Source organism: Mercenaria mercenaria, chromosome 4, assembly GCF_021730395.1.
Source record: "Mercenaria mercenaria strain notata chromosome 4, MADL_Memer_1, whole genome shotgun sequence".
Classification (NCBI taxonomy): domain Eukaryota; kingdom Metazoa; phylum Mollusca; class Bivalvia; order Venerida; family Veneridae; genus Mercenaria; species Mercenaria mercenaria.
Window position 1 is genome coordinate 99,194,265 of NC_069364.1, and position 100,961 is coordinate 99,295,225.

A 100,961-nucleotide genomic window follows, 5' to 3' on the forward strand; every position below is an offset into this window, starting at 1 on the left:
GGGATAAATTTCAAAGACCCTTCGAATATATGAAAATGAAATTTATGTTAAAGCAGGACACTAATAAACACCATTTCTAATGGATTTTTTTGAAAACTCGTATATTTCATATATACGGGAAATATACATATATGTATATCCGGCGTATACGGGATCCCGTATATGCATGACAAATATACGGACTTCCCGTATACTAGATGTTCCGAATACGGGATTGTATACTAGGTCCGTATATTTGTAATATACACCCCCTATACTCCCGTATTTTCAAAATATACGGGACCGTACACTCCCGTATATTGACTCTTTTTTCGCAGTGATAGATGTTACTTTCAAATTTTGAGTGTATTTTAAGGTATCTCTACCTGGTAAGGAGGTTTTTTGTGGACTTAGAAAAACAAAAAAGAATTACAATAATTACTAAACAACCTCAAAATTAAAATTCCATTTGGAAATACATGTGCTAGTTTAAAGAAGTTTGCTGTGACGGGTGTATGTTGTGACATTCTGGCACTCTTGTTAATAATAGTATACTATAGTACAATTCTTGTCCAGAGTTACAATTTCTCAGGAACAACTAGTTGGAATTTAATAGGCAGCTTTACTAACAAGAGGAGATGCACATATTATCTTCATGCAAATTTCGGGGAGCATCCATTGGTTTTACTGATATTTCTTGTATTTTATTGCTATGGTATCAAATGTGATCTAGGACATGTTTGATGTTATTTCAGACTTGAAGTTTAGCTGTCTACCTGGCACAAATACCAAGATTACAAATGACATTATAAATGGAGCCCCCAGAGATATACAAGTGATACTCGGTGAGTGTTAATATTTTTCTTCAACAATAAAAGGACTTTCAGTACATTTTGTTTTAGATAATGAATTGACATGCTCAACCACTCGTACTAGAAATCACTGATTCTAGATTGGTGCTTTTCATAGAAGCAGAGTGACAGTTCTACAAGTTACAACTCTTGTATCAGTGATTTCAGATTAGTTTATCAGCTGAGCCAAACGTTCGGGGAACCTTAAAGTTTTACATAAACTTTTAAAGGAAAAAGCTTTAAAAATCTTCTTGTCTGAAACTGCAATGCCTAGGCTTTTGATATTTCCTATTTGCATTGTCTGGTGGTCCTCTACCAGAATTGTTCAAATTATGTCATTTAGGTGAAAAGAGGCACCACCCCAGGGGTCCCAAGTTTTACATAGACTTATATAGAGAGAAAAAAACTTTAAAAATCTTCTTGCCTGAAACAGAAAGGCCAAGGTTTTTATACCCCCACAAAACAAAGTTTGGGGGGGTATATAGGAGTGAGCTTGGCGGTAGTTCGGTCCGTTGTTTTTGCATGGTTTCCGGATGATAACTCATGAAAAGCTTGACCAATTTAAATAATTTTTGGTACACAGGTGTAACATCAGAAAATACAGGTCAAGTTTGAATTTGGGGTCAGTAGGTCAAAGGTCAAGGTCACAATGACCCTGAACAGTTAAACAGTTTCTGGATGATAAATTGAGAGTGCTTGGGCCTAGGATCATAAATTTTGGTACACAGGTGTAACATGAAATGCAGGTCAAATCCGACTTTTTGGTCTGTAGGTCAAAGGTCAAGGTCACAGTGACTCGGAACAATTAAATGGTTTCTGGATGATAACTTGAAAACGCTTGGGCCTAGGATCATAAATTTTGGTACACAGTTGTATCATCATGAAATGCAGGTCAAGTTTGACTTTGAGGTCTGTAGGTCAAAGGTCAAGGTCACAGTGACTCGGAACAGTTAAATGGTTTCCGGGTGATAACTTGAGACCGCTTCGGCCTAAGATCATAAATTTTGGTACACAGGTGTAACATCATGAAATACAGGTCAAGTTCTACCTTGAGGTCAGTAGGTCACAGGTCAAGGTCACGGTGACCCGGAACATTTAAACAGTTTTCGGACAATAGAGAATGCTTGGGACTAGGATCAGGAAACTTAATCTGGAAGTTGGTCATGTCAAGCAGATGACCCGTATTGATGAGTTCCAAAGGTCAAAGGTCATTTAAACCTTTTATGGACAATAATTTGAGAACGCTTGGGCGGAGGATCATGAAACTTCATATGGAGGTTGATCATGACTACCAGATGACCTCTATTGATTTTGTGATCAGTAGGTCAAAGGTCAAGCAAGATTGGCCTTGACATTGGCTTTCTGTGACAAGGCCATATTGTGGGGGTATAATTCGTCACTCTTGTGACAACTGTAGTTGATATTTGGTATGTTGCATTGCCTATTGGTCCTCTATCAGAATTGTTAAAATTATGCCCCTGGGATGAGAAGAGGCCCTGAGCTGGGGGTCCCAAGTTTTACATAGACATCCTGGAAAATAACTTTAAAAATATTCTGTCTGAAAGTTCAAGGCCTAGGCCTTTGAAATTTGGTATGTAGCATTGCCTAGGGGTTCCCTAACAAGACTATTCAAATTATGCCCCTGGGGTGAAAAGAGGCCCCACCTCGAAGGTCATTTGTATGTGAGTTATATAGGAAAAAAATATTTTAAAAATAATCTGATCATATTTCCTAGACTGTTTAATTATAATTACCTGATGACCCCAAGTAATTAGGGGGCCACTTGACTGTGGCCTTGACCTACTGACCTACTTTCTTGTTTAATTAAGATACAGCCTTGAAATTGGGATGACATATATGGTTTAGCACACTGATCTTACCATTGACTTCCAGTGACCATGAATGTGACCTACTTTCTTATATTTTAGCATCAGTTTCACATTTGAAACATTAAAGAGGCACCACAAAATAACTGTTCTTTTGTATTTCCATGATGGTAATTATAATATATGATTTGCATGAAAAATATGAAATATACAAGAATTTAGTTTCAAATTGACAGTGACGTATATTAGGCCAAGACAATGTGTTTAATGTCTTAACATTCTATTGAATTAATTTACATAATTCAGTGTTTTTAGTTAAATTTCAATCACATTTTGTTTCTACAATGTAAGACAGTTAATCATCTATATTCTTAAAAATATGCTGAAAAGAGAATGACTGAAGTTTGCAGATGAAGTTGTGAGAAAAAAGTAGGTCATTAGGTCGTGGGTCTTTAAGCTCAAATTTCTTAGGTGATTGATCATCATGACCCTCTTGTTATTAAAGAGTGCTGTTATAAAAGTGAGAAATTTCACTGCACATTTTATGATGTTCTGGTGTACAGATTGATTCAGTTGCATGATTCATTATTTTTTCTTTCCAATTATTTACAACCTCTGAAATTAGACATTAACCTTGTAACAAAAAAGAAAATGTAATAAAGGTAACATATTAGCATGCAGTATATGCATTCCAGTCTTCATCAGTTCTAAGGATTAGTAAGACAGACCTGCTCTTGTAGTAAATATAGTAGTGTAGAGTGTATTGCCAGTAGTGTAGAGTGTATTGCCAGTAGCTGATGAAGTGTCAATGGTTCTAAATTTTTGTTTATGGCAAAGTTCTTGTCGTTCAGTCCATATATAGCCTATAGCCTGTAAAGTACATGATCTTCTATATATAGATAAAATAAATACCAGTTCAGGAGTATTGGTACTTGTGTATCAGTCAATTTTTATACGCTGGTGTCCGTCTGTCCGTTAGCAATTTCGTGTCCGCTCTGTAACTCTTGAACCCCTTGAAGGATTTCAAAGAAACTTGACACAAATGTTCACCACACCAAGACGACGTGCAGAGCGCATGTTCCGAATGACTTGCTTGAAGGTCAAGGTCACACTTAGGGGTCAAAAGTCATATCAGTTTGTTTCTTGTCCTCTCTGTAACTCTTGAACTGCTGGAAGGATTTCAAAGAAACTTGGCAGAAATGTTCACCACATTGTAACGATGTGCAGAGCGCATGTTCCGGATGACTCGCTTCAAGGTCAAGGTCACACTTAAGGGTCAAAGGTCATATATGACTTTGCTTTGTGTATATTGCTCTGCATTGCAGTGGTCTTGTTTTAATTGGCAGATCTCTTTTTTGTACTTACAATAATTTTTTTTTTGAATTACTTCCCTTTTATGTTACTATAAATAGCTTATTTTGAAACTTTTTTACTATTGGCCGTAGGGAAAAACCGAGACCACTTTTCTGTGGTACAACATGGATTGTACCTCCAATTTTAAGGTGTATTTTTACATACCTATACCTGATAAGGATTTTTTTTGTAGACTTTGATTTTTTTTTTGTGGAATTAGATTTGTTTTTTGAAGTTTTCCTTTTGTTGTTCCAGTCCTTTGGGGCTACAACAGTCAAGTTCTTAAAATTTTGCTCCAATCCTATGATGTAAGCCTTCGGGCGTATATTGCCCTGCTTGGCGGCGCTCTTGTTTATGTTAGGATAGCTAACAGCATTTTTTGATGCAACACAGGTACTAAAATACAAAGTTCTGACAGTCAAGAAAAGTAAAGACACAGATTGCAACGTACAGATTACAGTTTACAAATTACAGTGTACAGATTGCAGTCAAGTCACAGGTATTTTTCAGGTACATAACAGTTACATAATATTGAATTACCAGCAGCTGTGCAGACATCATTCAGTTATGGAAAATGTTTGTGAGGGTGATTGAAATCTAGATTTCATGGACACCTAAAGTAAAAATTGAAAGAATACTTGTTATAGAACACCTTAAAGAAAAATTTGACATAAGGTGTATGGACACCCATGATAGACACTTGAAGTGAAAATATAGCTAGGCTGGTGAAAACTCTGAAGTACAAGGTTTGATATTTAGCAAATTGAAAAGAAATAGTGAATTGAAACATGCACAGCAAAATACAAGCAAATAGTTGAAAGCCCATGTTTTGTCAAAACTATGCAAGTATGTATGCAAGAGTACATAACTCTGTCAACTATTTTGGCTGAATTATGGCCCTTTTTGGCCCTTTTCAGTTTTTAGTTCACCTGAGCACGAAGTGCTCAAAGGTGAGCTTTTGTGATTGCCCTGTGTCCGTCCATCCGTCCGTCGTTGTAAACACTTCGACTGTTAACACTCTAGAGGTCACAATTTTGGCCCAATCTTAATGAAACTTGGTCAGAATGTTACGCTCAATTAAATCTTGGATGATTTTGATATTGGGTCATCTGGGGTCAAAAACTAGGTCACAGGGTCAAATCAAATGAAAAGCTTGTTAACACTCTAGAGGTCACAATTTTGGCCCAATCTTAATGAAACTTGGTCAGAATGTTACCCCTAATAAAATCTTGAAGGAATATGATATTGGGTCATCTTGGGCCAAAAACTAGGTCACCAGGTCAAATCAAAAGAAAAGCTTGTTAACACTGTAGAGGCCACATTTATGACTGTATCTTCGTGAAACTTGGTCAGAATGTTAATCTTGATGATCTCAAGGTCCAATTTGAATCTGGGTCATGTGGGATCAAAAACTAGGTCACCAGGTCAAATCAAAGGAAAAGGTAGTTAACACTGTACAGGCCACATGTATGACCTTATCTTAAGGTATTGGACCCCTAATAGTAATGTTTAAAAATGGCATTTGCTTGGTATATTCTTAAAGTTGACTATGTTTCGCACTGTGTTCCAAATTTTAAACAACTTTTACCGTGCCGTTTTTTTGTAAATTTTGTATAATTTATGGAATTTCCTCAAGCTCAAGTAGAGACAAATTTCAGTGTGATGGCCGCTGTCTAAAACATTTGCAGAGAATTCATTACAGCATTAGTTTTGATAAAAGAAACATCAAACTATTGTTAAACAATTATAAAACACAAAATAAAACTGTAAATTTCATTTTTTTTCTAGAGTGCCTCAAGTAAACAGATTTAATGAGACAGAATTCTTACTCCAACATTGAAAAAATAAGGTCAAATCCTGTAGGTCTGTTTTGAATTTTGCTCACTTCATTCAAAAATAACCTTGGGGCAGAAGTAAAACCTACCTACATTTCTTCCACAATATGTAATCTAAAGAATGAAGGCAAAATAGAGAACTTTTACCACATGTAACTCAGTATTTTTATGTCTAACTCTACCCCTCCTGATTCAGAGGTAAATTCACTTTGAACAGCAAGAAATCACTTATAACATGAAAATTTTCCACTTTTGTACAATACATCCATAATAAGTCTTGAAAGAAGTAAAAACTTACTAGAAAAAAAGGAAATACGGAAAACAAAATTTGGTCCCAGTGGGGCTTGAACCTACGCCCCCTGAATATTGCTGTCAAAGTAGAAGGAATTGAATACTCAAAAAGGAGGTACTCTATTACGGGTCCAATACCTTAATGAAACTAAGTCCGAATGTTAATCTTGATGATCTATAGTTCATGTTCAAATCTAGGTCAGGTGGGGAATAGAACTAGGTCACTAGGTCAGATCAAAGGAAAAGCTTGTTAACACTCTAGAGGCCACATTTATGACTGTATCTTCATGAAACTTGGTCAGAATGTTAATCTGGATTGTCTTTAGGTCCAGTTTGAATCTGGGTTATGCGGGGTCAAAAATCTAGGTCACCGGGTCAAATCAAAGGAAAAGCTTGTTTGCAGTAAGAGGCCACATTTATGACTGTATCTTCATGAAACTTGGTCAGAATGTTAATCTTGATGATTTTTAGATCAAGTTCGAATCTGGGTCATGTGAGGTAAAAAACTAGGTCACCAGGTCAAATCAAAGGAAAAGCTAGTTAACACTGTAGAGGCCACATTTATGACCATATCTTAATGAAACTTGGTCAAAATGTTAATCTTGATAGTCTCAAGGTCCATTTTGAATTTGGGTCATGTAGGGTTAAAAGCTAGGTCACCAGGTCAAATCAAAGGAAAAGCTAATTAACACTGTAGAGGCCACATGTATGACCATATCTTAATGAATCTAAGTCCGAATGTTAATCTTGATGATCTATAGTTCATGTTCAAATCTAGGTCAGTTGGGGTAAAAAACTAGGTCAGTAGGTCAAATCAAAGGAAAAGCTTGTTAATACTCTAGAGGCCACATTTATGACTGTATCTTTATGAAACTTGGTCCAAATGTTAATCTTGATGATCTTTAGGTCAAGTTCAAATCTGGGTCATGCGGGGTCAAAATCTAGGTCTCCGGGTCAAATCAAAGGAAAAGCTTGTTAACAGTCTAGAGGCCATATTTATGACTGTATCTTCGTGAAACTTGGTCAGAATGTTAATCTTGATGATCTTTAGGTCAATAGGTCAGGTGAGGAATACAGGGCCTTCATGGCACTCTTGTTATACAAGTCAACGTTTTGTCAAAACTATCTGACATGTGACTTTGAAACTGTGAACACTTATTTATCATCATAATCTCCATCTGTAGGCAAGAGTACATAACTCTGTCAACTATTTTGGCTTTATTATGGCCCTTTTTGGACATGGAAATCAGTTAAATGTTTTATACCAGTCCATATTTTGAGTAACTGGGAGGAATGGTCTCCATCCATCCATCTGTCTGTCCGTCCGTAACACTTTTATGTCCGCTCCATATCTCATAAACCGCTTGAAGGATTTTCATGAAACTTGGGTCAAATGATCACCTCATCAAGACAATATGCAGGAGTCGGCCATGTCAGTTCAAGGTCAAGGTCACTGCTCAAGGTCAAAGGTTTACCCTATCACCATAACAGTAATGGGGGATTTAGCTGTCTTTCAGACTGCCTTGTTGAACATAGAAATTAGTTAAGTTTTGCATAACATTCCATATTTTGTCTAAACTCTTTCATACATGGCTTTGAAACTTTGAACACTTGCCTACCATCACGGTCACTCATATAGTGAAAGACTTATCCAAATCCATAAATACAGGTAATTGTTTGCCTTATCTATTTTTCTTCTTTCTTGTGAAAATCTCTGGTAATATTTTGACCCCATACTTCCATTAATTCTTCGAATAGTCGAGCGCGCTGTCAACAGACAGCTCTTGTTACGAGAAGCCTAAATACTAAACAGTAGCTAAGTCATCAACGCTTACATTATCACAATCAAGAAGTATGGAACTAGTTTTTAGCTTGACTATTCAAAGAATAAGAAGAGCTATCCTACTCACCCTTTGTCTACTTAGAAAATTCGAGTTTCTTGGTTACCGTTTTTGTTTAGGTCCACCTTTTCTCAAAAACTATAAGAGCTACAGCTTTGAAACTTTGCACACTAGTAATTGTAAATAATGCTCAGACTTAAATTTAGACATTATAAATCTAAGGTAAAAATTCACTACTCTCAAAAGTTTAGGGATGACATTGATAAAAGACGATTGTTGAAAAAAGTTTTCTTCAGAATGAATTTAACTTCATTACACTATAATATAACCAGTTTGAACAAATACAAGTAACACTGTTATAAAGGGTGTGTAAAAAGTTTGTTCCTGTTTTCACCATAAGCCCGCCTGCTTAGCTCAGTAGGTAGAGCGTTGGTCTACAGATCGTGGGGTCGCGAGTTTGATCCTCGGGCGGGGTGTATGTTCTTTGTGACTATTTGATAAACGACATTGTATCTGAAATCATTAGTCCTCCACCTCTGATTCATGTGGGGAAGTTGGCAGTTACTTGCAGAGAACAGGTTTGTACTGGTACAGAATCCAGGAACACTGGTTAGGTTAACTGTCCGCCGTTACATGACTGAAATACTGTTGAAAAACGGCATTACACCCAAAACAAAAACAAACAAACAAAATTTTCACCATAGGCTTCATTTTCAAATGAGGAGGCAAGTGCCACTGTAATTTAAACATTCAAACAAAAACGCATATCAGTTTTTGAGAATTGAATAAAAATAATATAATTTCCGGACAAACTGGATTCTTTGTCTATAAAACATACATGTATATATATTGAAATCATTAATTTCGAAAATGCCCCTCATCGATGTGGGTTCGAGCCTCACTCGGGGCGTTGAATTCTTCATGTGAGGAAGCCATCCAGCTGGCTTACGGAAGGTCGGTGGTTCTACCCAGGTGCCCGCTCTTGATGAAATAATGCACGGAGGGGCACCTGGGGTCTTCCTCCACCGTTAAAGCTGGAAAGTCGCCATATGACCTATCATGTGTCGGTACGACTTTAAATCCAACAACAACAACAATTTCGAAAAGGCAAATATTTTCACTGCCCCTATCCACTTAATTATACAGTTTACATGTACTGGTCACTTAAATAAATTTATGGTTCTGGCTAAATTAGTTATGAAAAGGAAAAGCTAGGCTGTAAAATATTCAACAGCTTGATTTTATCCGAAATGGCATTATCCAAACTTGGCACACTTTTTAAATGTGAAATCTAGCTTACGGTCTACATGCCCAATTGCATTTGATGACATTCTTGAATACTAAACAGGTTTTACAGTAAGATAGTTAGACATGTAACAAAATCGATTCGACACGTTACAGTTTATTATGGTAACAAAAATGAATAGGAACGAATTTACTACACACCCTTTCCAGTACCTAAGAAACATTGAAACTGTTATGACCGTAGTAACTGTTAAGGCAGTTGGGGCTCCAGCCTCTGTCAGTTTTGCTGCCGCAATTCCCTTGTTGTCTTTTCGCCGTAGCCAAGTGGTTAAGGTCACTGACATCAAACCACTTGCCTCTCACCAATGGGGTTTGAGCTCAGTACGTTAAATTCTTCATGTTAGGAAGCAATGCGAAGAAAAACGAGAGCTAATTCACTTGCCCTGGCGTCGCCTTTGCCGTTGGTTAAAGTTTTTGATGAAGTCAGATATCTCTGTTACTATCGAAACTATTGACTTTAAACTTGAAATATTATTTACTTTCAAAGTCTACACCAGGAGAAACAATCCCCATAACTCTGATTTGAATTTTGACAGAGTAATGCCCCTTTTTAACTTAGAATGTTTCGGTTAAAGTTTTAGATAAAGTCAGATATCTCTGTTACTATCATAGCTTTTGACTTGAAACTTAAAATAGTTATTTACTATCAAAGACGTGTTTTGGCCAAATAATGCCCCCTTTTGGACTTAGAAAATCCTGATTAAAGTTTTGCATGCAAGTTACTGTCTCCAAAACTAATGCAGATACTGGATTGAAACTATAGATTTTTAACATTAAAGGTCTGGGACAACAATTCAAGTAGTCCAACATTGACTGTCTATGAGCAGCTCTTGTTAAACATGTCAGATACCACGGTTTATAATATATGCTATGTTCAGCATAACTTGAATTCCTACACTTTGGAAAGTTACCGTTCCAACTGCTGACGCAATTCTGTACATTTCAGATTGCATATGACAGCTTAAAGTGGCTTTATCTACTGTTAAGTGGCCCACTGCAAAAATAGTCGACGTTGGGATGCAAGTTGACTTTTCTCTTCTGATTTATACATAGACATATATAATTATATAAATGAAAACTGATTTTGATATTGTAAGTAATTTTTAGTGTTTCACAACAGAGTCAAAATTCATGAAGAATACTGTTAACTGATTTGTTGGACCATGTAGGGAAGTTGTGAGTTACTTTCACAAGGAATCCAGGAACACTAGATAGGTTTAAAGTTCCATAATGCTTTAAATGTTATGTTTAACCCTTACCATGCTAAATTTCTATAATGAACTTGTCCATCTTTCAATTTGGACAGTACCATTAACTGTTAAAAGGGGTACTTACCAAAAAGATACTGACTGAATAGCGAACAGTGCAGACCATGATCAGACTGCACGGATGTGCAGGCTGATCTTGGTCTGCACTGGTCGCAAAGGCAGAATCGATTGCCACCAGCAGGCTAAGGGTTAAAACAAGTGAAACAGCTGTCCAAAGAGAATCACATGGTTAGAAAAACACCAAGTCTTCTTTTATTCCTGTTAATAGACTCAAGAAGTCTGAGCCATAAGGGGAGGTAATAAAAAGGGTTTTAAAAAAAAGTTCTATATTAATCAGTAATCAAACTTTTGACAAATATTAGTGAAAATGATTACTAAAAATTGGTGTTACCAAGAAATTTATATCTGTTACGTTCATAACTGTGGCAGCCACATTATAAACAAAGGTATTAAGAGTCTTTCACTGATTGCCATTATATATAACTGAATTGCTTTGTTGAAAATCTGCATAAAACACAGTATAGATTTTTTTAGCTGCTAAAATTGTATTTTATGTGCCTAATACATGCCCCCCTCCCCCCACTTGTCCATCTCTGTATCTTGAAAATATTTTCACATAGTCATGAAACCATGCACAGTGATAGGAGTTGGGGCACCTGTGTCCCATTGACACACATCTAGTTAAGATGATGATAACAAATTTAGATGATATATAGCTTTGTTTATTATACTGTATGCATTTGTCTTATTGGGTTTTCAAGGTAACCAACAGACAGTTTAACCAAGACCCAGCTTAGTGTAGTCATGGTAACTGGGAGACAGTTTATCAAGGGATAGGTCTTCAATTACCTACTTGTAGAGGATGTTGTACCGCCTGTTTTGCTTGTAAAGGACTTTAAAGGTACTGATACTGTCTTCTAAAGTCCTTCTGTAGGTGCTTTCCTCATGACAAGAGGTAAAAAGCATTATTATACTACCATCCATCCATTGGTCCACTCTCTATCTTCTTAACAGCTGATAAAATGTTCATAAACTTAGGGTCTAGTTTTAGCCTCATCCAGACAAAGAGTGCACACCCCAGATCACTAGGTCTAAGGTCAAGGTCATATTTAGAGGTTAAAAGATCAAATATCTTAATTTTTAGCTCGACTATACATAGAATGGTAGAGCTATTGGACTCGCCCATGCGTCGGCGTCCGTGGTATCTCAGCAACCACTTGTGGGAATGGATTGAAACTTCACACACTTATTCACTGTGATAAACTGACTTACATTGCACAGGTTCCATAACTCTATTTTGCTTTTTTACAAAATTATGCCCCTTTTTCGACTTAGAAATTTTTGGTTAAGGTTTTGTATGTAAGCTGGTATCTCAGTACTCACTAATGGGAATGGATTGAAACTTCACACACTTATTAACTGTGATAAACTGACTTACATTGCACAGGTTCCATAACTCTATTTTGCTTTTTTACAAAATTATGCCCCTTTTTCGACTTAGAAATTTTTGGTTAAGGTTTTGTATGTAAGCTGGTATCTCAGTACTCACTAATGGGAATAGATTGAAACTTCACACACTTGTTTAATGACATGATCTGACATGCACAAAGTAGGTCCCATAACTCTATTTTGCTTTTTTACAAAATTATGCCCCTTTTTCAACATAGAAATTTTTGGTTAAGTTTTTGTATGTAAGCTGGTATCTCAGTATCCACTAACGGGAAAGGAGTGAAACTTCACACACTTGTTCACTGTCATGATATGACCTGCAGTGCAAAGGGTTAATAACTCAACTTCGCATTTTACAAAATTATGCCCCTTTTTCAACTTAGGAGTTTTTGGTTAAATTCTTATATGTAAGCTGGTATCTCAGTACCCACTTATGGGAATGGATTGAAACTTCACACACTTATCCACTGTCATGAGCTGATAAGCACTATGCAGGTTCCATAACCCTAGTTTGCTTTTTTACTAAATTATGCCCCTTTTTCAACTTCCTTATTCATTCAATCGGCAAGGCTGTTGAATAGTCGAGCGTTGCTGTCCTCCGACAGCTCTTTTTTTCCACTTCATATATTCACTGGAAGGATTTTCATACATAAAACTAGCATCAGTTGTTAATCTTATCAATACAACATGCATGCTGCATAATCCAGGTCAGCAGGTCAAAGGTCAAGGTCAAAACATTGTACTGCCCGTATATTGAAGCAGCATCTTGGGGTATTAATCCCCTTTCGTGATAGCTCACTTATCTTTAAACAAATAAAAACTGATTTTAAATCCTTAAGATAATGGAATAATTTATGGATGCCAAGTATCGAAGATTTCCAGATAGTTTCAAACCTTTGTCAAATACTGCATCTATAAATTGAATGCATGCTATTGTAATGGGATTGTTAGCTCACCTGAGCAAAAGGCTCATGGTGAGATTTTTGACCGCTCAGTGTTCGTCATGTGTCTAGTGTCGTGTGTTGTTCATTGTTCGTCCGTCAACATTTTCTAAAAAAAATCTTCTTGAAAACCACTGGACAGAATTATACCAAACTTTACAGGCATGATCAAGGGCTTTTATATTTGGTATTTAGCATCACCTAGTGGTTCTCTACCAAAATTGTTCAAATTATCTCCCTAGGGTCAAATATGGTCCCACCCTGGGGGTCACATGGTTTACATAGACTTATATAGAGAAAACTTTGAAAATCTTCCTGTCCAAAACCACAGGTCCTAGGGCTTTGATATTTGGTGTGTAGCATCACCTCTACCAAGATTGTTTAAATTATTCCCCTAGGTCAAATATGGCCCTACCTTGGGGGTCACATGGTTTACATAGACTTATATAGGAAAAACTTTGAAAATCTTCCTGTCCAGAACCACAGGTCCTAGGGCTTTGATATTTGGTGTGTAGCATCACCTAGTTGTCCTCTACCAAGATTGTTTAAATTATCCCCCAAGGGTCAAATATGGCCCTACCTTGGGGGTCACATGGTTTACATAGACTTATATAGGAAAAACTTTGAAAATCTTCTTGTCAAAAACCACAGGGCCTAGGGCTTTGATATTTGGTATGTGACATAATCTTCTGGTCCCCTAACAAGATTTTCCATATTATGCCCCTGGGATGAAAAGAGGCCCCGCCCCATGGGTCCCAGGTTTTACATAGACTTGTATAGGAAAAAAACCCTAAAAATCTTCTTGTCTTAAACAACCACAAACATTCGCAGATGAACAACCTAGATGTGCAGATGACCATAAAGGAAGGAATTATTTCTGTGACTATTTGGCCCTTTAATAGTTTTGCTAAATAGAATATAGAGAAAAAACTTGTGTGTCCAACTCATCCCACACTATCCCCCTGATTTGCTCCAAACTTTCACAGATGAACAAGTTTGATGTACAGATAACAAAAAAGGAAGGAATTTTTTCTATTAATATTTTTACTGCAGTTTTGGCAGTTAATTTGATAGTTTTTGCTATATAGAGAATGACACATAATTGAGTATGTGGGGGCATCCATGTCCTATGGATACAGTTCTAGTTTACAGTTCAAGACCTCATAGTTATTTTATAGACTTAACGTAATTACTGCTGTAGGCTTCTTTATAGATCCTTCAATTTACTTAAACAGTGTTGTACAAGAAAAGTTACAGTTTGAGAGTGAAACCGATAAATTGAATGGATTAATCTTGATACTTTCAGATGAAAGATGATGGAGTCAGGGGGTTAGATATCAGCATTACAAAACATGTGTATGCAAGTACTAGTCCAGAGCTCCTCAGTCCCATTGCAATTTTACTCCTCACTAGAAGTAAGTTATTGTACCCCCCGACAACAAAGTTGTAAGCGGGGAGGGGGGTATACTGGTTTCAGGTTGTCTGTCTGTCTGTCCGTCGGTCTGTCTGTCCGTAGACGCAATCTTGTGTGCACCATCTCTCCTCATCCCCTTGACACAATTTAATGAAACTTCACACAAGTGATCAGTAACAACAGTAGTTGTGCATGGGGCATGTTAGGTTCTTTCAGCGACAAAAATTGCAGAGTTATGGGACTTTGTTTCTTGTTAACATACTATGTACATACAGTCTGCATATGCAATCTTGTGCATGCCTAATCTACCAAATCCTTACACACAATTTAATGAAACTTCACACAAGTGATCAGTACCAACCCTAGTTGTGCATGCTGCATGTTACATTCTTTTAGATAAATATTCTGCATAGTTATGGGACTTTGCTTTTTGTTACTATACTGTATACATACAGTCCACATAATTATGCAGTCTTGTGTGCATCAAATTGCAATGTACTGTGTCAGTGCATGCGGGGGGTACATTCATCACCTTTAGTGATAGCTCTAGTTATGTCTCCCCTCCTCTGGGGGAGACATATTGTTTTTGCCCTGTCCGTCCATACGTCACACTTCATTTCCGATCAGTAACTGGAGAACCATTTGATCTAGAACCTTCAAACTTCATACGGTTGAAGGGCTGCTGGAGTAGACAACCCTGATTGTTTTTTGGGTCACTCTGTCAAAGGTCAAGGTCACAGGGGCCTGAACATTGAAAACCATTTCCGATCAATAACTTGAGTACCACTTGACCCAGAATGTTGAAACTTCATTGGATGATTGGTCATGCAGAGTAGATGACCCCTATCGATTTTGGGGTCACTCTGTTAAAGGTCAAGGTCACTGGCCTGAACAGCGAAAACTGTTTCTGATCAATAACTTGAGAACCTCTCCACCCAGAATGTTGAAACTTCATAGGATGATTGTTCCTGCAGGGTAAATGACCCTTATTGTTTTTGGGGTCACTCCGTTAAAGGTCAAGGTCACAGAGGCCTGAACATTGATAACCATTTCCGGTCAATAACTTTAGAACCTCTTGATCCAGAATGTTGAAACTTCATAGGATGATTGAACATGCAGAGTAGATGACCCCTATTGATTTTTGGGTCAGTCTGTTAAAGGTCAAGGTCACAGGGGCCTGGTCATGTAAAATCATTTCCGGAAAATAACTTGAGAACCACTTGACCTAGAATGTTGAAACTTAATAGGATGATTGGACATGCAGAGTAGATGACCCCTATATATTTTGGGCTCACTTGATCAAAGGTCAAGGTCACAGGAGCCTGAACAGTGACTTGAGAACCACTAGGCCAAGAGTGTTGAAATTTAGCAGGATGACTGGACATGCCAAGTAGATGATCCCTGTTGCAGCCAACCATCAGTGTCTCTTTGACTTTCGCTCCTGACCCCTATTGACTTCTTACCTATAGGTCTTTGCATTGGGGGAGACATGTGCTTTTTTACAAAAGCAATTTCTAGTTCGATGTTGTTATATGCCCAAAGGGACATAGTATGTTATGACGCCGGTGTCCGTCCGTCTGTCCGTTAGCAATTTCGTGTCCGCTCTATATCTCTTGAACCCCTTGAAGGATTTCAAAAAAACTTGACACAAATGTTCACCTCATGGAGACGACGTGCAGAGCGCATGTTTCGGATGACTAGCTTCAAGGTCAAGGTCAGACATAGGGGTCAAAGGTCATATGGGTGTGTTTCATGTCCGCTCTGTAACTCTGGAACTGCTTGAAGGATTTCAAAGAAACTTGGCACATATGTTCACCATACTGAGACGATATGCAAAGCGCTGGTTTCGGATGACTAGCTTCAAGGTCAAGGTCACACTTAGGAGTGAAATGTTATATATGACTTTGCTGTGTCCGCTCTGTAACTCTTGAACTGCATGAAGGAATTCAAAGAAACTTAGCAGGAATGTTCACCACACTGAGGTGACGTGCAGAGCGCATGTTTTGGATGACTCGCTTCAAGGTCAAGGTCACACTTAGGGGTCAAATGTCATATATGACTTTGCTTTGTGTATATTGCTCTGCATTGCAATGCTCTTGTTTTTATTTGGAAGATCCATTGTTTGTTCTCGTACAATAATTTCTTTTGTATTACTTCCCTTTTTTATTACAATAAACAGCTTATTTTGAGACTTTTTTATTACTGGCCCTAGGGAAAAACCGAGACCACTTTTCTATGGTACAACATGGGTGTTACATCCAGTTTTTAGATGTATTTTTACATAACTTTACCTGGTAAGAATTTTTTTGTGGAATTTCTTCTTTTTTGTTGTTCCTGTTCTTTGGGCTTCAACAGTCAAGTTCTTTAAATTTTGCTCCCATCCTCTGATGTAACCCTTCGGGCATATATTGCCCCACTTGGCGGCGCTCTTGTTTAAGAATCTGGTGATGTTGAAGTTGTATTTAGAGATATCTGGAGTAAATTTGGTATTGAAAGTAAACTGCTCATTTTAAGAACATAATTCCCATGAAATATGAAGTTTTGTGGGTTAGGGAATATTTAAAACCTTCTATAAATGGACGTAAATTATTTACAGATTGGAATGTATATAGATTGGATAAGTTTTTTCTACTGAAGCTTGATCCATATTTTACAATGTTTGTACTGGTACAGAATCCAGGAACACTGGTTAGGTTTACTGCCAGTCGTTACATAACTGAAATGTAATTGAAAAAAAAACAGCGTTAAACCCAAAACAAACAAATATTCACCATCATGGAGTGTCATGGGCAAGAACCGGGTCCCTAGGTCTAAGGTTAATGTCACACAAAGAGGTCAAAGGTCAGATTTAAGAATGACTGTCCAGAGTATTTCTTCTTCATGCATGGAGGGATTTTGATGTAACTTTTCACATTTGTTCACCAACTGCACAAGAACCAGGTCCCTAGGTCCAAGGTCAAGGTCACACTTAGAGGTCAAAGGTCATTTCTTTTTTTTTCAAATTTTCAAACCTTCCATGAATATTTATCAACATGTGAAGTTGTAAACCCCCATCCCCAAGTCACCATCCATGTCCCAGTCTTGATTGTGCTTCCTTAAGGACTTCTGTTATTTTAAGTTCAATTGTAATGAAATTATTTGCTTCTTAGTAACAACTTTAACTTTTTGCTGGATATATTTCTTTGTCATTCTCAACACAAATTTAAGTTCTTTGGTGTAATTTAAAGACTTTCATTTGATTATGAATCTTTAGGTCCCTTTAAAATCTTTGGTTTCATATTTCTTTGAATATTCAACTATTGTGTTCTTTGGTTTCATTGATTTATAAAAATCTTTCTTCTAATTCTAAAGCTTAAGCTAACTTTAAATTCTTTGGTGTCATTAAAAGACTTTTCTTTAGTTATGAATATTTGGGTCACTTTTAAAACTTGTGTTTCAGAAAAGGTCTTTCTTCTAATTTAAAATCTTTGGCTCACTAATAATTCTTTGTTGCCTTTAAACGTATTTGGGCCCCTTAACTTCTTTCTTTTAATTATGAATTTTGGTCCCTTTAAAATCTTTGGGTTCTAAAATCTTCTGATTTGGTATTTTTGGCTCACTTTTAATACTTAGGTGTCGTTAACAGACTTTCTTTTGATTATGAATCTTTGTGTCCCTTTTAAACTTTTGGTTTCATTAAAAGTCTTTCTTCTGATTTAAAATCTTTAGTTCACTTTGAATTTTTTGTTGCCTTTAAATGTCTTTCTTTTAATTATGAATCTGGGTCCCTTTAAAATCTCTGGTTTCATAAAGTCTTTCTTCTACGTTCGACTCTCAATGGCTCTAACCCCGATCGCTGGAATAGCCCAGTTCGCTCGAACTCATCATCTGGTCCCAATCTTATTTCTTATATATTATATAATGTTCAACTCCAGATGGCTAGAACACCAATAACTGGAATTCTCGAAGTCCCTGTCTGGTCCCTGTCCCCTGTCTGGTCCCTGTCTGGTCCCTTGAGCTTTTGTCTGTCACAAATCTTTTCATGATGTAAACGGATGTTTACTTTAATCTTTTAATCAAATAAAATCTGAGCAAAGAATGTGTGTATATTACTTTAAATAAGGCTAATCGCTTACACATTTCACATTTTCAAAGTTCAAATATGCAAGTCGTACAACTTAGTTAAGGACATGGCAACAGTGAAATAGCTAAGACGGCTACCGTGAAATAAGGAATTAAATTATTTCTGTGTTTCGAAAATTGTTTTAAATGTACGTTTTATGTGTTGTGTTCTGTACATGTGTGTTTGTTTATTCTGAACGTTTCTAGTTTTACAAGGTCAAATGTGCTTTGAAGTTAAATGTGCTTGTCTGTTGATCATTTGTATTTGTTTGATAATTGTATATTGTTATGAAAGATGTTAATACGCATGTATAAAAGTTTTTTAATAAAAACTGATATTATAAATTATGTTGTTTATTTCCTCCATATTAGAATGAATTCTGATAATTTATAGTACATTTCTAGCTTAAATATAGGTCAACTATGTCATACACGTCCATACTGATAGCTCAAACTACCGATCTATTTTAACTCATTTTCATGGACCCTTTGTCATTAAATGTCATTAAAAGACTTTCTTTTAATTAAAAGATTTAAAATCTCTGGCTCTCTTTAAATTATTTGATATCATTTAAAGACTTTCTTCTAATTTAAAATATTTGTCTCATTTTAAATTCTTTTGAGTCATTAAAAACTTTCTTTAATTATGAATCTTAATGCTCCCTTCAAAATATTTGGCTCATTAAAAGTCTTTCTTTGAATTTGAATTAAAAACAACTCTTGATTATGAATCTTTGGGTCATTTTAAAATCATTTGTTTAATTAAATGTTTTGTTTTAATTAAGAATATGTGGTGTCATTAAAGGACTTCCTTTTGATTATATATCTTAAGGCCCTTTTAAAATCTTCTGCTTCATTTAATGTCTTTCCTTTAATTTAAATTCTATGGCTCACTTTCAATTCTTGTGTCATGGAATAACTTTCTTTTGATTAGGTATCTTTGGTTTCATCAACTATTGGTCCCTTATAAAGTCCTTTGTTTCCTTAAATGTCTTTCTTTTAATTCAAAATCTTTGGAACACTTGATTCTTTGGTGTCATTAAAGGACATCTATATCTTTGGCCACTTTAAACTCTTTGGTTTTTCTTTTAAATTAAAACCTTTTACTCACTTTCAATTCTTTTGCGTCATTAAAAAAACTTTCTTCTGATTATATATCTTTGGTTTCATTAACGTTGGGTCCTTTTAAAAGACTATTTCATTAAATGTCTTTTTATTAATTTAGAATCTTTGGTGACAGATTTTCTTTTGAATATATATTTTAAGGCCCCATTCAACTCTTTTGTTTCCTTTAATATCTTTCTTGTAATTTAAAATCTTTGACCCGTTGTCAGTTCTTTTGTGTCATTTAAAACTTTCTTTTGATTATATATCTTTGGTTTCATTAACTTTGGGTCCCTTTAAAATATTTTCTTTCATTAAATGTCTTTCTGTTAATAAAGAATCTTTGGTTTCATTAACTTGGGGCCTTTTTAAAATTTTTGGTTTCATTAAATGTTTTTCTTTTAATTTAAAATATTTGACTGTCATTTATTTTATGTCATTATGAACTTCCTTTTGATTATTTATCTTCAGTTTCATTTACTTTGGGTCTGTTTAGAATATTTTCTTTCAATAATAAGGCCCCTTTAAAGTCTTTGGTTTCATTTATTGTCTTTCTTTTAATTTAAAATATTTGGCTCACTTTCAATTCTTTTGTTTTGGTTTCATTTAATGTCTTTCTGTTAATTTAGAATCTTTGGTGTCATTATCAACTATTTGATTTCATTTAATGTCTTTCTTTTAATTTAAAATCTTTGGCTCACTTTCAATTCTTTGGTGTCATTAAAAAAACTTTCTTTTGGTTATATATCTTTTGTTTCATAACTTTGGGTCCCTTTAAAATATTTTGTTTCATTTAATGTCTTGCTACCTATTATGTGTCGGTGCAACGTTAAATCAAAAAAAAAATTAATGTCTTGCTATTAATTAAGAATCTTTGATGTCATTAAAGGACTTTCTTTTAATTATATATCATAAGGCCCCTTTAAAGTCTTTGGTTTCATTTATTGTCTTTCTTTTAATTTAAAAGCTTTGGCTCACTTTCAATTCTGTTGTGTCATTAAAAATCTTTTGGTTTTGTTAAATGTCTTTCTGTTAAATTAGAATCTTTGATGTCATTAAAGTACTTCCTTTTGATTATATATCTTAAGGCTTCTTTCAACTCTGGTTTCATTTAATGTCTTTCTTCTGATTTAAAATTTTTGGCTCACTTTCAATTCTTTTATGTCATTAAAAACTTTCTTTTGATTACATACCTTTGGTTTCATAAACTTTGGGTCCCTTTAAAACATTTGGTTTCATTGATTGTCTTTCATTTAATTTAAAATCTTGGGCTCACTATCAGTTCTTTAGTGTCATTAAAAAACTTTATTTTGATTATATATATATATGGTTTCATTAACTTTGGGTCCCTTTAAAATATTTTGGTTTCATTAAATGTCTTTCTGTTAATTTTGTATCTTTGGTGTCATTAAAATACTTTCTTTTGATTATATGTCTTAAGGCCCCTTTAAACTCTCTGGTTTCATTTAATGTCTTTCTTTTAATTTAAAATTTTTGGCTCACTTTCAGTTCTTTTGTGTAAATAAAAAACTAGCCCACCGGCTTAGCTCAGTAGGTAGAGCATCGGTCTACGGATCGCGGGGTCATGAGTTCGATCTTTGGGCGGGGCACTTAATCTCCGTGACTATTTGATGAACGACATTGTGTCTGAAATCATTAGTCCTCCACCTCTGATTCTTTTGGGGAAATTGGCAGTTACTTGCGGAGAACAGATTTGTACTGGTACAGAATCCAGGAACACTGGTTAGTTTAACTGCCCGCCGTTACATGACTAAAGTACTGTTAAAAAATGGTGTTAAACCCAAAACAAACAAACAAACAATAAAAAAAAAACTTTCTTTTGATTATATATCTTTTGTTTCATCAACTTTGGGGCCTTAAAAATATTTTGTTCCATTAAATGTTTTCCTATTAATTTAGAATCTTTGGTGTCATTAAAGGACTTTCTTTTGATTATATATCTTAAGGCCCATTTTAACTCTTTGGTTTCATTGAATGTCTTTCTTTTAATTTAAAATCTTTTGCTCACTTTCAATTCTTTTGTGTCATTAAAAATCTTTTGGTTTCATTGAATGTCTTTCTGTTAATTTAGAATCTTTGGTGTCATTAAAGTACTTCCTTTTGATAATATATCTTAAGGCTCCTTTCAACTCTTTTATTTAATGTCTTTCTTTGATTCAATATATTTGGCTCACTTTCAATTTATTAATGTCATTAAAAACTTTCTTTTGATTATATATCTCTGGTTTCATTGTACCCCTCCCCTCCCCCACCCCCGACAACAAACTTGTAAGTGGGGGGTATACTGGTTTCAGGTTGTCTGTCTGTCTGTCCATAGACACAATCTTGTGCGCACCTACGACATACAGTCTGCATATGCAATCTTGTGTGCGCCCAATCTTCCGAACCCTTGCAAACAATTTAATGAAACTTCATACAAGTGATCAGTACCAACCCTAGTTGTGAATGGTGCATGTTACATTCTTTTAGATAAATATTCTGCATAGTTATGGGACTTTGTCTTTATGCCCCCGAAGGGAGGCATATAGTTTTTGAACCGTCTGTCGGTCTGTCCGCAATTTTCGTGTCCGGTCCATATCTTTGTCATCGATGGATGGATTTTCAAATAACTTGGCATGAATGTGTACCACAGTAAGACGATGTGTCACACGCAAGACCCAGGTCCGTAGCTCAAAGGTCAAGGTCACACTTAGACGTTAAAGGTCATTTTTCATGATAGTGCAATTTAATGGAACTTCATACAAGTGATCAGTACCAACCCTAGTTGTGAATGGTGCATGTTACGTTCTTTTAGATAAATATTCTGCATAGTTATGGGACTTTGTTTTTATGCCCCCAAAGGGAGGCATATAGTTTTTGAACCGTCTGTCAGTCTGTCGGTCTGTCCGCAATTTTCGTGTCCGGTCCATATCTTTGTCATCGATGGATGGATTTTCAAATGACTTGGCATGAATGTGTACCACAGTAAGACGACGTGTCGCGCACAAGACCCAGGTCCATAGCTCAAAGGTCCTAAACTCTAACATCGGCCATAACTATTCATTCAAAGTGCCATCGGGGGCATGTGTCATCCTATGGAGACAGCTCTTAAACTTTGTTACTATACTGTATACATACAGTCTGTATACATGCACACAAGATTGCATAATCATGTGGACTGTGTCAAATTGCAATGTACTGTGTCAGTGCATGCGGGGGGTACATGCATCACCTTTAGTGATAGCTCTAGTTAACTTTGGGTCCCTTTAAAATATTTTGTTTCATTTAATGTCTTGCTATTAATTAAGAATCTTTGTTGTCATTTAAGGACTTTCTTTTAATTATATACTTAAGGCCCCTTTCAACTCTTTTGTTTCATTTAATGTCTTTCTGTTAATTTCGAATCTTTGGTGTCATTAAAGTACTTCCTTTTGATTATATATCTTAAGGCCCCTTTCAACTCTTTGGTTTCATTAAATGTCTTTCTTTTAATTTAAAATCTTTTGCTCACTTTCAATTCTTTTGCGTCATTAAAAATCTTCTGGTTTCACTAAATGTCTTTTTGTTAATTTAGAATCTTTGGTGTCATTAAAGTACTTCCTTTTGATATATCTTAAGGCCCCTTTCAACTCTTTGGTTTCATTTAATGTCTTTCTTTTAATTTAAAATCTTTGGCTCACTCTCAATTCTTTTGTGTCATTAAAAATGTTTTGGTTTCATTAATTGTCCTTCTGTTAATTTAGAATCTTTGGTGTCATTAAAGTACTTCCTTTTGATTATATATCTTAAGGCTCCTTTCAACTCTTTGGTTTTATTTAATGTCTCTCTTTGATTTAAAATGTTTGGCTCACTTTCAATTCTTTTGTGTCATTAAAAACTTTCTTTTGATTATTTATCTCTGCTTTCATTGTACCCCCCCCCCCCCCTGTGAACGAAGACCATATTGGCCTTTTTTTAGAGGAGCATATAGTTGCTGCTTAAAAATTTGCTCGTCAGTCTGTCCCAATATTCTTGTCTGGGCTATTTCTTAGAAACAGGCAGCTGGAATATAGCAGAACTTCACAGAAAGCTTCACTACTAAAAAGTGACATGCTTATTGTCAGTTAGGCCTAAAAAAAAAATTATTTGTCTTTTTTGGAATTTTTTTTTATTAAGGGAGACTTTTCGGAAATCATTTTTGTGTCAAAAAATGAATACAAATAAGGGAGTTATGCCTTTACAGCATCAGTAAGTTGATTTTTAACATCACTGACCATGTTTAAAGCATAGAAAGTGCAGTTTTGCAACTTTTTGTCAAAAAGTTGAAAAAATTATTCTTCAAGGCCATAAAAACATTTAGGGTCGGGCCAAAAATTAAGGGTAGGTCGGGATACCGGAAAAAAACAATTTTTTTTATGTCTTATGGCCCTTCAGTGATAATTTTTAGCTCTACTTTTCAGAGAATAGGGATGAGTTTCCATTTATAACTGAAGAACACTAGTGTTTGCACAAGACCTGTCTGTCTGTCTGTTGACCATGGGTTTCCTATTGACAACTGGGGAATGCTTTGGCCCAAACTTCTGTGGATGGTTTCATGTGGTCAGCAGATAACCTGTTGTTTTTGGAGTCAGTTGGTCAAAGGACAAAGGTCATAGTGATCAGGGAAGGCCGTCTTAGAGGCATTCATGTTTCACAAACACACCTTTTACATTAGACATAAAGTGTACATAGAGATTTTTATGCCTCCGGCATCTACTGATGCAAGAGGCATATAGTGATTGTCCTGTCTGTCCGTCCGTTTGTTTGTTCGTTCTTCCGTCCATACGAGGTTAACCAAATGGGACCGTTTCGTCTGGCATCAATACCCCATACTAGAATGACTTGTTACTAATGCAGATGTAACCTGTGACCATTCCTCATCTTCAGACATCACCTGACCTCAGTTTGACCTTAACCTTGACCTCATTTTGGACTAAGGTTGCTTTATATGGCCATCTCTTGGTTAACCAAATGGGACCGTTTTGTCTAGCATCAATACCCCTTACTAGAATGACTTGTTACTAATGCAGATGTAACCTGTGACCATTCCTTATCTTCAGACATCACCTGACCTCCGTTTGACCTTGACCTTGACCTCATTTTGGACTTTGGTTGCTTTATATGGGCCATCTCTTGGTTAACCAAATGGGACCGTTTCATCTAGCATCAATACTCTTTACTAGAATGACTTGATACTTAAATGCAGATGTAACCGGTGATCATTCCTCATCTTCAGACATCACCTGACCTCAGTTTGACCTTGAACTTGACCTCGTTTTGGACTTAGGTTGCTTTGTATCGACAAGGATGCCACCGGGGCATCAAGCATTTATTGAATGCAGCTTCTTGTTTATTCCAAAACTGCCAGCAGATTTCAAGGAAATTTCATTAAAAGCCTTACAACCAAGAGGCATTCATGTTTCACAAACACATTTAACATTAGACATAAAGTACAGAGATTTTTTTACATCAAAACTGCTGGCAGGGTTCAAAGAAATTTCATTAAAAGCCTCACAACCAAGAGGCATTCATGTTTCACAAACACACCTTTAACATTAGACATAAAGTGTACTTAGAAATTTTTAACTTCAAAACTGCTGGCAGGGTTCAAGGAAGTTTCATTAAAAGCCTCACAACCAAGAGGCATTCATGTTTCACAAACACACCTTTAACATTAGACATAAAGTGTACTTTGAGATTTTTTTACTTAAAAACTGCTGGCAGGGTTCAAGGAAATTTCATTACAAGCCTCACAACCAAGAGATGTGCATATTATCAGATTGTTTTAGCTTGATCAGTTTAGACAGAGTTATAACCATTTGATTTTGCTACATATCGTATACCGTAGCACCATATTTGTTTTTCCTTGTCTAGAGAGTACCAGATAACTATAAGGGTACTTAAGGGTGAAATTTGCAGTCATTGAAAAACATATTACATAAAGTACAGAGTTAATATTTTCACAAGCTCTTGCAGAATTAAATCCCTATTGGTATAATTATACATTTCTAAAAAACCTATGCCACATTTATGCACAGAGAACACCATTTGTGAGCATCCATCTATTCCATAGATCTTGTTGTGTGCTGTAAGGGGTTGGCACATGTGCAGGACATCAACCAGCATGAAACATATATGAGCCACGCCATGAGAAAGCCGCTTTCAAAGCCTATTGCAATTAGAGAAACCATTAGCGAACAGCATGGATCCTGACTAGACTGCGGGGATGAGCAGGTTGGTCTGGATCCATGCTGGTCGCAAATGCACTATGTTGGTTTTCTCATGATACGGCTCATAATGTAGATGAATTGAAAAAATGCAGAGTATCAAATTTCAAGCTATAAAGTGTATAAGATTGAAACACCCACTTACACAGTAGTAAGATTTTGGGATTAATATTCATGAGATTGCAAGGTTACTCTCAGGCAGTAAAAAATATTCTCTGTGACAGTTTATCAAAGACTCAGTGTCTTAATTTGCACTCTACAAATTGTTACTGGTTCAAAAGAATGAAATTCCATTTTGTTTAAACACTCGTGTTTTCAGATGGAGATGGAGATGTTAACCTGCTGATTCCCTCTCAGGATATGGAGTTACTATCTCAGCATAAAGTTCACATGATCTCTAGTCCATCTACTGCTAATTCCGGCCAGCCGTTACATGAAAATGTCCAGCTACTAGTTCTTGTGACTAATTTGACAAATAAATCAGAGGTGTAATCAAAGTTTACTGAATATGGATAGACAGGTATTCTGTCATAGTGTTCGGAAATGGTGCTGCAGTACAAACCAAAACCGTGCCACAGTCTGTTTTCAGCAAAATGGACAAATTCTGTTGTTGTGCAACTTGTGGAAAGCTATTTTGGGAACTTTGATACATTTTGAACATGTTTGTGAACTGTTCTCATTCTTACATGTTCTAGGAATGCAGTCCAATGGTCCAACAGTTTATGAGAAGTTGAATGAGAATTTCACTGATAAATGAAAGACAATTTATAGGGATAGAACTTGAATACTTAAATGTAACATTTTACGTTGCAAGAGTTTGTGTGATTATTCTTTGTATATAATACAATACCATTTATGTTATACATCATTTTAAAGACTATTAAGGGTGGTATTAGAACATTTTCAAATTTTCAAAATAATTCACTAGTTTGATTTTGAATTTATTGTCAAAAAATTATTTTGATCAGAATGTTTTCCATTCATTTTGTACATCAGAAAGTCTTAAAATTTCAAGTTTTTATTTATTTGTTGACAGGCTATTGTAAATTTTTCACAATTTCTTTGCTAACTTTAAAGCAACATTTCCTTTTAAAAATTCTGTGTAATTTCAGGGAAAAACGCAGTTTCTACTTTTCATTTGTTTGAATTTGGAGAAAAATACAAAAGTTAATTTTCAGTTAAATTTACTTTTTCAAAGGTATCTTAAAATTCCGAAGATTCATACCACCTTCTGTAGAAAGATGTAAAGCTTTTACCAGGATATTGATAAATGAAGCTGAAATTACAGAAATACCTTATGGCTTTAATGGATCAAGTACTACCAGAAATTAAATTTTATTATTTTTATGCCCCCGAAGGGAGGCATATTAGTTTTCAACTGTCCGTCCGTTCGTTCGTCACGTTAACTTTTTGCATGAAGGCCAACGTTAACTTTTGCATGAAGGCACTTTACTCACTAACGACTCCATCCAGGACCTTCAAACTTCACATGCTAATAGTACTTACTGAATTCACGACCCCTACTGACTTTAGGGTCACCACGTCAAAGGATAAGGTCACAGTGGCCAATGTAAACTTTTTGCATTAAGGCACTTTACCCGCGAACCACTACACCCAGGACCTTCAAACTTCACATGCTGATAGTACTTACTGAATTCACGACCCCTACTGACTTTGGGGTCCCCGTGTCAAAGGTCAAGGTCACAGGGGCCAATGTTAACTTTTTGCATGAAGGCACTTTACCCACGAACCACTGCACCCAGAACCTTTAAACTTCACATGCTGATAATACTTAATTATTGAGTACACAACCCCTACTGACTTTGGGGTCACCAGGTCAAAGGTCAAGGTCACCAGGTCAAAGGTCAAGGCTCTGTGGGGGCATTTGTCAGCATTAGTGACAGCTCTTGTTGTAAAATAAAATAGAAACTTGATTTTATTTTATTTTTATTTTCATGTTTTTCTCTACACTATTTCTAGTTGAGACTTTGTTTCCCTCCAGATGTACACTTCTTTCAAGTTGAAAGAGCTCTTAAACATGTCACCAAAGTTGGTGTATAACAAACTTGTATTGATTGTAGTTTGAGCTGCAGTCTGCCCACTTAGCTCAATAGAAACAGCTTAGATCTATGGATCACAGGGCTGTGAGTTGGATCCCAGGACAAGGAGTACATTCTCCGTGACGATTTGATAAAAGACGTTTTGTTGGAAAACATTTGTCCTCCACCACTGATTCATGTGGGGAAGTTGGCAGTTACTGTGGAGAACAGGTTTGTTTGAGCACTGGTTAGGTTAACAGCTGCCATTACATAACTGAAATACTGATAATCACGAAACTTGATAGGGAGGTTGATCATTACCAGCAGATAACCCCTATTGATTTTGAGATCACTTGGTCAAAAGTCAAGGTCACAGTGATCCGGGACAGTTAAACCCTTTCCGGACAATAACTTGAGAACGCTTGGGCCTAGAATCACAAAACTTGATAGGGAGGTTGATCATGACCAGCAGACGACCCCTATTGATTTTGAGATCAGTAAGTCAAAGGTCAAGGTCACTGATCCGGAACAGCTAAACCGTTTCCGGCTAAAAACAGATTACTGCATGCATCAAGAGGGGGCATTTTGTGTTCTACGAGCTCTTGTAAAATTTTAGGTACCATCTCAATAAAGCATTATATGTTTTGAAATAATTGGAAGTTACCTTAAATTTGGTATGTAGCTGTTGGCATTTAGTATGAAATATTTGGCATTTAGCAATGGGCCTTAGGAAGAATGGATGGTCCTCCACCGCTGATTTATGTGGAGAAGTTGGCAGTTACTTGCGGAGAACAGGTTTGTACTGGTACAGAATCCAGGAACACTGGTTAGGTTAACTGCCTGCTGTTACATAACTGAATTACTGTTGAAAAACTGCATTAAACCCAAAACAAACAAAGATCAAACTGTGCATAAAAATGTTCTCTAGTCATTTTACTGAACCTTGTAATCTATGGGCATAAAAATACTCTCTGGTGATTTCCCATGATCATCTACATCCATTGTCATTCTTCATTTACCTCTGCTTCTTGCAAGGAAGTTGTCAGTTACTTATGGAGAACAAGATTGCTGAATACAAAAGCTAGTTGTTAAAACAGAACTGAAACAGGGTAAGGCATGTCATATGAAAGAACCATGTGTCTGTATAAGGTTACACTAGGGATCTGTCATGTGATGCATTGTATATATATATTGTATGTGGGGGATGGGAGGCACTAATTTCCAGAGGAAGATTTCCCAGTAAGGGAATATATCGTGTTACGTATGTAAGTAACGAGCTCTGAAAAGCTCTTGCTCAGAGGATGAGGACTTAATGCACAATAAACTTAATAAAATGATTTTCTTTCTTCTTTGTGAGAGTTAATGTGTGTGTCAGGGAGGTGAAGTAATGTTGATTGTTGCACTCTGCAAATATTGTCACCATCTGCCTTCCTGTGATACGCAGGCTCCATAACCTCAGATCCCCTTTCTAAATTCCAGTTCTGCCCATTGTTTTCTCGTTTGGGGCAAACCCTTTACTTTATCTGGGGGACCAAACGCCGCTCTTCATGGAATTACACGCCTCAACACGTGTATCATTGAAGGTTCCATGTTCACCGCCGTTTGAATACATCTGTGGATGTCTCTAAATTGATTTTTGTACTTTTAGCATGTGTAAATGTTGTTCTGCTCAACCCGGGGCTAGAGGGCATGGACGGTAGCATGCATTTCCGCTACCGTCCATGAATAGGCTCGGTCAAACCAAGCCTGCAACATTTTCGTTTTTGTCATGTTAGGCGACCTGTGAAGCTTCCACTTTTCTCTATTTTATTTCAAGTTTTTAGTCAATTGGTTCTGGAGCTGTTCTCTAGACACAAAATACAGAGGAAAGATTTTATATATGAACTCAATCTGGACCATGACCTTTGACCTACTAACAAAGGTCATGGGTTTGAATGTTAAGGCACAAAATATGAAAGACCATAGGGGATAAGAAGAGGAGTAATGTGGATTGAAGCACTCCTCAAATCACTGCATCGCCACCCTAGCTCCTATATTCCAAGTTTAAAGTCATGATTAGTTTAAAGCTTTGCCCTGGACATGAAGTACAAGGGACAACTTGACTTTTGAACTAAACATGACTAACCAAGTTCATTTGCTGGAATACTAAGGCACAAGAATTAAGTTTGTATTTTTAACTCGAATATATGAAGTATATGTAGAGCTATCCTACTCGTCTCGGCATCTGTCGGCGTCTTTCAGCATCCCCACCTTTGACTTATCTCTGTACTTACTTGGTGGATTTGCTTTACACTTAAAGTAGTTATTCCTCATCATCACCCGCATCATCTGGCATAAGGGCCATAACTGTCACACCAATATTTCTTAAATTATCCCTACTTTTTACTTAGAATTTCAGGTTAAAGCTTTGGTGCACTTTCACTATCTCAGTTATTACTATGGATTTGAATCAAATTTAAAATACATTTGTAGTTTTTCCACATCATCACCCACATCATATGACTCAAGCTCCATAACTCTGGCACCAATTTTTCATGAATTATACCCCCCTCATGAATTATGACCTCTTTTTACTTGAAATTTTAGGTTAAAGTTTTGGTGCACTTTCCCTCTATCTCTGTTATTACTAAATGGATTTGATTCAAACTTAAAACAGTTGTTTGACATCATCACTTAGATAATACGACACAGGGGTCATAACTCTGGCACCAATATTTTATAAATTACGCCCCCTTTTTACATAAAATTTCGGGTTAAAGTTTTGATGCACTTTCACTCTTCTGTTAAACAAACTTAAGATAATTGTAGCACATCATCACCAACATCATATGACACAAGGGCCATAACTCGAGATCTGGCACCAATATTTCATGAAATATCCCCCTTTTTACTAAGAATTTCAGGTTAATGTTGGTGCACCTTCCTGTTATCTGTGTTATCACTTAATAAATTTGATTTAAACTTAAAATATATAGTTCTTCCACATTGTCGTCCTCATCATATCACACAAGGTCCATAATTCTGGCACAAATATTTAGTGACATATGTCCCTTTTTTAGCTTACCTGTCACGAAGTGACAAGGAGAGCTATTGTGACCGCTTGATGTCCGTCGTCCGTCGTCAGTCGTGCATCGTCACTTGTGCGTCGTGCATCGTCCGTCAACAATTTCTAAAAAAATCTTCTTCTTGAAAACCACTGGGCAGAATTACACCAAACTTCACAGGAATGATCCTTGGGTGGCCCCCTTTCAAAATTATTCAAAGAATTGAATTCCATGCAGAACTCTGGTTGCCATGGCAACCGAAAGGAAAAACTTAAAAAATATTCTTGTCCAAAACCACAGGGCCAAGGACTTTGATATCTGGTGTGTAGCATCATCTAGTGGTCTTCTACCAAATTTTTTCAAATTATCCTCCTCAGGTCAAATATGGCCCCGCCCTGGGGGTCACATGGTTTATAAAGACTTATATAGGGAAAACTTTGAAAATCTTCTTGTACAAAACCACATGGCCTAGGACTTTGATATTTTGTATGTAGCATCATCTAGTGGTCCTCTTTCAAGATTGTTCAAATTATCCCCCTAGGGTCAAATATGGCCCCGCCCCGGGGGTCCCAAGTTTTACATAGACTTATATAGGAAAGAAAGTTTAAAAATCTTCTTGTCTGAAACCACAACACTTAGACCTTTGATATTTGGTTTGTAGCATTGTCTTATGGTCCTCAACCAAAATTGTTCAAATTGTACCCCTTGGGGGAAAAGAGGCCCTGCCCTGGGGGTCCCAAGTTTTATATAGACTTATATAGGAAAAAGCTTTCTTGTCTGAAACCATACGACCTAGGCTTTTGATATTTGGTTTGATGCATTGTCTAGTAGTCCTCTACCAAAATTGTTCAAATTATGCCCCTGGGATTAAAAGAGGCCCCGCCCTGGGGTCACTTAGTTATTATGTGAGTTATATAGGAAAAATACTTTAAAAAGTCATCTGATCCTATCCAAGACTGTTTAATTATAATTATCTGATGACCCTAGGTAATATGATGTCACTTGACTGTGACCTTGACCTACTGACCTACTTTCTTGTTTTTTAAGATACAGCCTTGAAATTTTGATGACATACACAGTTTTGCACACAAATCGTAAAACTGAATTTCATTGACCATGAATGTGACCTACTGACTTTCTTAATATTTTATCATCAGTTTGACATTTGAAACATGTAGCTCATATTACTCAGGTGAGCGATCCAGGGTCATCATGACCCTCTTGTTTACTTAGAATTTCAGTTTAATTTTGATGCTTTTTCACTATATTTCTGTTGTAACTAAATGGATTTATTCAAACTTAAAATGGTTGTTCCACATGGTCATCAACATCATATGACACAATGTTAATGATGCTGGCGCCAAAACGCTATGAGTTATGCCCCCCTTTTGCTACACTTATTTGATTAAAACTTCAAATAGGTGCTTCACATTATTAGCCGCATGAAATTACACAATGTCCTGGTGCATTACTTTTGCAGACATTTCTATGAATTATGTCCCTTTTATACTTATCTAATGTTTTGATACACTTCTCTATCCCTGTTAGACACAGACTGTTAACATTTGACACAGGCTTAAGTTTTTGTCCAATATCTTCATCCATATTTGGAGTAATTAAACACTTCAATGACAGCTCCAGCTTCCCGGTGACATGTGCCCAGTTTCACTATACAGCATCGAAATAGTCGAGCACACTGTCTCCTGTGACAGCTCTTGTTTTTGATGAGGGTTGGGGTAATGTAGTTAACTAGGCTCTTCAAATCATCTCATCATGACCCATCTTTATTCCAAGGTTAAAGTCAACACCTTCAATAGTTTTTGTGCTCTGGACACAATATACAAAGGACAGATGCAATACCTTGAATAGTTACTAAATTACACTTGGACACAATATACAAAGGACAGATGCAATACCTTGAATAGTTACTAATTTACACTCTGGACACAATATACAAAGGACAGATGCAACACCTTGAATAGTTACTAATTTACACTCTGGACACAATATTCAAAGGACAGATGCAACACCTTGAATAGTTACTAATTTACACTCTGGACACAATATACAAAGGACAGATGCAACACCTTGAATAGTTACTAATTTACACTCTGGACACAATATACAAAGGACAGATGCAATACCTTGAATAGTTACTAATTTACACTCTGGACACAATATACAAAGGACAGATGCAATACCTTGAATAGTTACTAATTTACACTGGACACAATATACAAAGGACAGATGCAATACCTTGAATAGTTACTAATTTACGCTCTGGACACAATATACAAAGGACAGATGCAATACCTTGAATAGTTACTAATTTACACTCTGGACACAATATTCAAAGGACAGATGCAACACCTTGAATAGTTACTAATTTACACTGGACACAATATACAAAGGACAGATGCAATACCTTGAATAGTTACTAATTTATGCTCTGGACACAATATACAAAGGACAAATGCAATACCTTGAATAGTTATTAATTTATGCTCTGTACACAATATACAAAGGACAGATGCAACACCTTGAATAGTTACTAATTTATGCTCTGGACACAATATATGACACACAGCTGACCTTGCTGTGACATTGACAGTTATTGTTAGGGCAAATTTGACATTTGAGCTCCATTTGTGACCTTGTCCTTTGACCTACCAACCTGGTTCAGGTGCTCTGGGCACAAAAAGTACTGGACAGACAGATGGACAGATGCATGCACCATCAATACATTAGTTTTTTAAAACAAGCCTATAAAAATGAACAAAGTGATTATTTTAGCCTTTATTGCATAAACCCTTTTCCCTTCTTATCCCATGTATCCTACCCCTTTTAGCATAATCCCACTTTTTTATAAATGTCATATGAACTGATGGATATTTGAAACAACCTTGTGTTAAATATTTCCACATACAGTTTCAGTTTGTGGGTAGCCTTCTTTGTGATTTGTTGTTTTCGGAGTGTTTGCTGTGCACAGTACCGTTCTAGGGAATCTACTCGTATCCTTCTTTCTTTTTTTTATACTATGCCCCAATGATAACTTGATATTTACAAACATGACTATGAATAGATTAAAATGGAACATAAGGAATTCAACATTTTTAGCTCACCTGTCACTTAGTGACAAGTGAGCTTTTGTGACCGCCCTTCGTCCGTCCGTCTGTTCACAATTTCTTGTGAACACGATAGAGACAGTTTGCAATCAATTTTAATCAAACTTGCACACAACTTGTATTGGCATAATATCTTGGTTCCTTTTGAAAACTGGCCAGATCTCATCATGGGTTCCAGAGTTATGGCCCTTTAAAGGGCCAAATTTTGCTATTTCGGATTTTACAGCCATATAGAGACTTCATTTATGGTTTGATTTGATACAAACTTGCAAAATAACTCTAACCCTAACCCTAACCTTTCAGTTCCAATCATGTTCTAGAGTTATGGCCCCTGAATGAACACTGAAAGAGCCGAAATTATGTTATTTTTTACCTTGTGAACATGATAAATGCTGCATTTTGCATTCAACTTTAGAAAATCATGCACACAACTTAAATCACAATAAGATATCGGTTCCTGTTGCTTGAAGGTCAAGGTCATGCATTGAGATCAAGGTCAGCACTTATCCATAAAATGGTTATATCTCTGCAACTATTGATGGTACTGGTTTTGAAATTTAATGTATGTCATCAGGTTGACCTAGACACTATGCACTTAATTTATATCTGATCACCTCCCCTGATTTTAATAGAAATGGATTTATATCAGTAAGTGCTTATAGGACTCATTTGAAATTTCATTATTGCCATTAGTTGGATAGAAACAATCAAGATAGATAACTATGGACTGATTTTATGTCGAATTACCTCCCTTTATTTCAAATTAAAATGGGTATATCTCTGTAACTAATGAAGATACTGATCTGAAATTTCATTTATGCCATCAGATGGACTTGGGCAATCAGTGTAGATACATATTGACTGGATTTATAACAAATTACCTCCCTTTATTTCTTATGTAAGTAAATATAATAATGAGATTGGTTTGAAACGTTATTTATGTCTTCCATGGTTAGAAATAGTCACGCTAGATAACTTTTGATTGAATGATTATTGATATGATTACTTTTCTAATATATCTATAAGGCTTGTACTCTGTATCTTCCACATGCACATACCAATACATGATTACCTCCCCTGATTTTAATAAAAAAAAAAATTCAATTTATGTCAGTAAGTCTTTATAGGACTCATTTGAAATTTCATCAAATTGTTATTAGTTGGAGTGAGACAATCAGGGTAGATAACTATGGACTGATTTTATGTCAAATTACCTCCCTTTGTTTCAAATTAAAATGGGTGTATCTCAGTAACCAATGAAGATACTGATTTGAAATTTCATTTATGCCATCAGATGGACTCGGACAGTCAGGGTAGATAACTTTTGACTGAATTTATGACAAAATTACCTCCCTTTATTTTGAATATGCCTCAGCAGCATCTAATTAGACTGGTTTTAAAAGTTAGTTATGTCTTCCAGGATAAGGAATAATCATGCTAGTACAAAAATGCAGCATTTGAGCCTAGGACCCTCAAACTTGGTATGGAGATTGGCCCTGACTAGTGACCCTTAGGTCAAAAGGGACTCTTACAAGAAAATATTTATCTTGATGATATTTAATGTGTATGCCTATGTGATCTATGTCAAAACTTGATCTTATCACTAAGAGCAATGGTACTCATGTGAGCGATATAGGGCCATCATGGCCCTCATGTTCTATCATGTTAAAATCTAAATATTTCTAGTATGTTGTTAAGTACTAATTACAAATTAACGCAGAGGTAACACATACTACTGTCCGTGTTAAACAGATCTTTTGCCGTGTGGATTCAAAACTCGGCTTCGACAGTTATTTTTATTCACAAAATATTTAAGATTCCTTCATGTGCTCTGTGACAACACGACAAACAAATATCTAAAGCCGATATGCCAGATTAGAAAGGTTTAGCATTATACCAAAGAAGATATTAATTAAATGCATGCACTTAAGCAAATAATGAACATAATATTATGTTATATAAAGACATATATGCAAATATAAACCGTAAAGAAACGAAAATATGGGAACAAAAATGAAAACAAATATCCTAACAAAAAAAATCCTTATAAGGATTCCAACTCAAAAAAAAAAAAAAGGATTTGCTGATACCCAATAATTATTGTTATATGCATTTTACCCAACTCAGCTAGTTTGGCGGAAGCATGTTATCATTGGGGATTAGTACTGATAGCATGGAAGAGTACTATATCGTTTCTACTTTAGGTAGCAGTTGGTAGTTTCCAGCCTTAGATGTGAATTTGGCCAAACTTTGAAATAATGTAAAGTCCCAAAATTGAAGGCCCTGTTCTCCTTCAAAATGATATTCAATGCGGATTATGTGTTTTGGTGCTCTGGAAATGACATTTTTAAAACTTCTGAAGTCCTGAAGTCTGTCAACTGTTGATTGCTACCTCAATGTGCAAATGTCAAAACAACAAAGACCTAATTCAGTAAGGAGTAAGTAATTGGTTGACAGATAGTTTTGTTGGGTAGAATTTGTGTGCAAGCCCTGTTAGACCCCTGCTTTTTCCCTAACGTTTTTCCTCCATGATAAATAGTGGTAATATTTTGGAAAATTTGTCCATATGTTTCACATATAAATGGCAAATATTGTTAATGGATCTTACAAAAACATATAAGTACATGTTCACTGTATGCGTTCTCAGTGTTTATATATAGTTGATTTCTGCTGAAGCTTCATTGTATGCGTTCTCTGTGTTTATATATAGTTGATTTCTGCTGAAGCTAACAAAGACAGTCTATGACCGGCTTGCCAAAAGTCCAAATTGGCACCTGCTACTTAACCGTTTCTGGCGATAAGGGACAGTAAATTTGAGAATTTAACAAATTTGCGTTGATACCAGTGCGAAAAAAAAAACCCACATAAAAAGTCCAATTTTGAGAAATGCCAGAGAAGTGTATAGGTCAGAGACCACCAATTCAAAAAAGCACAGGGCACTTACCGGGAATGAGGTAAGTGTATACCTGGAAATAAGGTAACGTCTGTGCGTTCTGATTGGTCAGTCATGTAAACAAACCCAAGAAGTGACTTTTTTTAGCTCAAGGTGAGCTTTTGTGATCGCCCTGTGTCTGTCGTCGTCGTCCGTCATCAACAATTTGACTGTTAACACTCTAGAGGTCACAATAATGAATCTTGCTTAGAATGTTCGATATTTGGTCATCTGGGGTCAAAAACTAGGTCACCAGGTCAAATCAAAGGAAAGGTTTGTTAACACTCTAGAGACAACATTTATAACCATATCTTTATGAAACTTGGTCAGAATGTTAATCTTAATGATCTTCAGATCAAGTTCAAATCTGGGTCAGGTGGGTTCAAAAACTAGGTGACCAGGTCAAATCAAAGGAAAAGCTTGTACACTCCAAAGGCTACATTTATGACTGTATCTTCATGAAACTTAATCAGAATATCTTTAGGTCAAGTTCAGATCTGGGTCATGTGGTGTCAAAAACTAGGTCACCAGGTCAAATGAAAGGAAAAGCTAGTTAACACTCTAAGAGGTCACATTTTTGACCATATCTTAATGAAACTTGTCAGAATGTTAACCTTGATGATCTTTAGGTCAGGTTCGAATCTGGGTCATTTGGAATGTGACCTACTAACCTACTTTCTTGTTTTTTAAGATACAGCCTTGAAATTTGGATGACATGTACAGTTTTGCACACCGATCTTAAAACTGACTTTCAGTGACCATGAATGTAACCTACTGACCAACTTTCTTGTTGTTTTTTTTTTAAGATACAGCCTTGAAATTTGGACGACATGTACAGTTTAGCATACTAATCTCAAAACTGACTTTCAGTGTGACCTAATGACCTACTTTCTTGTTTTTTAAGATACACCTTTGAAATTTGGGTGACATGTACAGTTTTGCAGACTGATCTTAAAACTGAATTTCAGTGACCATGAATTCGACCTACTGACCTACTTTCTTGTTTTTTAAGATACAGTCTGGAAATTTGGATGACATGTACAGTTTTGCATATCAATCTTAAAACTCACTTTCAGTAACCATAAATATGACCTACTGACCTACTTTCTTAGCATCAGTTTGACATTTTAAACATGTAGCTCATTACTCAGGTGAGCGATCCAGGGTCATCATAACCCTCTTGATTAAAAACTGAGATTTTTACTGCCTTTGCAGTATTTTATCATACATTTTGACAAAATCTGCTTCATTTTATGCGTGTTGAAAAAGTTTTATCAAACAAATTTCACTCGCCATGCCAACGATGTTTAACAGCTAGGGGGTCATCTCATTCGCATGAAAATTACTTTAATAAAGTATCACTATTAATATGTTTTTCGTCTGATATTTTGGAAGAACGTACTAAGACAGTTCTTGAAAAACATGTAATTAGATAATACATGTTTCGATTTATTGGAAGGCCTTACACACCATAATGTTACAATGTAAATGTATGGGAAAACAATTGACAGTCTCAGATCTAGAGCGGATGTATAACAAATATTTAACATTTCATCATGTGACATTTTCAGCCTGCCGATTCCGTTGATCTATGATAAATTACAACTTAAAAACTCTGGTTTCAAGGCACAAAATTTTGAGACAAAAATGGCCCAAAATGCACACCTCGCGTACCTGTACTGTATTAGTAATACATGCTAAAACCTTCCAGATCATCCGTGACTGACACAGATTTGAAGGCTAACTCCCACCCTACTGATTTTTCTGCAGAATCTCCTGGAAATCCGTTAATTACTGACGGGGACTATAAAAACATGGCATTTTTTTGCCACTGGCTATTATACAACTCCTTAGATAATTATTTAAATCCTTGTAATAATTATGTAGAACTTGTGTATATCTTTAAAGCATATGAAACCAGACTTTTTTTTTTTTAATATAGATGGATGGATGACCGTTTCCATTTCGTCCGACTTCTGTTACCTCAGATAAAATGTTAGACCCAACCGTCTACACGATGATAACGGTAGACTAAACTTGACGTCAATATATTAGTCTAACCGTCAGGTTTCGACAACAACAACAACAACAACATAAAGGAGTATATTTCTATTTGTCTGTTTCCTAGCCTGATTTGGCTGTCAGCAACGATAAAATACTGTAAGCCATATTATTTATGAATAGTTTCTCGTTTATGGAGCCGAAAGGTCTGTCTGAAAGCGTGATACATGGTTACGCAAGACTCGGTATCTGACTAAGTAGGAAGTGCAGACTGCAGTGCTTAGCCGGCTAACATGCGCTTTACTGGTATACGCACAGAATTATTTAGCAAAATAAACAACTGATCATATGTTTGTAAAAGCTGCCAAAAAAAAAGAAAAGAAAATTTAGGTGGTGACACATTGGTCGAGAAGGCTGAGATGCTTTACCTGGCATCCTTCAAGAGAGAGCTCCTTTCCCAACCCTTCTAAGGGGAACTATGACCCAACTACTATGCCTAGAAGAGAGTGAGCTGTGCCGGCGGGGCCTCGTGTCCTGGTAGCGCCACGCAAGCCGGAGTGGTCACACTATTCTCTGACGGGTGTATGTGGTTGGATTCTTGTCTTTCTTACTCTCTCTACTTTATTACTTTTTACTATTTACTTTTACTATCTTACTCTTGATTATTCTTTTCTATACCACTTTCCTCTTGCGCACCGTTAAGTAATGGTCAAGATTGACAGTTTTAACGTACCATGTAGATGATAGATGTAGGTCGGATACTTCCCCTGGATTGAGAGACAGTCTCTAGATCTAAACACTGTCTCTCGTTTTAAAGACAAAATGTCTTTCGATCGAAAGACTGTATTTAGCTTAAGTGTTGAAAAAACATGAAATCATTATTAAAACAATCATTTCTTTACAGTCGCATTATTTAATCATTGAAACAACTTGTTATTTCAAGTAAACTTTACAAGAAACACATTGTCATAGAAATTTGCTTAAGCATTATAATGCTTAAACAAAATTCCAAAAATAATTTTGATTTTGAAAATTTGATAAAAGAAAGATAATTTTCTATATATTTGAAATAAATTTGTGCATTATAAAAGGAGTTTTAATTACTCTTTCAATGATTTTCATTGCTTAAGCTAATTTGAGTCTTTCGAAAGACATTTTGTCTTTCGAACGAGAGACAATGTTTAGATCGAGAGAATGTCTCTCAATCCGGGGGATGTCTCCGACCTGTTTACTATGGAGGTGAGGCCCGTGTTCGATTCCTGCAAGGTTTTTTTAACAGGAGGGGAAGGGCCCAGGCCTGTGATTTGGGGAAAAAAAATAGCTTGGTATTTGGGCAAAGGGGAATTAAAAACCTGATGTAAAGTAAATTTTTGGGGGAAACTGTATGATTTTAAAGAAATTTATTTTCTGATTGGAAGGTAGCCTTACTCATTTGGCTTATCAGGATGACTTCATTTATGATCTGAGATTTTAGGTAGCAGGGTACACTTCGAATTTTGACCCCCGTCAATATTTGTTATAATTAGAACTTCATGATTTTGGATGTCTATAAATTAAGGTGAGAGATAAATGATTGTTAATTCTTCAGAAAATTTATATTCTGAAGTTCAGTAGGGACTATTAAATTGAGAAATGCAATAAAATTGGGCATTGTTCCTGCAGCGGGATCATTGAGGGCTGTTCAAAAAGTTTAATTTGTGAAAGTTAAGAACTAGTAAAACCCTCTTTTGTTCATTAACTGAAAAATCTTAAGGTAGCAGGGTACACTTCGAATTTTGGCCCCTGTCAATATTTGTTATAATTAGTTCTAATTTAGAACTTCGTGATTTTGGATGTCTGTAAATTAAGGTGAGAGATAATGATTGTTAATTCTTTAGAAAATTTAAACAGCCGATACATGTAAAATTCTGATGTAAGTTGTAAAAACTAACTGCTGCTAGCTTTGTATGAATCGATGAGTCACCTTGGCGTGGGAAATTCAAATTACGGAAGGGTTCCATGCTTGTTGATTGATATAAAGCGCCTTTGAATGTGTTTATCATGAAAAGGGCGCTATATAAATCTGGTATAATAATAATATTCAGAAAATATTGTCCTCTGGTCAATTTTCACAATAGGCCTCCATGAAAATTGCACTTTTGAAAACATTTTCTTAAATGTAAATATAATGAAACTTTTAGTAGTTGTACATGTTTACCCTTTTTCCAGCAATATGATGAAATAAAATGTATTGATTTCTGCGCTTAATATTTTCACACTTCAGTTGATGTCCTTACCTTGCTACTGATTTCATTTTATTATTTTGAATTATTATACATTAAAATCTATCTGTTGTCAAAATCAACCTTAGCAAAGACAGTCATGCTAACTGTTTTACACTTTACACACCAATATTAAAAATGATTCCGAGTAACTTGTATGCTACTATTGTAATGGCTACTTTGTATTATTCTAGGTTTTTCTGGTTAAAGAATGTTAGGCCATCACTTTGTGTTAATCAAACTTGCAGACATACATTGTTATTACTTTTTGCAGGTTGCTATTTATGTGCACTGTACAAATCAAGATATTACCAATATGGCTTTCTCACTGACTTCCAACATGGACTTTCTGAAGAAATTGCCAGCATACAAACCTTTCCTGAAAACAGTGCTGAAATCACAGATACAGCTCCTGGTATAGTATTTACTATATAGTATATTTTTCTCATTCCACATCTACCATGTCCTTGAAATGTGGATAAGGAAATTTCAGGTGGAGACTTGTCCAAAAGCAAGAGTAGACCAAAATTTGGACTTACAAATCTCAAAACAATGACTGTTTGTTCTTATTACCCCAACACGTCTTGCATGGTAGATCTCATAACTTCTGAATGTTCTGATGATAAAAATATCTGTAGCTGTGGATTATGGGATTCTTATTAAACATATACTTAAGTACCTGACCGTAACAGTGAATTGATATAAAAATGACATCATCAAGTGTGTAGCTTAACACTTGATATTTCAAAAACTACAGCTGTCAGTGTATAAGATAGACCAGCTTAATACTTTCAGCTCAACTTTACGGTCACACATTAAACCCGAATCCACCTAAAAACCGGAATACACCGGAAAACAGTTTCCGTAACTGGAATACACCTGTAATTTTTTAATTAAAGGTATTTTTGAAGGGTTTTTGACAGAATTCAGTCATATATAACATAAATAATTAACTTACGAAAGTAAAATAAAATACATCCGTGCAAAACGATTTTATACGATTGAAATTCGGCAAGCGCACAGGAAATTTCCATAACCGAAATGCAACATTATGAAGTATATGGAGAGCTGTCCTACTCACCCTGGCATAGGCGCCTTTCTACATCCCCACCTTGGTTAAAGTTTTTTTACAGTGTAACACTTTCTCTTTTTTATGCTCCCGGCATCTACTGATGCGGGAGGCATATAGAGATCGTCCTGTCTGTCTGTCCCGTCCGTACAAGGTTAACCAAATGGGACCATTTCGTCTAGCATCAATACCCCTTACTAGAATGACTTGATACTAATGCAGATGTAACCTGCATCTTCAGACATCACCTGACCTCAGTTTGACCTTGACCTCATTTTGGACTTGGGTTGCTTTATATGGGCCATCTCTTGGTTAACCAAATGGGACCGTTTCGTCTAGCATTAATAGCGCTTACAAGAATGAATTGATACTAATACAGATGTAACCTGTGACCATTCCTCATCTTCAAACATCACCTGACCTCAGTTTGACCTTGACCTCATTTTGGACTTAGGTTCAACCGTTGCTTTGTATCGACAAGGATGCCACTGGGGGCATCATCCGTTTATTGAACGCAGCTCCTTGTTTCTCCTTATCTCTGTAATTACTAGATAGATTTGTTTCAAACTTAAAATAGTTATTCCTCATCATCACCCACATCATATGGCACAAGGGCCATAACTCTCACACCAATATTTCATGAATTGTCTCCCCTTTTTACATAGAATTTCAGGTTAAAATTTTGATGCACTTACTCTCTATCTCAGTTATTCCTAAATGGATTTGATTCAAACTGAAAGTAGTTGTTCTACATCATCTCCCATATCATATGACACAAGGCCCATAATTCTCGTATCAATATTTAATGAATTATCACCCCCCCCCCCCCCCCTTTTTAGCTCACCTGTCACAAAGTGACAAGGTGAGCTTTTGCGATCACACGGCGTCCGTCGTCCGTTCGTCCGTAAACTTTTGCTTGTGACCACTCTAGAGGTCACATTTTTCATGGGATCTTTATGAAAGTTGGTCAGAATATTCGCCTTGATAATATCTAGGTCAAGTTCGAAACTGGGTCACGTGCAGTCAAAAACTAGGTCAGTAGGTCAAATAATAGAAAAACCTTGTGACCTCTCTAAAGGCCATATTTTTCATGGGATCTGTATGAAAGTTGGTCTGAATGTTCATCTTGATGATATCTAGGTCAAGTTTGAAACTGGGTCATGTGCGGTCAAAAACCAGGTCAGTAGGTCTAAAAATAGAAAAACCTTGTGACCTCTCTAGAGGCCATGTATTTCAAGAGATCTTCATGAAAATTGGTGAGAATGTTCATCTTGATGATATCTAGGTCAAGTTCGAAATTGGGTCACGTGCCTTCAAAAACTAGGTCAGTAAATCTAAAAATAGAAAAACCTTGTGACCTCTCTACAGGCCATATTTTTCATGGGATCTGTATGAAAATTGGTCTGAATGTTCATCTTGATGATATCTAGGTCAAGTTCGAAAATGGGTCACGTGCCATCAAAAACTAGGTCAGTAGGTCAAATAATAGAAAAACCTTGTGACCTCTCTAAAGGCCATATTTTTCATGGGATCTGTATGAAAGTTGGTCTGAATGTTCATCTTGATGATATCTAGGTCAAGTTCGAAACAGGGTCATGTGCGGTCAAAAACTAGATCAAGTAGGTCTAAAAATAGAAAAACCTTGTGACCTGTCCAGAGGCCATACTTGTGAATGGATCTCCATAAAAATTGGTCAGAATGTTCATCTTGATGATATCTAGGTCAATTTCAAAAGTGGGTCACTTGCCTCAAAAAGTAGGTCAAATAATGAAAAAACGTTGTGACCTCTCTAGAGGCCATATTTTTCATAGGATCTGTATGAAAGTTGGTCTGAATGTTCATCTGGATGATATATAGGTCAAGTTTGAAACTGGGTCAACTGCGATCAAAAACTAGGTCAGTAGGTCTTGAAATAGAAAAACCTTGTGACCTCTCTAGAGGCCATACCCTTGAATGGATCTTCATGAAAATTGGTCAGAATGTTCACCTTGATGATATCTAGGTCAAGTTTGAAACTGGGTTACGTGCCCTAAAAAACTAGGTCAGTAGGTCAAATAAAAAAACCTTGTGACCTCTCTAGAGGCCATACTTTTCATGGGATCTGTATGAAAGTTGGTCTGAATGTTCATCTTGATGATATCTAGGTCAAGTTTGAAACTGGGTCAACTGCGTTCAAAAACTAGGTCAGTAAGTCTAAAATTAGAAAAATCTTTTGACCTCTCTAGAGGCCATATTTTTCAATGGATCTTCATGAAAATTGATCTGAATGTTCACCTTGATGATATCTAGGTCAGTTTCGAAATTGGGTCACGTGCGGTCAAAAACTAGGCCAGTAGGTATAAAAATAGAAAAACCTTGTGACCTCTTTAGAGGTCATATTTTTCATGAGATCTTCATGAAAATAAGTGAGAATGTTCTCCTTGATGATATCTAGTTAAATTTCAAAACAGGGTCACGTACCTTCGAAAACTAGGTCAATAGGTCAAATAATAGAAAAACCTTGTGACCTCTCTAGAGACCATATTTTTCAAAGGATCTTCATAAAATTTGGTCAGAATTTTTATCTTGATAATATCTAGGTCAAGTTCAAAACTGGGTCACATGAGCTCAAAAACTAGGTCACTATGTCAAATAATAGAAAAAACGATGTCATACTCAAAACTGGGTCATGTGGGAAGAGGTGAGCGATTCAGGACTATCATGGTCCTCTTGTTAATACTTACAAAATGATGCCTCCTTTTATTTAGAATAAAAGGTTAATTTTGATGCATTTTCACTATATCTCAGTTATTACGAAATGCATTCGATTCAAACTTGAAGTAGTTTTTCCACATCATATGACACAAGGTGCATAACTCTTGCACCAATATTTCATGAATTATGCCCCTTAGAATTATACTTATATTGTGATTTGATACAGTTTATCTTTACATCTTATTACTTAATATTTTTGACACAGACTCAAGTTTCCTGTGATGTGCCCAGTTTCATTATCCAGCATCAAAATAGTCGAGCACACTGTTTCTTGTGACAGCTCTTGTTAAGTCTACCTACTGTACATAAATACGGAGAGCATATTGCAGGGTTTTGAGTTTGAACCCAGGTCAAGGCATATATGTAAAAATCTTCATGACAGTTTGATAAAAGAAACTGTGTCATCATTCTTTCTCCGCCTCTGATTCAAGTAGAGAAGTTGGCAGTTATTTGCAGAGAACAGGGTAGCACTGGTACAGAACCCAGGAACATTAGTTATTTCAACTGCCATTTGTTACATAGCTGAAGTAGTGTTGGAAATAGCACTTTCCCTAAACATATGAAAAACAAACTTTAGCATAAATAGTTTTTATACTGGCATAAATAATGCATTCAGACGTTAATGACAAAGTATGTTAAACTTATAATTGTTTCATGTTATAGCATCTGCAGAATCCCTACAGATATATTATTGCTCTTGCCCTACGGCTCTTCAGTTATTATAACACAAAAACATGCTAAGTATACCTTACCCACCTACCAATCTCTCTCGAATTGTTTTGATGTTATAACGTAAATACATTGAGCGGACCTTATCCGAACAATTTTAATTTTTCTGATGCTGCCTCACCCATCAACCAGTTATCAGGAATTCTGCATATTTTTTAAAACATGCCTCATCCCCTAATCAGTTAACTTCTTCAGATACTATAATGTGAAAAAAAAACATTGTCTTATTCCTAAAATTTGTTCAGATGATATTTTTTGTACTAGAAAGGGTAATTTGAAAGAGCTGTTTAAAATGTATTTTACTTTTTGATTAAATTTCTTAATAGCTTTGCCATACCCTATTTTTGTACAGATTAAATTATTAATAGCTATGCCATACCCTATTTTTGTACAGGTTAACCAGTTGTCTGAATATGGTGATGAGGAGTCTGTTTTCCTAACAGCAAGTATGACTGATGGCACACTGTCACACATTGGATCAAAATCAGGGCAAGAGTTTCTTGAAAGTAATGAAGAAATCAAGTCAAAGTTTCTGAGATTTTGCATTGGAGGTAATTTAGGTAATTGTTTCTAATATTTGACTTTGGATAATATTTTTGGTACTTTAAAATGACTTAAAAAAATCCTGTTTCACAATTTAGGGTTCATTAGCATTCAGGTCTAAGTAAATTTTATACAGTGGTATTAACTTTTATGTTAATGATTTGTTTTAATTAGTTTTGTCCAGCCCATTTTTGGTGAGCTTGACAAATTGTAAAAATGGCTGTTCGATGTGTGTGGATGTGCATCTCATTTTGTTCGGACAAAAACGAACATGCATGGAGCAATTTTTTTAGCTCACATGTCACATAGTGGCAGGGTGAGCTTTTGTGATCGCCCATTGTCCATCGTCCGTCCATCCACAATTTCCTTGTGAACACGATAGAGAACACATTTTGTATTTGATTTTAATCAAACTTACACACAACTTGCATGGGCATAATATCTCGGTTCCTTTCGAAAAAATGGCCAAATCCCATCATTGGTGCCAGAGTTACGGCTCTTAAAGGGCCAAAATTTGCCATTTTTGGCTTGTGAACATGATACAGACCACATTTTACAATCAACTTTAATCAAACTTCCACACAACTTGTATTGGCATAATATCTTGATTCCTTTTGATGATTCCTAAGCCAAGTTTGAAACTGGGTCATATGGGGTCAAAAACTAGGTCACCCAGTCAAATCAAAGGAAAAGCTTGTTAACACTCTTGTTCATTTGATGTGGATGAAACCTGGTCAGAATGTTTGTCTGCATGAAATATCATATGAATTTTTATCTGGGTCATGTAGGGTCAAAAACTAGGTCACCAGGTCAAGTCAAAGAATAAGCTTGTTTACACCCTAGTGGGCACATTTTTGATTCTATATTCATAAATTTTGGTCAGAATTTTTGTTATGAAGTCTTGGACCATTTCAGATCTGGGTCACGTGGGGTCATAAACTAGGTCACTAGGTCAAATAAAAGAAAATGCTTGTTTACACTCAAGAGGCCACTTTTTTTGGTCCAATCTTAATGAAAATTGGTCAGAATATTTGTCTCCATGAAATCACTAGGTAAAACATGTTTACACTGTTATGGTGTGTTAGACAGGTGAGCGACTAAGGGCCATCTTGGCCCTCTTGTTTATATTTGGTATAAATGAAGCTCTTAATGAGACAGACTGTTACATTCAAAACCCATTTCCTAATGTCAAAGGTCAAGGTCACACTTGGGGTAGTAGGGGGGAGGTAGTCAAAGGTTAAGTCAGATCTTGTACTGGTAGTTATTTTGACGTGCATAAAACAATCATCTTTTTATTTGGCATAAATGTTTGCCTTAATGAGACGGAGTTTCACACAAAACCCTCAGGTCCCTATCTCAAAGGTCAAGGTTTTAAAGCTTATGCCAGCTGTAACTCAGACAAGCATGAAGCATTTTTAATTTCATTTGGCATAAATATTTGCCTCAATGAGACAGGGTGTCTTGCACAAATAATGATGTCACTGAGCCTCAGTGACTGAGGTCAAAAGTCATTTTAGAGCTTGTCTACGCAGTAATTTCAACATGCATAGAGCAATCTTTTGTTTAATTTAGCATAGATATTTGCCTCACTGAGATGGAGTGTCAAGTGCAAACCCAAGGTCTCTATCTCAAAGATCAAGGTCACATTTAAGGGTCAAAGGTCATTTTGGAGCTTTTCTCAGCATATTTTCTTTTCCAGGAGGTATTGATCCAGATAGAAGTGAAAATTCAAACACACAGTTACCAGGACCAGAGAGACATAAAAAAGTGAACAAGAAACGAACAGACTTAACAAAATTTAAAATCCCTGAAGCAAGGAAAGAAAAAGAAAATATTCAGATAGAAGTAACAGAGGGTTTCTCTTCAGACATTAATGTTGATGCCGGTATAAATACAGCAGATGTTGATAATCCCGAAACACTCATTTTGAAATGCGAAACAGATGAGGAATGTTTGGATGAAGTAAACGATGAGGCAAATGACAAGAAAAAAGAAATAGCTGATCACAAAAAAGGTTCTAGTGATACACATGATACTGGTGACACTACAGATGAAGCTTCAAAGAGTGTTCATACCTGTTCTGAAGACGCTCATGATGATTTGCTTGTTGATAATAATTTTGTTGTCAAAATAGAAACTGACTGGGAGTCAGACAGTGTGGTAGATACAATAAACATGGAGGATAAAAATAACACAAAACACATAGCTGATCTCAGTGTTAACCAAAAAGGAAACCATTTATTACGTCCCTCTACTAGCTCAGGAAAAATTGCAGGTAATACATCGATATAGTCTGTGGTAACTTTCTAAAAAAAAATTATTCTTCATTAAAAAGTCAGTCATAAAGCACTGTTCAGAAAATTATTTCATCAGAAAAGTTTTAAGTGAAACGATGAAATTATTTTGTGTTTAAATATAGTTGTTGATAAAGTTAGTATGGGCAAATTAACATTAAGCCCAGCAAAGTGGAAGACAATAGAGTTTAGCACACTGTAATGTTTAGCTTGTCTAGTTTTTGAAAAAATACAAGTGATATTGTCTTCACTTGCAGATCATCAGTTTAGGTCCACCTTTTCCTCAAAAACTACGTATGAGAGCTACAGCTTTGAAACTTTGCACAAATGTTCATCATAAGCCAACTATGAAGGCCAAGAACTATAACTCTAATAAGCATTTTGTCAGAATTATGGCCCTTTTTGTACTTAGAAAATTAGACTTTCTTGGTTAAATTTTTTGTCAGTGTCCACTTTTTCTCAAAAACTGTAAGAGCTACAGCTTTGAAACTAGATGAGTATTAAAATAGACCAAATCTCTAACCTGCATTCTGTCAGAATATTGGCCCTTTTTATACTAAGAAAATTTGAATTTTGTGGTTAAAACTTTTGTATAGGTCAGCTTCACTTGTATACTATAAGAACACTAGCTTTGAAACTTTGCAGACTAGTTTATCATCATTAGATGAGTAAATAGGAAAGGAGCCAAAATATGCATTTTGTCTGAATTATGGCCCATGATGTATAATTTTTCTTGATTTCTTAATTTCTATAAGAGCTATAGTTTTGAAACTTTGTGCACTTGTATATTATCATTAGACTAGTACATGTATATAGGTCAAGAACCCTAACTCTGTCTTGCATTTTATCAGAATTATAGGCCTTTTAAACTTAGAAAATAAGTATTTCTTGATTGTTTTTTGTTTAAGAATACTTACTATAGCTTTGAAACCTCATACATTTATATTGTCCAGCAGTTGGCACGTAGGCAGTGCTCTATTGTAATTTCAGATAGTATAATGAGATTTTAATGGTCATAGGTGATTTTTATGGTGCTAGGCTTTGGAAATTTAAAATTAACGATTTACTTAGACTTATTCTAACATTCATAATCTTTTTGTGTAATTTCCTTAGTTTATATGATAATATAAAGCTGTGCTAAAATAAACCTTGCCCTATATTGACAGCTTATAATTTATGGGACCTTGACTCCAATTTTTATAAGAATGCAACATGCGTCCAATGAATTCTTTGCGACTGAGATTCACCAGTGTTTACTTAACATTCTTAGCAAGAACTTGCGTATTTTATATAAATTGTTAAATGTTAGTAGCAGGTGCCTACTTGTGTCAGAAATAATGCAGGAAGGGGCACATAGGGGCACTCTCCACCATCAAAAAATGGGAATGTTGCCATATGACCTACATTGTGATAATGTCACTCTTAAACAACTACCGCTCCCACCTCCACTCCCCTCTGCCCCCCTCTCCCAACCACGGAATAAAATGTTTTGGGTATCTATGTAGTTTGAATTATAGAACAGTTTATTTACACTCAAAGGGGCCTTTAAATAGTTTCAGAACTTGGTTAACAGAGGTCAAAAACAAGGTCTGACACAGAAGGTTAAATAAGAAAAGATTTATTGTTAATTCTCCAGAAGCCACATCAGGTACCTCATCCTCATGAAACTTTGCCTCTTATTTAGTAAAGGTAAAGTTTGAAGTTGGATTAACTGAGGTCAGAAACAATGACACTTGGTCAGACTACCGGTATATAAAAATCTTGCTGACATGTGATTTTAACACCCAGAATTTTACCTGATCTTCATGAAATTGTCAGAATGTTTGTCTGTTTGTGATCTAGGATAAAGTATAACAAGGTTACTTGGGTAAAAAAACTTGGCCATTAGGTTAAATCATGGGGAAAAATGGTTCATGATCTACTTGAGTTGCATAAATGTTGTTTTGATGACATTTAGACCAAATTAGATGCCAGATTTTCTAGGGTTAGAACTAAGTCAAGTTGAAAGGTACAGGGACTTTAGTATATCTTATCCTTTACCATTTGAAATTGGCCAGGTATACTTCAGATGCTAAAAGAATCTTCCATATGAACATCCTTAACTTTTTCATAAAATAAATGGGAACTTCCTTCAATCCCCCACCACTTCAATTATCTGCTTTCTTGTTCCACACTTTAAGGCAAAGGTCATTAACCAGCTGGATTGACCTAGAAGTTCATGAGTTATGGCCCTTGAAATACTAAAACTTACATAAATTGGCTTTGTCTGGTTTGTAACTCGAGTAGTTTCCATCCGTGTTCACCATTCTTGGTCAACATTTTTATTGCCATATTATCTCAGAAAAGATTGATAAACAGTCTGATACTACAAGTCACTCTTGAGTTATGACCCTTGAATTACTTTAAATGGGCATATTATCTTGGCCAAGTATGATAACTATATGGATAGTCTTTGTTGCTGTGGAGTTATGGTTCTTGAAATAGTGAAAATTGAAATAACTAGTCTGCTCAATAAGTAGAATATTTTAAAAATCAGAAAATAATTTGCTGTAATGTGCCTATATTTTGACAGTTTGCCATTTGTTTTTTAATGGGGAGATCAGCAAAAAAAAGTATAACTGACTTTCATTTTCAAACCAATATTAAGACAATGCTTCAATTGTTTATATACCTGGAATGAAGCGAAACCCAAGCAAAAAATTTGAAGCTGCAGCGATTTTTTTCCCTTCTTTATAAAGTACCCCTAAAAGGACCTTTTCCTAATTAAAAAATGCAATCTTTTTTCCCAATTATCATCCAAAAATTCCCCAAATGACCAAATTAAGTTTGCATTTTGATGGTTGTAGAAGGAAAACTTAGTTACATTGATATTTACCATGATTTAACCATTTAAACAGTTTGTTTGATGCTATTTACTTGGAATTAAAGGAAGAAGCATTGTAAATGATGTTATTAATTAATTGTAAAAATTCCCAATCTGAGTAAAAACCCCGCTATTTTTCCCAATTTATCCGGTACCGGACCTTTTCCCAAAAGGACAAAAAAAATCACTGAGCTATATGCTAGGAATTGCACCTCACAAATTAATGCTTTACAGTCAATCAAGTGGTTTTATTTCCAATATGCATTAGAGACAGAATGTCAAACATTTGTAATAAATGAAATGTTACATTTTGTTTTTCAGCTCATCTACAGCCAGAGTTTCTTTGTTGTAATGATGACCTCATTTGGGAGAAAAACAATCTACCAAAGCAGAAACGTGTAGTTAAAGCATCGTCACTTTGGACAAAATATACTGCAATAAAAGCAGTGGAACAGTGTAAGAAAAGCAAAGTTATGATAGCGGAAGAGTTTGGTGTTCCAAAAAGTACATTATCAACTTGGTTGAAAAATTCAGAAAAAATTAAAGCGGATGTAGAAGGAGATAAAATTCATCCAGGTACTAAGAAACGAAGGTATTCCAAGTTTTACGACATCGAGGAAGCCTTATTAGCGTGGTTAAAAATAGTGCATCTACAAGCCGTCATTCCAAAAATAACTAGTGTGAATATATGTGATAAAGCTAACCAGCTGGCACAACAGTTTGGTTACACGCCAGAGACTTTCCAGTGCTCCAAGGCGTGGGTAGAGAGATTTAAAACAAGGCATGGCTTCAAAAAGAATTTTGTCAAGGGAGATACCTGCAATGGAGATTAATGTAGTGAGGTGATTTTAAGGAATAACTCATATGTTTGAAGAAGTTTTTGTAAACAGAACATACATGTAAAACATGGATACTAAATGTCCAAGGAGTGGAAATTTTGGCTAGAATGCACTTTACTGGTACGCACTTCTTGCTAGGATTGTAAAAGGTAGGATGTGCTCGTTACAATCATTTAAATAAATTGTATAACAATAATCTATTCATTAAAGAAAAAAGAAAAACGGGGGTGTGGGGGCAGTAGCCCCCATACGAATAAATGAGGAGTGCTTATTTAATGTGCGTACCGGTAAAGTGCAGGTGTCCCCAGTAAATTTAATAGTGCCACCTTTTGTCTTATTATCTGTAAGTGGGCTTGTATAGTTTGTCTTTAGTACCTCTTTGAATGGACAAATTTTGAAAGCTATATAGTGGTTTGATTCCTTGTGGCATATATAAAAATGGGGGCATATAGATGCAGCTTCATGTCTTCAGATTGGTTCGAGGTGAAAATCTGTTGTTGTTTTTTTTTTAAATTTCCTTATCTCTGATTTACTAACTATTGTATATAGGAAATATCTTTTACAAGTTGTCTTTTTCTAGATTCAGTATTTAAATTATATACACTTAACTTTTGTAATGCAACACTTGGATTTTTTTAATCTCAGCAAAATATTGACCAATTTCAATGAAAATTGGACTGACTGGCAACTGTTACAGTACTGATATTTAATAAAATTGAGAAATTTATTGTTATTGCTACACAACTTTGTATACTGTGCTTCCAGATGTGATTTTAATTTTACATGAATTATTTTTTAATTTTTCATATTTGCATATTAACACTAGAATAAAATAATTTTATTACAAAAGCTTTCTTTCAAGTCTTCCAGACAGTTTTAACCTTTAGCTTGCTGGCGACGAATATTTCTGCCTTTGCAATCAGTGCAGACCAAGATCAGCCTGCACATCCATGCAGTCTGATTATGGTCTGCACTGTTCCCTATTCAGTCAGTAAATTTTCAGGAAACATCATTTCGAGTAATAAATGGTATTGCTCAAATTGAATGATGGACCAGTCCATTATAGAAATTTAGCAGGGTAGGGTTAAAGAAGAATTTGTTCTGTCACTTATTTCACCAAATCATTGAAACAAATGTTGAGGGGTATGTGGTGTTTTGGATATCATTAAGGCCCTTAAAAAGTTCTCGGGTATCAGATCCACGAAGGATCATAACTGCATGCAATTAAGTTGGATAATAATACATTTTGTAATTCTATCCTGGTTTCCAGAAAGCAGGCTAGCTTAAACCTCAGTAAGCTTCAACTTTAGCTCAACAGAGCATAAAGTTTTCACAGTGAGCTATTGTGACCGATCATTGTCCATCCATCCATACTTTATTTCAAACGAAGTCTCTTACACCATTTTGTGGAAGTTAATCTAACATGGTTTTGATGAACTTTGGATGGTCCTCTACCAAAGGTGTTCAAACAGTCAACTTTGTTGCAGAGCTAAAAACATAGAAATCTTAAAAAGATGTCTGCCCCTTAAATGGGGCCTCCATGACTTGGAATCATTTGCCTCTCACTGATTTGGGTATGAGCCTTGCTCGGAACCATGAATTCTTCTTGTGTGGAAGGTCGCTGGTTCTACACAGGCTATGAAATAATGCACGGAGGGGCACCTTGGGTCTTCCTCAACCATCAAAGCTGGAAAGTGGCCATATGACCTATACTTGTGTCGGTGGGATGTTAAACCCACCAAAAACAAAAACAAAAAATCTCCCCCTAAACTGCAAGTCCAGTTCTGAAATAATTTCACACAATGTTCCTTAGGTGACCCTCTACCAAGATTATTTAAATGAATTCAGGTCAGTTTTTAAAGTAATTTCACAAAAATTTTCCTTCTTAACCATGGACGTCTTGTCTAGCTTACCTGAGCACAAAATGCTCAGGATAAGCTGTTGTGATTGTATTGTGTCCTGCTTCATGTGTCATCCACAGTTTAACTGTAAATATAGAGGTCACAATTTTAACGCAGTCTTTATGAAATGGTATGAATATAATGTCTTAATAATTTGATATTGGATCATCTGGATCAAAAACTAGAGCACTAGGTAAAATATAATAGGGTTATTATACCAGTAGCTCAATCTGGGATACTGTATTCGGTTAGAGTGGATTTTTGCCAGATGGGATCTCACGAGGCGTGCAAGTGCCAAGTGTGATCCAACCTTGCAAAAGCCGTGAAGCCGAATACAAAATCCCAGATAGAGCTACTGTTATAAAAACCCTATTATTGTAATACCTCTACCTTTTTGTTTCTTGTTTTAAAATGGAACTAAGTGAAGCTTTTATGAGCGCTATTTATAGAACTGTGTCAGGTCATGGCTATTAATGAAAGTAGTCTGACAGCATACAATACGGAATTTAAAAGGTACAATACAGAATATTTTTCTGCCGCTTCATGTTTAATTGTGAAATACAAGCCAAATTTTTTACAGAATTTATATAGGCATATAATAAGGTGTAGTAATTTATGTTAAATACTCTACATGCCACATTTCCTGCCTGATTTGCATGGAATCTGGTCAGAATGTTTGTCTTTGTTGAATCTAGGCCAAGTTTGAAATTGCCATCTTGTCAAAGAATTACTGGTGCAACACCGATGGCCCTTATGTCATATGATGTGGGTGATGATGTGGTACAACTTCAAGGTTAAAATCAAATCCATCTTAAAAGTGGGGACAATTCCAAGAATTACTGGTATGAAAGTTATGGCCCTAAATGTCATATGATGTCAGTGATGATGCGGAACAACTATTTTTATGTTTGAATGAAATCCTTTCTCTAACAGAAATATAGTGAAAATGTATAAAAAAACACATAAAATTCTAAAGATAAAAAGGGGGCATTATTTAAGCATTAAGTCAGAGTTGTTGATCATGTTTCATATGATGTACATGATGATGCGGAACAACTACATGTACTTTAAATCAAATCCATTTAGTAACTAGTTTGCTTTTCATGAAAAACATAATATTATGTCTCCCACCCCTTGCCATGCAGAAATTGTGGAAGACCACAAAATAAGGGCAATAACTCAAGGGAAAATCACTGAACCATTACATTCCAACAATGTACACCACAAGGCTTGGTAGTTGTAACTCCTGTGAAGTTTTGTGTATCTCCAACCAGTGGTATAGAAGTAGTACGGATCAAAGAATTTGATAAATCAAGGGTTATGACTTGGCTAAAAACATAATGATAATATGCACAACTTTGCTTCACACAATAAATCATTCGTGAGGTTTGGTGAATTCAGCCTAATTGTATATAGCAAGCAGTGTACATGTAAAATATGACAAATCAAGGGGCATTATACTGAACTGCAACATACCTGTGACAGGTATAACTATGCTTGGCATTGATAACTCCTGTAAGGTTTGGTGGAAATCTGCCAATCAGTGTAAGAGAAGTTTGCCAAAATATCATAAAATTTTAACAATAAAGGGCCATGACACCTGAAAATCACTGAACTAGAACATGCCAGTTATATGCATACTTGGCACTGATCACTGCTGTAAAGTTTGATGGAAATCTGCCCTATTTTTATAAGACAAGTGGCTAAAACATAACAAAATTTCATGAGTCAAGGGCCATAACTCTGCTGAAAAACACTGAACCAGAACAATTGGTATGCACAATTAGGCTTGGCAGTGACTACTTTCGTGAAATTTGGTGTAATTCATCCTGGTGTTATCAGGGTAGTTGCCCGGACAAGGTAAAATACAACAAGTCAAGGGCCATAAATCCATTGAAAATCACTAAACTGGAACATGCTGATATGTAATAGCACTGATCACTCCTACAAGGTTTAGTGGAAATCTACCCGATAATATAAGAGAAGTGGCCAAAGCATCATTTTGTCAATCAAGAGCCATTTCTCCTCTAAAAATCATCAAATTGGAAAATGCCAGCAATATGCATAATGAGGCTTGGCAGAGATCACTCCTGTATGTATTGGTGGAAATCCACCAAATGATACAAGACAAGTGGCCAAAACATGAAACTCAGTGAATCAAGGGCCATAACTGCGCTGAAAATCATCACACCAAAAATTACCAACAACATGCACAAGGCTTGACAATGATCACTCTTGCGAAGTTTGGTATAAATCCCTCCAGTAGTGTCGGAGGAGTTGGGTGGACAGCCTCTGTAACAGACAAGATTGACAACACTAAATTAATGTCTCCACCACTGCATGTGGGAGAAATAATAACAGAGGTAGAATGAAAAGTGCACCAAAACGACCTGAAATTCTAAGTGAAAAGGGGGGGATAATTCATTTAAATATTGGTGCAAGAATGGCCCTTTGTCATAATTATGATGTGGGTAAGGCATAAAAAAAATGTTTCTGGTAATATGTTAAAGAAATTAGGGTAGGTGTGTTGGTAATTTTTTTTGGGGGGGGGGGGGGGGGGGGGGGGAATTTTTATTAAGTGGGACCAAAAATTATTTTCGTGTCAAAAATGAATACAAATAAGGGGGTTATGCCTTGAGAGCATCAGTAACTTGATTTCTAACATCAGTGACCATGTTTAAAGCATACAAAGGGCAGTTTTGCAACTTTTTGTTAAAAAGCTGAAAAAAGGCCATAAAAATATTTAGGGACGTGGCCAAAAATTTAGGGTAGATCGGGATACTAGAAACAAACATTTTTTTTTACGCATAATGATGAGGAATCTGTTTTGAGTTTGAAGCAAATTTATCAAGTAATAGCAGAGATAAAGTGAAAGTGCATCAAAACTTTAACCGAGGTGTGGATGCTGAACAGATGCCGACAAAGACGAGTCAAGGGATAGCTCTCCATATACTTCATAATTATAGTCAAGCTAAAAAATAATAAAATGAACAAATATGCTGCGGAAATCAAACATTATGACATCATTTCCACAGTCTCATCCATCAGAGGTTTGTAAAAATCCCGAGACAAGCTGGGGAACCATGGTAGACCTCTGGTATGCGAGAATGCATTTCCACGTCTATTTTAAATATCATAATAATTAAGCAATTGTCTTTTCAATTTAGTATCTTTATAGAACGAGATTTTTTCATCTGGGGGGATATTAATCTCTCCAGTGACAGCTGTAGTTTTCTTTTCTACTACCCATCATCGAAGTGGTTGAACACACTGTCTCCTGACTTCTTAACAGTGGTCAAGCAGGTATCCAATCTATATTTAGTAACCATGACAAATAACTTCTAACGTAATATTCTTCGTAAGATTTATTTCTTTTTATGAATAAAACATAACAAGTATAACCTACTTGGCATGAACAATAAATGCACCAGTCATATTTTAATACAGGTACAAAGCTTAAAATCAATCTCTTTAAAAAGAACAAGCTACATGTATGTACAGAAAACAACAACAGTATTGCCTGCATATTACATAAAAACAATTTTCAGTTCCAGCTATCATTACCGGTAAATTACTTTATCAATCAATACAAGTACCAAGACGATTTTTTGGTAAATCGTTTAGTTTCATTAGTATAAAATTTTAAGTAAAGCTATAAAATCCTTTCACTGGTAGTAGATGCAGATGGGAATATCTGGCTGGAGGGTATCTGTTTAAGTGGCAACGAGGCTCTACCGAGTTACTGCGTAAACTGTTACTTGACAACCAGATTCCTATCTGCACAACATACAACAAGTGATAAAATCTTCCTCTTGCATGCCATATTCAACAAATAAAAGAAAAAAGAAAATCAAACATCTTACTGCACTTTTATCTTACAGTAACCTGCTAAACTAAGCATGGGAACATAATGTCCCAAAACAAGAAATCTGCCATGATAATTACAAAGGCAAAAGCAACATAAGAGTTTGGTTTTATTTTATCACTTGCAGTAAAATGTTACATTTTTTTGTTAAACAATTGTTTTGAAACGAGAAATTATGTAAAGAACAAACAGGAACTGTCAAGGTATTTGATTTTTATCCAGTTTTATGTAAAAAAGGTAATAATTACTGCACAAAACCACTGCATAGATATAAGCATTTATATGTCATTTGCAGCATTTCAAGGGTGTAAGATGGAGTTTTCTAGCATCAGCGAAATCACAAGAAATGCCAGTCATGTATGCAATAATTAATAATGTAGACAGGTGCAAAACCATATGTAAACATCAGTATTTAAGTGTTGCCCTCCTTAAAACTTCACTTTTGCTGAAATAGATTAATAACAAAAGGAAATATTTTATGTCCTGGTGTGTCAAAGTTTATATTTGATTTTTAAATAAAAATATTGCCATGATCATGTGTTAAAAAAATTACTTAATTAAAACTAGAAACAAATTGCATTTCAATTTGCTATTTACACTCTGAATGTTTATAGAATGTATATGCTAACATATTTATGTTGCTATGGCAACAATTTTAGCAAAAAAAAAGACCAACACCAAGTAGAATCATAATTTTTAAGATGAATTTCAGTTACCTCCAAGTAAAATGGTAGGTCCCCTGGAATTCAAGATACAAAGATTTGATATTTTAACAGGGAAATGATTAGATATTTTTCACTATAATATTTCATTAATTCACTGAAACCATGCACTTAATTTCTTTATTACATGACTCCTTATAAATATAAATCAACTGTCTATAGTTTGTGCTGCATGTAACAGGCAAGTCCATATTAAACATGTCTTTGCTGAGCTAATAGGTCAAAAACTTGAAAATCAATTCCTGATGTCATATTATAAAACACTTAACAAATGGCTTGCTGGTCAATAGTCATAACTATTGACCCTAAGACCTCAGGCAATAGTTCTGACTATTGACTGGCAAGCCATTCAAAAAGTATGAAATGTTAACTTATTACGCTCGGCAAACAAATGCAAAAATTAAAGACTGCAGTGCATTTTTTTTTGAGAAGGTGACAGGGAGGTTTTTTGAGCAAGCACACTAAAAACAGATTTTATTTCAGCGCTAAATGGCAAGAAAATTCTGATGTCTGTAAAAACATACCGGTAAAACAAAAAGATATGTAACTAGAAGATGCTTTTGTAAACAAGAGCTGTCTCCATAGGATGACACATGCCCCCGATGGCACTTTGAATGAATAGTTATGACCGATGTTAGAGTTTAGGACCTTGGACCTACGGACCTGGGTCTTGCGCACGACACGTCGTCTTACTGTGGTACACATTCATGCCCAATAATTTTAAAATCCATGCATGAATGACAAATATATGGACCGGACACGCCCATCAATGCACTATCATGAAATATGACCTTTAACGTCTAAGTGTGACCTTGACCTTTGAGCTACGGACCTGGGTCTTGCGCACGACACGTTGTCTTACTGTGATACACATTCATGCCAAGTTATTTGAAAATCCATCCATGGATGACAAAGGTCTGGACCGGACACGAATGCACTATCATGAAAAATGACCTTTAGCGTCTAACTGTGACCTTGACCTTTGAGCTACGGATCTAGGTCTTGTGCACGACATGTCGTCTTACTTTGGTACACATTCATGCCAAGTTATTTGAAAATCCATCCATGGATGACAAAGATATGGACCGGACACGAATGCACAAATAAGTTTCAACATTCTGGGTCAAGTGGTTCTCAAGTTATGGATTGGAAAGAGTTTTCTATGTTCAGCCCTCAGTGGCCTTGACCTTTGATGGAGTGACCCCAAAGATATTCAGGGTCATCTACTCTGTAAGTCCTATCACCCTATGAAGTTTGAAGGTTCTAGAACAAACAAGTGAATGAAGTATTGCCATGCAATACAAAGTCCCCTACTGGAAGGCACCTAATTTTCTCTACTGCAGTATAACATAATGAACTGATATCTGTCAATGATGTATAAACAATATTGTACTACATATACAATATGTTATAACAACACACTTGGATTAAAATGTGCATATATAAAAACCCACAGTTGTTTTCATATTGAATTTTTTTGGCTGATTATAAAAATGTTCTCATGTAAGTTATTTATAGTAACAACAAAGGGAAATTAATCTTTATAAAAAAAAAAAAAAAAAAAAAAAAAAAAAAAAAAATCTATATAACATAAGTCCAAAAGAAACTCTTTACCAGGTAGAGATAGGTCAAAATACACCTAAAAATTGGATGTAACATGCATGCTGTACCACAGAAAAGTGGTCTCGATTTTTCTCTACCGCCAGTAATAAAAAAGTTACAATAAAATCTATTTATAGTAATAACAAAGGGACGTAATTCTAAAAACAAGAGTGCCTCATGGTGGTGAACATTTGGTCCAAGTTACATCAAAATCCCTCCATGCATGAAGAAGAAATGTTCCTTACAAAGTCATTCTTGAATTTGACCTTTGACCTCTAAATATGACCTTGACCTTAGACCTAGGGACCTGGTTCTTGCGATGACATGTTGTCTCATCCAGGGGAATATTTGTGCCAACTGATATCTAAATCCTACTTTGCATGACAAAGTTATAGACCGGACAGGAAAAAAATCCTCTTGACCTTTGATCTCAAAGTGTGACCTTGACCTTTAAGCTAGGGTACTGGGTGTTGCGCATGACACGTCGTCTCACCATGGGAAACATTTATGCCAAGTAATATTGTAATCCCTTGATGGATGACAGAGTTCTGGATCGGACAGGGAAAACACCTTATTGACCTTTGACCTCCAATTGTGACCTTGACCTTTGAGCTAAGGGTCTGGGCTTTGCGCATGACATGTTGTCTCATCATGGGGAACATTTGTGCCAAGTAATATTAAAATCCCTTCATGGATGGCAGAGTTATGGATGGGACAGGAAAAAAAACTGTTGACCTTTGACCCCCAATTGTGACCTTGACCTTTGAGCTATGGTTCCGGGATTTGTGCATGACACGTCGTCTCATCATGGGGAACAATTGTGCCAAGTGATATTAAAATCCCTTTATGAATGTCAGTGTTATGGACCGGACACGAAACAGACCCTGTTCATGCTATGTTAACATTTGACTGCTAAGTGTGACCTTGACCTTTGAGCTAGGGGTCTGAAAGTTGTGCATGACACATCGTCTTCTTATGAGGTATATCTGTGCCAAGTAATATTAAAATCCCTTCATAGATGGGAGAGTTATGGACCGGACAGGAAAAAAGCCTTGTTGACCTTTGACCTCCAATTGTGACCTTGACCTTTAAGCTAGGGGTCCAGGTTTTGTGCACGACACGTCGTCTCCTCATGGGGAACATTTGTGCCAAGTAATATTAAAATCTCTTCATGGATGGGAGAGTTATGGACGGGACAGGAAAAAAGCCCTGTTGACCTTTGACCTCCAATTGTGACCTTGACCTTTGAGCTAGGGGTCCGGGATTTGCGCATGACACATCATCTCATCATGGGGAACATTTGTGCCAAGTAATATTAAAATCTCTTCATGGATGGGAGAGTTATGGACCAGACAGGAAAAAAGCCCTGTTGACTTTTGACCTCCAATTGTGACCTTGACCTTTGAGCTAGGGGTCCGGGTTTTGCGCATGACACGTCGTCTCATCATGGGGAACATTTATGCCAAGTAATATTAAAATCCCTTCATGGATGACAGAGTTATGGACCGGACACGAAATTGCGGACAGACGGACGGACGGACGGAATGACGGAAAAGTGCATTCCTATAGTCCCCGAAACTGGTTTTCAACCAGTAGGGGACTAATAAATCTCAAGCTATTGACCGGAAATGGATTTCCATGTTCTGTCTGCTGTGACCTTGACCCTTATCAAAGTGACCCCAAAATCATAGGGGTCATCTTCTCTGCATGTCCAATCATCCTATAAAGTTTCAACATTCTGGGTCAAGTGGTTCTCATGTTATTGATTGGAAATGGTTTTCCATGTTCCCGCCCCTGTGACCTTGACCTTTAACAAAGTGACCCCAAAAACAATAGGGGTCATCTACTCTGCATGACCAATCACCCTATGAAGTTTCAACATTCTGGTTCAAGTGGTTCTCAAGTTATTGATCGGAAATGGTTTTCCATGTTCAGGCCCCTGTGACCTTGACTTTTGATGGAGTGACCCCAAAAACCAAGCAGTGTCTACTCCATAAGCCCTACCACCCTATGAAGTTTGAAGGTTCTAGGTCAAATGGCTCTCCAGTTATTGCCCAGAAATGAAGTGTGACATATGGACGGACGGACAGGGCAAAAACAATATGTCTCCCCCAGAAGAGGGGAGACATAGAAATCAACACTGACATTGTAACCCTGTTTGCATTATCTATCCCTATTATTGCCAACTAATATTGCTGGGACAAAATGTTAATAATTTTTCAGAAAGAACAATCTTCCCGATAAAACACACCTAAAATGTAGTATCTTGAATTTAAAATGTATGAAAGAAATTTGTTTTCAAAATTCAACTGAGGCCATGCCAACCTAGTTTAAAAGGAAAGATTCAAAAATATCTCTGAACTGGAGTCCTAGGCTCAAATGTCTTATAAATAAGACTAATGGAAGAACTCTGAAGAAATTAAATTCTGATATGTTTAAAGATGCCGGAACTGCTAAGCAATGCAAAAGGAAATGTGTGCTGTTTTGGATAATATGATTCGTGTTTTCTTGTAAGCTGTAGTTATCAAAAATTATTAATGCTATTTTGGTCATTTATAATTTCTTGCTAAATGAAAATATCACAGCCGTGAGCCTAGTGCAGTATTACATCAACACATTCTAACCTAGCCATAGAATTTGTTCATTCTTGTTCCATGTATTTCCTTCCCAGCAACCTGATGGTTACATTTTGTTTTATTAACCTTTAGTCTGCTAAATTTCTAAAATGGACTGGTCCATCATTCAATTTGGGCTTATTATTCAAAGGGGTGTTCCCTGAAAATTGACCAACTGAATAGCGAACAGTGCAGACCATGATCAGCCTGCTTGGATGTGTAGGCCGATCTTGGTCTGCACTGGTCGCAAAGGCAGAATCACTTGCCGCCACAGGCTAAAGGTTAAATAAACTTAAGAGTTTCATTATTTAATGAATGGGCCTCGTATTGATCATATTATATAATTATCTTTATTTTTAACTAAATGAATTGGAATAAATGCACAGCATATTTAAAATGGTTTAACTATTCAAAGTTAGCCTTGAAATGTGTTCAGTAAAATCAATGTATAACACAAAATAAAGTATCTTTTTTTCAATTACAATTATAATTTCATGCAAAACACATCCAACTTCACTTCAATCCATATAAATAATTTAAAATAAATAGTTAAAAATGCAATAAATAAGTCGCCAATACAAACTGAAAATGAATGTTCCACTGGGGACCAGTATCAAAACTATTTAATCACATCACTATTATATGTCCATGTGATCCAACACAGCCCCTATCCCTCATGTAAACTATGAAAAAAAGCAATAACATAAATGTTAAGTAGAGAGAATTTATATGAATCAATCAATACCACAGTATACTAGACCAATTACCGCAAAGAGCCTAGTACAAACCAGAGTGCATATTTCTTAACAAGCCCACTAACCTAAAAAGATTAGTTCAATGCTGCTTTTTATACTCATACAAATTATACTACACATTTGTAATGGTTTAACATTTGCATATACACTAAAGTCTGTTATCATGTCTCACAAATCAGCAGTGACCTCTTAGTTTTTTTCGTAACTGACTGGGACCAGAGAAGGTATATATTTTCCGTTAGAAACTTAAATGGATCTCAACAATACAATGAATTTTATAGAGATAGTGTGCATTAAGGGATAGAAGTAAACACAGAACAGCTGACTTTCCAATATGTGAGATCGCGAGAATATATAAATATATAGAAAGAGAGAGAGAAGAAAATGTCACAAAAATGACTGATACCACCCCATGTGTATAAATGCATCATAATATTCACATATCAGGAAAGATAACTCTAAAAGTCAGATTAATTCTTCCAGATCTATCATGGTATTCCCTTGGTATTCGATGCTGAAAACAGATAAAACTATGTTTCAGATATTGTAATTCAAGAAAAAGAAATTAATTCTTTGCTTATCAAATTGTTTATACTAAATATATTGAAATATATAGGTAAAGATTTCACTGAGTGTTAATATACCCTTCTGCTTACTCAGTACAGTACTAGTAGTTCTGCACATTCTGATAACTTTTTTCTAAAACGTACAATCTGATTAAATCCTGATTTTTTTTTTAAAACTTCAGAATATACTAAGAATATCTGGCAAATACAAAAAGGACCATGTACCTGACATTTTGCTAGACTGATCTGAAAAGTCTGGACCTCGGGCAAGTTGTTACAATGGGCGTCTATGGGAAAATAACAATTTTGAAGACAATTTTGCCAATAAAAAATTTGGTACAATGTAGATTTTAATGAAATTTTCACATACATTTGTACATCGAACTGTCATATAGTAGAAATTTTGAGACAAACATTTTCAAGAAATTATACCGCCTTACCTGCCAGTCATCTTGTGTAGAACCTTCCATAATTAACAATGAGCCATGAGTCAGCGGCACTTCTACATGCTGCATATATGTATAATCTCCATTTTCCGTCTGCAGGTAGAAAATTATACCGGTATGTTTACACAATTACAGTTGATTTGCCTTAACCCATCTTCAGCCTGTTTTCATAAAGTATTTTTATTTCTTATTTTAACATGGATTGACATTTTTGACCGTTAAACAAAGCACGAAGTCAGGCATTGTATATTCTGTGATAAACAATGGTTGACACACAGAATGAGAACATTTTGACATCAATTATGAAAGAATTTTATGCCCCTAGTGAAGTCTGAACCCTTGACTATAAAGACAAGTGATTCGAAACCAGCAACATTAACAACTCAGCCACAGGAGACTCGTAACATAATTATATTATTACATACTTGTTTCAGTTTCCTGTTGATTACAATGCTACCAGAAACATCAATATTTTTCCATATACAGATGCCTGAATTTCATATCGGGTGCGTAATTTTTAAAATGTGAGTTGCTGCATTAATTCTGTTATTTAGTTCAGTATTGTCAATCTTATTCAGGCTATTTAACAAATTCATGATATTTACGAAACATTTATATGTGTAGATATGTATGTAATAAAAAGGTTATTATCTTTGCATTGGGAAATATGCACTCATTGTTTAGCGCAAGAATACTGCGCTTCTAAAGTTGCGCAATATTTCCGCTGTAGAACTAGTGCATATTTTCCGATACAAATCTAATAACCTATAAACATTTAAGACAAAACACTTCAAATCTCTAGATATTCAATTTGATGTAACTTTTTTGAAGCATAAATTGCAGATGTTATTTCATGCAGTTCTGTGAAATTATAAAGCTATTCGATACAGAGTACATCTAAAACTTTTAACATTTTCAAGTACAGTTCTAAATTCAGATTTTGGTTGGTGAATAATGGTTTTGCTTTCACACTTTTTACCTGTCAGTACATAAAATGAATAGTGTGAAGTTTTTAATTTCATGGGCAAAAAAATTCACTGTTTCAGCATATATGACTATTTCTTGGGGACATAAAATGTTAGATTTTTAAAAATGTGAAAGATACAACAAACGGAAATCTTGCTTGTTCCTTGCAATTAAATTTCATTGGTGGATGCACCTGTGAAATCAATGAAAATTAGTCCCCCACAATTAAATATAAATTCAAAGTTCACTTCAAAACTAAAATCATAACAACTTACAGCTGGTGGTTTCTTTCTCATCTGAAATGTGCGAGTATCTCCGAATGATATAGATGCTATTGTTGGATCAGGTCCGAGTGACTTCTCATCATCAGAGTGCCATGCAAGGCTGTCGTGTCCATCCCGATACAAGTTGGCCAGCATTGAGTTAAACTCTAAACCAGTGCTTTCTTCAAGTAAATGTTTTATCCTTTGTAATGTAGGATGCCACTGGAAAAAAGGTTGTTTATGATGTCAAAGAATATACATGTGCTTACAACTGCTTAAATATATACATTTTATATACAGAATACAGGAAACCTTCAAGACTGAAGCTTTCATCCATTTTTTACACAAGTATGGTATTGTCAAAGCCGTCTATGTAATTACCAAACCATACGAAGTTCTCAGTAATGTATGTATAAACAGGAATTTGGGACAAAAAACTACTTTACTATTTACATTTTAATACAGAAATCTTTCATATTTGTCATTAAACACAAAATTTAACAAAATATATACTTTTTTTGTTAAAGAAGCGTTCGTATTTCAAGTTTATCAACAGTAAAATTGTGAAGGATATAAAACTACAAAGGTAATAGATAAACATATTGTCAGGCAAATAAAATAAAATTACACAAACTATGCAAAAAAGTATACTCTGAAATATTAATTCCATGTCATAGACAGTTTTAAAATGAAAACATGATAACATAATATGTTTCAGGTTTACTTTAGCTTAAATGGTTACTTCACTTTTCATTTGGTTTCCACAGAAATCGGTATTTTCAACGGAAATTATATTAAAGTAATAAGCGCACAGTTGGAGACCATGTATGTCTTTCAGTTCTGACAAATTTCTAGCGTCTATAAATTCAGCTTTCTCAGTGTGCACTGTTCATTCAAAATTGGACACAAACACTACATACGGCTTCCTCGTATTAAAAAAAATGACAGAAAAGCTTTTGAATCCAAAGCTATAAATCACAGAACAGTCCCAGAATGAGCCTTTGCCAATTAAATAACTGAAAATTAACCAATCAGATGCTGTATTTTAAAGACTAATCTTCAAACAAATTTTTACAGGCTGAGGCCCTAGTGTTTCTTCGTACCTCAGTGCAGGCATCATGTGTGACTCCTGAATATCTGTAAGGATGGTCACCATACCATGCTGTCAACCTTGGCTGTAAATACTTTTCTCCATTTTTTACATCACTCCTCTGTCGCCATGGTAATCCATGAAACAATTCCTCGTACATCTGATCTGCATTTTTTGGGTCCAGAAAGTCAGGAAAGAATCTCAGCCTTAAACAGAAATAATTTGATTTAAAACAAAAATGAAACTGGTAATTATTTTTATGATAAATGATTTTATCCAAAAAAAAAACTCAGTTGATGTATCTCTTCTTTACATTTTCAATTTAATGACAAAATCTTTAAAAAGAAATTGTATTATCTATAATAAGTTACTTCCAAACTTAAAGTTCTATCATTTGAATGCTTTTTATCTTACAGTAAAGCCATATAAGATTAAATTTTCAAAGTATTTCTGAGGACCTGGAACATAATTATGATTATTATTAGATTGAATCTTCTATCGTTTGCCGAAGGAAAAGGGATATAGTTATGGTGTTGTCCATCCATCTTTCTCTGTGACAGATAACCTTATTCTGTGTGACAGATGATAGATTCAGAGAAATAAGATTATTTAAGTAAATATTTCATTTAAAGTGGCATTAAGCGCATCTTATTACACGCAGTGTGTTTTTGGTGAATGTTTTATAAAAGCAATGTTTAGCTGCTGCGCATTTAAATGTTAAATTAACATTGAAAAGTGCGCATAATTCCACTTTAAACAGAATGTCATTCCATGTAAAATATTTCTCGGTCACTGCTATAAATTGTCTGTCAAGTATATGTAATTATACCTGGATAGTCCAGAGGGCTCAGAACTTATGTCATACACACCAGGTTTCCTGCAAAATATCATCAATATTAATTTAAAGTTAGTCAGCCAGAAATGGAAATCTGTACTTTCCATGCTATCACTTAGCCTGCCCGCTTAGCTCAACAGAGAGCGCCAAATCTACAGATCATATGGTTGTGAGTTTAATCCTCAGGAAAAGCTTATGTTCTCCATGAAGATTTTATAAAATCCAATTTTATAAATTAATTTTGCACATTAAGTTCAGAATGACACTGTCTTAATTGAATATATAAAACACAAGAGTGTCACAGACTGAGAAGCAAAATTTCAACATTTAGTTTGTGTATTTAAATTATTCCTATAACTTCCATCCAATTCAAAAGAAACTTGGAATACATCATCAACATGACATGAACCTGACTGAAGTCTGTATTCAGACTGTATGTTTTGTTAAAAGGAGCTCACTTATGAAGCTATTAAATTTTATGTAACTATGTCCCTTTTCTCCTTGAAACATAGCTGATCAAATTTAGCAGCTAACAAAGAGTTTTGCTGAGTATAAAATTGGAAATATAGAAATTAAGGGTTTTTTTTTAAATGAATATTAGTAAATATAAAACCACAGGGAATATTACCGTAACTATACAGTCACGGAATCATATCAACAGTTTATATGATGACATCATAATTTAATGGTAAAGGAATACCCCCTGCTGTGCTGTGCCCAGCCAGACATTAAGGCATGTAATGGTACTAAATCGGTAAAACTAGCAGCTTTGTGCAAGCCAGCTGGATGGTTTTCGTAAACACTGACTTGAGCAGGGCTTGTACCAACATATCTAAAGGGGGAGTAAATTGAGGTCAGTGACCTTTACCAATACTAACCTGCCACACTAGTCACTTGGATTAGAAGTTAATTGATACTTACGATATAACTTTGTCTGCAGGTTTCTGCCTCAGTTCCTATTGAAATATAAAAACTGCAGTTATTATCAATTCAGAAATCCATAAAAGACAGAATGATAGATGTGTTCCACAGGACACTGTTGCCAAGACTTCATGTCATTGTACAAGTTTTCGTGACTCCAGGACCAGGTGAAATATATTTTTAGATTATGCAAAACTTTTTTAACATTAAATTTTGTGTTTTTTCACTAAGTCAAGCACCATACCTCTTGTCTGGAATCAGTATAAATGAAATCTGAAATGCCAGGTACACAACTTCACATGTTATATAACAATCCTCCGATATTTTATGAATCAAAGACAAATATTTTTTAGATATACCGTATGCAATACAAACTCGTTTTTTGTTAGAATTAGCTCTCTGTCTAGCTGGAGACATATTGACTATGAAATTTTATCCGCGATTTCAGTAAGTCACTATAATATTTACTTTGAAATAAAAATCTAAAATACTTAAGAAAAGCATACACTTATTACTTTGAACCTTCAATCCCGAGAGAAACACAAAACTGATAAAATATTCAATTACTTCACACAACTGACTAATTACTATAAATGATTTATCAAATTCACAATCGTGTTTTTCTTGGGGTTAAAGGTTTATAAATACTTGTTTCCCACTAACTGCAATTATCTAAAACCACAAAAAAGACAAAAGCAATTTTTTAAAATCATCATCTGTTTTTGTTACATAAATGAAATTTTCCTCTCTGCAAATACCATTCCAGTATTCATATTGATTACCGGACCTAGACAGCCCTACACAGGTCGTGGGGTTAATACAGAAAGGAGACAAGTGCCTTCTTTATTCCTATGCAGATGTCTCCTTTCTGCATTAACCCCACAAGGTTGTCTATGGGTCCAGTTATGGACCCCTATAGCCATTGCCTTGGTGGTTTTAGGTTCCATCCCTACTGGTTGGCCAGATAATATCAACACTAAATCGCAAATTTTTGGCAATGTTTTACACACCTGTGTAAATATTACTTCGAAAGAAACACCAGCTTGTTGCTTTTCCGTCGACTCCGCTAGAGTTATACTGGGTATACCAATGGGCTCTATTTATAACAAAATGATTGTATGAAAGGATAAATTCTATTCTGTTTAATTGATTTATATTTTAGCTTTAAGACTTTTTTTTCCAAAAAACTCCTCAAAACACTAGTAAAAGTTCCACTTTTGTCGTTCAAAGAATAGAGGTGGGGAATTTTAGCATTTTCTGGCATGTACCTATTATGGTGAATTTCAACTTTCAATCTAAATAAGGCCACACCAAATTAATTTCTTGGTCATCGGATTTTTTCCAAAAAATTTAGGAGCGAGCGAAATAAAAATAAAAATATTTGTTTTTGGATTTCACCTACTTTTGGAGTGGGCGAGGAGCGATTTGAAGAAAAAAATAAAAAGCCTTGCCACAAAAGTCAACAAGCACTGCAAAAACATATCAAAATGGCTTGAAATAACATAAAAGAACCAAAGATCTTTAAATGTTGAAGGTTTAATTACAAACTGTTTCCAAAATACATTACAAACATTTAGACATTTAAACAAACTGGGGGGACAACAGGCGGATACAAGAAAATCTGGCAATTTGACCGTATTTCTAGTGTATAGAACTAATATGTTTGCTAAGTTTTATCCTAGGCAAGCCAGTACCCTGGCCACATAAAGGGTTTTGCCTTATATTCTATGTCATTACATAAGAATAAGAAAGCTGTTACTCTCATGTAGTGTATTACAAAAATCATTATATATATGGAAAATTCTGCAATCACCTCACCAGTACATTAGGTACTCATGACCTATATATCATAACTTGTCTGTCAACTTTCAATGCAATTTCACAAGATACCAGGAAATCCATCATCCACTGATGGCCAAATTCACTTGTAAATTCAATGACAAATTTTGCACTTTCTGTTGTTCTTTGATTTCACATTTAACTTTGGCAGATAAGGAAAGACTTACTTTTGATGATGCAAGTCTTAACAATAAATGCATTATTATATACCAGTTTCTTTTTGATAAATAGATCTGATGGTACCCATTAAACAAATCTGAAAAGAGATCTATAAACAGTTATATAATATTCTTGTTTTGCAACTCTACTTGAAAAATAAAAAAGTAAGCCTTTAATGCACGTTTTCTTGGATTGTGAGTTTGTAAGCCCTTTAGGGTTCCTTTGCCCTAATAAAGTTCCATGTGTATACCCCTTCTCCGCAAGAAAATTGTGTTCATTTTACATAGCTGCTAGAAGCAATGTTCCAGTCCTTAAAATCAAAGTTATTTCAACAATACATTATTTATGATGTAACACTGTATGTGAAGTCCAAACTGAATTATACCTCCTGGTCATCATTTAAATACTACCAAATTCCTGCTGATATATGTGTATAATTTTAAGGATTGCAGCAAAACTTTATTTTAATCACCAGCCATTATTAAACGACACTAATGAGATATTGATGTTCGTCTTGAGAAAAAAATGTTCTGCGGAAACTCTTTCTGATGATCTTTCAAGGATTATTCCTTTAATTCATTGTTCAATGATGTATTAAACAGACATGCTCCATTCAAACAAAAACGTGTAAAACATGTACATTTACCAGACTGGTACAATCCAGAGATTTTGCAAGCTACCAAAGAAAGAGACAAGGCAAAAAAGCTCAATGACAGGGCACAATATAAATTTTGGCGAAACAAAGTTAAAAGCCTCATATACAATTCTAAAAAAAGATACTATTCTGAAACTATAAATGACAATAAAAAACATGCCAAAGAATTGTGGAAAAATCTGAAACAATTATCAGGTAAAGTCACCAATCACCAAACCAACTACATTCAGGATGAGGAGGGGACTCAGATCTCAGATCCAATTAAAACAGCAGAAGTATTTAACAATTATTTCATTGACATTTTCAAATCAGCCCCTCAAAATTGTTCCTCCTTATCAGAAAGTGATAAAATAAAATTAAAGGAGTTTATTGCAATCCATACTAAACTAGATTCTCCATTTTCAATACCAAAAGTCACAAGCACATTCATAGAAAAAGAGCTACAAAAACTTGATCTGAGTAAATCAACTGGACTTGATGGCATAGGCCCAAAATTTCTTAAAATAAGTGCTCAGATCATATCTAAACCTCTAGAAAAGATATTTAATCTAAGTATATCAAAGGGTATATTTCCAGCAATATTTAAGAGGGCAAAGGTTACACCTATGTATAAAAAGGGGTCTAAATGTGACAAAACAAACTATAGACCAATATCAATCTTACCAATTCTATCAAAAGTGTTAGAAAGACATGTCAGTAACACTTTCAAATCATTTCTGGAAAATAATTCTCTTCTTCACCCAAATCAGTCAGGGTTTCGAACAAGCTACTCGTGCGAAACTGCTCTAACTACTATTATTGACAACTGGATAAAAGCAATAAATGAAGAAAATCTTGTTGGAACTATTTTTCTAGATCTTACTAAAGCATTTGATCTTATCAATCACAAGTTACTCATTGAAAAACTGAAATTATATAATGTTGATGAAAATGCAATTACATGGTTCCGGTCATATCTCACAAATCGCTCACAGCAAGTTCATGTGTCTGGAAAATATTCCAGTGCTCAAGATATACTGTCTGGTGTGCCACAAGGCTCAGTTTTAGGGCCTCTTCTTTTCATTGTTTACATAAATGATATGCCTTTACACTTATCAAATTCAACATCAGATATATTTGCAGATGATACCACTTTATCATCTTATGGAAATACTATCATCTCAGTTAGTGACAATCTTCAGTCTGATCTTGATTCTGTACAAAACTGGTGTGAACGAAATTCAATGATTACAAATGCTGAAAAAACTAAAGCAATGTTCATTTCACCTTCAAACCACACATATAATACTATCAAAGACTCAAATATTTCTCTCAAAGATAAAACTATACAAACTTCAACCACAGAAAAACTCCTGGGAGTTCATATTGATCATACCCTTAACTGGAAAATGCATGTTCAAATGACACTGAATAAATGCAACTCCTTATTATATTTGCTTATGAGAATTAAACAATTTTTAAATCTCCATACTACAAAAATGTTCTTCAATGCATACATTCTTCCTCATCTAGATTACTGTTGCACTATTTGGGGAAACTGTAACACTGAGCTTTTGAATGACATGTACAAATTCCAAAAACGTGCAGCTCGTGTTATTTTAGATAAAGACATTGACACACCAACAGATGATTTATTTATTCAACTTAACTGGATGAAATTTCAAGATAGAGCTAATTATAAAAAAGCCATATTAGTATACAAGTCTCTTAACAACCTTCTCCCTAGTTACATGAAGCAACTATTTACATATACTGAAAATAGGTCATTGAGATCACATGATCAAAGACTACTTTTAGTTCCAAAACCTCGACTTGAATTCTGCAGAAAATCACTGGCATACTCTGGTGCAAAATTATGGAACTCACTTCCTTATCATATAAGAACATCAACAAACCTGAACACATTCAAAAGCAATTATTTAAAATGGTGGTTCTCTAGTGGGCAACAACATCTATCAACCGCATGAGAGCTATGATATTTTTTGATATCAGAGTACTTATTTAAAACTATAAATAATTAACAAATAATTGTATATTGTTTGTTTCATTACTTTTGCTTTCAGTGTAACTTTACATAAAACCATGTTGTTTATTCTATTACCTTCCTTATGTAAATTTTGTGTAATCCTCTTATATATGCTATTTTGCATTATAATCCCTTCATGACTTTGTTTACTTTAATTTGTTAATTTGTGTTTACTGTATATATGTACATTTGAGGCTCACAGGGAAGACTGGGTACACCCAACTGTGTTGCCTCGTTAAATAAAGACTTTATTATTATTATTATTATTATTTATTTACACAATCTAACTGTCATTTCGGCTGTCAGTTTTGCAAACTGGGGCAACACAGAGCCTCAAACATGTTCTTCTGGTGTTTTAATGGACAATTATGATTAAAAGTATTAAAATTTATGAATTACTGTCGCTTCACAGTGATAATAAGGCCCCTAAACAGTGAAAAACGCCCGCTCTGAATTTTGAAATCGGTCTGCAAAAACTGAAGCGAGCGGAAGCTGATTTTCACCAAAAAAATTTGTTATTGATTTTGGAAAAAATGGAGCGGGAAATCCGTTGACCAAGTAATCAATTTGGTGTGGCCTAAGTTGTTAAATTGATCAAAGACAAAGAAAGCATTTCTATTTTACAATTGGTCAAACTAAATATGCAATAGATATGGCAGAAATAAGCAACTTCATTGAAAATTAAGAGAAAAATTGCAAAGATTAACCATAATGACCAGTCACTTAGCTAAATTCTTTAATTTCTGGGATCAGTGTGAAATACAATGAAAAACTCAACAATATTCAAAAATAAAATAGTATATGTAAACATCTAAGCAGATTGAACATAAATAAAGAGATAAAAAATCATTTTTAAAATGTAAAGCACTTTTCATGTTAACTGACAAAACAGGACATTCACGGTAGTATGTATATCCCAGTAATTGGTATAAAAGGTATATATTTAAAAAAAGACATGATCTTGTAAGAGGCCCAAAAAGGGTACCTAAAACAGGGGTCCAGTTTAGGCTCCCATACTTGCCAAATGCGAGTACATTTTGAAAAATGCAAGTGACTTTTGCCAAAACTCGCAAAATTTTGCGAGTGCAAAATCTCAAGTAAAATTACGACAGTTTCATTTTCTTTAACTTTCAGTTTAAATCTATTGTAAATATGCATTGATTCAATGATGATGTTTCACACAATATGCACCAAATGATGACATTTTACATAGTGTGTGGACTGTTTGCAGATTTTGATTAAGCAACATGGTAACTACCAGTAACAGTATGTGTGCACACGACATCTGATGGGGAAAAAAAACATGTTTAATATACACAAGCTTACTGGTAGTGTTATGCAGGACAGAGCCTTGTTTCTGCCCAAAACGGTCGGACAAATTTGCGACTACAGTTGATAATTGTGATTTGAACTTTTTAGTACTTGCAAGCATGTGAAAAAAGTTAAATTCTAACCTTTCTAAAAGCTGTCATTTAGCATCATGGTAGCAGATTAAATTGGAGTCTGACTTTTTTGTCCAAAACAAGAAAAGAAAACATTGAACACTGAATGCAGAATCCCCTACTAGGGGCCCTAGTCAGCGACTTTTTGTAAACAAATTTTAGAGTCATTGTAAGTACGAAATACTTGCCGATTTTGTATTGTTAAATCAATTTTATCAAGAAATGCCTAAGTTATCTATTGCATTTGCAACTTCATTGTATCGGTTATATCACCATTCATGTGCTTTGATTTCTGGTGACTTGGCCTTCCAGTGCACATGCGTGGTGTGAATAAGCTGAGGTAAATTCGAAGCCCTTTCCCATTCATTACCCACTGCTCAGGGGCCTTTAGGGTGGTAAGATTGTGACCATAGTATAATCAGAAGATTATACACATTGTGTCAGTAAAAAGCTATACATAGCTTATGTTAACTTGTTAAAATATCTCCGACAATAAATAAATTTTGATTTGATTTTGATTCACAACATATCTCTGTGCAGTGATATTATCTCGCCCACCAGTAGTAAATGCAAAGTACCGTAAAAACTCGAATATATGATGCAGTTTTTTAACGATTTTTTTCATTTTCTCAAAGGGATGCGTAATATATACCAAGGTAGAGCTTCAAACATTTTTTTCCAGCTTGAAAACCCGAAAATATCGGCGAAAATCGGAAAACTTTGTCAACTGTCATGTGTTCACATTTTGGGCCGTGCTTTTTTAACTTCCTCTTGAAGAGCGTTTTATTGGGCGGGTCTAATAACACGTACGGAACAGAACCTCTGATGATTATGGTAAAGTTGATTTTATTTTTGAGTTTAACTTTTCTGTATTTGTAAATTTAATTAATAAGTATCGTACATATCCAGAGCACCGGATAATGTGTCAGTTTAATAATTAGGCAAAATACAAAATTTCGTGGTTCCGGGTTGTAGGTGTTTGATCATTAAAATCATTATCTTTCAACATGTTCAAGGATGCTCAAATAAATTGCAATTAAAACAGATTGTTTGTTATTTTTTTTATTTCCTGCAAATTATTACTGATCAGTACAGCAGCTCGTACATTGTTAAACAAACACGCTAATTAGCCGCGATTTTCTCGTTTGATGTGCCCATAATTATGAGATGTTTGTTCGCATGTCTGTTAAAGTGTACTAAGGTGTTGACAGCTTGAGAAAGTTCTCAAATACTTTAGAAAGAATTTGTCTGTCAGTTACTGTCACTGTTGTCTGTAACCGATAATGCAGCAATTGCGATTTTCACGAGAAATCGTTTTTACGCATGCCGCTAACGGCCGATTTTGACTTTGTAAACAACGTTTTCGACAGATTTTTCGGTGCGTGATATATTCCAATGTAAGAATTTTTCCCAAGATTTTGATACAAGATCAGAGGTGCGTAATATACATGCTAGCGTGATATATTTGAGTTTTTACGGTAAAGTAAACACTGGGAGAGAAAATACCAAGGTCCCTACTGGGGCTTTAACCCCGAACCTCATGATCCGTAAGCAGATACTCAAAGGGTTAACCCAACAGCCTTGCTGTTGAAAGTGGCCTTATAAACCTACATTCACACTACACTTCTCCCCCTTTATTTTTCAGAGCTTTCCAGCTCTCCAGAATGACACTCCATGCCCACCACATGAGTCTGTCAAACACTTCTGACACCATTAATTTAAAAGTAAACACTGGGAGAGAAAATACCAAGGTCCCTACTTGGGTTCGAACCCCAGAGCTCATGGTCCATAGGCAGACACTCTAATCACATCACTAAAGGGTTAACCCAATAGGAGAGATCGTGTTTGTATACAAATCCGTTGTATTTTCTATTTTTAAAACTGATAAGACAAAGGTCGGGTGGGCAGACGCCGAGCGTCCATGTTTTTTTGTTAACAGTTCTAACTGCTTTAACATTCTTAAAACACATAAATTATATCAATATTTTTTTGATCAATGGAAAGGACATAAAACAAGCAATTTACTGATTACTTTTAATTATTATTTCGAAGTAATATATGGATTAATTATGAACGCTTAACTTACTGTACAGTGTTTTTTCTAAAAGGCTGTTGGAAGTGGCCTTATAAACCTACATTCACTACTGTAATGATTACTGAATGCATAAAGGGAAGTAATTCCATTAATATGCAAATTTGTAAACCTGTCAATTGTCATTGGAGTAAAATGACAGTATACAGGCGCAATAAATCACCTTTGGTGATGAGCTAGCTTTTCACCGACAGGATTTGTGTGTGTCTGTCCGTGTGGATGCCAGTACACGGCACTAAAAAATTACAAATGGTGTCAGAAGTGGGATGAAGTCAACTGCCGGACTGGAGCTGCCTTACCCATGCATTTCCTAGGCCAAATCTAGGGACGAGATTTCTCGGAGGGGAAAGTAATGTAATGATTACTGAATGCATAAAGGGAAGTAATTCCATTAATATGCAAATTTGTATACCTGTCAATTGTCATTGGAGTAAAATGACAGTATACAGGCGCAATAAATCACCTTTGGTGATGAGCTAGCTTTTCACTGACTGGATTTGTGTCTGTCTGTCCGTGTGGATGCCAGTACATGGCACTAAAACGTTACAAATATTTTCTCTAAACTTTACCATACTATTATCAATTCAACTTTGAGGATTTCAATATTACCTCTGATGGTTGTTCATAAACAAATTTCTTTGTACTGGAGGAAGGCTGCACCTGATCTATATTTTTTCCAAACCAGCTTGGAACGTTTTGAGGTTTGGCCTTGTCTCTATCGGATCTCACATTTAATGATGGTGCCCAACCTCCTTGAACACGTGCTCTTCGGCGTTTGTCGTTCATATTTTGGCAATAACTTAACGTAAAATAATTTTTTTTCGCAAAAAATAAAGTTTGTTTACATAATTTTCATGGAAGCTGCCATTTTGTAAACTAATGGACCTAATTGGCTTAACTACACACAAGAGCATATGAATTACCAACAAGATCACTTAACTGTCAACAAGATTAATGTCTGCAAAGCTGTTTTTGGGGGGTGTTACCTGAGTAACGCATCAGAGATAGTATTGCTTGACTACCGTTTCAGAGAGCTTTTTTTATTGCACTAGGCTTGTATGCTATCTATCTATCTTTCATGTAGTCAAACCCCTGCTGGGGACCTAGACTTTGTATGCTACCTGAACACAAAATATTTGGTATATTGGCAATTCATTCCGAGTTCACTTCAACTTCAACTTGTTATTGCCATAAAATCAGTATTGATTATATATTACGCCTGGCTTTGTTGACCATCGGAAAAAGAGGCTTATTAAAAATACATTGAAAATATTTCAAATATAAACCAATCTCAATGCCTCCACTATATCATAAATTGACCAAGCACCAAAAAATTCTATTCCGTCCTCAATCATTCCAAACAAGACTCAGCATCCCTGCCATCCTTAAAATACAAAAACAAACACAACTCTGAAGAAAATTCAAAGGCACCGGCTCTAATTAATCAATTCCACTCGGTATTCAGCCCCAAATCATCTCTAAACTTGGCATCCTACTGCAAGATGAGACGCCATGACATGTCTGATTAAAAAAATAAAGTTATCACCACCTGAAGACAGCAGAACTACCCAAGAATACCAAATATCCATGAAATGGCAATGACATAGAAAAGTTCCTATCCAATCGCAACCCTGATATTGCATGTAGGTGAGACAAAATCAAGCCCATTATTTTCAAAACACTTTCAAAGGAACTGTCACCAATTATTTTTCAGAAATGACGAGGGACTATACCTTCCTAGTGGAAAAATGCATATGTAAACCTCATCTACAAGAAGGACGACAGGTCAGGCCCAGCCAACTTCAGGCCCATATCCCGTATATGCGTACTTTGCAAAACGTTGGAGCATATAGTGTCCTCATCAGTTACAAAAGATTTTACAGACCTTAGCATTCTGTACCATCTCCAACATGGTTTCCTAGAAAAAAAGATCCTGTGTGGCACAACTAATTATGCTTTTAAATGACATTGTCAAATCATTGTACAAAAAAAAAACGGTTGACCTGATACTATTAGATTTCAGCAAAGCATTTGATAAAGTGAGCCCTGTTAAAAATGCACAACTATGTTATACGTTGCGAAACCTTGCAATGGATTAAGAGCTTCCTCGAAAACCGTAATCCGCATTCCTAAGCCGTACTTTTGTGAGCTCATTCTTCTGGAATTCCAGGGAGATTCAGGCTTGGTCACCTGCTCTTCTTGCATACATAAATAACTTCTCACAATATATTCAGTCTAAAGTGCATCTATTTGCAGATGACACTGCAATATACATGTCACTTACCTCTGTCAGACAATAGAACACCCTCCAAAACGACTTAAAACACTAAAAAAGTGGGAGTTGGACTGGGATATGAGAATTAATCACCCAAGTGTCAAGTTATCCTCGTCACAAGATGGAAACATCCTATTCCGTCACAATACTGACTGCATAATACACTACTAGAATCTGTAACCTCAGCAAAATGCCTTGGTGTAGATATCTCAAACGATCTCTCGTGGGACGCCGACATAAATAGGTCAAACAAATAGGCAAATAAAACTATAGGTATCCTCCGCATGAATATGAACTTAATGAAGGTCAACTTGCAAATAGACCAAATAGAAGCGGCCCCAAGAAGGGCAGCGCGTTGGGTTATGTCCGACTTTGGCCGCACACCTAGTGTCACTGACATGATTTACAAGCTGAAATGGTGCAGGCTAGATCTCCAGCGCACTGACTCTAGGCTCTTTCTTATGTATAAAACCTCAAATCCACTTGTTGCGATCCGCAAGGAAGATTATGTCATCCCACTAACAAGGCAATCACGCCATTATCATCCGCTATCTTACAGGCTAATCTCTGCAACCACTAACTGCTACAAATAGTCCTTTTCCCCAAGGACTATATAGTCCTATGGAATAATCTTCAACCTGACAGGTGGTAATGCAGGTAACATTGTACACAGCTGAAGTAAGCACAGGTTAAACTGTACAGACCTAATGTCAACACAGATAATAGTGTATAGACCTAACGTCAACACAGATAATACTGCATATACCTGACGTTATCAGGTAATAGTGCATAGACCTGACGTTAACATAGGTAATACTGGATAGACATGACATTAACACAGGTAATACTGCATAGACCTAGCATAAACACAGGCAATGCTGCATAGGCATGACGTTAACACAGGTAATATTGTATATACCTAACGTTAACATAGGTAATACTGCATATACCTGGCGTTAACACAAGTAATTCTGTACAGACTAACGTTAACACAAGTAATTCTGTACATAGTAACGTTAACACAGGTAATACTGTACACAGCTGATGTTAACATAGGTTATACTGTTTACAAGTGACGTTAATACAAGTAATAATGCACAGATCTGACGTGAACACAGAGTGTACTGCACAGACCTAACGTCAACACAGGTAATGCTGTACAGATTTAACATTAACGCATATGATTCTGAATAGAGCGGACGTAATTAGACTTGACTTTAGTACAGGTTACACTGCATAGATCTGACGTGAAAACGGGTTGATATGTACATAGTTGACGTTAACACAGGCTGCACTGTATGCAGCCGACGTTTACACAGGTACTACTGTAAAAAGTTGATGTAAACACAGGTTATACTGTACATATCTGACAAAGGCTGCACTGTACGCAGCTGACGTTCACACAGGCTGTACTGTACAGAGCTGACGTTACCACAGGCTGTATTGTACGAAGCTGACGTTACCACAGACTCTACTGTACAGAGCTGATATTAACACAGTCTGTACTGTACGCAGCTGGCATTAACGCAGGTAATACTAGTACTGTACATAGTTGACGTTGAAACAGGCTATACTGTGTAGATTTGACGTTAACACAGGTTGTACTGTACAGAGCTGACGTTAACACCGGCTGTACTATATAGGGCTGACGTTAACACAGGCTGTTCTGTATAGAGCTGACGTAAACACAGGCTGTACTCTACAGAGCTGACGTTAACACAGGATGTACTGTACAGGGCTAACGTTAACACTGGCTGTACTGTACAGAGCTGATGTTAATACAGGCTGTACTTAGAGCTGACGTAAACACAGGATGTACTGTATAGAGCTGACATAAACACCGGCTGTACTGTACAGAGCTCACATTAACACAGGCTGTACTGTATAGAGCTGACGTGAACACAGGATGTACTATATAGAACTGACGTGAACACAGGATGTACTGTATAGAGCTTATGTGAACACAGGCTGTATTGTACAGAGCTGACGTTAACACAGGATGCACTGTATAAAGCTGACGTTAACGTAGGAGGTACTGTATAGAGTTGACGTTAACACAGTCTGTACTGTACAGAGCTCCCGTTAACACAGGATGTACTGTACAGAGTCAACGTTACTACAGGCATTACTGTACAGAGCTGACGTTAACACAGAATGTACTGTACAGAACCGACGTCAACACTGGCTGTACTGTATAGAGTTGACGTTAACACAGAATGTAATGTATAAAGCTGACGTGAACAAAGAATGTACTATACAGAGCTGACGTTAACACAGAATGACTATACAGAACCGACGTCAACACAGGCTGTACTGTATAGAGTTGACGTTAACACAGGATGTACTGTATAGAGCTGACGTGAACACAGGATGTACTATACACATCTGATGTTAACACAGGATGTATTGTACAGAGCTGACGTCAACACAGGCTGTACTACATAGAGCTGATGTTAACACAGGATGTACTGTATAGAGCTGTCGTTAACACAGGATGTACTGTATAGAGCTGTCGTTAACACAGGATGTACTGTACAGAGCTGACGTAAACACAGGCTGTACTATATAGAGCTGACGTGAACACAGGATGTACTATATAGAGCTGACGTAAACACAGAATGTACTGTATAGAGCTGACGTTAACACAGGATGTACTGTATAGAGCTGATGTCAACACAGGCTGTACTATATAGATCTGTCGTCAACACAGGATATACTATATAGAGCTGACGTTAACACAGGATGTACTATATAGAGCTGACGTGAACACAGGATGTACTATACAGAGCTGACGTTAACACAGGATGTACTGTATAGAGCTGACGTTAACACAGGATGTACTGTATAGAGCTGACGTGAACACAGGATGTACTATACAGAGCTGACGTTAACACAGGATGTACTGTATAGAGCTGACGTTAACACAGGATGCACTGTATAGAGCTGTCGTTAACACCGGCTGTACTTTACAGAGCTGACGTTAACACAGGACGTACTGTATAGAGCTGACGTTAACACAGGATGTACTGTACAGAGCTGACGTGAACACAGGATGTACTGTATAGAGCTGACGTTAACACAGGATGTACTGTACAGAGCTGACGTTAACACATGATGTACTGTACAGAGCTGACGTGAACACAGGATGTACTGTTTAGAGCTGACGTTCACACAGGATGTACTATACAGAGCTGACGTGAACACAGGCTGTACTATACAGAGCTGACGTGAACACGGGATGTACTGTACAGAGCTGACGTGAACACAGGCTGTACTGTTTAGAACTCATGTCAACACAGGTTACACTACACAGAGCTGACGTTCACACTGGTTTGACTTTGCACAGCTGTCTGACGTGAACACATCGTCACCTCTACGCAAGCATTGACTTAAAGAAGGATTATTCACTTTTTTGCGCTAAGGTGACGATATGTTGTATTATAAACAGACGACGTTAACACAGGCTGTATTGAATATTTTTTAAACATTCAATATCTCCCTCTAGGTTGGTTTCAGGCCACAAGAACATAATAATGTATATATACATACAGTGAAACCTCTGTAGAGCAACACCCTTTGGGAGATACAAATATTGACTGTTACGTACTTGTTGTTCTGGAGAGGTAAATTTGATAGTATATTTCAGCTTAGGGAAATGTTGATGATGTTGTTATAGAAAGATTTTTGCTTAAGAGAGGGCCGCTATGGAGAGGTTGTACTGGTTTATCTTTAATTATATTCCTCTTTTCCCTGTTGAAATTGGAATTGAAAAGTGATTAATCAGATAAATATTGTCTTCATATTTGTATACTTCTGTACCACACTATTGCTGGAGTAGGTAATTTATCTGTTCTCAAATAAAAAGGCTCTAAAAGAATATAATTAAAATATGTTTCATCTTATTCAAACAAGGATATGACTTAAAGTTTATCCAGAGTTAGTCACCTTTCGTGACAGCAATTTTGTGTTTATCGTATCGGTTATTCACTAGTAGGATGGTATTTTACACATACGTATAGACAGACGGACGAACTTTGATCAACTATCCCTGAACTCGTGATGTTGATAATGTTCTACAAGCTGTTGCCCTAAACTGATATTGTGAAATAGATGCGTACGCACACACACACCTAATGCTTAATTGACTTACAGTATTTATGTGAAGACAGAAGTGTCATTTTGTTCGCTTATTTCTATTGTACCTTATATAAAGAATTTAAATTAAATTAAACATAAAAATGAAATATCTCGGACTGATTCTGATCTTGTGTATTGGAGTTAAAGGTTTGTTTTCCTTAATTCTTGCTGATGTATATTAACCTTTGTTGACATTGTTTACTGTGAACTCATTATATTTCGTTGGCAAAATATTCACCGGTTTTGCCCGAAACTGGCTATTCCATCAGGACATGAAATCGTCCAATATGATTGGTTCAGTGGGTTTTAAGGAAATTAGTCCGCTATGAATATTAATGATTTCACAGTACTTTAATTAGCGTTGTTGTGATTCACTTTTAGATATCACTTTCTAGTTAAATCCTACTCATACATGTAGTATAGTTAATAGGATATTGGTGGTTTATCGAAAACGATCACGAGTTGTTACTTACTTCTGTGTATTCTTGAGACCAAGTGGTCTTTGAATCGAAAGGTCGAAAGTTATAACTTTCATTTATTACGGCTGCGAGTCTTGGCTGAGGTACCACAGCCTGTATGAGCACGAAACAGAAACCGGGAACCGTCTCGAATTGTAGCGTCTTCTGTATGGTGTATCATATTCAAAATATACCACGTGTTACATTCTTCTTAAAGAGGCTCCTATGTCTACACCGGTGGCTAGACACGGGAAACTAAAGGTTGATTACTCGTCAAATCGTCATTTTATTTGACATTAGAAAGATTTGTAGCAGAGTTTGTTTTGTAGGCGGTAACATGTGTTAAAACATTTTTTTCTAAATACATGTATAAATGTATAAACGGCAACTAGTTAACTACCTAAGTGTCCGTGGATTCTGTACCAGTACACCATACAGAGTGTCGTGTAAGTAAGGAAGTTATCTTGCTGGCTTACGGAAGGTCAGTGGTTCTACCCAGATGTCCAACTGTGACTGAAATAATGCACGGGATACCTGGGGTATTTCTTCACCATTAAAAGCTTGTGGTGATCCTATGACCTGATTTGTGTTGGTGTGTGTTACTACTACCATCATCCCTCAAATTTTGTAGATTATGAAAAAAACTCACGAAACAAATCATATATAGCTATATATGAGCCACACCATGAGAAAACCAACATAGTGCGTTTGCGACCAGCATGGATCCAGACCAGCCTGCGCATCCTGCGCATCCGCGCAGTCTGGTCAGGATCCATGCTGTTCGCTTTCAAAGCCTATTGCAACTAGAGAAACCACTCGCGAACAGCATGAATCTTGACCAGGTTGTGCGGATGTGCAGGCTGGTCTGGATTCAAGCTGGTCGCAAATGCACTATGTTGGTTTTCTCTTGGCGCGGCTCAATTGAATTACAAAGTCATTAACATGTTAAAACTGAGTGAAACTATAAATCACAGGTTAAATTTCATTTTATCACGAAATACAAGATTAAGTAGATAATCGAAATTTCATCCCCACCAAAGTATTATCTGTACAGATAGCGCTTGTTTGCACATGTGTAGGATTTACATATGGAGATATGCTGTACTTGGTGTCAAGGATAATAATATTATGTACATAATTATATAGTAAAGATAAAGTTGATTACTGTTTGTTTTTCATAAAACACATATACCTTAACCAATATATACATGCAATTAATAAACAGTTAAAACATTTACAGATGGTCTCCCAGTTCATGTAAATTTACACTGTTTATTGTCAAGCGAGAAAAAAGTGGCATCCATTAAAAATAGCATGCCAAAATCATCAATTTTGCACCTTTTGAACAGCCTGCAATGATCTCGTTGCAGGAACAATGTCTAATTTTATTGCATTTCTCAATTTAATAGTCCCTACTGAACTATAGGATATTAATGGAATGGATGACCATCTATCTCGTTTTATTTTCACAAAATAGCAAAAATGTTCCTGAGAATCAATCAACAAGCAGGGAACCCTTCTGTGATTTGAATTTCCCGCACATCAAAGTGACTCATCGAGTCACACAAAGCTAGCAGCAGTTTACAACTGACATCAGAATTTTACATGTATCGGCTGTTTAAATATTCTAAAGAGTTAACAATCATTATCTCTCACTTTAATTTACAGACATACAAAATCACGAAGTTCTAATAATTAAAAATATTGACGGGGCCAAAATTCGAATTGTACCCTGCTATCTTAGTAACTTAGCGCATGCGTGAACAAAAGGCAAGAAAGTTATAAGATGTTTTAGCGTACCAGTAAGAAACCACATGTACACTGAACATCAGTTCTAAAATTGTGTGTAACTAATTCTATGAAATAAATATAATGTCATAAAGAACGAAGCAAATGTATAAAGACCTACACTATAATATTCACTTCAGATTTCAAACTAGTTTCAGTTGCCTTAATTTAAAGCTCATGGTACGCAAAGTATTGTTCTATGAAAAATCTGAGTTAAAGCCCTGCTCCGCGGCTATTCAAATTCTATTGTGTGTATGCAACCCATGATTACAATAGGTAGCAGTTAAGCCACGCGCCACACTTGAGCACGCAAAACCACAGGTATTTTATATAGAATTTATATAAAATAGACTCTATTTTGACAGGCGTTACTGTTCATATTAAGGATTTTCATGCTTTTTCAGTGACAATTTAAGGTTAAAAGGTAGGACTGGAGCAGGTCTTTAACCAGCGATATGTCTTTAATAGCAGGCACAATCAATCGGCCCCTAAGACTGATGGTAAGGCAGGTTTGTCTGCACATTCTTCGTTACATGCGCATTAGTCTGGCTACCAAATACACACTGGCCATAGCTTTCGCAGAAGCGTTGGTTCCAACGCCGCGGCGGTGGAGGATTCGTCGCAGAAGCGGTGGAGAAATATGGCCGGCTGACTATATTTACGCTCTAATCGGTACTTTTTCTAACGAGTGTTTCACGTTTGACTGAAACAACCAGTGAGACAGGAGCCCACATGTGTATTCATCCAGCCACAAACACTTGTTCAGTGCAATTCTTTGTCATTAATGTAAACATTTCAGTACAGTTTGACGAGGGACTGCCGTTTTTGTAGAATTTCTATCAGAAATGGTAAAATCTTATACAAAACGACCCTTGAGCACCTTTGCATCAAAATGTAAATATGAGACTGTCAAGCAAAAACTTTTTCTCCGTAATCGGCGATTTTTCATTGCAAACATACAAACTGATCAACCAAAAATCATTCCAACGCAGTGTGCGGTGGGTTTAGTTGCAACGCATTACGGTGGATCTTGTTTCATTAATGTTCGCTATTGATATATTGGAGTAAACAGCATTTTCCTAGAATTTTGATTGGGTAGGGCCATGAAATCACTTTGACATTAGATAGCAACAGAAACTGAAAGTTAAGAATAAATATGACATTGATTTGCACATCTGTAAATACATAATATCAAGTGACATATTAATTTTCTGATTTGATCACATGCGACTTCTGCATCGTATGATAAACTAACTTGACTTAAGTACAATACAATTACTAATATGTAGCATACCTTAACAAAATGCCATTGAGCAGCTGTGTTACTGGAGTTAAGACTTTTTACATGTAGGCTAATTTACATCTTCTTCAAAAATATCCTTTTATTTTTAGACGTTTAATTACCACAGAATCTCAAAGTGTCAAGGAAAAAGTTTAGATTTTTTTCTTAGTGACAATTTGAGATTATTTGATTGCCCTTCGTCCGTCGTCCGTCAGTCGTCTGTCTGTCCGTCGTCCGTTCACAATTTCTTTTGAACACGATAGAGACCTCATTTTTCAACAGATTTTAATCGCTGAAGGAGCCAAAATGTTCACCTTATGAACATGATAGCAGTGACATTTTACTTTCGACTTTAACCACACTTACATACAAATTAAGTCACAATAAGATCTCGGTTCCTATTGAAAACCAGCTAGATTCCATCATATGTTCAAGAGATACTACCCCTGAAAGCGGCAAATTTTCTATTCTGGCCCTCTCAGTCTCAGCCATATAAGGTTTCATTTATGCTTGGATTTGATACAAACTTGCATATGTGTGCCCAATCACATGATCGCGCTACGTCATTTTGAGCCCGAGGGTGATAGTGGAAACGTAAACAAAAATTATAAATCAGGGCGTAGGTTTATTATTCAATATATTGTGTTAATATCATGTACATCATTCGAAACCTATTTACCTGTACTACAATTGTCCCGCCAAAACCTTCTCGTTTTAACGCTATTCCTGTTCAACGACTTTCGATAGTATGCGCTCAATGTGCAAGTCAATTCAACAGGAATAGCATTAAAACGAAAAGCTTTTGGTGGGGAAATCGCGGGGATAGCACTTTCAAATAGGTTTCGAATCATATGATACAAACACAATATATAGATTAAAAACCTTACGCCCTGATTTTCAATTTTTGTTTACCTTTCTACTTTCACTTTCGAGCTCAAAATGACGTAGCTCGATCACGTGATTAGACACATTTATCCTAATTATCTCTATACAGGTCAAGTTCGAAATTTTGTCATGTAGGGTCAAAAACTAGGTCACCAGGTCAAATCAAAATAAAAGCCTGTTAACATCATACGCCACATTCATGGCCTTATTTTCAGTGGCTGAGTGGTTAAGGTCGCTGACTTCAAATCGCTTGCCCCTCATCGATGTGGGTTCGAGCCTCACTCAGGGCGTTGAATTCTTCATGTGAGGAAGCCATCCAGCTGGCTTACGGAAGGTCGGTGGTTCTACCCAGGCGCCCGCTCTTGATGAAATAATGCACGGAGGGGCACTTGGGGTTTTCCTCCACCAGCTGGAAAGTCGCCATATGACCCATCATGTGTCGGTGCGACGTTAAATCCAACCAAAAAAAATTATCTTCAGTAATGTTTATCTTGATGATTTTAAGGCTACGTTTAACATTGAAAGATAAACGGAGAAACAGAGTACAAACAACTAACAACAGACAAGCAGAAAGAAGTGTTACAATAAATGAAAGACAAAAACTTCATTCTCCTCTGAAAACTGTCACAGCGCCAATCAAACATATTAAGAGACCTTTAACTCCTTGTTCTAGTGCCAAGAGGACGACAAGAAATCAACTCATTTCAGTTATTCTTATTATAACAACTGAAGAGAAATTACAGCTTGGAACATACTTAAATATGCTAAAACATGACTAAAAAACCTATAAAAATGACAAATGGTTGCAACATGTGCAGTGTGTTGGAGAATACTCCCCCGCCCCCACCCTAATGCGAACCCGACTTCAATATTATATGGCCAAAACAAAAAAAGGGACAGCAGAAACCCTGTCAGTTTGTATATTAGGTAAGTTGGTCTGTTCTATGATGTAAAAGTCGCATGTGGTAAGCATTTAAGGATAACATGGTGTAACAGCCATATTTCATATCTTGTAACTTGGTGGTAATATTTAAATGAAATTTGGTCACTTTAAAGACATTTAAAATTAAAAACGTTTCACCGAGAGATTTTTTGAAATCTATCATGTTTTGGGGAGATAACCGGTATTGAAGTTAACATTGATGCCTATGGGAAATATATAATTTCTTTGATTATGAGGATCTGAGCTTGAGTTTCGAGGAAATTTTGCGGTAGAAAGCTGCTTTATATGATTCTGATACAAACATAGAAAAAAACATCTAATATTACCCATATGGAAAAGGAGAATTTTCTTTTTCTAGTTTTCAGGGGAGATAACTCATGAAAAAAAAATCGGGTGAGGTAATCTAAAGGAAATTTGTGATAACTCCTGTCACTATAATATAACTTGTCAATATGCACCTTATTTCTATCGTTTGACATTTTCAAAGCTTACATTATCAAGTTGTATGTACGCTTTTGGTGAAATTGAGGCATGTTACGGGTAATCATCCTTAATCAAACAATCGATATTGTCAGTTGATATTTTGTATATAATAAGGGAGAAGGAAAATGAAGAAAACCTTTATGCTTTAATATCAGTAATCATAACTGGAATGTACTTAGTACGAAAGAACATGGCGTTATTATTTGGCAGTAGATTTAGTAAAATAATTATGGTTTAAAATAAAGCCTTTCGTGTGTGCATTCAACAGAACGGAAGTGCAAATCAATAGTATATTATTACTAAACATTAAGTTTCTGTTGCTGTCTGATGTCAAAGTGATTTCATGGACCTACCTCACTCAAAATCCCAGGAAAATGCTGTTTACTTAAGTTAAAAGTCCATAACGAACATTAAAGAAACAAGATCCACCGTAATGCGTTGCAACTGTACCCACCGCACACTGCGTTGGAATCATTTTTGGTCGATTTTTCATATGCCTGTAATGATAATTCACCTATTACGAAGAAATAGTTATTGCTTGACAGGGCCGTACTTACGATTTGCTGCAAACGTGCTCAGGGGTCGTTTTGTACAAGATTTTACCATTTTTAATGGGAATTCTACAAAAACGGCAGTCCCTCGTCAAACTGTACAGAAGTGTTTACATTAATGACAAAGAATTGCACTGAACAAGTGTTTCTGGTTGGAAGAGTACACATGTGGGCTCCTGTCTCACTGGTTGTTTTCAGTCAAACGTGAAAATGTCATTAGAAAACGTACAGATGACAGCATAAATGTAGTCAGTCGGCCATATTTCTCCACCGCTTCTGCGACGAATCCTCCACCGCCGCGGCGTTGGAACCACTGCTTCTGCGAAAGCTATGGCCAGTGTGAAATATACATGTTTCTTTCATTCTTTTAAAAAGAAAAAATATTTTTCATGTTTTTTTCCCGTTTACCTAGACGCTTATTTAGAAGCAAATAGGTGTAACCTTACAGAAAATTTAGTTTGTCAGTGTTCAAGCAACAGTACAGAGAAACTAAGTGTCGAAATAGCAAAACCAAATCACTTGCCAAATTTGCGGAATTAAGATATTTAAAAGGTCGGCCATATCATGTAAGTGCATTAATAGATGATTACAGAAACAACTTATTAATGACAAAACACAAACAGCGTCCATAATATCTAATAATAACAATGGCATGAGTATCAGAACTTAGGTTTCATGCGATTTGCGAAGTGTGTTTTTTGTATATTTTTCGCTATTATTCGCGAACAAACATTCTCGCGAATTAAAGCGGTCGCGAATAATAGAGAGAATTTTCTTTGAATTTGACTCTTTTTTTGGCGATATAACTTACAATACAAGTACTCCTAGTTTCCTACACAGTTTTCTTTTTCTTCCATTCAGCATTGGATGCATACAACTCTGTCAAGAAACCGGCGAATGTTGCTTTTCCTTTTAATTTATTTTATCTGACGTCATCCGGCTGTTTACTCAGGCGACGCGGACATACTATTTTGTAGAAATTGAAATCAAGAACAACAACTCTGTGAAAGTGATTGAGTCAATCCGCAGTTATTGTAATGGCTGTGTAGAGATAATTTGCCATTCTGAACGTTTTTTAGGGAAAAAAAAAAACAAACAACAACGACAAAGAAGATAAAAGGGAAGTCGTTGTGTTATGGATCAAGTCATTCGGATCGTCTTGCATTATATCCAAGAATCGGGCTTCAAAAGACGAACCTTTAAGTTTTCTTTATCACATGAGACTTAATGTATAATAACATACATTCTAAAATCATAATATTTGTTCTTTTCAGTTAACGCAAACCCATTGCTACTGGAAACCATTGAGGATGTAGGTAATTCAACTAATGTCACTTTTGTCCCACCCACCACTGAGGGGTCAACCACCATCAGCCCAACTACAGGACAGACCGTGTCGATGGAAACAGTTTCTATTCCAAATACCGCTCCTACCATCAAACCAATCACAACAGGTAAACAAATGACTTTATGCTTTCATTTACGAAAGTGCTTTTATCATTTTATTTACCAACCTTTAAGAAAAGTTTATCTGCATTTGTAGTTTATTAAGTAAAACACTATAACATCACGTTTGCTTTTACGGCCATTTGACATTTGATATTGACGGACTCCTTTATCGAGATATGTACGGCAAAAATATAGATTACATGATACGCAAGACACGCAAGCCGGAAAAGTAGTAAATTCAGCGGGTTGTATTTAGCGAACTGTAGTTTTCTTATATAAAAGTTAACCTTTTCTTTTTGTTTTTCTAAAGTACCGATCTAGTTTTTTATGGGAATATAAGTCTCTGAAAATCTGATATGCTAGAAAATGTCGAAAACCCGTTATAAAGTAAGTGGATTTTATATGAAATAAAGAACAGCTGGATTTAGTGGTGTTCAGCCTATAAGAACCTTTCACTGGATGCTGGTAAAGATGTGGATATCCGGCACGAGGGTAACTGTCAAGGCGGTAACGAGGCTCCTGCCGAGATAGTGCCATCTTTACCCGCTGCCAGTGATTGATTCTTTTTCTTGCACACCTTATTCTTCTATTTCCAGAAGATGTAAAGAATAACGAAGACTTTTCTTTAAGACGCTAGTTTTTTTTATAGTAGCGTATGAATTTACGGGAAAATCCTGTCCGGCATGCAAGAATAAGTAGTACAACCAGGTCTTAATGTGATTTTACAATGAAGCAACTGTGACAAGAGAAATCTCTCATAGAAGATACAAGTCCCGGTTTTTTCTTTCATTTTATGTCAGTTTTATAGTGATTCTTTAAGCTAAAGATTTGTTCTCTGAAATAGGTCTAGCTATTGAAATGGGTCTAGCTATGTTTTGTAGCTCTTTAAGAATTGTCAGTTTTAAATAGAATATATAGGGAATACTATTTTTATGTGACCTGTAACAACCTCAGCTATTTAACCCTAGTGCATTTTAACTTCCTACGTGTTACTGTTGAATTTACGGTAAAAGAAGTGCTTGCATCATATCTCTACGGTGTGGTGCACCAGAATATAACCTTATAAGGTTAATCGTAACAAGCTCGTGACGGTGAAAGTAATCCTTTTGCTCCTTAGACGACTCCATAAATCGATGTCCTTCGTACACAACGTCCACCATGCATCATGGACGTTGAAAATTACTACAACTAGCCAGTATAATTTTCTTGACAGTAATTTTAGCTGGAGATTTTAATGGTTGAAAACATTTTTATTGAACAAAACATGAATGGAGTTTTTCAACAGTCTTTGGACCAGTAGAAGCGTGTTAATGGTGACACTGCAAAACAGAATTTGTGACAAATTCGTAGCGAACAGTATTTCGTACGGTTCATATTTTTTTAACAAGACTTTTGTTTAAAAATTAACCTGAAAATACAGACACAATTTTGGAATCGGAATATTGTAAAGAAATTTGTTTCAAACGGGGTTGAAATTTTCACCTCATATTTTTCGGTGTTTAAACGGGACTTTTTCTATAATTATCTATAACCGTCATTTCGTTACTGTTTTGCAGGGTCACCGATTCCTGTAACCATAATAACAATCGAGCCGACGACACCCGCAACCATTGTTCCCATAGTCCCGACGCCAGCACCCAAGAAAGGCGGTTTCGACGGTGCTTCCTTTGGCGGGGGTATCGCCCTCGGAATTGGACTATGCATTATTTTTCTCGTAGCATTCAAAGTTTACTCTAGCCGACGTTCCGGCGGCTATAAAACTATGTAGTGTGTTTGCTACTGTTGATTGTAAACCATAATTTATTTGTTGTTAGTTAATTTGATTTCGTAAACCAGCACGATCACATCGGGGAGGGAGGATGAGTTGGGAAAGAAAGAAAGAGAAAGAGAGTGGGTAATTGTGTAGGTCATTATATAGTGCCATTAACTCTTTGCACCAAATGCATTTTTCAAATTATTTAAATTCTATTCGCCGGAGACTTTTGTTAAATTCTAGTTTATCTATTGTTATTATGTATATCTTGTGCAATGCTCAATTTTTCATAGTTGAAAGCTGTTTTTGTATGATTAAACATTTACCATATCTCTAGTTACTTTTTCCGCCACATACTTGGTCAGGAAAGGAACCTGGAGGTTACAACATCAGCCTAATGTCAGTGTACATGATACGTTGCTAATAAAGGGCAACCTTTCATACGTCCAAAGACTCCCTTTTTTATAGATCTACACTTAACAACTTTTCTAACTCCGCACCTGATTTTTTTTTGTCTCTTTTGCTGTTGTTATTGTTGTTATGTCTGTCTGATACGATTTCCTATATTACCGCAGATGTGTGACGTCACTAATAACACGGGATGTGTAATAATAAGGGATGTTGCGGCGTTCAAATCAAGAAAACGTGTACATTTCACTATAATATGACAGTATTGACGTCACGTCAACATAATCGTTTAACGCCACACAGGCGCCGAGAAAGAGTTCCACAGTGCTACCATATTTGATCTACTATTTTATATAATATACATTTTAGAATCCAAATGATAGCTATAACAGAAAGGTGCGATGCTTCAGACTCACTGAATCGATTCCTATATGCGAAGAATAACTCACTAGACCTCTACGTACTCTTTGAACAGTTATAACGTGTGACGTGTTACCTCCCGTATCCAAAATTGGTTACGCGTTGACATCAGGTCGACCTACTGTATTCTGAGCCATACATGCGTTTTCATCTACTTGTTTACATAAAATACATATTAAAATAGAAATAGAATGCAGCAGGACCGTGTATAACCTCTTCGTATTTTTTCGATATATTAAAACATGATTCTGTTAGATCAATTCTTAACAAAAGTCAACTATTTTCAGTTTTACTTATCCAAACAATGTATGTATGTATGTATGTGTATGTATACTGCTTGACGCCCCTTTCGGGTATAACTAGCAGGTGCGCGTCTGTGCCAGAATTAAAGTTAAAAGAATGACAGTAAGATGTCAAAAGGAAGATAGTACAAGATAAAACTGTATTAACAAGAGTAAAATCAGGATAAAAACAAACCAAATATGTATTATTTCAAAGTTGAAATAAATATGCAACAAACAGATTGTAAATGGAAACATAATAATGATAACAATTAGAGGTACATTCAATAAGCTTTGACAGTTACAATTACAGTATAGTGTGTCCGATTCTTTGTATAGATATGTTGATATTTGACAGAAAACGTAAATAAAAACAAGTTGGCTGTAAAGCAGTATATATTTGAATTTTGTTTTAAAGAGCATTAGATCTAGATCTATATTGAGCCTTGAGATAAAACGCACTAAGAACCAACATTTTTTTTTTGTTTGTTTCTAAGTCCAAGTAAAGCTTGTATATTTTAAAAGTCGTAATGTTAAAGAATTTCACGTCTGCGTCATCAATAATTGGAGCATATAATGTTTATTCAGTTTCGAGATGGTTTCTTGACCCTTTGCTCTAGTTCAACTAGATTCTAGATCTGGAGGTTGTAGATTCGAATCCTGGTGAGACTGGAACTTGAGCCGCTAGACTCAACATCGAGTATAGTAAACAAAAGTTGCGATAACTTTCTTCACACTAATGCAGGCTGAATAGGTTTAAACTAAACTTTCAGAGTAAATGTCATGTTTGTGCATTGATTTTATAGCAAGCCACACCACGATATCAACAACACCACCTCCAATGACGACAGAAAGCAACAGTACCATGACTACTTCTAACGAAACGATGCCAACAATGGAAACCATGACAACAGCAGGAACAGTAACATCCGGTAAGTACGTTTCATCTTTGTGGTGAATAAAAGTCACGCACGTCTAAAATCCATAAGTTCTCGCATATTTAAGGAAATTATTATCCAGTTATGCAATTTCGGCGGTCTGTGTTTTACTGACAGAAACATTTATCTATCCCATCGTAAATGTTATTGAAACACGATAATTTTACATTTACTTAAGAACAGAAATATCAAAATATTTACAGGGTCTTCCGGAACAATGCCTTCAATGACAACAAATCCAAGCGTCTATACAACAAGTCAAAGCGTCCGTACAACAAAGATGAAAACAACGGCAGCTCCTCAGCCAACTCCAAAACCTAAAAAACACAGATTCGACGGTGGCTCATTTGCTGGAGGCATAGCACTTGGACTCGCACTTGCTGCAATTATCATTATTTCTTACAGATGTTATATAATGAGACATAGAGCAAAGGGATACGGAGACGTCAATTAGAACATTCTGAGACAGTATTTACTTGCTCCTACACGCAACACTTGTTTTTAAATAACGTATCGTAATGTAAATGTGAGATCATCATACAGTGTATACTCAAACATTGAATATTACTGGTATCTCTTAGCATGTATTTCCGTCGAAACCATATTTAGAAACGTTAAAAATGTGTACATATTAAACGTTCACATTATAAGGATCTTATATGACCACCATTGTAACACAGGGTTTTCCCAAACCCGAAGGACAGTGTCCTCTGGGAAAACAACTGCATTATTCAAGCAGACATGTTAGATCATTTTATTTTTCTTGCCTACCGTTAATTATTTAATATCATTACAATATCAATTAAAAATAGTCATTATATGACGTCAAATCATGGCATCAATGTGAGCACGTGTAGCTAGGTGATGTACTACCAGGATAAAGTAGATATCTTATATTTATCCGTGCAGTAAGTTAAGAAAGCATAATGTTTAGGTTTTGTATCACAGTTGTAAGCTTATCTTTTTGTACAATAAAAAGGAGTTGTCCGCATATTTGAATTGTCAAATCCGTTTTCCTATGCCTAAAGGCTGTACATGGCGTCGCCCTTGACCTGAGAAACACGGGCAGAAGCAATACGGTGAAAAGGTATTAACTGTTTACGTTATTATTTACTATACAGAATATATAATGTATTGCCATAGCTAACGAGATTGCCTTAAAATTACAAGTGTGGGGTTCAACGTTAAGCAAAGAAATTATGTTCTCTTGTCATTTGTTGGAACGTTAAAATATCAGGAAGAGCATACTTTCACTTTCATTTTACCCAGCAACTCTGACAGAAGTTTGCCAGTTTATAAATGTGCTCACGGTCATCTGAGAATTCTCTTTACAATCTTACATCTGGCCGTGCAGCTGGGTGGTCTTAAATAGGAATTATCCTAATTTAACGCCTTTTCAAGACGCCAGGATGACTTTGATATACATCGTGAAGTACATGCTCTCATGCTCTACAGTCTTAAAGGCTGCACTACTATCAGTTGTGACCAATGCCAAAACTTCTTATTTCTCCGTTCTGCCAAGCAACTCGTGTGAATGTGAATGGAAACCCATAAATGTGGATTGGCTCTTTGGAAGGTGATCATTTTCATTAAATTCAATGCAGAATAACTTTCAAACTAATTTACTTAAAAACAAAAAGTAATTTATGAAGTGCTCTATAAAAAGCCCATTTTCTTCAAAAGACGTATGGCAACTATCACTTTCATTTTTTGATGGCAAAATATACTGCCACTAAGAGGGACTAATTTATAGATAAGAGGCAATGATATATTTGTGAGTAATTTATGTTATGTATGTCCTCGTAATTACACTTTGACAGTGACAATGACAATGGCAATGACTGGAACCAAAGAGAAATTAAGCAAAGTACTTATTATGTACAACATATATACAATAGTATAATGTTACCAAAGCTTCTTTGGTACACTTAAATACAATCACATGTGTTTTCACTCTTTTGTCACAATATGTACTCGTATATAAATTCACATTTGATTCGATAAATACTAATTTTACTAACTTCTGTATCTACTGGACAGATAATGATACTGAGCTGAAAGTCTTTTTTAATATCACATAGTACTGGTATCATGTAACAATTCACTCCTTGTTTTAAATGCATAATAAGCATACGTTGCTAAATTTTGAATAACACTTTCCGAGTTAGAGCTCATTAAAATATTAAATTTATGAATGTTAGGATTGTCATAATATTTCTTAGCGATATACTTTGCTCTTAGTGGAGACAGTTTTTAGCATACTAATACAAAACGGAATTCATTTTCAACTGCATTATTACAAAGTTTACATATTCTTTGCTCTCTGGGTGTGCTATCATAACTACCTCTTTCTATTTCAAGACTATGTGAAGAAAGACGTAATTTCGCTAGTGCATTTCTGAATTTTCTAATCATTAAAACATTTTAAGTAATTTTCTTGTTCAAAAGTATTCTTGAACTGTCCGTACATTGATAATTTTGGGCTATTATAAATTATTGAGTTCCATTCCTGCAAATATTGGTCCTTCAATTTTTGTACAAGAGCATTAATAAAACATCTTCATTGTTTACCCATTGGTTGTACCAAATATATCCAAACCCATTACTACACAACATATTTCTTAAACCCGTGCACCAGTTTGTTTGACCGCTATTGTCTAAGCATTTAAGCATAAGATAACATTTTTTTTACAAACCTATGTTCTCCAATTTCAAGAATTTTACACCAGTATCTTACGACCCTTTTTGCGGAACTTATGAACATTGGAAACCTCCCGCAATCACCAAGCACTGCAGCATCTGTTGTTTTTTGATTGACACATACATATCTTTTACATGCATAATTATGTACTCATTCTGGTGGTGCTAACCTATATATCCCTCAGATCTCAGCCCCGTATAATAAGACTGGACTAATTGGGATCATTCAGTTTTACTATAACAGAATTCCGCAAGCCGGTGCTAGGAGGCGTGAGGGGTGTTGCACATTTCATTACCTTTCATGAACAGACTCAGTCAAACCGAGTCTGCGATTATGTTGTTTGACTGCGTTCCATGCTTCCAAAGTTTCTTTTCACAGATTTTATTTACTATATGAGGTAATCGATTTCATTACAGTGTTCCGTTTAAGCCGGAGCTAGGGGACATGAGGGGCGATCGATGTACCATGATTTCATTTCGTCTGATGAACAGACTCATTCAAACAAAGTCTGCTAATTTGTGTGCTCTGTTCCGGTCTATACTTCCAAAGGACCTTCTTATAGATTTATAGATTTAATTTGTTATCACAACAGCAGTCTTAAAGTACCTTGTGGCAGTCGTAAAATGTCGACAAGTACATTTATATTTTGTTGCTTATGGATCATGAAATGCACTTAATATTCTCTGACTTTGAACTGTGATTGTTGGAGAAATGTGAAACCATTTAATTCCGCGGACATTAAATTTCTAGCACAAGAATTATTTTGCCGGCTATTCAAATTTAAACGCTAAATCAAATTGAAAATTTTCGTATTCGACGGATCTATTTTCGTAGACTGGTGCAACCATAAAGTCGCGAAAATTCGTACCCCATGAATATTAATGTCTTCGCAGTATTCATTTACCGGGATGGCCAACCCACGTGACATTTTGGTATCGTACACTTTGGGAAACCGCACGATTCAGGTAACATTTTTGTTTATAATTTACTTATTACTTGACTGATTTTGATAATATAAAAAGCGTCAAAGAAAAAAAAAACGAGTGCTTTCCTCAGCACAATACTCCTGCTAGATATTCTCCACATTTTTTTTTCAAACACTTCGCCCAAATATTTTTTTTCACGGGCCAAATGTGTTGATAACCTAACGTGTTAACATATTTTGTCTTATCTGAATACGTCAAATCATCAAATGATAAAAAATATATAAGCGCAAATGTTACCTAAATCGAGTTATTTTTAATCTATGTACGATACCGAAAAGCTACGTACGTGGGTTGGCCACCCTGTTTATTGACCTCTAACAGTTCTACAGATACCGACCACCCTTATTGACACACACCCTACGCCCCCTATAATAATGCAGTTATTGAACTTCCTGGCTTCAGCTTTTAATGGTCAGAACCAGCACAAAGTCGGCATTATATCATGCTTGAACGCTTGTAACCTACTTAATCGTAAAAAGCCATACATGCAATTCTTGTAAGAAATCCTTGTTTGTATTTCTAATGAAACCAGCAATGCTACTTTCTTTCTAATTCCAAAAAGACTGCGTGTACATGCAGTAAATCCACCCGCTACAAGCAAATGTACTATATACATATGGTACCAATATTTTAATAGTACAGTTGATTGCTATATTATAGACTACATACTTATAAATATATTTACTAGACGTACTGGGTCACTTTGACCGTCCTAACTCTCATACAGGTTTGCATAATTATAATCATCAAAAAGTTCCTTTCGAATTCAATCGTTTCTACCAATTTCTTTTGGCGGTTGAATGACATCACTACTTTGGTGGTTGAATGACATCACTATTAGGGAATTTCTCCAAAACAGTTGTCCATTTTTTTCAACAAATTATTTAAGCGGAAAACTTTTACCATGTTCTATAAATTCTCTGATATTTTTTGTCTTTAGATAACCACTCAGTCATTTTTGACTAATGTGCAGATCAAAAACACGCAGACTCCACAAATTGACTTTTGCCGAACCTTTCATTTATAGGTTTGAAACCGGGTTTTAAATTATTTCTCAGACGCTTATTGCAATAAAGGTGGAAATCCTACCTGTTTTCGGCAGCCTAACTGGCTCCGAATGTCGGGTCCTCCTCAATCATAGGCAACATCTTAAAATTTGATGCACAAGGACCCACGCATTTTGTTAACCATATGATAGAAAAAAAGATTAATTAATAACTGCAATATCTTTCAGCAAGATCAAAAGCTAGTGTAGTAGTTATTTACAAAATTGTGATTACTCAATGGACTTTTATTTTAAAAACTTACTTAGGGTCCTAAGTAAAAATTCAAAACATGAACATCTCTTTTTATTCAGTTTTTTTCCCTAGTCTTATGATGGTGATTTGAAAATTACAGTTAAATCTGCTATACTTCTACATCGTAAAAATCTTAATTCTAAATGTACTATGATATATTTTTATATTAAGGTGTCAAAAAGTAAAGATAAGTTTATTAAAAAGGTATACAGTACTGTTATCTACAAAATTAGATTCATTTTCATCTCAGAATTAATTGCTGCTAGTTGGTGTTGTCAAAAACATGCCCTTCAGCAATGTGGGCTCGAACTTGTGCGGATCGTTACTCGGCGAAGCAATCCTGCTGACTTAGGAAGGTTGGTGGTTCAAACTAGGGTGTGCCCCCGCCCACGCACCCCCCCCCCCCCCCCCTTCCCCCGTCTCTAAAAATGCTGGGAAGAGCAGATGGATGTGATTCTCCACAATAAAAGCTAGAAAATCCATATGATCTGAACAGTGTCCGTATGACTTTAAACAGTAACATTGACGAAGATCAGTATTATCTAATATAATAGATCTACTTTAAAGATATACTGTACTCGTTTTTCACAAAACTTTTGTCATCAGACATTGATTTAAACCTAGAATATACTCCTCAATCGTATTGAACTTGGCTAAAATTATGAATTAATCGTTTATATATACTAGTATAGAGCTACAGTCGCAGCAGAATGGCATCAACTTATAACAGCCATTTGTTGAACAGAGCTTCTCATAAATTTTACAATTATTAAATATTCATACTGTATTCACTTATATAGTGTACAGTATTAAACATGTGTTTATCAAATAATCAAAGGATTTGAATGGTTTGTCACCTGATATATCAC

At 35.8% G+C, this 100,961-nt stretch overlaps 3 protein-coding genes and 1 long non-coding RNA gene across 8 annotated transcripts; 3 read left to right on the plus strand and 1 right to left on the minus strand.

The window, feature by feature from the left end:
* Positions 1 to 719: 719 nt before the first annotated feature.
* On the plus strand, positions 720 to 29,179 carry LOC128556549 (uncharacterized). Of its 2 annotated transcripts, none has more exons than XR_008370780.1 (5): positions 720 to 824; positions 4,403 to 4,519; positions 11,311 to 11,450; positions 14,246 to 14,354; positions 26,123 to 29,179. It is a non-coding gene; the product is annotated as an uncharacterized LOC128556549 (long non-coding RNA). The 2 variants fall into 2 exon arrangements; XR_008370781.1 differs by lacking the exon at positions 26,123 to 29,179 and adding an exon at positions 23,998 to 24,064.
* Positions 29,180 to 38,987: 9,808 nt separating this feature from the next.
* LOC123552566 (uncharacterized) lies at positions 38,988 to 53,145 on the plus strand. 3 transcript variants are annotated; one of them, XM_045342309.2, is made up of 5 exons: positions 38,988 to 39,103; positions 41,480 to 41,620; positions 46,152 to 46,317; positions 48,000 to 48,575; positions 51,779 to 53,145. In XM_045342309.2, the coding sequence occupies exons 2-5, from the start codon at positions 41,522 to 41,524 to the stop codon at positions 52,288 to 52,290; spliced, it is 1,353 nt and encodes a 450-aa protein (XP_045198244.2). In that variant the 5' UTR covers positions 38,988 to 39,103; positions 41,480 to 41,521; the 3' UTR covers positions 52,291 to 53,145. The 3 variants fall into 3 exon arrangements, with proteins under 3 accessions (XP_045198244.2, XP_053397985.1, XP_045198243.2); XM_053542010.1 differs by having other exon boundaries at positions 46,152 to 46,308; XM_045342308.2 differs by lacking the exon at positions 38,988 to 39,103 and adding an exon at positions 39,112 to 39,250.
* Positions 53,146 to 57,547: 4,402 nt separating this feature from the next.
* LOC123552565 (alpha-ketoglutarate-dependent dioxygenase alkB homolog 3-like) lies at positions 57,548 to 77,922 on the minus strand. Its single transcript, XM_045342307.2, has 7 exons — positions 77,666 to 77,922; positions 68,844 to 68,878; positions 67,917 to 67,964; positions 67,101 to 67,293; positions 66,010 to 66,219; positions 64,763 to 64,861; positions 57,548 to 64,270 (listed from the first exon to the last, which is right to left on the minus strand). Exons 1-7 carry the CDS (start codon positions 77,840 to 77,842, stop codon positions 64,193 to 64,195), a joined length of 840 nt encoding a protein of 279 aa, XP_045198242.2. The 5' UTR covers positions 77,843 to 77,922; the 3' UTR covers positions 57,548 to 64,192.
* A 5,473-nt stretch (positions 77,923 to 83,395) lies between these two features.
* Positions 83,396 to 96,098, plus strand: LOC123552564 (integumentary mucin A.1-like). 2 transcript variants are annotated; one of them, XM_045342306.2, is made up of 4 exons: positions 83,396 to 83,615; positions 91,133 to 91,312; positions 94,976 to 95,102; positions 95,327 to 96,098. In XM_045342306.2, exons 1-4 carry the CDS (start codon positions 83,570 to 83,572, stop codon positions 95,559 to 95,561), a joined length of 588 nt encoding a protein of 195 aa, XP_045198241.2. In that variant the 5' UTR covers positions 83,396 to 83,569; the 3' UTR covers positions 95,562 to 96,098. The 2 variants fall into 2 exon arrangements, with proteins under 2 accessions (XP_045198241.2, XP_045198240.2); XM_045342305.2 differs by having other exon boundaries at positions 83,403 to 83,615; positions 94,976 to 95,101; positions 95,311 to 96,098.
* Positions 96,099 to 100,961: the final 4,863 nt, after the last annotated feature.

What these genes read in the sequence shown, in the direction of transcription:
- LOC123552566 (XM_045342309.2), top strand. Translation starts at nt 41,522, where the DNA reads ATGGCTTTCTCACTGACTTCCAACATGGACTTTCTGAAGAAATTGCCA. An exon ending in AATCACAGATACAGCTCCTG is followed by an intron (nt 41,621 to 46,151) that starts GTATAGTATTTA and finishes ATTTTTGTACAG; the next exon opens with GTTAACCAGTTGTCTGAATA. An exon ending in TTGCATTGGAGGTAATTTAG is followed by an intron (nt 46,318 to 47,999) that starts GTAATTGTTTCT and finishes TTTCTTTTCCAG; the next exon opens with GAGGTATTGATCCAGATAGA.
- LOC123552565 (XM_045342307.2), bottom strand. Translation starts at nt 77,842, where the DNA reads ATGAACGACAAACGCCGAAGAGCACGTGTTCAAGGAGGTTGGGCACCA. An exon ending in CCTGCAGACAAAGTTATATC is followed by an intron (nt 67,965 to 68,843) that starts GTAAGTATCAAT and finishes GATATTTTGCAG; the next exon opens with GAAACCTGGTGTGTATGACA. An exon ending in CTACACAAGATGACTGGCAG is followed by an intron (nt 64,271 to 64,762) that starts GTAAGGCGGTAT and finishes ATCTGTTTTCAG; the next exon opens with CATCGAATACCAAGGGAATA.
- LOC123552564 (XM_045342305.2), top strand. Translation starts at nt 83,570, where the DNA reads ATGAAATATCTCGGACTGATTCTGATCTTGTGTATTGGAGTTAAAG. An exon ending in CATCAAACCAATCACAACAG is followed by an intron (nt 91,313 to 94,975) that starts GTAAACAAATGA and finishes TTGATTTTATAG; the next exon opens with CAAGCCACACCACGATATCA. An exon ending in AGCAGGAACAGTAACATCCG is followed by an intron (nt 95,102 to 95,310) that starts GTAAGTACGTTT and finishes AAATATTTACAG; the next exon opens with GGTCTTCCGGAACAATGCCT.